The 140427-nt window shown below is 56.8% G+C and overlaps 2 protein-coding genes, 1 non-coding gene and 1 pseudogene across 3 annotated transcripts; 2 read left to right on the forward strand and 2 right to left on the reverse strand.

The window, feature by feature from the left end:
• Positions 1-4924: 4924 nt before the first annotated feature.
• Positions 4925-62705, reverse strand: RNFT2 (ring finger protein, transmembrane 2). Its single transcript, XM_056131029.1, has 11 exons — positions 62587-62705; positions 60762-60911; positions 60208-60266; positions 56094-56548; positions 54952-55028; positions 48893-48993; positions 47426-47579; positions 14183-14332; positions 11865-11930; positions 11257-11358; positions 4925-5123 (listed from the first exon to the last, which is right to left on the reverse strand). Exons 2-11 carry the CDS (start codon positions 60783-60785, stop codon positions 4989-4991), a joined length of 1323 nt encoding a protein of 440 aa, XP_055987004.1. The 5' UTR covers positions 60786-60911; positions 62587-62705; the 3' UTR covers positions 4925-4988.
• A 194-nt stretch (positions 62706-62899) lies between these two features.
• Positions 62900-72590, forward strand: SPRING1 (SREBF pathway regulator in golgi 1). The gene is made up of 5 exons (XM_056131049.1): positions 62900-63140; positions 69893-70049; positions 71459-71610; positions 71726-71839; positions 72130-72590. Exons 1-5 carry the CDS (start codon positions 63030-63032, stop codon positions 72211-72213), a joined length of 618 nt encoding a protein of 205 aa, XP_055987024.1. The 5' UTR covers positions 62900-63029; the 3' UTR covers positions 72214-72590.
• Positions 72591-92576: 19986 nt separating this feature from the next.
• TRNAS-GCU (transfer RNA serine (anticodon GCU)) lies at positions 92577-92665 on the reverse strand. The gene has a single exon. It is a non-coding gene; the product is annotated as a tRNA-Ser (tRNA).
• Positions 92666-102195: 9530 nt separating this feature from the next.
• Positions 102196-102313, forward strand: LOC130039215 (uncharacterized; annotated as a pseudogene).
• Positions 102314-140427: the final 38114 nt, after the last annotated feature.

The raw sequence follows: 140427 nt of genomic DNA on the forward strand, positions 1-140427 counted from the left end.
CCTCCCACGAAGGGCGAAGAGCCCGCTCTCAGCTCCTCCCTGGGCAGAATGCTGGGTGTTCGCTTGGTGCTTCGCCAGCAGTGGCAGGCATTGGGCATCCCCCAGCTCTGTTCCTGAGGTCACACTCCTTTGGGGCCCCTCAGCCACTTTGGAATGGGGGTGATTCTCCTTCCCCTCCCTCCAGGGAGACTGAGGCTGCGCAGAGTGAAGTGGCTGAGCTTGGCGCCCTCCATGCCCAGCTCTGCTGAGTCCTGGGTCTCCCCAGCTGGGTCCTCGGGCATCACCTCAAGGGCTTGTACCCACCCGGGTCCCTGAGGGGAGCGGGGCACCTGACTGAGGGCCACTGTCCAGGGCATGGCATCTGGGGGCACCTCAGGGCAGGCCGGATGATTTAGTTGAGGATTTAATGTATTGGACCCGTTGGGTCTCTGCTTTCTGGAAGGTCCCTGGGAGGAGCCTGGAGTTTGCCGGCGGGGCCTGTCCGACTTATTTCCTAGGACACAGGAAGCCTTTTGCCTCCCTTCTTGTCTCCCGACCCGTTTCTGACCCCACAAGTCTCGCCTTTAAGGAGAGCCCGTGTGCAAGGGAGGGAAGGTGGGGGGTTGTCTGGAGCCGAGCTGAGGTCCCTGGCCCCACGAGCTTGGGGACATTCCGTGGCAGGGCCGGGCCTGTGGGTTCCTTGTGCTGTTTTGTAAGAGGAATTTCATACCTTGGAGACGCTTTGTACATATTTGTAATGACTTTATTAAAAACCGGGCCGTGCACTTCTAGCCAAAGGCGTCTGTGTTTTCATTTCCTTGGGAAGGATTGCCCCCCCCCGGGATGCGGGGGAGGGGCCTGGCTGCACCCCACAACTCCCCAGAGCAGAAGGCCCGACATTCCCCTCCCCCATTTCTTCCTGAGAAGCCCCTAACCCTCACGCAGGAGCTGGGCCGACACAGCACCTGGGAGCTGGGCAACGGGATATGGACACACAACAGCTCAGGATCAGGGCATCCACGTGATGCCACGTTCCTCTGTGCCATCACATGGGCAAGCAGCTGAGTACGGAGCGGAATCTCCAACCGGACACACAGGCCACACGGGTGAAAAGCGTACCCATATTTATCAGGTCTATGGGTGTCAAGAGACTGTGCTCCAGTCTCTTCCACAGAATAGCGGGTGTGGACACTTTGCTTTCACTCTGGGGACGGGTCCCCACCGCTCCCAGCTCAGGTGACTTGCCTGCCTTCACCCTCCTCTGCCCTAAACCTCCTGGCACACCCCTGCCCAGCCCCAGCCCGCGTCTGTGCTCCCGAGGCTAACGTAACTGGTTTGGGGACAAACTACTGCTCTCTCACAGGCATCCCCGAAGCCTCAGGGTGGTTTCTCTCTGGAGGGACAGAGCCTTCTCGAAGCTGTTTCTCCATAGGCCCAGGAGTTACCTGCTAAACAGAGTCTAGGAGGAAGAAAAAAAAAGAAAGAAAAGAAAAAAAATGGGGCCGGAATGGTAGTACAGCAGGGAGAGCGTTTGCCTTGTACGCAGTCGACCTGGGTTCGATCCGTGGCATCCCATATGGTCCCCCAAGCACCGCCAGGAGTAATTCCTGAGTGCAGAGCCAGGAGTAACCCCTGAGCATCGCTGGGTGTGACCCAAAAAGAAAAAAAAAGGAAAAAAACAAACAAACCAGAGTCTCGGAGGAAAATAAAGGAGAAGTAAGTCCTGGTTCTGGGAGCATCCCTGGAACCTGACAGGACACAGCCCTCGCCCACCCCCCCACCACCACTCCTGCCGCACTGCCACCCTTGGACACACACGGAACAATGCTGTCCCGTCAGAGTCGGGCATGACTTGGTTTTCAGAGCATCGTTGCAGAGTTGGCTCTGTGAGCTGGAGACGACGTGTGGTGTGTAGAATATCCTGGGTTCGACTCCCGGTACTGCATGCTCTCCCCCAAGACCTTCCTGCCCCTACCCTGCACCAAAAACCTCACATACATCCAATAAAAGCAGCTACATTTTATTTTTCATAGGTACCACACTTGACAGTGCTCGGAGGAGCATGTGGTGCCAGGGACCAGACCCAGGGCCTCACACATGCAAAGTACGTGCTCCCTGTGACTCCATGTCTTAGCCGTTCACATGATAACCGACATTCACGATCTGGTCCCCGGGCGAAGCCTTCTTCAACCAGCCCCCACACTCTGGGCGGAGACAAACTCGATGGAATTAACCAGCTCTTTGGGTCCCACCCAGTCGCTTCTGCCAGTTCTGGGTTCCATCCTGCCCTTTGTGCCCGCGGTGGCACCTGGTATAGATCCGGGGGCCCCCAGTGGAGACTCCCCCACAACCAGGGGCTGATGAGAGAGAGGAAGAGCAAGTGGGACCACCCTGAGCTGCAGTCAGACCCCCCACAGCTGCATCCGGATGTCTCCCCAAACAGTGGCAAGGGGATCTGCCTTGGATGATGCTGGGATTGAACCCGGGTTCAACCCCCAGCATCCCATAGTATGGTCTCCTGAGCCTGCCAGGAGTGATCCCTTGAGCACGGAACCAGGAGTAAGCCCTGAGCATCGGGCTGGGTGTGGCCCCCAAACCAAAAACTGCCAAATCCCCCTTTGGCTTCACTTCTTCCTCATCCCTCTCCCGAGCCAGTCCTGGCCTGGCTTCTCCCACCCGTACCTGGACAGGACCCGCCGGCGGAGGCTGAGTCCATCGGGCACCCGGTGCTGAGAGCACATCTCTCTGAGCTGGTGCGACAGCTCCAGCCTGGCTGCAGAGGTCCAAGGAAACGCGGCAGGAGGCTTATTGGCAGCAGGGAAGCTCCTGGACCACGATCCTGGGATCGACCTTTCTCCTTTCAACCCTGAGTCTCAGTGGCCTCGGTGCTGGCCAAGGGTGGTGTCCCTTCAGCTGCCCTGTCCTCGACTCACATTCTGAATCTGCTGGAGACCGTTGCCAAGGGATTTGTGGAACTGGAGTCAGTGAGTCACAGGCGTGAGGATCCTTATCTTGATCCCAGGAGTACCGAGCAAAGACAGGGAGAGGAGAACGGGGATCTTCACTCCCGAGGGGTGAAGGCAGCCCACAGCCGGATGTTGGGACATCGGCGCTAACCACTGCTCCTCCCTCCCACCCTTCCCAGACAATCTCCCCGGCAGGCTCTCTTCCAGACAGCAGGGAATGAAGAAATAAAATCCAGAACAAAACCATCCCACCTGCCCTGCCCTGCAACTCCCCTAGTTCCCTGCCTTTCTCCCCTCAGCGTCAAGGTCCCTGACTTGAAGGATGTCGTGTTTCAGGAGCTAGACTGAGTGTCCAGCACAAAAGGATCCTTGTTACCCATCAGTCGGTCACAGTGTGAATTTCCTGGTTCCAGAGACTCCTGCCCTGGGTTTTGTCACCCTGGAGATGGTGACCGGGAGATGCCATGACGCCCCAAAGTCTCAGGCAGTGTTTGGGCCTGGGATCCCTGGCCTGGTTCGCTCCATCTTCCTCCGCAGATGCTGGAATTCGGTTCTTCCAGTTCCCCCCACTCGACTCTCGTTTCTTGGGCAGTGTATCCTCAGGCTGGGCGCGCCCAGTCAGAACCAGCTGCAAAAGCTCCTGCCTTGTCTCCCTCGGGTCCTTCCTCGAGGGATGACGAGAACAGAGCAGTTTCCTCCTCTTCCCCTTTGGTCTTGATTATCCAGGCAGGTGAGATTATAGCATCTCTGCAGTTGCCATAGTAACAGGGCTTGAAAGCTGCCCCGCTGCCCAGGCCGGGCTGCCTGGCTGGGTACCAGGGAGGAGGTGGGGATTAAGGCCAAGGGAAAGGCCTGGCTTGGAGGCACCCAGGAATCATGTCCTGGATCTTAGTGTGGGGTGGGGGACTCAGGATGGGCCCACCCGGCATCTGAGCAGGACTGCCAGGCAGATAACAGAGTGGAGAGAAGCCAGGGGCTTTGAGTGACCGCCTGGGTCATCTCCTGGCTTCAAGCAGGTCATCCTGGGTGGAAAAGATGCTTTGAGGCAGAGACTGGAGTTGTCCCTGGCTCCAGGGCCGTGGGAAAAAATCCATAACCCAGATGGTCCCTCTTCTGTGAGGGCACCTAGGGTGCAGGGGTGAGGGGAAGGCAGCAGCCGTGGGAGCTGCTGACAAGCATAAGACTTCGATGAGGGAGAGAAGACTCCAAGCAATAGAAGACAGGGTCTGGCCGTGGGGCCCCTGTGGCATCCACAGCTGGGCCACGAGGCAAGTTCTTGCCACCTAACTGGCCCTGGGCATGGCCGGAGAACTCGGGAAGGGGCATTACGAAGCAGAGTGTCCACGGACAACCGGCAGAGTCCAGGAACCAGGGCTGACCCTCCGCCTCAGTGCGGCCCTCCACAAACATGTTCGGCTCAGAACAGTGCTGTGAAAACCCCACTGCACCCTGAGGTCTTGAGCTGAGGGCTGGAAATTCGGCCAGCAACTGAGTCAGGAGGCCCTGGGAGCTCCAGGCCTCAGTTTCCCTCTCTGCACAGTGGAAGGAGGAGAGTGGAGAACATACAGGAAGCCGTTTATGGGGGCCGGGGGTGCTTACCTTACTGCAGCCGGGAGGAGGGGGTCCCTCCACCGGCACCTGGACGCTCCTTCTCCTGCAGACTAATGGGGGGCGTGCCCCCTGGGCCCCTCCCATTTTGAAGCCCCAGGAATTCGGCTATGGGGAGTGACAATAGAAAAATGGGGGTTGGGGGGCCTCTTCATTATCTAATAGACTCCCCCGAAAGGGAAACTGAGTCTGGGTTAGGGAAGGGGATACACTGCAGCCCGGAAACGAGGAAGGGGGCAGAAACAAGGAAGGGGGCAAGGCGGAAAGGAGAGAGGGCGGGGCTTAGAATAAGGGGTGGGGCATAGAGAAGAGGGCGTGGCGCGGAGGGGGCGGGGCGTAGAAGAGGAGGCGGGGCGTGGGGATGGGGCGGGGCGTATAGATGAAGGGGCGGGGCGGATCCAGGCCTGGTCCGAGGAGTCGGCTGGGCCCCCTCGCCTAGTACACCTGGAAGTGCGCAGATGTGGCTCCGTCCTTCCAGCAGCGCAGCGTGTCCACGGCCACCGAGCGGCACAGCGGGCAGGTGCGCTCCCGGTCCAGCCACAGACACAGGCACTCCTCGCAGAACACGTGCTGCAACGGGAGACAGCAACGGGGCCCGCCTGACCCTGCCGCCTTCCCACCCCGGGCCCCCGCCCGCGCCTGGGAGAGACCCTTCATGACCGGCTGGACTGATGAGGCCCGGCCTGGGGGCGCCAGAATCCCATCCCCCCCGCCCCCGTGCCTGACCGCATTGCACCAGCCTGGGCATTGGACAAGCCCCCAGGCTCCTGCACTTTCCAGACCCATGCTTCTGAGAGTGTGGGGGTGGGGGGTGGGGTGGAGGACAGCTGGCCAAATGAGGTCACACGAGGTGGCCTGCAGAGCTGGATAAAACTTGGCAGAGGGGGAAGAGGCCCTGAGCGCCGGTGACAGAGGGACGCATCCTTGGCAACCCCAAGGGCGGAGGTGCCCTGGCACACGAGTGGCTGAGCGCTGAGCTGGGGGGATGGGATGTGGGCAGAAGGCACAGGCCCTCGGGAGGGTTCCCCTGCGTGTTCTTCAGCCTCACTCCAAGGTGCTGGGGTGGGGGCACTGAGACGCAACTCCTGCAGGCCTGCTCTCCCCAGGCTGCGCTCAGCGACTCTGGCGTTGCTCCAGAGATGAGGCAGAGCCAGGCAGGGCTGGGAGCAGAGGCGGGACCTGCACCTGGTTTGCTGGGTACCATGATGCCCTGGGGACTGGGGTGGCCACCAAGGTCTAGACCAGGTCCTGAGCAGGCCAGCACCAGTTCCGAGCTCTGGAACATCAGGCTGGTTCCAGGGATGGCCCCTGCCATGGGTGTGGCCCCCATCAAAAGAAGAAAAAGCCTGGAGGCAAGAACCATCAAGCACATGCTGGATGACTCAGGCAAGTGTCCATTGGCCTGGATGGGCCTCAGAAGACTCCCTGTGCCCCTCTCCTCTGCACGTTAGAGTGTCTGTGAGGAAGGAATCAGCAAAGGCTGGTAACAAAGCACCTGCTAAGGAAGCCAGAGACAAGATGAACAGGATCCACTGCACCCTTGCATCTTTCTTTCATTTATCATCAGCACTCAGACGTAATGAATGACCAAGAAACAGAGTGAGGTTTGGTTCCCACTCACTGGCTGCTGACTTCTCCTGGGCAAGCTGCCTTTCAGTCAGCCCAGTATGGGGACCTGTGTTCAGTCAGCCTTTCCTTGGTCATCTGCACTGCTGCAGGAGTGACACCAAGATCCCTTTTTTAGGGCAGGGGTCCTGGCATGCAGATCAGAGCAGAATCATGGACCCCGACTCAAGCTCTGCTTCCCAGGCCCTGAATCCATGCAGGGAATAGGAGCAGGTGTGAGTTGGATGGATACTGGGTATCAGGGATGGACAGATGGATACTGGATTCATGGATTGTGGATATCAAGGATGGATGGATGGGACTGGACGGATGGATGTTGGACAGGATGCATGGAGAGACAGATATTGGATGAATGCAGGATATCATGGATGGATAAATGGATACTGAGTGGATGAATGTTGGTACCATGAATGGATGGATATATCTATTCAAGGTAATGAGTATCAAGGATGGATAGATCTATATCTAAATGTAGAATATCATGGATGGATAGATGGCTACTGGATGGATGAATGTTGAGTATGATGAATGGATTGATGGATATCATATGGATGCAAGGTATTATGGATAGATGGATACTGGATGGATGAGTGCTGGGTATCGTGAATGGATACTGGGCAGATATATAATATCATAGATGGATAGATGGCTATTGGATGGATGATGTCAAATATGATGAATGGATTGATGGATATCATACAGATGCAAGGTATTATGGATGGATGATGGAGACTGGATGAATGCTGGGTATCATGAATGGATAGATATTGGACAGATACAGAATATCATGAACTGGGGCTGGAGTGATAGCACAGCAGGTAGGGTGTTTGCCTTGCACGTGGCCAATCCAAGTTCGATTCCCAGCATCCCATATAGTTCCCTAAGCACTGCCAGGAGTAATTCCTGTGCATCTCCAGGTGTGACCCAAAAGCAAAAAAAAAATCATGAATTGATATATGATATTGCTCTTGGATGGATGGATGTTGGATATAATGAAAGAATATTGTATGGATGCAGGATATCATGGATGGATGGATGGATGGGCGTTGGATGGAAAGGATGAATGTTGGGCCTCATGAATGGGTAGATGAATGTTGAGATTTACCCACCACGGGATATGCCCTTGGCTTCTGCATCTGAGATAACTGTGTCTTGTCCAACCCTTCCCAAGAACACTAACCCAAATCTGGGAAGACAGAGTGAAATGGGAAGAATGAGAGAGAAACAGACTAAGGCTTGGCAAGATTTCCGGAAAGGAAGAAGCAAGACTTTCACCTTGACATCATGTTCAAGTAAGCACTGCTCCTGAGAAGGAAATACAGATGGCTCCGAAGCATACGAAATGATGCTCAATTGCGCTCATAATTAGGAAAATGCAAATCAGGACTGTACTGAGAGCGCGTTTGTCACCTGTCAGATTAGCACGGCTCCAAAATGCCTCATCACACTGTTGGGGCGGGGAGGGGACAGGAGGTCCCTGGGCTCTGCCCTCCCTGGAGTGGATACACCCTTCAGGGAACCCAATCTAGCAATGCCTGCCAATGTACCCTCCAACCTAGTGACTCCGCCACGAGGACTCTGTCCCCTTAATAGTGCGCACGCGTGTGACAGCCAACAAGCCTGCTCCTTGCTGAACCCAAACAATGCTGAGCAGTCCCCAAGGCCTCGCCCGAATGAGCTCATTTCAGCCATGCACCCTGCCCAGGTAGGCACTGCCCAGGTGTCCGGCCTGCTCTCTGATGACAGCCATCCTCCTCTTTGCAGGAAGAGCTACTAAATGCCCAGGAGGCAGAGAAGAGTGAAGGGCTGGGGGCCTGCCCACGAAAGGGGGAGGCTTAGCAAATTAGGACAATGTCTTCAGACAGAATTTCAAAAAGGAAAGAGGCAAATGCATCTTGGGCTGGATATGTCTCAGCTTACGTGTTGTTGAAAACCATATGTCTGTTCCTATATATACACGCATACATCCACATATATGGATGTCTAATTTCTATAAGGCGTCTCTGGAAATGCATCGAGGAGGCTGGCAACAAGGGTTCCCTGTGAGGACAGTGGGAGCCGGGGGTGCTGAAGACAGGCGGGAGCCCCTTCACCACTTCCCTCTAGGATCGTAGGGGATTTGGGCCATACTGAGCAGCACTCAGGGCTACTACTTCCAGCTCTGTGCTCAGGGGTTACTCCTGGCAATGCTTGGGCGACCATGTGGTGGTGTGGATAGAATTGGGTCAGTTATGTGTGAGGATAAATGCCTAACCCTGCACTATCTCTCTGGTCCTAAAATCTTTTTTGTTTGTTTTTGGACCAAACCCAGCAGTACTAACCCCTGGCTGTGTTCAGGCATCACACCTGGCAGGACTTGGGGGACAATATGGGGTGCCGGGGCTCAAATCTGGGTCAGCTGCAGGCCAGGCAAGTGCCCTACCCACGGTACTATTACTCTGTCCCTGCAAAACCTTTTTAAGTAAATCTTTTATTCCCAAATAACATCAAGCTTATAAAAATGCGGGAAAGAGAGTGAAGAGTGCCTCCTCCTGCTAAATTTTCCCCCAAATCACCCTGAAATTTCCTCAGAAATTTTCCTGTCTTCTTCCCAAGTTCCCGATATCCAGAGTCTCCCACCTGACCCTCTCTTGGAAGGTATTCATGGGTCGCTGGTTTTCCCCCTGAAATGATCAGCTGGCATCACAGTGGCCATCTGTCAAACTAAGAGACTGAGGAATTCATCCATTCTGAGGAATTCAAAATCCAGATCTTGTGCGGATGGCCTCAAACGCATCTTCCTACCTGGGGTGACACCTTCTCTCATCCGGGGACCAGCCCTTGTCCCACACTGCCCTTACATGCTACAATTCATATAGTTTCCTTTTGGAGTTTTGGATCAGACAGTGACATTCTCCTTTTAAAAACAGACAAAGGGCAAGAGAGAGAGTACAGTGAGTAGGCATTTTCCTTGGTCCCTCGAACCCCTCCGGGCGAGATTCTTGGGCATAGAGCCAGGGATGAGCCTGGAGCACTGCTGGATGTAGCCCGAAAACTGAAAAGTGAAAAATAAATAAAACAGGAGGCCAGGGAGCTGAGTCTCTGGGCTGGAGCACAAACTTTGCATGTGGGAACCCTGGGTTCCTGTCCCAGCCCCCCAGGGTTCGCCAGGCACCTCCAAGGAAGACCCCCTCCCTAACAAAACAACAAACTAAAAATAAGTCTTGGGCTGGATAGCACTGCAGGGAACATGCTTGTACAGCTGACCGCAGTTAGAACCCCAGCTCATCTGAACCCCCACACACCGCCAGGAGTGATCCCTGAGCACCCCTGGGCGTCACCCCTAAACCAAACCAAAAACAAGAGCAAAATGAAACAACCCCCAGTCTCCTAAAATCCCCAAACAGCACAAACCAAAAGATCTGCAGGTACCCCCAAAGGACACCATCCCCCCCACCCCATCCTACACCCCCAGAAGGTGGAGGCGGGGATCCATAAGCCCTTCATTACTTCCAGTCTACAGGTTCTGCCTCCTTCTAAAAATCCTTCTAAACTGCATCTCTTTGCCCCCTCCCGGTCCCCCGGCCCCTGGGGACAGTGCAGGAATCTATCCCACGTGGCCCGCACCACGGCCCGCCTTGTTTCATCGACATTTATGGGCGTGGAGAGAGCACAGGCTCGAGAGGAGGGCATGAGGTCTGTGTGCCCTGGGCCTTCCTGCTGTCCCGCTGTGTGTGAGGGGACCCTGGGCTTCAGACTCAGTGCTGAACTGACGTCTCAGCCCCCCGGGTCAGGGCAAGAGAGAGCAGGAGGAGGAGGGACACACCGAGGGCCTGAGACGCACCCACCAGTCCTGTGTGCTACGGGCTGGTGATGCCAACTGTGGATAAAAAACCGAAGGTGACGGACGAGGCTGCTGCTGACAGACGCCAACTGTTAGGGGGAGTGAGGCGAGCGGAGAGCTCCCAGGAAACAGCAGAGAAACTCATGATTGGGATTATTCTGGGTTCTGTACACCCGGTGGTGCTCAGGGCTTACTCCAGGTTCTGCACTCGGGGGTCACTCCTGGTAGGGCTTGGGGGACCACATGGGATACAGGGGATTGAACCGGTTGGCCGTGTGCAAGGCAAGCACCCTCCCTGCTGTACTCTTGCTCCGGCCCATGCTCAGGGCTCCACAGCAGTGCTCAGGAGTCAAGGCACTGCTCCCAGCAGTACTGCGTGGGTCTGGTGCTTTGGTGCTGCTCAGGTCTGGCAGTGCTTTCTTTCTATTTTATTTTTTATTTAATTTTTTTGGGGGGGCACACCTGGCTATACTCGGGGCTTATTGCTAGTTCTGTGCCCAGGGGATCACTTCTGATGGGGCTCAGGAGACCATTGGTGAGGGCTGGACTCGAACCTGGGTTCAGTGTACCAGACCAGCACCTCAGTCCTCATTTGTCGTTCTATCACTCTGACCCCAGCAGTGCTATTTTGGGGGTGGGGACCAAGTAATAGGGTCCTGGGGATCAAACTGGGGGCCTTGCACCTGTAAGGCCTGTGCTCAGCCCTTAGAATTCTTCCCAGCCCAATGATGCCCACTTTATAGTGAGAAAAAAAAAGAGAGGGCTGGGGGGATAGTACAGTGGGGAAGGCATTTGCTTTGCATGTGGCCAACCTGGGTTCGACCCCCAGTATCTCATATGGTCCCCCAAGCACCACCTGGCTCCTGAGTGCAGAGCCAGGAGTAATCCCTGAGCATCACTGGGTGTGACCCAGAAAGCAAAAGCCAAAAAAAAAAAAAAAAAGACTCTGAGAGATGTCGTGGCCCACCCAGGGTCCAGAGTGCAGCTGAGACTTGTCCTGGCGGTATCCTGGCACTGAACCCCACTGAATCCTTCATTTTCTCCTTTAACCAACAGCACCATTAGAATGGTGGGGTCACTTGCTGGAGGCCACCCGCAGCCGAGCTTCGACGCGGCTAACTCCAGCCAAACTGCTCCAAAGCACATCTCGGAGCCCCGGGTCCGGTCCTGGGACAGTCCCACAACCTGGGCTCAGGGTCTCACCCTGCAGTACCCCCAGATTCAAGCTCCCTAGGTCTGCCTTGCCCTGCTCACCTGGCACATCAGGATCAGAGGGTCCCTGAACTCCGCCTGGCAGATGGCACAGATGTCGCCGGCTTCTGTGCACTGCTGCCCGGTGGCTCGCACTCCGTAGTTCTGTTTTAGGGCGGGAAGACAGACATGCAGAGCTGGGGTTGGTGGGGACCATGCGGGGGCTGATGGCTCAGGGGAAAGCACCTGTCTGGTGAGCATGAGGTCCTAAGTCTGAGCGCGGTGCCAGTATGGTTGCTCCTGCCCCATCACCCCTCTGTGCCTGGCAGCTCTGAGATTCCCAGCATCACCCCGGTTTTCAGCTGTACTACAGCCCGGGGGGAGCAGGTGCCACTACGAAAGGGCATGACCCTGGCCAACACGACCAGCACTCTGAAGAGAGACTCAGAGAGCACCCTGGCAAGGCTGAAAGCCAGAGAAAGCAACAGCTGGCCTGCACCAGCACTCACTGTGTGGGCACCAGCCCAGAGTGTGTGCGTGTCTGGGACCCCAACTGAGGGAACAGAGGCGGGAAGTGTATCCATGGGCCCCCGCCGGGTGATGCCCTCGGGTTTGTGTCTGCTTCTGCTTCCTCTGACTTCACCGGTCAGGATCCTCGGAAGCTGACTCACCTGAGGGGTGCAGAGAAGTTTCAGGGCTTTCCTCACTCCGCCCACACGGCCGCATATGTCGAAGGACTAGAAGAAGAGGAGGGCGATGTGTGACAAGGATCCAAGGACTGTCCACCCCCAAACCGACTTCATTGGAACACTTTCATAGGATATTTTAAATTTCTCTTTCCCATGGGTTGTCTCTTGCTGCCTGGGATCATTAACTCCCTCTCCTGCCCCAGCTAGGACAGTCTGTATTCAGTATGCAGAGGGGGTATTCCCCCATTTCCCAGGCCAGGCCAGGCAACACCAATCAATCCCAGCACTCTTCCCCTTCTCACGCCAAGGTAGGCATTGCTAATGGATCCCAAGACTCTTCTTCTGAGCCCAGTCAGGGCTCAGGATCCAATGTGCACCCAGCACTCTGGACAGTCACTGCCAGCCCCAATCAGAAGCAAAGGCAAAGAGAGTTCAGAGAGCTGGACCCATGCCCTGCACACACAAGGCCCAAGTCCCATCCCGGGCACTATGGTCCCTCAAGCACTGCCAGGAGCAACTCTTGAACCCGGAGCTGGGAGTAGCCTCAGTGAACCACCCAGATGTGGGAGAGAAGGAGGAGGAGGAGGAGGAGGAGGAAAAGGAGGAGGGTGGGGAGAGGCACGGCATGGTTGCTAGGCTAGACCTGCTGAGTGTGAGAATGGAAGAGAAGACACACGTGTTCCCCTTGGACTCTCGAAAGCCAGAAACAGAGACGCAAACAGGGAAGTGGGGGTTTGGAGAGACAGCACAGCGGGCAGGGCACCTGCCTCACATGATCCCAATCCCCAGCCCCCCATGTGGACCCCAAGTCCTGCCAGGACTGATTCCTGAGTACAGAGCCAGGAGGAAGTCCTGACCTCTGCAAGGTGTGGCCCCAAAACAACAACAACAAAACAACAACAACAAAAGAATAAATAAGAAGAGGAAGCATTTTAATTTTTGGCTTCTTTGGGTCACATTCGATGATGCTCAGGGGTTACTCCTGGATCTGCACTCAGGAATTACTTTTGGCGCTGCTCAGAGGACCCTATGGGATGCCAGGGATCGAACCTGGGTCAGCCACATGCAAGGCAAACGCTCTCTCCACTGTGCTATCTATCGCTCTGGCCTCAAGAGAAAGCATTTATTTTTGTTAGGGGATAGGCAGGTGTGTATCAACATTCCAGAGAGGCTCTGGGCACTGCCGTGTGGTCAAGGAGGAGCATTTCCAGGTGTCCAGGGGCTAGAATGTAAATTCAGAGGCAGCAGCTGAGGGCTGTGGTCACCAGAGGCGGCATGCATTGTTATCTACCCGAGCGGTGGTGGGGAAGTTTCTTCCCTGGCGCTGCCCTCCTTGTCCAGGCCCGAGATGGGGGCCTGGTGGAGGACTGTGGGAAGGCAGCGAAGGAGGGGCCCTGACAGGGAAGGGGTGAAGGCCGCGGAAACTCGGGAGCGTGATGCTCAGGTCTCGGAAAGAGACAGAAACACTTGAGGCCACAGGAGCTCAAAGACCCCTGGCAGTGGTGGGTGCTTATGTGGGTGTAGTAAGCTGAGGAGTGAGGGACCATCACGGACGGTCTCGCCAGATGGGGACCCGTACTCACTGAAGCAAAGGGACAGGTGGTCAGTCCCCAGCTCCCCCCCTGGACTCCGGGACTATACGCGGGGGGTGGGGGTGGGGTGGGGATCAGAGGGAAAGGGGGGTGGGAAGGAGGAACAGGGAGCGAGAATTGGGAGGGATGGGCAGCACTGGAACTTGGGGGTGGCATGGTGAGCCCGAGACACTGAGAGAGGTCTTTAGATGTACCCCTATCGTTCTACATGGTTCCAAACTAATGATGAATTCATTTTCCTCAAAGGGCAGAAAATAATTTGGAAAACAAAAAAAAGACTAGTGTCTCTGCTGGGAACGAAGTTTGGGGTTTGCTCTCCAGCACAAAAGGCAGAAAAAAAAAGGAGGAAAAAAGGAGACCCAGGCTCGATCCCTGGCACCACACAGGGTCCCCCGAGCACTCGGTGGATGTGAAACATCCCCCTTAAAAAAAAGGGACAAGGAGAGGGTGGAGGAATGAGGAGTGACTGCTTAGGGGGTACAGGGCTTCTCTGTGGGGGTGATGAAAGGCCCTGGAGCCAGACAGGGCTGGGAGCCACTCATTCCTGAGGAATCACACACCTGGAAACCAACCAGCTGTGGCTCACCAGATGGGAAGAGGAAGAGGAAGAGGAAGAGGCCAAGACCTGCCCACCCGCCCAACCCCCAGGCCCTGCTGGAGCCCCGTCCTGCTCAGGCGGGTGCACCCAGGGCCCCCAGGTCACCCCACCTTGCAGAGGCTGTACAGCACAATCAGCACCCCGCCCAGGAAGTAGCTGTTGGCTGACTCGTCGCCCATGATGTATTTGTACCACAGCTGGATGGGGACCAGCGAACGGGACAGCTGGCTCAGCTCCTCGATGACCAGGTAGAACTTGCCCTGCAACCACACAGAAACATCAATTATTGTTGGCAGGAAAGACCCTCAGGGCCGAGCCCACAGGGCCACCCTCTCCCCACCCCGCTGAGCAGTAATGACGTTCCAGGCCAGGCCGGGCCATTCATCAGCCCAGGACAGTGCTCAGAGCCACTTCTAAGGGGCCTGTGGTGTGGCTGGGAGACACAGCCCCTGCCCGCAGCCCTCCTGCCCACTGGCCCAGGACACAGAGTGCCCCCCCCCCCGCCCAAAGAAACTCGATGCGGGTGGGGGTGGGGGGCACTCCCGGGGTCTGCGGTGGTTTTGAGGGCTCCGTGTCAACTGTGGGGGCAGAGAACCCCAGCAGCATGGTCCCCCCTCCTCCCCGAAGGGCTGACCCCGCCATGGGGCGACCACCTCCAGGGGCAGGGCGGCAGGTCAGGCCAGGCTGAGCAGTGGGGATCGGGGGACATGCTCTTCCCGGCTCGACCCCACCCCTTGAATCCAAAGAGGCAGGTGACAGCTGTGAGAGAAAGGGCGGGGCCGGGGGGATGTCTGTCTCGCCGCTATGTGCCTCAGTGTCCTCATCTCTGGAACAGGACCTCCTCCGCGTGGCTGGAGGGTGACTGTGAAAACCACCTGATTGAGAGGGCAGGCAGGAGCAGTGCTCCCTGACCACTGGGACGCTACCCGGCAATGCTGGTGGAGGGCATGTGGTCCTGGGGGTCCAACTTGGGCCTCACGCGTGCAAGGTGTGCATTCCATCCCTTTGCCCTTTCCTCCAACTTCCTCTGTGACCCTCTGACCATTGCTCTAGGCCAAGCTTGCATTTCTTTTCCTTCCTTCCTTCCTTCCTTCCTTCCTTCCTTCCTTCCTTCCTTCCTTCCTTCTTTCCTTCCTTCCTTCCTTTTTTCGTCACACCTGGCAATGCACAGGGGTTACTCCTGGCTCTGCACTCAGGAATTACTCCTGGCAGTGCTCAGGGAACCCTATGGGATGCCGGGAATCGAACCCGGGTTGGCCATGAGCAAGGCAAACACCCTGCCCGCTGTACTATTGCTCCGGCCCCCACATTTCTTTTCTTCGGTGTTGTTTTGTGTTGGGTCACACCTGGTGGTGCTCGGGACATACTCCTGGCTCTGTGCTCAGGGACCACTCCTGGAGGGCTTGAGGGCCCATATATGGTGCCGGGAATTGGAGCTGGGTCAGCTGCTCGCTGACTTGCCAGTGCCCTCCAGCTGTGCGATGGCTCTGGCCCATGGACACGATGACCAGGTGCTGCTGCCTGCTGCCTCCCCTTTCAGGTGTGCGCCTCTCTGGGGCTCACACACTCAGCCGCAGGCCTCCTGGCTGCTCGCCACGGCTCCCACCGCCTGGCCACGGGCTCAAATGGCCTTCGGAGGTGCCCACTGGGTTCCACTCCTCCAGCTGCTGTGTCACAAGCAAGGCCGGCGGCAGTGAGGCCAGTGAACCCACAGTGGCAGGAGCCGCGAGGACAGGCTTGGAGCAACACTGCGGTCTGACTCCCAGCACGGGAGGTCTAACTCTCAGCACTGGGGGGTCTGACTCTTAGCACTGGGGGTCTGACTCTCGGTACTGGGGGTCTAATTCAGCACTGAGGGGTCTAACTATCAGCACTGGGGTCTCAATCTTCACCAGAGGCTTCCACGGCAGGTATTCTAAGCTGTTGAGCTTTTCCTCCGGGTCCATCTCACAGTAGTTTCAAAAATCAATTTAGTTTTCAACTTATGTTTAGGCATCATGATTATAAAGCAGTTAAGCTAGAGTTTCCAGCTTACAATGTTTCAAAACCACTAAAATGTTTCCTTCGTGGTGGTGGTGGGGGGTGTGGGGGCAGTGAGATGGTGCGGATTCTAGGGCACTTGCCTGGCATGCAGCTGACCCGAATTTCATCCTGGCACCCACATGATCCCCTGAACCCTGCCAGGAGCGAGTCCTGAATGCAGAGCCAGGAGTAAGCCCTAAGCATATCCAGGTGTGTCTCCTCCCTGCTCCTCCCCGCCCCCAACAACAACAACAACAAGTCACCCTGCCTCTTGCCTGGGAACCTTATTAAGCAGGAAGAGACCTTGGGCACGGGATATACCCCAGCGCCTGCCACAGGGTCACTGCACATCTGGCCACGGACTCCACGCTCATCGCCTCCGTCCCCTCCAGTGGTGGGTGAGCTGGTGGTGGAGCAGCGGAGCTGGGAGCCGGGAGAGCGATCTCCTCTCTCCACTCACACTGATGTCACCGAGAAGAAAGGAGAGGCAGCCTGAGAGTGGTGGCATCTTCGCTAAAGGTAGCAATTAGCTGTCGGGGGTGTAGGGGTGGGGGGACGGGTAGGGGGGACTCGGAGAAGGAAATAAAAACCACCACCGGGGAAAACTGGGCATGTCCCAGGGAAACCTTCGCTCTCTAATTAATCAGCTCCATAATGCCAGGTTGCCCGAGCATGTGCTTCGCTGACGACCCCCCAAATGGGAAGCTCGGGGTGTCAGAGAACAAGGAACGACGCGGCTCGGAGCCGCCGTCTGGCCTTCCTGCCGCAGGGAAGGGGTGACTTGGGCACGGAGAGTTCCCGATTTGGATTCTTGGAGGAGGGGGGCGAGGGGGGTGCCGGAGAGACAGAAGGGGCGGGTTCTATTCTGCCTTCCCCACTGCCTGGCTGGCAGGAGGATGGGCGAGAAAGAGAGTCGGGAAGAGGAGGAGGCAAGGGGAGCACAGTGGGAGCGAAGCAGAGCGGGGTGCTGAGACGCAGAAGGGCACGTGGGGAGGCCGCACCCCACCCCCACCCGGGAAAGAGGGAGCCGAGATCCTCGGGGGTGCGGGGGGGGGGAGGCAGCAACAGAAGTGCTAAGAGTTAGACCCCAGTGCTGAGAGTCAGACCTCAGTGCCGAGAGTTAGACCCCCCAGTGTTAAGAGTTAGACCCCCCAGTGCTGAGCATCAGACCCCCCAGTGCTGAGAGTCGAACCCCAGTTCTGAGAGTTAGACCCCTTTGTTGAGAGTCAGAGCCCGAGGCTGAGAGGCAGACCCCCTCCCCATTACTCTGTCCCTGCGGTTGGGGGTCTGGGTTCTCCGCGCGCGCCTGGCTGCGTGGCTCCACCTCCGCTCCCCTCGACCTGCACATCGGGCTGCGAGCTCGCTCACCTGGCCCCCACGCACACCCAGGGCTGCGCTGCCTCCATCTCGCTGTTTGTCCTCACTCACGGGGGGTGGCACCGTTCAGGCATTGGGCTCACGCACAGCACAGTGTGGCCACCGGGAAGCTGTGCAGCAAGCCCATGCAGCTCTGGGAGCAAGGGGTGGGGGAATGCTCAGGGCAGCGGGGACGACGGGCTGGTCCTTAGGCACGTGGGCGGCACCAGAAATCGAACTTGCAGACTTATACTTGCAAGGCTGAGTGTGATTCCAGCCCCGGACACACGAATACTTAGACCAGCCTCACCTGCTTCCAAGCCTCTGTCATGCTCACCGGCTCAGCACCCACAAGGTCGCACCTGCCACCTGCTAAGCGTCAACTTTGCACAAGAATCTGCACTGGGGCTGGAGCAATACTACAGAGGGGAGGGCATCTGCCTTGCATGCGGCCAACCCAGGTTCAATCCCCAGCATCCCATAGGGTCCCCCAGCACCGCAGGGGTAATTCCTGAGCGCAGAGCCAGGAGTAAACCCCCCCCCCCCCCCAACAACAACAACCAAAAGAAGAATCTACACAAGATCTCGGTGCCTCTGTTTCCTCGCCTGTAAACGAGGAATCCCTCTGTGGAAGCGCTAAGTCCCAGCATGGTAGTATTCAAAGAGAGATAACGATGTTCTAAGAAGAGGCAAGAGTAAATTCCTTCCCCCCTACCCCTGGGTCTTGGCACAGATGGTGCCTTTTCTGGAGGGACAGCCGGACAAGGACCCCGAGTAGCATCCACAGTGCCCCCTTTGCCCTGACACTCCCACCGGCATCCTGTCCCGCTCTCATTGCTACCTTTCTCCTCACCTCCCTCCCTCCCCCGCCCCACCACCCAGTCTGGATGCCTTCACAGCTCCTAAAATGAGGGACTGTGAGTTTGGGGCGCTGCCGTCTCTGAGACAGAGCCGGAGTGGGGCTTGGCCCTGCACGGAGCTCACATTCACGTGCTGAGGGAAACAGCATGCCTCTGGGTCCTTAGAGTTTGGGGGGTGGACACAGCCCTCGAGGGCTTGACACCTGCCAGGCGCTGTTCTAAGCACTGTGGATGAATCCACTCAGCCCTCAGCCCTGGAGACAGGCACCCTCGGCTGCCACCGAGGCACGGACAGGTCCAGTCACTGCAAAGCGTCCGCAGCCAGGAGGCAGCAGAGACAGACTTCGAACCCGGGCAGGCTGAGCGCCAGAAGTCACTTGGCAAATTCACTCTAGACTGTCAAGTAACAACTGGGAGATGTTTAATAGCTTCCCGTTGTAGGCCCGAGTGGTTGCTATGGAGATAGGGCAAATTCAGGAACCCCAGGAAGGTGGTGCTGCTCCAGGATGGACACTACTCCCCACGCAAACTGGTCATCACAAAGTACATTGATGATGCCACCTCAGACATCCTAGTGCCTGGAATTGACTATCCCTGCAGAGTGACAGCCGCCATGGGCAAGAAGGAAATTGCCGGGGCTGGAGAGACAGCACAGCGGGTAGGGCGTGTGCCTTGCACACGGCTGACCCGGGTTCGATTCCCAGCATCCCGTATGGTCCCCTGAGCCAGGAGTAACTCCTGAGTGCAGAGCCAGGAGTAACCTCTGTGCATCGCCAGGTGTGACCCAAAAAGGAAAAAAAAAAGAAGAAAATTGCCAAAAGGTCCTTTTTGGGTCACACCCGGCGATACACAGGGGTTCCTCCTGGCTGTGCACTCAGGAATTACTCCTGGCAGTGCTTGGGAGACTATACGGGATGTTGGGATTCGAACCCGGGTCAGCCGCGTGTAAGGCAAATGCCCTACCCGTTATGCTATCGCTCCAGCCTCAAGGTCAAGTCTTTAGTGAGTTTAGAACTATATTCACCTCACACCCGCAAGGCACTCCATGAGCATCCCTTGAACAAATTATCCTCAACAAGGATGAGTGCAGAGATATCCTTGGACACAAGACCTGGTGAAAGGCAAAGGTCAAGTTCGCCGAGAGCACAAGACGGGCGAGAACAAATGGTTCTTCCAGAAGCTGTGGTTTTACATCTGTTCTGTTTCAATAAAAAAAAAAAAATCAATTTTTAGATTTTTTTTTTTGGCTTTTTTGGTGGGTCACACCCGTCGATGCTCAGGGGTTACTCCTGACTCTGCACTCAGGAATTACTGGTGCTCAGGAGGCCATGTGGGATGCTGGGGATCGAACACGGATCAGCCACATGCGAGGCAAACACCCTCCTCTCTGTACTATGGCTCCAACCCCACGAATCAAGATATTTTTTTTTTAAGAAGCAGCAGCTTAACATGAGGCATACTATCTCTGCCATAATATTAAACATTCGCTGCTGAGACAATTACTCACGGCGGGCTCAAGGAAACTCTTTTTGAAGTGAGGGACCAAAGCCAGCCTGACTCCCCTGGGTGCTGACTGTTCCACGGGCCAAGTCTCCCGGGAGGGGCTGCTATGTAGACGGCTCCAGTGATGTTTGTCAGAATCCTTTCTCTTCTCTTGGCTTCTCTCTGTGTTGTTGGCATGACCGGGAGGCACGATGGCTCCGGCATGTGTCCTCACCAGGGATCTCACTCGTGGCCACAGAGCTCACTAGGCTCACACCCTTTAGTGTGGTGGTGCTGGCACGTGCCTGGCTTTGGCAGAGCTGCCAGGTTGATGCTGGGTGTATGTGGTGGCACCAGGGATTGAACTCACAACCTCACACGTACACAAGTCAGGCACTTTCGTGGCTGAGCTATCTCCTGGTCCAGGGCCAGAACTTTCTAAGACTGCTTGGTGGATGTCCACTCCCCGGAAACCAGCTACACGTCATGAGGAAGCGATAACTGAGCCTCCTTCCAGAATGTTCTTTCTGGAGACTACACTTAATTATTGCTGGCTCCTGTTTATAAAACCTCCATGGGGGCTGGAGCAATAGCACAGCAGGTAGGGCGTTTGCCTTGCAGGCGGCTGACCCGGGTTTGATTTCCAGCATCCCATATGGTCCCCTGAGCACCGCCAGGAATAATTCCTGAGTTCAGAGCCAGGAGTGACCCAAAAAGCAAAAACAAACAAACGAAAAACCAAAAAACTTCCATGTCTGGGGCAGGAGCAACAGTACAATGAGTAGGGCATTTGCCTTGCACGCAGCCGACACGGGTTGGATCCTCACCATCCCATAGGGTCCCCCGAGCACTGCCGGGAGTAATTCCTGAGTGCAGAGTCAGGAAGAACCCCTGAGCATCGTGGGTATGACTCAAAAAGCCAAAAACAAGAAACAAATAAAACCCCACCCCGCCAAGAAAACCAAACCTCCACGGCTGCCAACTGTCCTCAAGTCAAAGCAAAACTGCTCACCAAATGCTCTGGACCGGTCCTGTACACACCCGTAGGCTTCCTCCTATCCCCATCACCTCCATCGGGAAGCTGGTGTTTCTCTTCCTCATCTCCCCTGCCCTTCCTCCACTGGGCTGCTCTGAGAGGCAGGGGGACTTGCCACCTGGATAGTGCCCACTGCGTAGGGTTACTGAGTGACCTCACCTTAGCCCTTGTCACAGTGTGCTCAGTAAACTGGGAACCCGGAGTGCCCTTTTGGGCCGTTTGTAAACTCAAAGCTAGTTTCATACACTGGGGTGTGGCTCAGGGCTAGAGCACCTGCAGGCGTGAGGCTACAGGTTCGCGATCTCCAACCTCGCCCCTCCCTGCCAAAGGGGCTCTCAGGCAACTGCCGGACCACCCATGAGGAACCCCAGTGTGTGACCAAGCAAGTGCATGACCATCGTGGCTGCATGGGACTCCCCCCACACCCCCACCCCCGACATGGAGACAAGACACAATAGGGAGGCAAGGGGAGGCGGAAACATGATCTTCCCGAGGGTGGGATGGTGAAGGGGGTGTCAAGAGATGCGGATCCCTAGTGAGAGAGAAACAGCCGGGCTGTGGCCCTCTGCCCAGGGAGTCACTCCTACTGTGACCGTGGACGAGCACCAAGAACCGACTGCGGACAGAGGTGAGAGCCGTCCCCGGACTGGCAGATCGCGTGTACGTATGTTCTACCTGAAGCGAGCGCAATGTAGGTCAGCTGTACTTCAGCGACAAACAAAACACATTTCCATAGTAACTGAGATCTGTACCGCCAAACAAGAGCGTGTGGAGTTTTTCCAAGGCTACGCGACAGGGGATTTGCAGCAGACACGAGAGGGCAGGCACCTTCTTTCTATTGAGCGGAGATGAAAGCCATCCTTGATGATGTTTTCAAGTGCCCCTCGCCTCAGTTATTTAGAAAATCACAGTTGTGTCTCGTTAAAAGGTCCTTTATGTAAGTAAAGGTAAGGGAGACGGTAAGTTCTCTTCCTCCTCCTCAGTGGGTAAGGCCCTTGGCACGCCTGCGGCTGACCTGGGGGTGGTCCCTGGCACCCGATGTGGTCCTCAGAGCCCTGCCAGTCATAAACTCTGAGCACCACCAGGTGTGGCCCCCAAACAAAACAAAACGTCAGTTTTGTCACCCTCTCTGGTGGATCCTTGTCTTAAATGAGTAAGTGCTGCAAAAAGTTCTCATTCTCTCTTGTTCTCGTTCCCATGATTGGGAAGGTGGCTAGTGATAGCCCACGTGCGGAATAGAATCTCTTCGGCACAGTGCTCAGTGCGGGAGTGGGGGGGCCCTCCTGGAGAGTCTCAGCCAGCTGGGCAGCAGTTCGACCCAGCTGGGGATTGGGGTGCTGCTCGGGCTTGCTGTGGGGGGGGATCCCCACAGCAAGGGATTCAGCACATCCCCAAGGTGCTTGGGGGCCTCTACCACTGCACCTGGCTATGCCCAGGAGACCATGTGGTACCGGGCATCAAATTGGGGTCAGCTGTCTGTGAGGAAAGCTCCCTCCTGTTTCCTCTCTAAGACTTCTTCACACATTAAAAGATAGTCTTAAGTCTAAATGTAATGTGTGGGAACTCCTGGAAATCCTCGGGCGTAGAGTAAGTGCTCAATAAATTGGACCATGATTCTTACCTGGTCCTCTGATGGACTATGAACTGCAAGAGGACCATAAGCCACATCTCGTCCAGTCTTTCCTCTAAGCTTGGCCAAGGCGTTTCCCCCTTCCTCCGAAGCACTAGAGTCTTCCACTTTCATCTGGATGCACAGGCATCTTGAATAAGTGGCTCCATCTCCCAGCTTTCCTTGCACCAGGTGCCTACCTGATAGATGATGATTTCAGAGGCTCTTTCGCCTTATTCTCCTCACCATGCCCCTTCCATGCTGCTGCCTGGAATTTGGATGTGACATCTGGTGCTCAAGCATCCATCTTGGACCATGAGGAAGAGCACCCCTCCCCACCCCCGTACCTTTCCACTCCAGGATTAGTTCAGAGCGAACCAGAAGGTGCCAAGAGGAACAGGCTTGGGCTGCTTGACTTTGGACTTGACAAGGAAAGAAATAAGCTCTTCTAATCAAAGTCACGACTACTTAGGGCTCTTGGCAGGATTCATTTATTCCATTCTAACCAATACCAGTAGACAGTCAAGTTTGTTGCATGAATGAATGAGTGAGTGACCTAATATCTTTGTGGTTCAACAGCCAGGATTTTCACAGGTGTGACTTACAGAGAAGTCTGATGTCAAAGGAGTTAAGAACTAAGAACCATGGGTTCAGTTTATATAAGGAAGAGGCTAGGAAAAAGGAAAAGGCAGGGAGTGAGGGGCTGTCCAGTCATTGCTGTTGAGCATGTGAGGAAGACAAAAGCGGAGAAGGAAGGGAGGGAGGGAGTTGGAAAGGAGAGAGGGAGGAGGGATGAAAGGAAGGAGGCAAGGAGAGTGGGGGGAAGGAAAGAAGGAAGAATGGAAAGTAGGAAGGAAGGTAAGAAGGAAGGAAGGTACGAGAGAAGGAAGGAAGGTTGGGAGGAAGGTAGGAAGGTAGGAAGAAAGGAAGGAAGATAGGAAGGAGGGTAGGAAGGAAGAAAGGAGGGTAGGAAGGTAGGAAGAAAAAAAGGGAAGGAAGGAAGGAAGGAAGGAAGGAAGGAAGGAAGGAAGGAAGGAAGGAAGGATACTGACCCTGGATTTAAGACCCGGTCCTCCCTCTTGCAGGCTGTTAAGGTCCTGGATTCTGACCAAGTACAGTGGTAAAGCACATGGACTTTGGAGTCAAAATGACGAAGGTTTGAATTCTGTCTCCTGCTAAGTAAGTAACCAGGAGCGGATTACCTCATCTCTCCATGCCTCTGTTTCCTCCTTGGTAATCTGGGGCTAAGGATAACCCCAACCTTCTGAGGGTGTCGGGAGGAGACATGAGCTAATGCATGCAAAGCACTGAGTTCAGTGCCTGCCACATGGTAAGTACTCAGTAAGTGTGAGCTGTAGCCTCTGCTAGCAATCTGGCAAGTACAAAATATCTTTCAGACGCAATGAATTAAGCCTGGTTAAACAGGATGGCAGTGGACCAGGAAGGCAGCATGGAGCTGATTTTGTATGTAGATATTTAGAATGTAAAACTGTGTTAAAAAGAGTCGAGTTTGAAGTGCGAGAGCTAGGTGTGCCCCCATCCTGGCTGTGTGCTCCTGAGAAAGTTGCTCTCCCTCTCTGGATCTCAGCATTCTCTTCTGGGTGATGGGCTATGACTCCTTGCTCTGGCCTCCCGGGTGTCTAAGCTCTGTTTGGGAATTATTGTACAAGACTCAACTGCAGAGTGTCTTCCAGGTTGTAGGTGACAGGAAGTGCACTTGAAGTAGGTCACCCGAAGGAGATGTAGCTGGTCACCAAGCTGGGGAGGCGGGGGCGCCCCTGGGCTCAGGAAGAGCTGGATCCAGTAGCTCAGACAGTGTAAGTGAAGGTCTGTCTGTATTTCCAAAGTTCTGTTTTTCTGTCTCTCCTCTTCCTTGCCAGGAGCAGTGATGAGGATGAGGATGAGGATGAGGAGGACTATGAGGACCACAACACCGACTTAACTCTTATCTAGGCCAGGTACCACTATAAGGGTGACCCCTTTGAGGTCAGTGCTATCAACATCTCCATTTTACGGATGAGGAAACCGAGGCACAGAGAGGTGAGGGGGCCTGTCTGTCCCAGGCAGCAAAGCTAGAAAGCACTGGGTCCAGCAGCACCTGAATGTGCAGGGACCTGAATTCGGGAAGCTCCCCTAAAGATGGGGAAACAGAAGCAGACACCTCCAGGGACCTGGGGGGGTCCCTTTGGAAGCGCGGACTCCTCGGCCTCGCGGGTGGTTTGTCCTTATTTGCTTTGCTTGCCCTGGACTGTTAGTGCCCCGTTGCCCCAGGCGACTGGTCCACACACTTCCTGCTCCGATGGGGGAGGGCCCGGCAGGTGCAAGGGGCTGGAAAGGACACACCTGGCTTTCCTGGGTTGCTGGGCGGGTCTGTGAGGGGCCCAGACTGCACAGAGGGGGTGGGTGGGTGGGGACCTCCAGGTGACAGGCCCTGCAGAACACAACAGCTGCAACACTGACCTGGGGGGGGGGGTGGCGGCCCCGTGTCCACCTTCTCCATCACTGGGCACTGGGGATAGAATAGAAGGCCACCAGCGAGGAACACGAGGCGAGGAGGAGACACGGGCGAGAAAAAGGAACACGGGCAGGAGGGAGAAGAGAAACAGCCACGTGAAGTCCTGATCGAAGGGGCACGGGGCGCCGAGAACAGACGCAGCCTGGGCGGGGAGATGAAGATGAGCGTCCAGGTCACCTGTTCCCCCTAGGACCCCCGGGGTGCTGGTGGTGGAGGCGGGGAGGGAATCTGAAAGGCCCAAATTTCGTTCCTACTGGTTCTGTCTGGATCTGGGGATAGGTACTTTACATCGGGGACGCATCCATATGCACAGAGACGGAGACGCATCGCGCTTGTTTACTTTATAATTAGAGCTCTTTTACTGCATGCAAATGATACAATATCACCAAAAAAACAGAGAGAGAGAGAGAGAGAGAGAGAGAAGAAAAGAAACGAGCCGAGCGAGCTCATTCCAGGACGCTGGAAACCCGCGGCGGGGCCGGGCGGGGCGGGGCCTGGGGCCGGCGGCCGCGCGTTGCCTGGCAACGGGCGCTGCGGGGTGACGTCACCGGCCGGCCGCGGCCATCGCCCCCTCCCGCGGCGGGGCGGGGCGGGCCTCCTCCTCCTCCTCCTCCTCCGCGTCCTCCTCCTGCTCCTCCTCCTCCTCCCGCGGGCCCCGATGAGATCACCGCGGCGGGCGGCCGGCTGTCCCCGCGGCTCGGCGAGCGCCGGCATCTCATGATCTCATGGCCCCGCGGGACGGCGCCTGCCGATGAGGTCACAGCCCCGCGCCCGGCCCCGGCCCGCGCGCGCCCCCGCCGCCGCTCCCGGCACCCCCCCCCGCCGCGCGCGCCCCCGACAGCCCCGCCGCGCGCTCCCGACGCTCCCCGCGCGTCCCCGACGCTCCCCGCGCGTCCCCGACGCTCCCGGGCCGCGGGGCCGCGCGCGCGGTCGCCGGTGGCGTGTGGCCCCGCGGTCCGGCCGCCTCGGGGCTCAGATCCCGAGGCTCCAGGCCACCCGCCCCGCGGGGACGTCGCCCAGGCGAGAAGGGGGTCTCGGCCCCGCCTCCAGACGAGGGGACCGAGGCCCGGCGGAGCGAGGGGCAGCGGGGAGCGAGGGTCCCTCCGAGCAGAGCCTGGGTCCCCGCGCCCGTCCGCTCCGAGGAGGGTCAGCGGCGACCGGCCACCCTCGTTGGGTGCCCAGCGGGGCTGGAGGACACTTTCCATTCCCCAGTCCTTCCCACGATGGACTGGTTCGCAGATACGAACAGCACGCTCGCCTGGCATCCATCCTCGGCATCCCCTGGAGCACTGAGTGCGGGGCCGCGAGGAGCTCCCGAGCACTAGCCCCTGTGGTTTGAAAAGAGGCGCTGGGGGCCAGGGGACAGTTACCCCGTGAGCTACACACGCACTCCGGATGCATTCCCAGCACGTGCAGCGCCCCGGGCACCGCCCCAGCGTGGCACTGCAGGCCCCCAGCAGCAGCCCTGCGCGCTCAAACTCTTGCACTGACCTCGCCTGGTGGGCAGAGAATCTCGGGTGGGGCCCCCGGCCTCCGGAGCACTGCTGGGGAGGTTCCCTCTCCCGTGGGGCGCTCAGGGAGGTGATGAGCCCGGCTGCCTGGTGGAGATCTGCTTCCCCAGCCCAGTGGGTGGTGTGTATTCTGCCACACCACCTGCCTCCAGAGGACAAAGCCTTGCAGACGACAATGGACAATGGGCCGGCCCTCCCGTCCCCCTCCCGCAGTCACTGGGGCCCCTCGCTCGGGCACCAAGCAAAGCGGGGTGCTCGGCAACCACCCATGTTGCGAGTGGCAAGTCTGCCATCACTCACGGCTCACTAGCACAGCTCCAGGGACACGGCCGGGAGATGACATTTGCTGGGGCGGTGCAGAGACAGACACGGAATCAGGGCCCAGTCACCAAGGGCAAAGCTGGGGTCGGGAGTTGGCTTCCCGCTTCGCTGCAAGGCGGAATTGATTCCCCGTGTTTCAGTTCATGGATCATTCCTGGGGTCCTCACAGTTGCCTGTGGGGGTGAGGCCCCAGATTGTCTCCCCAGCACCACAAGAAGCGAAACAACCCAAAGCAACTGCTGCCACAGAAAAAAAAACTTCCCACTTCCATAAAGGAATCCTCTGGGAATTCTGTTTGGTGCTCCTTATGTTTGGAGCAATGGGAAAGTTTAGGTTTAATGATGACCCTCCCTCCCCCAATACAGGGCCCTTGTCCGTTTTATCCAATACACTGTTCCCCCTTGATGCAGTGGATGTTCGATAAATATTTGATACTCAGTAAATATTTGGGCCAGGGCTGGCTTGTACTGAGATGCAAACCAAGGGGGGTGTGTGTGTGTGTGCACGCGCACACACGCGTGTGTATTAAGATTGGACTCTCTCCCTACCTTGGAGAAGTTCAAGACTCCTGGTACATGGGGGCAGGGCTGATAGTACAGCGGGGAGGGCGTTTGCCTCGTACGCAACCAACCTGGGTTCGATCCCTGGCATCCCATATGGTCCCCCAAGCACCATCAGGAGTGATTCCTGAGCACAGAGCCAGGAGTGACAACTGAGCATTGCTGGGTGTGGCCCAAAAACTGAAAAATAAAAGATGATTCTTGGTACATGTTCTTTACTCCCGACCAAATTCCTCTCTGACCAAATTCCATTCTGACTTTGCTACGGGGCTGACAGACCTACTGCAATGCACACAGCAGTGTCCTAGTGCGTATCTGAGAGGGCACGCCACGAGGACCGGGTAGTGTCTATTCTGCCACACCACCTGCCTCCAGAGAAGGACACAGGAGTGGATGGCAAAAGAGCCCACATGCTTCAGCCTGCTGCCTTTTTTTTCCTTTTCCTCCTTTTTGGGGCACACCCAGCGATGCTCAGAGGTTACTCCTGGTTCTGCACTCAGGAATTACTCCTGAGCCTGCTGCCTCTCAATAAGCAGCTTGGCGTGGAAGGGACCAAAACAATTGGACATAGAAGAAGCAGGGAAAGGGAGAGGGGAGCCTTCATGAACACAGGGGTCCGGAGGAACACAGCTGGAACCAGGCAATGCACCAAGTTGCTAAGGCATGAACTCCTCCTGCTTCTTTAGGGTGTGAGGATTTGCTTTCATGTCTCTCTTTTACCTGATACGAGTTAAAAGGTAAAAGGTAAAGGCCCTCCCGTTGATCGTCGATTTGCTCGAGCGGGCCCAGTAACGTCTCCATTGGAGACTTTGTTGTTACTGTGTCTGGCATATCGAATACTCTCGGTAGCTTGCCGGGCTCTCCGAGAGGGGCGGAGGAATCGAACTCGGGTCGGCCATGTTGGCCGCTTGTAAGGCGAACGCCCTACCCGCTGTGCTATCGCTCCATACGAGTTATTTTTAAAAAAAGACGCCACAAGCAGAGACTTGGCTTTGCCCTCATTTAAATCGACTCTAACTCTTCCACGAGGTAGGAGATGCACATGGCTAGCGGCAAGGCACAAATCTGTCTCCCCGCCATTTGTAGATGAGAGAATAGGAAAAGCGTTTCCCTTCTCCCAAAACCGCAGAGCCGAGACCACGTGGCCCAGGTGGGCTGTGCGTCTCGGCTTGTCCCATCTCCTGGGCTGCTTTCTTTTGCCCCCCACTTTCTGACAAGCTGTGCTCCCAGATTCTCCGGTTGCGGGCCCAGTTCAGTTGGAGGCCAGTGGGCAGGCCCAGAGCTGACAGTGCTCTCTGGGGCAGGAGTCCCAGGGGCCGCTGCGCCTGGCCTGGGCCGAGGCCCCACGAGGCACGACCTGCCCTGCCAGCAGCAGCCGGCGCCCGAGTTCATTGGCTGCGCATCAGCCCCGGGGCCCCATGAACAGGAAGGATGCGGGTCACGTGTCCCGGCAACATGCACGTCGGGCACAGCCTTGCAATCAGGGCCCTACCCGGGCACCCAGGAGATGCCTAATTATAAGGTGTTGATGATTAAGCCCTTGGTGGCCGGGGACGCTGGCAGCTGCAGAAAGGCAGCCTCTTCCCTTCGGCCCAGTCCCGGGGGGACGGATGTGCTTCTCGGTCTCCGTGTCAGCACAGATGTGCAAGGTCACAACTGGCCACGGCTGCCCGCCCGCTAGAGCCCAGGGCTGAGGTGCTGGGGTCAAGGAGGAGGCAGAGGAGGCAGACAGCACCTTCCTTCCTCATGGTCTCGAGTCCACCACTGGGATTTGGGCAGGAAACGGAAGAGGCCTCTTGTTTGGGCACTTGGCAGTGGCATTTCAAGACGGCACCAGGAGTCGAGTATGCGGCCGCATTTGCGACTGCTCCTACCCTACACCACTGATATACCAGGAGTAGCACACATTGGATAGGATGTCAGGTGGAAGGCAGCCAATCTCAATTAAAAAAAATATCAGCACACAAGGCTTAACCTACAACATGTTAGTAAGCTTTTACACAAGTGCATGCTGGTTCCTGGGAGAGATAAAACAACCCTCACACACTTTCTTCTAAGGAAACCTGTCTAGATCACTTTAAAAGAATGATTCATAGCAAGGCATACAAAATAAGTGATTTAGGGCCTGCTATTGGGGCAGGCTTGGGTGGGTGGTTGGGGAAATGGTGGAGGAAAGGTGTCATGGTGTGGGATTGGGGTTGGGATATTGGATGTAATAAATTACTGTGAACAACCTTGTAAAAATAAAATTAAATTTAAAAGAAGATGGCACCAGTAGAGGGTGACTCAGGGCATGTATGTGCGTGCCTATGCAGACACACACACACACACACACACACACACACACACACACACACACACCCTTCTTCAGCATAGGCACAGGCCCATGAAGCTGGTCCTCAGCTCCACGCTGACTCGATGCCCCTTGACCTTGCCAAGCATGGGCTTGGCACATTCGCTTTCTCTTGCCTGGAATACTCTCCCCAGATATTCCTCCCTGGCCTCTTAAAAGTCCACATGAATGGCACCTTCTCCACAAGGACTTCCCTGGCGGCCCGCTGTTAAAAGTGCAGCTTTCACCATAGTGCTCACTCCCCGATTGATTTCCCTGTTTACAAAAGTTTTTTGAGTGGGCTGGAGCGATAGCACAGTGGGGAGGCCGTTTGCCTTGCATGCGGCCGACCCGGGTTTGATTCCCAGCATCCCGTATGATCCCCTGAGCACCACCAGGGGTAATTCCTGAGTGCAGAGCCAGGAGTAACCCCTGTGCATCGCCAGGTGTGACTCAAAAAGCCAAAAAAAAAAAGTTTTTTGGAAGCAGATACTGTCTTACTCATGGCTGTGTCCCGAGGACCCAGGGCGGGATGTGGCAGAGGAGGTGGAAAAATAGGAGTCGAATGGTAGATGCATGGACTGAATGGATGGGTGGGATATCGGACGGATGACTGGATGGATGGATGAGTGGATGTGTTAAATGGTGAATGAATGGATGGATGGATGGGTTGGCGGGTGGATGGATGGATGAGTGGCTGGAAAGATGAATGGGTGTTAAATGGTGAGTGGATGGATAGGTGAGTGGGTGGATGGATGGAGGATGGTTAATAAAATAATGCACGGGGCGTGCTCATCTTCAAGCCCGTGTTCTTCCTTTGAACACATGTCTCACTAGCCTGCCTCTGTCTTTCTTTGCTTTTTCCACTTTCTTCTTCCTTGAACGTGTATTTTCTCTCTTTCTCTCCCCTCATGTTGTTCTAAGTTAAGTTTTATTCAACAAAAACTGGAAAAGAAATAAAGGATGATTGGCTGGCTGGTTGGTTGGCTGGTTGCACGCAGATCAAGAGAACCCGTGGCATGCATGTATGCACAGGGACTGGCTTGTGCACTGTTGCCATGACAATATCAGCATCATTTAAACCCAGGGAGTGGCGGGGGTGGGGTGGGGTGGGAGCATTATACCTTTCTGGCCCCCTTTCCTCTACTTTCCTGCTTTTTTTCTTACTATAGCATAAATCTTGACTGCCATGTAAGAAGCTGAAGGACTTGCAGGGTTCATTCCCATGATGCTGTAGTTTGCTACTCCCTGGGGGAGATTACCACCACTCCCCCCCCCCGCCCCCCGCCATTCTTCTATAAACCAGGAAGCCAGGCTCCGAGAAGTCTCCTATGTCACCCAGGGTCCCCAGGCTCATTGGAGGGGCCGCAGGATGGGTCCTGCCATCAGCTGCAAGTCCAGTACCTGCTCTGGTGACCGTGCATGCATCCTCATGGACACTGCCTCTGTGGCGCCTCCTACCCCCAGCCCTGCCAGGGACTTTCTCCATCCCACCCATGGGTCTTGAACCTGCAAGCAACACGTGGGCTGTGAGGATGGAAGGAGACACGAGAGACGTGTCTCTTTCCTTACCACACTTGGAGGTGCTGGGCAGTGATGGGAGATGAGCCAATGGCCACAACATTGCCTGGCACACAGTTCACCCACGAGCTGGGGGCTGGGAAGCTGGCCCAGAGTGGCAGGGCACATGCCTGGCACCTGTGAGGCCCAGTACTCTGTCCCGGGCACTGCACAGCCCCTCTGAACCCCACCTGGGGGAACAGAATCTCCCCAATCCTGTGGGGTCCTGCAGCTGACAGCCTATGGCACAGGGCAGAGTGTCACTGAGGGGGCTTCCCGCCCTCCCCCGCATTCCAGGTGTGGCCCCATATAAACTGACACAGAAGCTAGGCGGGTAGGTGGCACCTGGCTTCTCAGATAGAAACGGCGGGTCAGAGAAGGCTGATGGCCAATGGTGCTGTCCAAGGCCTGGAGGGGACAGAGCAGGCGGGGGGGGGGTTAGGGGCAGAGAAGCTTCAAACCAGGCAGGAGCTGACGGTGTGGCTCAGGGGTGGGTGTGAGCTGGAAAGGGCGAGGCCCCAGGTTGGACCCTTGGCGCTGGGCTGTGCTCCCTGGCCTCTGCACGCTGAGGCTGGGGCCTGTGTGTGGATGCCTGGGGCTGGTGACTGTCCCTCCTGCTTCCCAACAGAGACATCCCCGGGAACCCCTGCTCAGGCCTCTCCTGAGCCACCAGGGGACACGGGCACGTGTCCTCCCCACTGTGTGTTTGCCATGGCTGCTCCATGCCCTCCTGGACAGGGATGCTACAGACTCCACATGCCAGTGCTCCAGACTCTCTGTGTGTGCGTGTGTGTATATGTGTGCACGTGCACATGTGTGTGCGTGCATGCATGTACATGTGCATGTGTGTGTGTGCACATGAGAGCGTGTGGTTCATGTGTTTGTGTGTGTATGTGTGTGTGTGTGTGTGTGTATGCACGCAGGCATATGAGCCCATGTGCGTGTGTATGTCTGGCCTCTCCCTGTTTAGCCCAACTGAGGGTGAGAATGGTCTTAGCGCAGATCCTGGCGCTGTCTCGAGGGCGGCTCTTTGCTTCCTGACTTCATTCGCTCCTCACTGGCTCCTCCTGGAGGCGGGGGCCGGGATCGACCAGCTCCCGCGCAGCAAAGCCTCACGGAGCGGGCTGCAAAGCGAGACTAACCCAGGCGGCCCCTCGGGTAGCTCACCAGGGGCACTTGGGCCATTCACGGCCTGACCCAGGCACCCAGGAGCCTGAAGAAGGGTTTGCAGAGCCCTGGCAGGGCGGGCGCTGGGAAAACACTCCCGGAGCAGCTGCAGGAAGCTCTCCCGGTTCCCTCAAATCCAGACTCTGATGGAGCCTGAGCGACAGTACAGCGGGGAGGGCCCTGGTCTTGCTGACCCCGGTTGGATCCCAGGCATCCCATAGGGTCCCCTGAGCACTGCCAGGAGCGATTCCTGAGTGCAGAGCCAGACACGACCCCTGAGCATCGTCAGGTGTGGCCCTAAAAGTAAAAAAAAAAAAAAACAATCTAGAATCCTGAGAGGTAGAGCAACATCAGCCCCTTTCTCTTACAGATGGGGAAACTGAGGCACTGACCGAGCGGGAGGGTGATACTGACAGGAATGGCCGAGACTGGGCTCCCGCAGCCCACTGGCTCATGTCAGTGGACCCTGCAGCCCGTTTGGACGAGCTGCGTGCTGGGAAATGCCATGGGTGGGGACCCTTGCGTCCCACCTCAGTGGCAACTTGTCCCTGGCCGCGGGCAAAGGAGGCACAGCTGAGGGACCTGAACACAGGGCCAGTCCCTCTCCACAGGAAGCACCCCCAGCCCCCGCCCCCACGATGAGGGAGGAAGGACCCGACGCCTCCGAGTCTGCCTCGGGGAGCCAGGCCTCCTCCCAGATCATTTAGCTGGAGAAGAGCAAACTAATCACCACTTAGCCAGCTAATTAATCCCCGCTGCACCCCAGTAGGGGCAGCCGCTGCCTACCAGAACCTGACCTGGAGGGGAGCCCAGGGAGGGTGGCCTGGTGGGGGGCACGGGCAAGGTGGCTTGGTGAGGGAGGGCGGGGAGGGTGGGCTGGTGGGGGGCGCGGGGAGGGTGGCCCTTCGCTCCTCCAAGGACACTGTCCTGTGCTGGCTGTCTCCTCCGGGCAGGAGATGGGCCGGGATCGCCCTGCCCAGAGACTCCAGAGTGGCAAAACACACACCCAAAACCCTCCCCTGTCCCGTCCCCAGGCGTGCCACGGCCTGGCTAACTCCTGCACTTTGCAGGGTGCTGCTTGGGGCGCCTTCTCTGTCCCCTAGACGCCCCGAGCGACTGCCCGGTCCCACCAGAAGCTTTGGAAGTCCTGGGCCCTGCACTGAGCCGGTGGGTAACTGCAAGGAAGGGGCGTCTGGCAGGAGACTCTGCCCCCGACGGGCCCCCTGGGCTGAGGCTGGCTGCTGTGTGTGTGTGTGCGTGTGTGTGTGTTGTGTGGAGGGCCTGCCCAGGGTCTACACTCTACAAGGCATGGTTGGGTCTGGCCTGAGTCACAGGCAGGTCAAATCCTGCGCCACTGCCAAGGCTGCTGGCAGGGACTTGCAAGAACGGCAGGTGGCACCTGTACCCACAAGGGGCAGCACCTGCACCAGCAATCGGTGGTACCTTCCCTGCAGGGGGTGGGTCCTCACTCACGGGGGGGGGGGGGGGGGGGGGGGGGGGGGGGGGGAGGGCGGTCCCTAACTTGCAAGGGGCAATCCCCTACTTAGGGGGGGCGGTCCCTCACCCACAAGGGGTGGTCCCGGCCCTGGAGGGATAGTCCAGCGGGTAGGGCGTTTGCCTTGCACGAAGCCAACCCGGGTTCGATCGCCAGCATCCGGCATCCTAGAAGGTCTCCTGAGCACCGCCAGGAGTGATTCCTGAATGCAGAGCCAGGAGTCACCCCAGCATCTCCGGGTGTGACCAAAAAAAGCCAAAACAAAAACCAAACCAAACCAAAAACCAGGGGCGGTCCCTAACCTGCAGGAGGCAGTCCCTTACTTTACGGGGAGCAGTCCCTTACTCACAGGGGGCGGTCCCTTAACTGCAAGGAGTGGCCCCTGCATCTACAGGGGCTGTAGGATACCACCCAGGGGCCGCTCTGGAGGTGCCGGGTTGTCCCCCACCCCCCGGGGGGTCACATGTCAGTGGCTGCCCAGCCCAGAAAAGGATTCTGGCTGCAATTCAGTCCCCATCATCTGCTCCCGCCCCCCCAGTCCGCCCCCCAACCTCCGAAGGGCTCTGCTCTGGCCGGGGGCCCCTGCACGGCGGGGTGGGGGCTGCACCCCGGGGTGCGCGTGCGGGGAGAGCCCCGGCCAGTCCCCGGGGGGCGGGTGCGCGCCTGCAGACCCGCGCTTGGCAGGGCGGGGCGGGAGGGGCGCGCAGCCGGGCCTGATTCCCCAGGAGGGGCCGCCGCCCCGCCCCCGCGCTGAGCGTTGCCCGTTAAAAACAAACAGTATCATTGGGTTCAATAGAAAATGAATTAAAGGAAATTAAAGTGCGGGGGCCATGTGGCAGGCCCCGGCCCTCATTGTCTGCCGCGGGCTTCATTTCCCTCCCGCGGGAGCAACAGCTGGGGGGGTGTGGAGCCCAGCAGGGCTGAGAAATAAATAAATAAATAAGGCGCCAGGCGCCCCCGCCCCCCAGCCCCCAAAGGGCGGAGGCTGGGGTTGGGGAAGTCCCAGGTGTCCCGGGGCCCTGTCCCTCCCGTGTCCCCTGGTGGCAGAATGGAACCTTTAGAGTCTCCCAGGGAACAGAGGGAAGGAGACCTACAAAACAAAACAAGAGCAGAATGATGGGGAGCCCCTGAGACAGAGGGGGAAGGGGGTGTGCTCCAGGGGGAGGGGCGCAGGGGAGGCCCCAGGCAGGCCGAAGGGGCTGTGTCACAATTAGGGGTGGGAGCCTGGGCCACAACGCCCCAGTTCAAATCCCCGCCCCGCCGCTTAAGAGGTGCCCCCCTTTGTGCCTCAGTTTCTTCCCCTGCATTGGGGGGATAATAAAACGCTCCTCATAGGGTCGGGTGGGGAGCACCTCTGATGCATGCAGGCCAGTGAATATCCCAAACAAAACAAGAATGCCAGGAGCTGCTGTGAAGGTATTTCACAAACGCTATCAGCATCTCCAAATAACACCCGTGTTATTCCTGTTCTCCGTTATCCGAGGATGTTTATTCTGTTATTATCATCATCCCGCACAGGCAGAGCCTGGCAAGCTACCTGTGATGTACTCGATATGCCAGAAACAGTAACAAAAAGTATCCTCATTCCCCTGACCCTGAAAGAGCCCCCAATACTCCATCGGGCACACAACACGGACGAGTGGAGATGTTACTGGCGCCCGCCCGAGCAAATCGATGAACAACGGGATGACAGTGATACAGTGATCATCATCAAGGTCCCTTGGGGGCACCCCTCAAAGTCTGGGAGACCTGTCTCCAGCCCACGCTCTGCTGCCGACTTGCTGTGTGGCCCTGGGTCAGTGAGCACACCTTGCTGAGCCTCGGGTCCCTCATCTACGAAGCAGGGATCGTCATCCCGGGACAGAGACAGCGGGTGCAGCCCAGGTCTCGCCTCAGCATAAGTGTCTTGAGTTCTGGGGCTGGAGTGATAGTACAGCGGGGAGGGCATTTGCCTTGCACTTGGTCAACCCAAGGTTCGATCCCCGGCATCCCACACGGCCCCCGAGCACAGCCAGGGTGATTCCTGAGTGCAGAGCCAGGAGGAACCCCTGGGCACCGCTGGGTGTGGCCCAAAAAGCATCCTGAGTTTTGCGTCAAGCCACTGGCTCCAGTCTACGGAGCCACCTCCCAGCTCCACACGTGGGCACCAACTCTGGGGCAAAGGGCTGTGACGAGAACCTCTTCTGGGAAGTGACCACAGAGGGAGGGGCACCAATGCCCAGTACAGGACGCCTCACGGGCAGAGCCCAGACACATGTCCGGAGAGTCATATGCCATGAATGCAAGGCTTCATGGGGAGCCGAATAACGCAGCTTCTATGAAGAGACCCAAAAAAACGCCAAATGGCTTTTGATGACTCAAGAACCATTTGCTTATGGTGAAAACGTCACTTCCCCAATGGGGACATTATTAGTCTCCCAATGTTGCCATCGTGTGTGACAGGGGATTGTGGTAGGTACTTTGTTTGTTTTTGTATTTTTGTGTGTGGGGACACACCTGCTGGTGCTCTGGGCTAACTCTTGGTTCTGTGCTCAGTGCTCACTCACTTGGGGGTCCCTATGCAGCGCTGAGTACTGAGTCCGGATCTCCCAGAGGCGAAGGAAGTACTTCACCCGCTGTATTATTCTCCGGGTCCGTGACTGTCACTTTTATGTAGCCCAAACAAACACTCCAGGAACTGGAGAGCCTAGTACAGAGGTGAAGGTACTTGCCCTGGCATGCGGCAACGTCCTCAGAGGGGCTGGCTCCACTCCAGGCACTGCACAGGGTCCCCCAGTTCTGCCAGGGGAGGCCCCGAGGTCCGCTGGGCATGACCCCGAAACAAGAACAATGATGGAATCCCAGGACTTGCTGTGAAGGTATTTTGCAAACACAGTGGACATCTACAGTCATTTCACTTTTTTTTTTTTTTTGCTTTTTGGGTCACACCCAGTGATGCACAGGGGTTACTCCTGGCTTTGCACTCAGGAGTTACTCCTGGAGGTGCTCGGGGGACCATGTGGGATGCTGGGAATCGAACCCAGGTCGGCCGCGTGCAAGGCAAACACCCTACCTGCTGTGCTATCTCTCCAGCCCGACAGTCCTTTCACTTGAGATGCAGCTCAATCATTTGAGTGAACCCATCCAACCAGCTGAGTGACAGCCGTGGGTGAGGCACCCGTGGCTGGGGACCTGCGAACTTCCAGGACCACCTGGACCCTTCGTTCCCTCGTCCCGAGAACGGGGAGAAGCACAGAACCTCCAGCTAAGTACAGCGGATCGCAGCAGACAACACGAGGTTGGAGGAACGGAACCCCGTCGAGTTTGTTAAAATGAAGATGGGCGGGCTCGGAGTGACGGCACAGCGGGGAGGGCGCTCGCCTTGCACCCAGGTCTGATCCCCGGCATCCCATATGGTCCCCCGAGCCCCATCAGGAGTGATCCCTGAGTGCAGAGCTGGGAGTAAAACACTGAGCACTGCGGGGTGTGGCCCCCAAACCAAAATAAATCCAAAGGAGATGAACCCACTGGCAGGAAACGACACCCAGGCTAGGGGCTCGTCCTGTGAACCGGCTGGCATCCTTGTTCTGCGAGACCTTCTTTTGCCTCTGATGGAACGGAGAACAGAACCTTCCAGAGACCTTTGTTCTGGACAGACATGGCCACTGGGGGCAGTGCATGAACCCCCTCCTGGATGACACTCCCGGTCACCTCATTATCCTGCAGAGCACCCCTGCCCTCTGCTGACCACTCTCTCCCTCCTCTGCACCCGTGATGTGTGACTGTGTGTGGTCACTCCGTCCACATGCGCCCACTGTGCTCCGTCAGAAACGGGGTTCCCCTGGGAACTCCTCTGTGGGTACCAACTGCCAGTTACGCCACACTACACCGACTCCACTTCGCACCGGCCCTCCCCTGCCCATTCTGCTGCAGCCTCTCCCACCAACGCCCGCCAGCCTCACTTCCCAGCCTCCCAATTGTCTCCTTCCCCGTAAAGCCGTTCTTTCCGCTCCAGCCCCTCCTGGCTTTACACCGCACGGTCGACAGACAGGAAGAAACCCTGACAACTGAGCTGCTCTCGTTATTATTTTTCCTTCTATGGGGTGGGGGGGGGGTGCGTTTGGGTTGCACTTGGAGGGATTCAGGGCTCTGTGCTCAGGGATCACTCCCAGCGGGGCCATTTGGGATGCCAGGGATAGAACCCGGGTCAGTCGTTTGTAAGGCAAGTATCCTCCCTGCTGTACTATCGCTCGCTCCTTCCTTCCTTCCTTCCTTCCTTCCTTCCTTCCTTCCTTCCTTCCTTCCTTCTTTTGATTTTGGGCCACACCTGGTGCTGCTCAGGGCTTCCTCCTGGCTCTGCACTCAGGGGTCACTCCTGGCAGATTCAGGGAACCATACGGGGTGCCAAGGATCAAACCCACGTCTGCCACTTGCAAGGCAAGCACCTTCCCTGCTGCATTTATTCTCTTCCGGCCCCTCCTCATGATTATTCCGTCGGTCAAAGAACTGGATATGACTTCTAGCTTTGCAGTTACAAGCCCAGTGAGCCTTGATAAACCGTTTGACCTTTGCTGAGGTTCCTTTTCTCTCTGTAAATGAGAAAGACAAGTCCCCACCTCCTTGGAGGGAGCCCAGAAAGATTTCTCCTTAGGATGCACTCAGGCCGAACTAGTGAAGGTGACACAGGGGTCAGCCGCCTGGACTTTATGGTCCAGTAGAGAACAGTGACCCAGGTGGTTCCAGAGAGGGGCTCCGGGGCTGTTCGAATGGACACAACAGGATACTGGCACCTCCTTTAAAGGGACAGGTGGGAGCTGGGGTGATAGCACAGTGGGGAGGGCACTTGCCTTGCACAAAACCAAAACCCGGCCAATCCAGGTTCGATCCCCAGCAGTGCCAAGAGTGATTCCTGAGCAGAGAACCAGGAGTAAACCCTGAGCATCACAGGGAGTGCCCCCCCATCCAAAAAAAAAATGACTAAATACATTTAAAAATAAATAAATAAACAATAAATAGTTGGGCAGGTAGAATCTGAAAACTACAGGATGGGAATCAAGAAGGAGAAATTCACAGGTGACCCCTTGTCCATCGAAGATTTCTTTTAAAAAAGTCTTTTTTGGGGGGAAAACATATCCGGCGGAGTTCAGGACTCATTTCTGGTGGGCTTGGGGGACCTTCATAGGTACTGGGGATCAAACCCAGTTTGGCTGCGTGCAAGACAAGTGCTCTACCCACTGTGCTATCTCCTGGCCATTAAAAGTCTTTAATGGAAAAATAAAAGAAAAAAAAAGTCTTTAATGGGGCCAGAGAGATGATTCAATGGCCTGCAGAAGGCCTCAGCACCACATGGTCCCTGAGCACAGAGCTGGGAGTAGCCCCCAGCACCATCGCAAGTGCCCCCACCCACCAAAAATCAAAGCCTCAATAATCCACTTTCCACAATATAAAACTTCAGCCGTTGGGGCAAGGGAGAGAGAGAATGCTGCAGGCAAGGTATCTGCCTGGCACGTGGCCAAGTCAGGTTCGATCCCCGGCACCACACACGGTCTCCTGAGCACTGCAGGGGTAGGAGTTTACAGATCTACGCCCAGCTGGGTGTTCCCCCCTCCCCCCCCCAAAAAATCAGCTGCTAAAAACAGCCAGTTGCTTCATTCACCTCTGCTTTCCAACACACTTTTCTATTTCCAATCAGGAAACCCAGTGAGTTCATGGGCACAGAGATAATCTTATGAGATGCACAATCAAAGCCCCACAACCCCCTTTGTGACCGTGCACTGCGCACCTCCCCAGCCCCCTGACTCCCCAAGACGGCATCGGGCAGGAGACACCACTCCTAAGTGGGGTCACATGGGAGGAAGGGATTGTGCAGGGGTGAGGAGGGGTCCAGGTCAGCACACGGAAGCGTCAGGAGTGTCCTGGGGGCCCCGAAGACCATGGCGCTGGCCCCTGAGGAGCAGAGGGCTGGCGGGTGAGGCCCTGACTTCCTTACCTGCGGGGAAGGCCCTGTGACACACAGAACACCTCTGGTCACTCCGCCTCCTCCAGCCCTGCCCATAGCCACAGCCGGCAGGAAAACTGCCTCAGCCCGAGAATCACCCAGAAGGGATTCTGCCCACTGGGCCTGGCCCTGGGTCCCTCCCTGGGGTCTCCCTGCAGGAGCCCGGCCTGGCTCATGCATTACTGTGGGCACAGGGGCCACATCTGGAGGCCACTCCTGCACTGCCCCGTGGCACCGGAGAAGCCCAGGCAAGTGCTGTGGAGGGAGGGGCAGCACTCAGGCTCAACCTTGGAGACTTGTCCAGGGTAGTCCGCAACTTGGAGGCATGGCCAGTCGATGTCGGACCCCTGGGGGGCTGCCCCAGGGGTCCAGGGGTCCAGGGCTGCCCGGCAGAGCCCTGGGGTGGGGCAGTGTGAAGCGGGGCTGTGTCACGCGCACCCCCATCCCCTTTGGGCCGAGCGCTGGGATCCTGGAAAGCTCAGTGGACGGCGGCGGTGGAGGGGTGGGGTGTGGAGGGGAGACACCGGCGTCCGCACCATGCGCCATGGGGGTCCCTGACAGATGTGCTCGGCCCCCCACCCCCAGCCCAGCTGCAGACGAAGACCCCAGCTTTTCTTCTGCCCCGACAAGGATTGATGAGGATTCGGGAGAGCACCCAGACAGGCGAGCGGGGGCGGCCGCCCTTCTCCCCGCTGGCAATTTATCTTGGGCGCCGCAGCGGCGGGTTTGCCACAGCCAGGAACGCGCTCTGACCCCGGCACATTAATCTCGCTGAATAAAATCATCAGCATCAGGCACAGGAGCTGGGCAGCTGCCAGCGCCGTATTAATAACTGTCGCCCTCACCTCGGAGGTGTCGGGTCCCCCCGGCCCCTGGCAGCAGCCGTGCCTGCCTGGAGGAGGAGGAGGAGGACGAGGAGGAGGAGGAGGAGGAGGAAGAGGAGGAGGAAGAGGAGGAAGAGGAGGAGGAGGAGGAGGAAGGGAGGGGGTAAAGGCTGGAGCGTGGGGGGAAGTTCATGAACATGGCGGAGGGGGGCTCTGCTCTGCCATCAGCCCACAGGAATTTCCCCCAAAGGACAGGGTTTGACCCAGTCACCCAGGAGTGCTGGCATCGCTCGCCAGAGTTCAAAGGCCTGCGTGGCCGGTTCCATACTATGTGGCCGTGGGCTACTTCCTAGACCTCTCTGTGCTGGTTCCTGCCTCTGGAAAACAGAGGTAACAGCGGTAGCTGCTGCGGAGATGGCTTGAAGGGCTAGCGCACGCGCTTGGCAGGTGAGAGCCCTGGGTTTGATCTGTGGTACTGAGCACTGAGTACTGTGCCCTGAGCACTGACAGGAGCAACCCCAGAGCACAGAGCTGGGAGTAGCTTCCTAAATAGCGGAAACAACAAATCAGAACCTTGGAGTCTAAGATAAAAACTGCTGGAAAGGAAAAGGGGCAGAGAGGGCCAGAGAGATAGGGCAGTGGGTAAGGAGCTTGTCTTGTATGCAGCTGACCCAGGTTCGATTCCCGGCATCCCATAGGGTCCCCCCACGCCCCGCCAAACACTGTCAGGAGTGATCCCTGAGCGCGAAGCCAGAAGTAAGCCCTGAGCATTGCTGGGATTTGCCCCCCAAATCCCCTTCCCCACAGAAAAGAAAATGTGGCAAAGCATCTGTGGAAAATTGTTGCATGAGAAGTTAGTGACCTGACTAGTCACAAAGTATTTACTCAGAAAAACTGCAGAGCAACACATGTGGATAATGCTGCTTAGAACGTGAAAGTTCCAACAAGTGGGGATCCAAGTATCCATCCATGGGTGACTGGATAAGCCAGGGGCACTCAAGTCCCCTGGTGGAATATTACTCAGCCAGCAAAAGGAGTAAAGTGGCAGCTTCAGACAGGTGGACCCAAACCACTAACCTAGTAAAAGAAGACAGGAACAGAGGTGATGCCATAAGATTTCTAATTCTATGTCCAGAGTGGATCGATCCAGACACAGAGAACATATCTGGGTTCCTGGAGGAGGGGTTAGAGAGTTGTCTGCTGATGCATCCTGGGGGTTTCTTCTCGGAACAATCAACTGCTGGGGAACCACCCTGGGAGCACATTCAAAGCCACTAAACTGTAGACTTGAAAACAACCAATCAGGGCCCGAGAGAGGGCACCGGAGGTAGGGCTTCTGCCTTGCGTGTGACTGACCTGCTTCAATTCTGGCATCGCAGAGAGATCCCTGAGAATTGCCAGGAGAGCTTCCTGAGCACAGAGCCAGTAATATCCCGAGGACCGCTGGGACATGGTGGTCAAACCCCCCACTCCAATAAGGCAAATGAAATGATCAATTTTCTGTTAGGAATTTTATCTGTGAATTTGCACACACGCACACACATACATACAAACACACACATACATGTACACATGCATACACCGCACACACACATGCACTCACATACATGCACACATGACCACACACATGCACACACGCACATGCATGTATACACATACATGCACAAACATGCAAGCACGCACACACACACATGTGCACATGCACACTATCCCTCGCTCAGTGGGACAGATGTCAGAGGGGAGGAGGAAGCAGGGCGGTGTCTGTCCACACGAAGGGCCGACCCCAAGTCAGCTTCTGTGGCACACTCAGTGTATGCCCCCAGCCTTCAATCTTGGGGTGTTACCGCACTCGGCCTCCGCTCTGCAGACTTCTCATGAGCGTCCACCGCCTGGACCCCGAATGCTGAGTGGGACACTGTCAACCCCTGACCACAGCCCCACGAGCACGAGAATCTGGGTCTACTTTGCTCACTCCATATCCCCAGATCCCCAGGGCCTAGACTGGCTTTTGGCACATGGCTGGCATTCGGCACATTTAGCACGAACAAATGGCGTCGCTAAACACACTGCCTGGCTCCTGGCAACTGCGTGGCAATATTTAGCCATGTTTATTATTAGTTTGGTTGCCAGACTTCTTTGAGGCTTCCTAAATAGCTTTTCTAGCACAGAGGAGTCAGTGCTACTTTGCCTTTCGGATTTCTGTCTTTGTGACAGTGGTGTTTGGACATCTACTCAATACAAGATGTTTGAACTGAGTAGAGTGGAAGACAAGTTCACACCACTGTGGAGCAGTAGTAGTGAGAGTGAGTACAATCAGCCTGACTGTTCATCCAGTCATCTATAACCTCCATCCATCCATCCATCCATCCATCCATCCATCCATCCATCCACCCATCCATCTATCCACACATTGATCCATCCATTCACTAACCCATCCATCCATCTATCCATCCATCCATCCATCCATCCATCCATCCATCCACCCATCCATCTATCCACACATTGATCCAGCCATTCACCAACCCATCCATCCATCTATCCATCCATTCATCCATCCATCCATCCATCCATCCATCCATCCACCCACCCACCCATCCACCCATCTACTCAGCCACCCATCCACTCATCCACCTATCTTTCCATTCAATTAATCTATTCACCCATCCATCCATTCATCCTTCCATCCAAAAATCTATACCCACCCATCCACTTGCCTACCCATCTAATAATACACATACCCGCCATATTGCCCCAGCCATTCAATTTATCAATCTAGCTATATACGTCCAAACATGCCACACATGCACACCAAACACACACATACATACAATGAGTTTGGGAGTGTGCTCCAGAGACCAATGATTCATTGACAAGCAAGCTAGATGCTCCCTCTCCTGCTGTTCCAGAGGTTACTTCAAGCAGAGAAGGCAAACAATCAAACACGAACTGCAGCCGGGTGCTGCGTGCCGGCACTGGGGAGCGGAGGATGGGGTGGGGGTCCTCAGCAGGGCACCACACCTAACCCAAAGGGGCGGGCGGGTTCCTAAGAGGCTGTGAGCTGCAGAGGGAGCAGGAGTCATGGGCAGAAAAAGACTCAGCTGGTGCAGTGGGCAGGAGCCAGGCCAGCCACAGCCTGCTCTGAGAGACTGTGCAGTTTAGTCACTCAGTGCCTTGGTGTTCTCATCTGCAAAATGGGGCGAGAAGCACATCAGAGCAGGATGGGATGAGTTAACAGGTTGAAAGAAGGACAACGAAGAGACTGGCTGGAGCAAAGAGGACAGAGTGGGGGGGCGGCAGTGGTGGGGGTGGGGGATTAAGGGTGCTGGGCAGCCCTGTGGGACCCTGTGCAGGGCCTTGGGACCGTGGTACCACGGAGATGTGTTTTCTCATACCCATTAAGTCTTTCTTCAAGAGTGGACTCTCAAACAGTGCTCGGGGGAGGCCTAAGGGCCCTTCCTGGTTATACTCAGTCTACCGGGCTGGACTGGAGTCTGAGGGTGAGGAATTGCTTGCGCACCCGGGTTTGGGGACCACCAGTGCCACCCCGGCAGTGAGGCTCGAGCCTGAGTCCCAGACATGCAAATCCTCATTGCTGAGCTGTGTCCCCGGCCCTCCATCTTTTTCTGTTTTCTTTCAAATCTTCGCAGAACCTAGCAGGGCTTTATGAGCACCTGTTTCCTGCTAGAAAAGTCTGCCAGAGGTCTGCAGCCATGAACCCCTCGTCACAGTCAGGACCGAAGGCTCTATTCCCTCCGCCGAGTCTTCCTGTCCCCCTAACTCCTCCCTGTGCCCCCTCCCTGACCCACTTTCTGGTGTCATAACCTCATTTGTATTTTCTGCAGCTTTAGTTGTTCGTTGCTGTTGTTTTTGGTTTTGGGGTCACACCTGGTACTGCTCAGGGGCTATTCCTAGCTGTGCTCAGGAGTGACCCCTGGTGGTGCTTGGGGGGACCGTAGGCAGCGCAGGAGCCCAAATGGGGGTTCCATCCTTCCTGCCTGGACTCTCGTACCAGCTCTCTGCAGCTTTCTTTACTTTTTAAAAATATTTAAAGTTTCTGCTTTTTGGATCACACCCAGTGATGCTCAGGGGTAACTCCTGGCTCTGCACTCAGGAATTACTCCTGGCGGAGCTTGGGGGACCCTATGGGATGCTGGGAATCGAACCCGGGTCAGCTGCGTGCAAGGCAAACGCCCTAAGCATTTGTGTCTGGTGCTTTTGCTGCAGCCCCTCTTCCTGCATTTTCCTGCCTTCGGGAGGCCCTGGGCGAAGGCCCGTGTCCCTCTGCCTCTGGGTCTTCCGGAAGCGGGTTCAAGGCAAGCAATGGGGAGGAGTGGGGGAGCACTCCGGGTGGGGAGCCAAAGATGAGGAGTGTCCAGCTTACACACACACACACACACACACACACGAGTCACGTCCAGGATCCGCACCCATGAAAAGGACCCACTCATGGCCGTGCGCCTCCTTCTTGGAGCTGCTGAGCTGGTGGGTGGGGATGCCCATGAAGACTGAGACGGGGCTGGGGGTAGGACCCTCGGTCCCGCAGAATCGGAGCCCCTGACAGTGTCCAGTGTCACCCCCAAAGCAGTAAACCAGGTGCTTGGCACAGCGAGAGGAAGTCTGCGAATAGTAGGCTGGAGGTCTGGAGTAAGTTCTCCAGGGGACTCAAGTCACCAGACGTCGGCGGCGGCAGAGAGGGGCAGGAATGGGGGGCGGGTGAGAGAGAAGCGGGGGCTTCTCCCGGTGGCCGATGACAGCCTTGCTGCTCCCCCGACACCTGCTGTGGAACCGTGACCTGTTTCCAGGCACTTGGCCCCAGTTCTCAAAGGAGGGAAATATATCAGGACAGATCAGTGCCTCCAGCCACCCTCAGGCTTTCCCGGGGCTGACCCCCACCCCCCCCGGCCCCCCACAATGGGTTTCTGAGGCTCTACAGGGTCAGCCTCCGGGACGGGTGCTTCATTAGAGGAGCAAGAGGAAGCCCATTATCACCCTGTTTTCCAGGTGAGGGAACCAGGGCACAGAGAGGCTAAGCCACTTATCCAAGGCCACACAGCTTCAGGACAGGCGGTGTCAAGGGACAGAAGTTGCTGTTGGCCCCAGAGGAGGGAACGACGTCACAAGCCACACACACACACACACACACACACACACACACACACACACACGCAGAGCCAGCAGGGGGCGCCCCAGAGACCGGAACGCAGACATGTGCCCAGTCCACTGCAAAACCATGAGGCAAGGCTGTTCCCCAGGGCCAGCTGCTGCCCACCTGGCCCGTGCAGCTGAGGGGCCCCCCGACTGTGTTTCGGGAGCAGTGGGCAGCCAGGACCTGCTGAGCCCCCCTCCCTGCGCTGTCTCCGCCCTAACCGTCATGCCCTTCTGTCTTTTCTTTGCTTTTCGGGCCCCACCCAGCGGTGCCCAGGGCTGACTCCTGGCTCTGCTCAGGGGGTCACTCCTGGTGGGGCTCGGGGCGCTGGGGATTGAGCCCAGGCCAGCCCTGTGCAAGGCAAGCGCCCTCCCCGCTGTACTCTCTCGCCGCCCCCCGTTTTATCATTTCTCTGTATCTTATTTATCTCATTTTGGGTGGGGGGGATGAACCCAGGACCCCTGACGGGTGAGGTCTGGGCTCTTACGAAGCCCCCACTTTAGCCTCTTTCTGCCATTTTATTTTTATTTTATTTTTGCTTTGTTTGGTCACACCCAGCGATGCTCAGGGCTTATTCCTGGCTCTGCACACAGGAATTATACCTGGCGGTGCTTGGGGGGCCTTATGGGATGCTGGGGATCGAACCCGGATCGGCCACGTGCAAGGCAAATGCTTCAGCCCTTCTGCCATTTTAGACTTCCTGGCATTGTTGGGGCACAGAGCTGGCTGCTGCTCTGTGTGTGTGTGTGTGTGTGTGTGTGTGTGTGTGTGTGTGTGTGTGTGTGTAGGCATCTAGGCCTCCCCCCTTGAGAGGTCTGTGGTGGGTGGGCAGCTTGTGGGGACAGACACAGAATAAGCCCCGTGCAGATCCCTGACCCCAACACTGATCTCAGTAGCCCGGGGACAAAGCAGGAGGCCGCGGGAAGGGTTTTCCTGCACACCCGGCCCAGAGCTTTGCCAGCTGCGCCTCTCGGTCACCAGGCCATTGGTGAACTCTTCTAGGATGTCTGGCCTGCCAGCCAGCCTCCACACAAGGCCCCCACCTCGCCTGCTTGCAGAAGGACTGGCAAGAATTAGATCACCAAGACGAGGCCTTTTCCCAGCCCGACTCTGTCCCGAGTCACAGCCCTGATGTGGGTCTCCCCCTAAAGGGCCCCGCTGAAGTGGGCACTGCCAACGCTCCCCCGCCTGTGTTGGGCCCAGAGTCTGCTCCTTCTCTGCCTGGGTGCCCCCGACAGGACATGCCACGGAGAATCCGACCCTGGGCCCACGACCCTCCCGTCTCCCTCCTAAGGGAGCGGGAAGCAGGTCCCAGGGCCTGACCAAGTCCCCTGAGACGAGATTGGGATGGAATTGGCGTCAAGGGCGGCTTTGAACAATGAAACTTCCAAAATGCATCGGACCAGGACTGGTCCCCAGTGCAGAGGTGGCAGGATGACAGGGCTTCCTGGGATGACAGGCAGTGGGGGTCGGGTGTCCTAGCTCCGTGCGTTTATTTCAGCTTTGCCCACACCCCTTGCCCAGATGGCAGCCAGAGCGCCCGGTGACTGGGTGGCCTGGTGGTCACTGCCAGCGCCTACCTTGGACTTGACGGCCAGGATGATCTTGGGCAGGGCCACGACGAGGCACTTGAGGCCGATGGTGATGTACTTCAGCACGAAGTCAGCGATGCCCACGATCCACAGCAGGTCAAAGAAGTCCAGCGTGTCCAGGTTGGGCTTCAGGAATATGAGGCTGAGGGGGAAGGGTCCCGAGTCAGGAGACCCGGCTCTGCCCGAGTCTGCCACTAACTTGCTGTGTGACCTCAGGTGTGTGTCTGAACCTCTCAGAGCCTGAACTGCCATTGACTGAACCATGAGACTGGCTTGGGATAGTATTTAAGATATCCTCTTGGGCTGGAGTTATAGTACAGCGAGGAAGGTATTTGCCTTGCAACGCGGCCGACCCGGGTTCGATTCCCAGCATCCCATAGGGTCCCCCAAGCACCGCCAGGAGTAATTCCTGAGTGCAGAGCCAGGAGGAATCCCTGAGCATCGCCGGGTGTGATCCAAAAAGCAAAAACAAAACAAAACAAAAAAAAACCCTCATTTTGGAGGGGCCAATCACAGGCTTCACAAGAGGAAGAAATGGGGGAGAGGAGCAGAACAGGGAGGAGGGACTTTGGTATGACGGACTCAAGACGTCTGTCCACCTGTCTGTGCAGAGGTGTGTCCCCACGTCCTGCCTCTCTCCTCTCTCCCCATGGCCCCAGGACTGTGCAGCCCACCACCCCCTCGCTGCAGAGCCCCCGTCGGCCATGTGCTGTTCAGGGCCCGGCTCCGGACATTTGCAGCATCTTCGCAGCTGCTCCTGCTTTTGCCTTTGGAGGAGTCGCTGCTGTGGACACAGAGGTGGCCGCAGCACAGCCTCGGGGTTCCGCACGGGGTGGTGGGGGGAGGAAAGAGCCACCAGCCCCGTGGGCCAGCAGGCGCCCAGGCCCCGCCTAAATTAGCCTTCCGAACAGGGGGCCAGATCTCAGCTCACCAGGGGAGAAGAGAGGAGACCCCCGAAGTTGGGAACTGGCAGGACAGTGACCTCGGTTATGGGCACTCAGGGAGGATGCGGGCAAGGTCCGGCTTCCTCTCTCGCGGCTTCGAGGCATCAGAAGCCCCGTGAGCCCCGGCTTGGGCCCCTGGGAACGCAGACGGCACAGCCAGCAAGGTGTGTCGGGGGCACGGGCAGATAGCAGCTGCCGGGGTTGAGGGGCACTCGCAACGCCGCCCTGCCGCGCAGACGAAGCTTGGCCCCAGCCTTCCTCCAGTTTACTGCGAGGGTGTCTGACTCAGCCCGGGATCACTGGGGGCACAGAGGTCCAGGCGGAACAAGACAGTGCCCAGAGAGTGGCAGATGCCAGGAACCCAGCCCTGGTTCTGGGAAGCGTCTCCCCCCCGCCCCCACCCCAGACGTGCTGGGCCAGCCGACTAAGGCTGTGTGCTGGGCACCAGGCTGGGGTGTGCCCTCACAGAAGGGGCCGTGTCCAGGACCACCGGCCCGTGGCATCTGCTCACCTGTAGTACAGCTGCTGGGAGCTGAATGTGTAGAGCACATACAGGGTGTTGCCCGCCAGGAAGACCAGGATCCACAGGGTCACCAGCACCGACCTCTTCTCCTGCCAAAGAAGCGAGACATTGGTGAGGAGGGCTGCCCTGCCCCAGGGGTGCGTGGCGGAACATTCCAGAAGGCTTCTCTTCAGTTTGGAGGCAGCAGGGTGAACAGTGAGAGAAGGGGGCTGGCCCTCCCACTGGAACCCGAGGCACAGCCGGAGGGAAGGGGACAAAGACCTGGCTCAGGAGGGCAGAGCAGGGCAGATTCTGCAGCCTGAGGGCTGGCTGGGGGGCAGATGGGGGGTGGGAGATGCCGAGTCTGCTCCCCTGTCTGAGCTGGGCGGACTGATTCCAGCAATGCTGCCCCCTGCAACATGGGCCCGGGCTGTGCCCCTCACAGAGTGGGGAGGTGCTCTGAAGGGCGGGGACAGGGCTGAGCACTGTCGGAAGGATGGAGGGTGCAGAGGGTGGAAGGGCTTGTGCTCAAAGGCGTGTGTGTGTGTGTGTGTGTGTGTGTGTGTGTGTGTGTGTGTGGTGCCAGGTATCAAACCCAGCGTCTCATACCTGCAGAGCACGTGCTCTACTGCTGGGTCAACATTCCACCCGCAAAGCACAGATTTCATTTAGATTTTGGTCCTGCGGGCACACCTGGCAGTGCTCAGGGCTGACTCCTGGCTCTGTGCTCAGGCATCACTTCTGGTGGGGCTCAGGGGACCAGATGGGGTGCTGGGCTGGCTGGAACCTGGGCTGGTCACATGCAAGGCAAGTGTCCTATCTGCTGTACAATCTCTCTCCAACCCCTAAAGGGCACATTTTACTAACTTACGTTTTGTTCCTTTTCTTTGATTCTTTTCCCCCTTTTTATGGATCCACCGTGAGATACAGTTACAAAGTTTTCATGTTTGAGCTTCGATCATACAATCATCAAACACCCAGCCCATCACCAGTGCACATTTTCCACCGCCAATCAAAATTATAGTAGGTAATATAATGTTATAGATAATATATAGTAAATATAAAATAATGACTACAATTGGAATTATAGCATATAATGTGATTGATGATATAAAATTGTGTGAAATAATGACTACAATTGAAATTATATAACATTATAGACAATATAATAATATAAAATAATATAGCTACAATTGAAATGATAGTATACGACATAACATTATAGATGATGCAGTATAAAATAACATGGCTACAATGGATAGAAAATGCAGTCTATAGCACAATAATCTAGATAAAATATAAAATGCCATGGCAGTAATTCCAATGCACGTGGACTGACTGGTCTTCACCTGGTCTCTCCCAGGGGTCTCAGCCATGCTGTGCCCCAGTCCAGCGCTACCTGCTGCTCCAGCCTCTCAGGTCAGGTGCGACCAGGACAGTCATTTCTGGGGGGCGGTATCCGCCCAGTATCCGCCTGCCCCCCCACCCCCATTTCACACCTTTCCCTGCCTGTGTGGCAGACAATCTGCACAATACTCTCTCTCCACTTTGGTTACATTTGTTACCTGATATCAGTCCCACCACCACTCATACCTGCTGAAAAGGCAATGCTTGACAATTTGTTTTGTATTGCTTGTTATGGATAAAACATAATGTCATGTGGCTGCTCTTATAGTCGTGCACTCTAGGAATTCTAAAATTTTAATAATTAGGGTCTCGAGAGATCTCTGCAGCAAGTTGCGTGGGTCCAAGATTCGTTTGTGTGTCTCTGGATCATGGCCATGTGGGAGCTTAAGTAGAGGGTGGCCGCATGTGGGCGTCATCTCAGAGTCCCATCAGGGCGGGAGGAAGGAGAAGGGCCGAATCCTCCCCTGTCCTGGGAGACCTGACATTTGCTGTCACCGCCACCACGAAAGCTCAATCCAGAGCTTTCTCTGTATTCTAGAAGATGGTGGCCACCAGGATTCCTCAGGGGCAGGTGGAGGGACAGCACCTGCTCCTGTCTGGAGTGGCCGGCGAAAGTGGCCCACTACAAAGTCCAGAGCCATCTCTGCAGCAAGTTGCTCTGGTCTGAGATTCTGTGTGTCTTGTTCCTTTTCCTTGTGGGGTCATACTCACGGGTCACTCCTGGCTCTGCATTCAGGGATCACTCCTGGGGTGGGGGGGGGGGGCTCGAGGGATCATATGAGGTGGCAGGAACTGACCCTGGGTTGGCCGCATCCAGGGAAAGCGCCCTCACTGCTATACTGTCTGTCTTGCCCCTAAAGAGCACGTGAAACCTCAGTGCCGTGTGTGTGTGTGTGTGTGTGTGTGTGTGTGTGTGTGTGTGCATGCACACGCCCGCGTGCACAGGATGTGAGGTGGGGTTGGACGAGGGCAGGGCAGTGCTGGGGGGATATACACAGTACCGAGATTGAACTGGGTTCAGGTGGTATAAGGCGAACGCCTCACTTCTGTCTCACCAGGCCTCCATGTCAGCATCGGACACTTGGAGTTGAGTTTTTATTATTATTTTTTTATGGTGCCAGGGATTGAGCCCTGGGGCCTCACCCATGTAAGGAAGAGATTTTATATGCCTGATCGGGCCCTGATTTCAAGTGTGTGTGTGTGTGTGTGTGTGTGTGTGTGTGTGTGTGTGACAGGGGGAGGGGGCTGGTTTTCTTGCTTCCTCCTTTTCTGTCTTCCTTTTTTTCTTTTAGGTTTTACATCCAGCAGTGCTCAGGAGTTACTCCTGGCTCTGCACTCAGAAACAACTCCTGGTGGTGCTCAGGGGACCAAAGGGGATGCCATTGGTCGAACCCCGGTCAGTTGCATGCAAGGCAAGCACCCTACCTACTGTAATATCCCTTTGGCCCCTAAAGTGAGGGTTTTGTTAAGAATTAAGCAGAGTGTCCAAGGTGAACACGCAAGTCTGGTGACTAGATTGGCTCTGACTTCAGCTCAATCATGACCTTCGGGCTCGATGGCCTAGCAGAGGGTCCCAGTCTGCATCCAGGGCTATTCCAGCATTCCTGAGCATGGCAACCCCCTCAGCCTCTGCCCTGGGCTGACTATGCCACACCAGCCATGTGTGTGGATGGAGTTCCAACGCCTCCACCTGGGTGTCAAGCTCTGGTGCTGTTTCTCTTTCTCCTGCCCTGATTTTCTTTGGTCGCCCAGAAATCAGGCTGGAAAAGTCCTTGACTTGAGTCTCCCAGGGGCTTCCAGAAGGAACAGCCCAGGAATCGTCTGGAGGTGGTGCAGCGCCGGGAGTGCTCGGGCCTGACAGCCTGGGAGCCCTTGGGCTGGTTCCCTAAAGCTCTTGGTCTCTTCCTGGCGCAGGGGCGGCTGCTTTGCTGGAACAGGATGAGGTCATAGCTCGCCCAGGGTAACCTTCCCTCCGGTTTCGGGAAATGCGCTACTGTCTCCCGCTGCAGTTGCAATGCGTGTGGAGCAGACAAAACAAATGCATCTCCGTCCACCCATTACTCCAGGAGCGGTCAAGGTTAACGGCCCTCGGAGCCACCTCGAACCAACCAGTGCTCCAATCAATGTGATTAATCCGCTTGGCAGCCCTTTTTACCCCGTAAATAATAGATTCTGGTTCAACTCTCTCTAAATCCAAACCGAAGATGGAAGGGAAAGAGGGAATTAGCAACGCTTTATGAAGCCTGACTTGTTTTTTTGGGTGGGGAGGGCAGTTTGGGTCACACCTGCTGGTGCACAAGGGGCATTCCTGGCTCTGTGCTCAGGAGTCACTCCTGGTGGCCATCAGCAGTGCTGGGATATAATCTGTGAACAAGGCAAATGCCGTAATCCCCGGATTATCTCTCTGGCCCTTAAGAAACCAGACTTTGAAGGACAAAGTGGTTCTCGAGTACTAAGTTAGGATCCCAAATTCTCCAAGGCCAGAGCAGACTGGATCCCTGGAAGAAGAGCCAGCAGAGAGCAAACCACCACCGTAGTCTGCACAGGTATCTCGGACTCCTGGAGTCTTCTCCAGAACCTGGACTTCTCGACATCACCAGGGTGGAGGGGAGGGAGGCACTGCATCTGGGAGCAAGCCAGCCCCCAGGGCTCCCGCTGCTGTTCTAACAACGGTGCAAAGAAGTAAAATGGAGGGTCCAGAAGGATCCCTGGCTCCGGGTCCGACTCTCACCCTGCCACGACGTGGAGAGACTGGGAAGCCCTCATGGCCTCATGGAGGCCCAGGGCTTTGGAGCAAGTGTCAGAGAAAGGATGGGTGGGAGAGAGGACTTAGGTGATAATTCACAGAACTGGAACACAAGTCCCTCGTGCATGAGCCCCGGGTCCAACCCCCAGGCCCTCTGCATCTTTGCCCCCCGGTTCCCAGCAGGTCTGAGCCCTAAACTGTCCAGCGTCAATGGCTGACGCCTGCTGGGAGGTACCCCCGCCCCCCAGACTCTCAGGCACGGCTTGCAGGGCCTCCCCTCCAGAAAAAAAGGAAAAGCAGAGATTTATTAACAGCTCAGGGGCCCGGAGTAATACGGTGAGGAAGGCACTTCCCTTGCATGTGGCCAATTCCAGTTTGATCCCAAGCATCCCACAGGGTCCCCCGAGTGCTGCCAGGAGTCGGCCCTGAGCACGGGTGTGACCCCCAAAGCAAAATAAACTCAGGGGCCAGAAGACAGCACAGGAATTAGGGCAGTGCCTGACATTCACCTCCCAGTTCTGATTCCCAAGAACCATGTGGTCCTCTGAGCACTGCCATGGGGACCCAGGGATTCCTGGCACCACAGAACCCAAGGAGCAGCACATCCTCGGGCCCTTGCAGAGAACCGAAGGTCCATTCGCTGAGAATTGCCAGAAGGGCCCCTCAGCCATTGAGCACTGTTTGGGAGCCCCCCAGATAAGTAAGAATAAACAAGAAAAGCTCAGACAAGGCAGGTTTCTGACAGGCCAGGAAGGTGCCCTATGCCTGCCCCACACAGTGGCACAACCAACAGTCACCATCTCCGAGAAGGGACAAAGCAGGAAGGAGTTTTTTATTTTGCTGTTGTTGGTTTGGTTTGGGGGGCCACACCCAGCAATGCTCAGGAATTACCCCTGGCGGTGCCTGGGAGACCATATGGGATGCCAGGAAGCGAGCCCGGGCTGGTCATGTACAAGGCAAGTGCCCTAGCCATTGTGCTCTCTCTGGTCCCAGGGAAGGAGGGGGACTTCTGCAGGTACGTGCGGAGGACCTGGAGGACAGGGACCTGGGTCGCCTGGGGGCCACAGGCTCAAGGCCAGGGCTCATGTCCTAGTGGCACTATTGGCAGCTGGGGTTGTACGACCTCCGACAGGACTTGGCATCTCTGAGCCATGGTGTCATCCTCTGTGGGAAAACGAGGGCTGGGGGATGCGGGTGGTTCTTCCGGCTGGGTGAATCCGGATGTGTGCTCTACAGCGGACTCAGCTCTGACAGGACATTCAGGGCGAGGCTGGTGAGGGTGAAATGAAACGCCAGGCGAGAGGGGACCGGATTGGGAGCAGTGGAGAGAGGTAGGAGGGGTCTGGGAGGAGGGGGGAGCTTCTGAGATCTGCCCTGGGAGGCAGCAAAGGACCTGAAAGACATCCCTTGGAACTCTGCAGCTCTGGAGGGCTGGGGGCACTCATCAGTGGGCTGCACCAGGCAGAGGAACTTGGATTAGCTCTCTGAGCCCCCCGTTATCATCAGGGTCCCCAGTGGGAGGGGTCAGAGGAGAAGAGTCCAAAGGTCCCGGGGAGGACAGAACAGGGATGAATGTCGTGGAATTGGAGAAGGGGGAGGGGAGCAGAAGCACGCGGATGAGCCCCAGAACCCGGCAAGGGCGCACAGGAGAGGCTCCTGGACCCCCGTAGGAAAGTGGGGCCCCCAGATGGTGCCCCCAGATGCCTTGCACGGGACAGCCCGGGTGAGTGCCCAGCACCACACACTCCCCTGACCCCACCAGCTGTGACCCCGACACTGGGTCAAGCAACCACCAAGGAGCAGGCGCTCCGCCAGGCCCCGCTTGGTGTGCCCGCAGGACTGAGCCACTGGGATCAGGTGGGCAATGCTGCAGGCCCCTCTGTTTGGGGGTCCCTCGTGCAGAAGTGAGACTCACCTTCAAGGACACCTGCTCTCGGAGCGTGGAGTTGGCGTAGGCAAAGGTGCTGGCCATCCCGATGCACACGGCGATGCCTGCGGGAAGAGGGGACGCCCACTGCTAGGCCCTCACGGCAGAGACAGGGAACCCCCTTCTGGGGAATCTGAGCTGCATGCACATAGCCAGATCCTGAGCTGATCTGCGCATGAGTTTCTCACTCAGGGTTGGGACAGAGGACACTGCCAGCTCCCTTACAAAAGCAGGAAAGGTTAGGGGGGTTGTTTTCTGGGGAAAGGCTCCCACGCAATGCTCAGGGATCCCAGAGTGCACTTCCGGCAACTCTCGGCCAGTGGTTCAAGTGAGGTGGTGCTTGGCTCAGTGGTGTTGGGGCCTTCAGGAACATCCTAGCAATGTTCAAGGCCTCCAGGCTACGTCTGGTGATGCCCGGGGGTTTCCAGGATACACCTGGAGGTGCCTGGGGGCCTCTAGAATATACCTGGCGATGCTCAGAGCCTCCAGAATATACCTGGTGATGCTTGAGGACTTCTAGGACATGTCTGGTGATGCCGGGGGCCACAGGCTGCACCTGGGGGTGCTCAGGGTCCTCCAGGATACACCTGGAGATTCTCAGGGGCCGCTGGGATATACCTGGAGGTGCGCAGGGCCTCCAGGATATTCCAGTGATACTTGGCCTCCAGGATACACTTGGCAATGTGCGTGGGGTCTCCAGAATATACCTGGCGATGTTCGGGGGCCACCAGGATACAACTGGCTATGCCAGGGGACCCCCAGGAAGCACCTAGCAATACTTGTGGGGGCTCCAGGATACACCTGGTGATGCTTGCAGATCTCTGGGATACGTTTTCTAAGAATGGGGGCCACCAGACTGCACCTGGGGGTGTTCTGGGGCCTCCAAGATACACCTGGAGGTGCTCAGGCGGCACTGGATGCCTCACCTAGGTTTGATCTCCCACCCTGGCATCCAGTGGTCTCCCTATAGTACCCAATGCCCTCACTCTGGACGACCTCCCGGCCCCAGGCCTGGGTTCTGCTTCCCTCTGTGGGACATCGGGGTGGTCACTGACCTCTCTGGACCTCAGGTCCCTCCCGGGGTCACCCCTTGCTCCCCCTCTGCCCACCCCCACTGCCCGCCCGCTCACCAAGCTTGTGCTGGAAGCAGAGTTTGGCCAGCAGGATGAGGATGAAGGGCAGCCCCTTCTGCAGCCAGCAGATGACCGCCTTCAGCTCGGACAGCGCCGGTGCCGGCGTCCCCGGCTGCTCATCGCCGCCCTCCTCGGGGTGCCCGCGGTGGTCCCCGCCCACGTGCTGCAGCAGGGAACTCCCGCGGTGGCCCCCGTGGTGGAAGTGGTGGTGGGGCTGGCGGGCGTGGTAGGCGCCCCCCTCGCCGCGGCCGCCGCCCTCCTCCCTGGATGCGGGCATCTGGAGGAACACGTCCCCGCCGCCGGCCGAGGAGCCCAGCACCAGGCTGGACGGGAAGGGCGTGGCGGGCAGCCCCGAGAAGAGTGTCGTGGGGGTGGTCGCTTCGGCCTTCAGACTCTCAAAGACGCCCGCGGCATCCACACTGGCCTCGGAGCTGAGCGCCTGGCTGCGGCTTCTGGGCAGGTGAGAGGACAAGGCCCCTGTCAGAGGGGCGGGGGGGGGGGGGGGTCCTGACCTGTGACAATCATCTTTACAATCATCTTTGTGGGGGTGACCAGGCAGCCAGAGGCTGGGCCCCAGCGCAATCTGGTCCATCTAGGAGATCTGGAGACATGGACACCACATACACACACACACACACACACACACACACACACACACATACACTCGCAGTCTGGGTCTAGGAGATCTGGAGACATGGACACAGCGTACACTCACACTCGCAGTCTGGGTCCATCTAGGAGATCTGGAAACATGGACACTGCGTACACACACACACACACACACACACACACTCGCAGTCTGGGTCCATCTAGGAGATCTGGAAACATGGACACAGCACACACACACACACACACACACTCTCACAGTCTGGGTCCATCTAGGAGATCTGGAGACATGGACACCGCGCGCACACACACACACACACACACACACACACACACACTCACAGTCTGGGTCCATCTAGGAGATCTGGAGACATGGACACCGCATATACACATACACACACACACACACACACACACACACACACACACACACACACAGCAGAGGACCTGAGGTCAGGGGGGCCAGGGGAAACCTGTCCTGCCAAGCAGGCGCTGGAGGGAGGCCGGCGGGCCCAGGGACCCGGCTTTCACCCCTGACCCTGGATGTACTAATACCTGCTCAGGAGCCCGGGGTGCTTTGCTAAAGCATGCTCTATGATTTATTCCACTCCCACTCTCGACCCTACCCCTCAGTCTCAGACAATCCCTGTGTTGGACGTTACTATTCCCTCTGCAGACTCAGAGGACACGCCTGCAGGCGGGACTGCCCTGGCCAGTGTCTCCATGTATCCCTTCCTCCTTCCCCGGGGCCCCTGCCTGCACCCCCAGCTCCTCCTCTGCACCTCTGTACACATCAGCCAAGATCCAACTGCCTGGAGGCGCCCTCAGCTCCCTGAACCGGATGGACAATCTTTGCCCTTTTCCAGCCACTCCTTCCTCAGACTGGGGCTCCCTGCCTCACATTTACCATTTCTTCCTGGCACTTTGGGAGTCAGTGCCTGGAAACCACAGCTGACCAACTGAACCCAGACCTCTGGGGGGTGCCCTGGGCTCTCTGGTTCCTCGGAGCCTCCCCCTCCCTAGCCCATCTGAGCACAGACCCCGAGAGCGCTCAGGGATACTATGCAGCTGTCAGGAGAGATGAAGTCATGAACTTTGCTTATAAATGGACAGACATGGAGAGTATCATGCTAAGTGAAATGAGTCCGAAAGAGAGGGACAGACATAGAAGGACTGCACTCATTTGTGGGGTATAAAACAACATAACATGAGGCTGACACCTAAGGGTAGTCGATACACGGGACAGATAGATTGCTCCATAGCTGGAAGCCTGCCTCATGAGCAAAGGGGAGAAGGCAGCTGGAATAGAGAAGGGATCGCTAAGAAAAAGATGGCTGGAGGAACCGGTCGGGATGGGAGATGTGTGCAGAAAGTAGATAAAGGACCAAACATAACTTCTCAGGGTCTGTATTGAAAACCATAATGCCCAAAAGTAGAGAGAGAGTATGGGGAATATTGTCTGCCATGGAGGCAGGGGGAGGGTGGGAAACGGGGGATGGGCATACCAGGGACATTGGTGGTGGGGAATTTGCACTGGTGAAGGGATGGGAGTTTGATCACTGTGTGACTGTAATCCAAATGTGAAAGCTTATAATTATCTCTCATCTCACGGTGATTCAATAAAATTAAAAAAAAAAAGAGCGCTCAGGGAGCTTGTGTACAGGCTTTGCATATAGGGAGGGTAGCCCTGGTTGGATTCCCCCGCCTGCCCACCACCACACACACACCACTGGAAGTGACTCACAAGCACAGACTTTAGGAATAGTCCCAAAGCACTGCCAGGTGACGCCCTACATCAAGAGCAAAGTGCTACCCCTTGTTTTCATCACTGCCACTACTATATTATTATTAATTCATTCTGCCCAGGGGACTCCAGCCATCCTCTACCCCCTGTGCCAGCTGGGGCAATGCTTGGGCCTGATCTGGTATGTTTCGGTGCTCTGGGACCACCCCAGCAATGTTTAGGGGTGCTGGGGATTGACCTCAGAGTCTTGCAAGCACTCCAGACCTGCATGGGCATTTAAACAGTGTCTTCTTACTCGTTTGTATAAAATCCACTAACTATAGGGCCCAAACAGTTTTGCCTCTTACCTGGGACCCACCCCACCTCCTTAACCCCTCCTTGAGCTCACTACCACCCTGCCACTCCCCCCTCCCCCAGTCACCCAGAGCTCGGTCCATCCCATGAGAGCTCACTCAGGAGCCTGGCACCGCCTTTATTTTTTAATTTATTCACGATCACCATCATCCTGTTGTTCGTTGATTGCCTCGAGCAGGCACCAGTAACATCTCCTTCGCCCTAGCCCTGAGATTTTAAAAAGGGCCATATTCAAGGCTCTTTCAGGGTTAGGAGAATGAGACCCATCACTGTTACTGGTATTTGGCACATTGGGTGCACCACGGGGAGTTTGCCAGACTCTGCCGTGTGGGCAGGTTACATTTGGTAGCCTGCCAGGTTGTCCAAAGTAAGAATGAGATAATAAGATGTCGCTTCCGGGAACTGGGTTTTATAGTCTCTGGGTCTTGGCCGTTGATGGGATTACACGGCGCCGGGGGAGGGGGGGGCAGTTGGTGGGTGTGACCCCGGCCTACTGGAAGATGGAGGATCTGGGTGGAGGATGCTCAGCCCCAATCCGAGCAGGCTTGGAAATCTCAGCCCCGGGACCCGCATGCCTTTGTTCCTCTGCCGGTACCTTCATGCGTGTGGAGAGTGGTCTCAGCATGGTGGTGGCTGGTTCTGGAGTTCTTCAGCTGCTGGGCTCTGCTGGGGGGGGGGGTTGGGAAACTCAACCCGCCCCCCTCCAAGGGTCCCCAGCAAGGACAGCCAGGTGCGGCTAATTTTTTATTATTATTATTATTATTATTATTATTATTATTTCTTTTTGGGTCACACCCGGTGATGCACAGGGCTTACTCTAGCTCTGCACTCAGAAATTACTCCTGGCGGTACTTGGGGGGCCATATGGGATGTTGGGAATTGAACCCTGGCTGGCCACATGCAAGGCAAATGCCCTACCTGCTGTATTATCGCTCCAGTCCCTTGGCACCACCTTTATCCGAATCAGCCCCATGGTCACCACATTGTTGTGACTTGCTTTGTGCAGAAAACCCAATAATATCAGTAATCTATAGATTGCCACACTCCTTTCTGCTCCTGATTCCCCTGCATCTCCCTCCCAGCCCTGCAGGATTTGGTGAGCCCCCTCTTCTGGGACATATGGGGAAAATAAGTCTTTTGATGGCCTTGGCCCTCACATGGTGGCCCTGTCCACCTCCATACTGTGGAATCTGGTGGGTGCAGTCTCTGGCAGATGGGACCCAGGGGCTCCTGGTCCACATGGGCTTGGAGAATTACCGGAGAGAACAGCATGGCATCACATGGAGACTGTGGCTGTGCAAAGCTGCCTGCTACCTGATCACCTTTCTCCCTCAGAGAGAGCCAGTTGGGGGGGGGGCTCCGAGCACCCCCAGAGTCCTCAGTGGGCAGGAATGAGGGGTCACCTACCTTTCAGGTGGCACGTTATCTGTGTTGCTACTGTGGCGTCTCTGCATTTTCCTGAGGACCTGAAAGTCAACACAGGGTGTGAGTGGGAGTCCCCGACATCCCCTTAGTGCTGACCAGACATGGTGCCGTGGAAACTGCAAAAGATACCACCCATCTCTGGCATCCCCAGGGAACTGTGGACATTCCTCCAAGCCAGGATCTGGGTCTTTTAAGCCGTTTAACTCCCCAATGCCACAACCCATGCCAGGAAGAAAGAGCGTTTGCCCCATTCCACAGAGGAGAATGCTGAGCGTGTGAGGGGTGGAAGTACCCAGGGACAGAGGAATAAGTAGTGAGCTTAGAGTGGGGGCGAGGGCTTGTGGTGAGGAGGCATGCGGTGTGGACTGACGCCATCCCCTACTTGCTGTGTGACTTCTGAACAAATCAACAACCTCTCTGTGGCCTAGACAGAGCACCTGTTCCATGGCGAGCGGGGCAGAAAGCCAAGCTTCTTTCCAGTCTGCACCAACAGTAAAGCGACCCTACAGGTAGGGATTCCCATGGGGACACATCACCTGGTTCACTGAGACGAGCCACATGGACTTCAGAACGCCATGCTGGTGACACCCGAGGGGGGCATTCGGGGTTCACCAGGGGGTGTGGCCACAGGATCACCGGGAAAGCAGGACTCGCCCTCCTCTTCCTCTTCCCAGACTTCAGGAGACCTGGATGGGGGGAGATGGTCAGAATGCTATGTCCACTGACGCTGCAGCCAATATGAAGTCTCGGGGCACCCAGCAGCAAATGATTCTGGTGTTCCATATTTCTGCTAGCCTCTCACGGGCCCATCCCCAGACCCCCGATAACAGTGACAGTCTGAGCATTTTGGTCCTGTTCTTTAATTTCGAGTTCTGATAGGGGGACACAGTGGCATGTGTCTTCCCACTGTGGCCAGAACAAAAGTCAAACTGTCTGTGGTCTGTGGGTTGGGCTAGAGCAAGCCGCCAGCTTCCCTCTGGCCACACAGGCCTTTCTGTTCTTCACACATGCCACTTTGTCCCCAACCCAGAGCTCTTGGTCTTTCTGGTCCCCCTCCCTAGAACGCTGTTCCTTGAGGCCAGCCAGTGTCACCACTTCCCAGAGCTCGTCTCCCTTCACTCCCTGACCCCTTGTGGTATCCGCCTAGAAGCACTTCTCATTTATTTGATGTTTGCTTATTTATGATCTGTCTCCCATGAAAAATGCAAATTCCGCCCTCTTGCTCAGCATCCAGAGTCTTGCCTGGTACAAAGACACCCTCATCCTGTATTAATTCAATGAATGAGCCTATGGGTCTCTGAGATACCTTTGTCCAGATACCCTGTTATCTCCTTCCCTTTGCCCTAGAGAAGAAATAAAGGCAAAGACTTTCCATAAACCTGCTTAGCCTCCCCAAACTTTGTGTGTGTGTGTGTGTGTGTGTGTGTGTGTGTGTGTGTGTAAGTACCAAACGAAGCACTCTTAGTTCAGGGTGCTATAACTGGTCCTTAAATGACTTCCAGATTCTAACCAGACTTCTTCAGGGAGCAGCATTTGTCACCAAGGCCACCAAGATTAGAGAAACAAAAGCATGCTTCTTTCGATAACCAGCTAAGAAATAGCTTTTTAGCATCTTCGCACGTTAGAAAGGCTCATTACATGAATATTTTTCAAGAACTTGTCATAATAGCCCCCTCCAAATGATAACCCCTCCATCACTGACAGATCCTCAGGGAATATTAGATACAGCATCCCAAAGTTACCACCCTCAAATTCGACACAGCCTGGGGCTGGAGAGATAGCACAGCGAGAAGGGCGTTTGCCTTGCACGCGGCCGACCCAGGTTCGATTCCCAGCATCCCATATGGTCCCCTGAGCACCGCCAGGAGTAACTCCTGAGTGCAGAGCCAGGAGTAACCCCTGTGCATCGCCAGGTGTGACCCAAAAAGCAAAAAAAAAAAAATTCGACACAGCCTGTTGGAAGCAGGCCCTACGCACTTATTCCGATGCAGAATTCTGAAATGCATTTTTGCACGTGAGATGAATCAGAATGACTGTAGGCAATGCCTTCAACCTTCTGTTCCGTTCATTGCACAACTGTATCAAAGCTCAGCCCGCGACTTTTCGACGCAGGCGGTGTTTTAAGTTGCACCCCGAGCCCGTTACATGACTGCACGGTAAACGCCAGCAGAGGCGCATCTTCAGCCTTATCTGCCCTGAAAGCCGGCAGGTGCACTCGTGCATCGCTGAGGGCACTTTTCACTCCGCTGCGCTGAACCCGGCAAGGAGGGCTCAGCGCAAAGCACCTGAAAGGTTGCGAGGGCAGGAGACGACACCGGCTACCGAGGTGATAAAACAGAAACCGCTTTGTCTTTTTATTACCTGCCCAGACAATTCAGCAATCACAGCGGCATCACTCGCGTCCTTCCCAGCCAATCACAGGCGCGGCCCGGGGAGCACGTGACTTCCGAGTGCTTCCGGCCTCGGCTCAGGCGCTCTTTAGACGCGGGTGCCAGGCGGCGCTAGGACCCGGGGCGAGGCAACGCGAGCGGGTCCCACGCGATCGCCCGCCCCCTTCCCGAGCCTCTGCCAATAGGAAAGCGGCCGCGCTGCAGCGACCAATAGCGCGGAGGCTGGGCGAGGCCGCCTGGGGACGCGGGCGCGGGGGCGGGGCGGCGCGGGGTCACGTGGGGGCGGCGCGCGCAGCCTGCCGGGAGCGGGCTGAGCCGGGGGGCCGCGGCCGGCGTCCGGCGCGCAGCATGCGGCTGCGGCCAGCGTAGTGGCCATGCCGCCCGGGCCCCGGGCCTGTCCCGCTCCGCGCCGGCATGGTGAACCTGGCGGCCGTGGTGTGGCGCCGGCTCCTGCGGAAGCGGTGGGTGCTCGCTCTGGTCTTCGGCCTCTCGCTCATCTACTTCCTCACCAGCACCTTCAAGCAGGTGAGTGGCCGCCGGTCACCTCGCTCCCCTGGACACTCGCGGGGTGGGGGGGAGTTCCCTGCAGGCTGGGTTGGGGCGGGGGAGTTCCCTGCAGGCTGCAGCCGCGCTGCCTGGGTGTCCGCCCGGGCCCGTGCACCTGCCCTGGGTCCGCCCCCCGCCCCCCCCCCACCCCGGGGCTGCAGAGTCCCGGGCCCTGGCTATTCCCCCATGGTGTCCACCTGTCGGGTCCTGTGCTCAGAAGAGGACATGCATGTATGTATGCATGTCTGGTGCCGTGCCGGGCGCAGCCTCCCCGCGTCCCCATGTCCCAGCAGGAGGGGTTCTCTCCCGTGCACAGCTAAGCTGGGCTGGGGTCTGCGTCTCGCCCTCCCCTTCTGTCTTTCTGGGCCGCCGTGGGAATCGCTGGGTGCTCTGGTGGGTACCGGCTCCTCCCCCGGCGCTGCCCAGTCGGTTTCCAAGCCCAGCCCGAGCGTCTGCAGGACACGCCTCCCTCTGGTTGCCTCTGCGGTCTCTGTTCCCTTCTCCCTCGCCAGGGCCAAGGTGGTCAAGAGTGTGGGTCCAGGGACGGGGAAACGGAAGGTGTCTTCTTCCTGCATGTGTAGCCCATAAGGAGGGGCGGATGAAAGGGGGCCCCGAGGAAACATTCCCCACTTCCCACCTTCAGCACTCCCGCTAGGACATCTCCCAAGGTCACGTTATTACCCCTTGTCTGGTGGGCCTGGGACTATCTCCTGCAGAGACCTGGGTCCCCCAGTTGCAGGCTGGTGATCGCTGGCACCAATGAGTAATTCCTGCCGTGTGCACTCTTGCACAGCAGTGTGTGACCCCACTGCTGACCTGTTTGCAAGTCTCGTGTCTGCGAGCCTGCCTTTTGCAAGTGTCAGAGCCTTCCAGGACCTGGCGGGCATGGGGCTGTTGATGCGTCCCCGCCAACACCCACAATCCCCAGTCACCCTGGCTAAGTGGCATCCTCTTCCTCCAGGAGCTGTGTCCCGCCCTCCTTCCCGCCTCCCCCTGCTCTGTACCTAGCAGGACCACCCAGCGCCGCTTCCTGCTGCCTTAGGCTGCTCCTGTGTCCGCCACAGCCTCCTTTTCCCTTCCGGGTTTGTGGGCTCTGGACTTGCCCTGGACACAGGGGCCCGCGGTGCCGGCCCTTTGTGTCCCGTTTGTCTCAGTGGGAACCTACCTTGGAGCAGAGCTGCAATATAGTTCATTTTGTTCCTCTGTTCATTCGGCTGGTGATGGGCATTTGGGCTGTGTCCACCTTGAGGGTCTTCAGGACGAAGCGTGCTGGACCTCTCAGGCCAGCAGCCCCCTCCCGCTGGCCCTGGGGTCTCAGTTGACGTTGACTATGTTTAACTTGTCCAGCTATTAGGTGCTTCCAGAGTTGCCACCCTGTTTACAGGGAACTTTTAAGGAACCACCCTTGCCGAGTATTGATGGAGTATCAGAGAAGACTTCCTCTAGTTACCTGGGACCCCCCCTCACTCCCCGCAAAACTCACCGCCGTCCGGCTCTGTCTGGGTGAGGTCGGTTTCCACGAGCCCACCCGCATTACCGACCCGGCTTAGAGTTCGAGCTGAAATGCTGGGTTGCGGGGAGAATGTCAGGGTGGACCTTCCTTGAAGTCAGGGGTACCAGGATCTGTGTAGCTCTGTAGCACTGTCCTCCCGTTGTTCATCGATTGGCTCCGGCGGGCACCAGTAATGTCTCCATTGTGAGACTTGTTACTGTTTTTGGCATATCAAATATGCCACGGGGAACTTGCTAGGCTCTGCCTTGTCGGCGGGATACTCTTGGTAGCTTGCCAGGCTCTTGGAGAAGGACGGAGGAATCGAACCCGGGTCAGCTGTGTGCAAGGCAAATGCCCTACCCGCTGTGCTATCGCTCCAGCCCCCAGGATCTGTGTAAGGGCGAAAACATTGCTGCACCTCACTGGGTTTAAGGAGCCAAACAAAATGTTTTTCCCTAAAACTGCTCACGGGTGTCATTTAGATTCTTGTTACTTTAGAATCAGTCATGTCAGCCTGTCAAGTGTCAGCTGTAATTTTTGATACTGCACAGACCAGTCACCAGGCCCTCACCAACCCACATCTCAGAACATGGGGAGTCTTTAAGGGCTGAAGGGGTCCTGGCCCAGGACTGGGGTGCGGTCTCTTTCCTGCCTGCTGTCCCCCCTCCACCCTGGGCTTCCTCCCCTGGGCTGGCCGGCCCGCCCAGTGAGCGTCTCACGCTCTTCCTCTGCCAGGTGGTGATGACTTGGCCAAGAAGGGGCAAGGGTGGGTGATGGTCGGGGTTCATGGAGATGCGACTGTGGAAACCCCCCTCTGAACTCCTGGGCCCCAAACTCTGCATGGAGCTGACAGCTGCCTTTACTCGGGGGAGAGCCGGTCACCTCGGCTGCCCTGAGTCCTCTGTCCTGGTGGTCGTGATGCTTTGGGGGATGGTAGAAATGGAAGCGACGGAGCCCTGGAGGGCGGGGTGCTGGGGCTGGGGTGCCCATGGAGGGGACGGGCAGGCATGGTAAGCTATGCCAGGTGGCATGGACCCGGACCAGCAGGGGTGCACGAGCACTGGCCATGCCTGGCCAGTCCGCTGCCATCTCCCTGCCCTCAGCCTCTCATACCTGCCCCCCGGCCAGGCGTTGGAACCAGGGTGGCAGACCGGTGGTTTTCCTTTCTTTTCTTTTTTTTTTTGCTTTTTGGGTCACACCCGGCTGATGCTCAGGGGTTACTCCTGGCTCTGTGCTCAGGAATTACTCCTGGCGGTGCTCGGGGTTTGTTGCGTGTAAGGCAAACACCTTACCCGCTGTGCTGTTGCTCCAGCCCCAGACCGGTGGTTTTCAACCTTCCTGCCCTTTGGCCCGGAGGTGGTAGGCCGCTGTGCCTGATGGAGCTGGGGCCAGGTGAAGGGGTGATGGGTGGAGGGTTCAGAGCCAAGAGAGCTGGCGGCGTTTCTGAGGCCTGCTGGCCTGGGCTGCCCGGGGCTCCTGCTTTAACTGTGGATGCCTGCACGGCCCACTGGCAACTCCGATCCGGAAGTGTTTGAGTTAACACAGACTCACGTTAAAGTCTTCAGGCAAATGGCCCACGGCGGTGGGGAGTCTCAGGCCGTTCATCCCGAGTTGCCGGTGCTTTACTTTGGTTTTCTGATGGCCCCGGTTCTTGTTCCTTTTGGGGAAAGCTGTCCAGTCCTACCTTTGTATCCTGACACAGTGTGGGAATGGATGTATGAGCCCTGAAGGAAATAAATACATGCCCAGGCTGGAGTCATAGTCCAGCGGGGAGGGCGTTTGTCTTGTATGCGGCCGATCAGGTTCCATTCCCGGCACCCTGTAGGTTCCCCTGAGCCTGCCCGGAGTGATCCCTGAGCACAGAGCCAGGAGTAACCCCTGAGCATCGCTGGATGTGGCCCCAAACCCAAACCAAAAAAGGAAAACCAAAAAAAAAAAAAAGTGTGTCCGCATAAGTAAGAGCTGACCGTGGAGACCAGCCGGGTGTCGCAGCAGAGTCTGGGCGCGGGTTGGAGGCCCTCTGGCTCCTGGGAAGGAGCCGCCTCACGCCCCTTGGCTGGTCCTGCTGCTCCATTGTCACGCTTGCTGCCGCGTCGCACCCGCGGCCGCCTTATGAGCCTCTGCGCTTGTGTATCTCGTCAGCATCCTTTTGGCAAGGTCACGGCTGCTCATGTCTAGACGCAGGTGCAGGTGTGGCCTTCCTGCTCAGGAGGGAGTTCTGTGGAGGAGGCACTTGTCCGAGAACTTGCTTCCCATCAGGAAGAACGGCCAAATCGTTGGCGGCGGTTGGCTCTGTCACGAGCTTGGGTTGGCTGAGTGTCAGTCGGCAGGGGAGCCCCCGCCTCCCAGGCCTCCCTGTGGTGACGAGACCAGCCGTCCTGCAGCCTTGGGTCACACCCGGTGATGCACAGTCGTTGCTCCTGGCTCTGCACTCAGGAATTACTCCTGGTGGTGCTTGGGGGACCCTGTGGGATGCTGGGATTGAACCCAGGTTGGCTGTGTGCAAGGGAAATGTCCTCCCTGCTGCCCTATCATTCCTGCCCCCAAATCCTGCAGCCTTGACTGGTCCTACAGAGCCCAGGAGCAGGGTTGCCCGTGTGTCTAGACTCCAGCTTCTTCCTGAGAAATTCAATGTCTTTTCCCCCTGTTGCTGGAACATCTCTCTCTCTCTCTCTCTCTCTCTCTCTCTCTCTCTCTCTCTCTCTCTTCCTTTCTTTGGAAGAAATTGGGCTGAGCAGAAATGCATCCCCCGACCCCATCCCCCCAAGGACAGCTGTGCCCTCACTGACTTCAAGGATGTTGTGCAGGGTCAAGGCGAGGATGCTGCCTTCAGGTGGGTGAGACCACTGGAGATGTCTGGACATTTGGGCCAAGAGCAGCCCGGCTATGCTGCCAATTGCAGCCACTGCCACGGACTGTTCAGGGCAGCGGAGAACCCCGTCAGCCAGATCTCACTGGTGGTTCTGGAGAGGAGGAGGCACGTCTCCCACCGGCAGGGAGGGGGGCGCGTCCCAGAATCCTGAGATCACAGACGTCTAGATAACATAGGCCATGACTGTGTTCCAGCCAGGAAGCGCCAGATGCAGGCAGAGCATCTTAGTCTGTTCTTACCTGTGTCAGGCCCAACGCAACACGGCAGAAGTCAGGATCAAGATGGGATCATGGGCTGTTTTTTGGTCCTTTCTGTGTGTTTGGGTTTTTTGTGTTGGTTTGGGGCCACCTCCATTGATGCTCAGGGGTGACTCCTGGCTCTGCACCCAGGAATCACTCTTGGTGGGGCCAGGCAGGGACCTGTAAGGGATGCCGGGGATCTGACCCGGGTCGGTTGCGTGCCAGGCAGGCGCCTTCCTCACTGTACTGTGACTCTGGTGTTTTAATTTTTTTATTTTGATTTTTTGTTTTCTTTCAAGCTTCTAAGTTTTGGAGTGATTGCAGGTGTGCCGGAAAGCTGCAAGGATGGTAGACTCCACCTTATTCCTGTCCACACGCTGTCCTAGTGTCCTCTTAGTGATCCTTGTGTTCGTGTTCATTTTAAATCTTAAATCGCCTGAAACCTCAAAAAAAAAAAAGGATTCATCACGGTGTTAATGGGGTGTTAATGGCGTTAAAACCGCTTGGGTCCCTCCCAGGTTTCAGACTGTAGGATGTCTCTTCCTACCATTGTCTTAGCTCTTTCAAACCTGTATCATAATTATTATCATCAGATAATGAGTCATAATATATGCACACTTTTCTGGGACTTGCTTTTCTTCACTTAATGATACGCCCGTATGGAAGTCTGCAGCCCTGCCTGTGTGTGAAAACCATCCAGGGCGTGTGAGAGGCGGGGGCTCAGGGGTGCTTCTCCACCTCAATCTGGGCTGGGTGCAGGACTCGGGTGGGGTGGGCTCAGGTTCCACATGGACCAGTGGCCTCACCTGGGCCTCTGCAGCTTGGTCACTGCCATGGGCCGTGACTCTGCCGTTTCCTATCTCTGCTCCAGAAATGTGCCGGGCCCCCTTCTAGGCTGGTGCCTCCTTTCGGAGTCGTGTTTGCTGGGTCAGCACAGATGTGTGTGTGCCTGTTTCAGGTGCCACTGGCTGTTCAGAGGTGGCTCCTGAAGAGGTGGGTCCCTCTGTCCGTTTATTTATTTCATTTTCGGTTTGATTAAAATTATTAAAATGGGTTCAATTCCTTCATCCTTCTTGGAGAGCCCGGCAAGCTACCAGAGTAAGCCAGAGCCTGGCAAGCTTCCCGTGGCGTATTCGATATGCCAAACACAGTAACAACAAGTCTCACAATGGAGATGTTACTGGCGCCCGCCCGAGCAGATCGATGAGCAACAGGAGGACAGTGCTACAGACAGGTTTGGGGACCACACCTGGAGATACCCAGGGCTTCCTCCTGGCTCTGCACTCAGGAATCACTCCTGGCGGTGCTCGGGGGACCCAAGGGGATGCCGGGGGTTGAACCCAGCTCGGCCTTGTGTCAGGCAGACCCCCTCCTCGCTGTGTGGTCGCTCAGGCCTGAGAGTTCATCTAGTTTCTAAAGCGTCTCACCTCGGCCAGCAACAGGGACCTAGCACGGACGCCAGGCACGGAGGAAGCAGAAAGGGAGAAAGTCTGCGGGCACCTGTGAGAAGCCTGCTTGGGGGGTTGTGTGCCCCCAGACGTGGGGGTGGGGGAGCTCGAGGATGACCCCTCGGCCCCTGCTGTCCCCTGGCCCTTAGGGCCACTCTTGGCGCCCCGGGCCTGGGTAAAGGGCCAGGTGGCAAGTCACACTTCGAAGCTGTTGTGTTTCTCCTTGCCCCTCACCCCAACCCCTCCACCCCCAAACCCGGCTATGGGCCACAGTTCCCAGTGGCCCCTGCTGACAGTTGCTGCTGGGGTCAGAGGGAGCCTCCTGCCTCCCACCCCTCACTGTCCGCCTCATGGGTCATCCTGTCCCCTTGAGTGGCTCTCAGCCCTGCTCGTTGCAGGAATTTGGTGTCAGTTCTGCCATGTATTTGTTTCCACATAGATTTTTTTTGAAGGATCGACCCTAGGGGAGTTCAGGGCCCCCCCATTCCCCCCCTTCATTTCTCCCATGAACCCTTGGGTACGTGTCCCGCTGACCCTCCGGGGGCCCCATGTGGCTCCGGCTCTTGCCAGCGACATCGAGGTCCCCGTGGGGGGGGGGCTGTCCCCCGGTGCTGCCGATTGCTGCGGTTCCCGTGGGGAGCACCTGGAAGGGTCCTGACACCCCGCGCCTCTCTCCGCAGGAGGAAAGGGCCGTGCGAGACCGGAACCTGCTGCAGGTCCACGAGCAGGAGCAGCCCATCGCATGGAAGGTGCAGTTCAACCTGGGCAACAGCAGCCGCACCAGCGACCAGTGCCGCAACTCCGTCCAGGGCAAGCTCCTCATCACCGACGAGCTGGGTGAGCCGGGCCCGCCCTCCGCCCGCGCTGGCCCCGCCCACCCTCTGCCCGCGCCGGCCCCGCCCACCGCTTTCCATGCTGGCCCCGCCCACCCTCTGCCCGCGCCGGCCCCGCCCACCCTTTCCATGCTGGCCCCGCCCACTGTCTGCCTGCACTGGCCCCGCCCACCCCCTGTCCCTACCGGGCCCCGCCCATGCTCTCCCTCAGGCCTGCCCACCCTCTCCCTGTACCTGCCCCTGCAAAGGGGAGGTATGGGGGGCGGTGAGCCGGCCACAGGGCTAGAACTGCAGGGATGCCCTGCAGGGCCTGCCCTCACGCCGTGGTCACCAGCCCCCCGACCTTGCTCTGTCCTCCTTTGCACCTCGTCCCTGGTTCGGCCTCGTGGGCGCAGTGGGGGGCCGTAACCCGGCTCCTGAGCGCCCAAGGGTGTTTGACCCATGCGGGTCCAGGGGTAGAGTCGTGAGCAGATACGCGGGACCATCTGCCTTTGCCTGCTGCGTGTTGGTCTGTACGGCCCCGTGACGGGGCTGGGTGAGAGTCTGGTAGAGCCCCAGAAACACCCTGAGAATCAGTCCCCCTTGGGGTTTTTTTGTGAATGGGGGGATTTGGGTCACACCCGGCTGGCACTGCTCAGGGGCCCCACCTAGCGAGGCTTGGGGGGCCTGGTTGGGGGCCGTGGATCAAGCCCCACGTGCCAGGCAGAGGCACTGCTCACTGCACTCTCTGTCCGGCCCCCAGTGGCGCGAGAGCAGCCGGAAGCCCTGTGTCCCCCAGAACGGGAGGCTTCAGCTGTCCCTGCTGTTGCGTGAGTGCCGGTGGTTTCTGCTTCTGCTCAGACTGGGAAAAAACCGCCATTGGGTGCCTTCCCTGAGGACGGGGGAGCGGGAGCATTCGGGATGGAATGTTCTGGAGCAGCTGCCGCACACCTGCGGCCACCTGTGCACCGGGTGCTTCCCCTGGGCCTCGTGAAGGCCTCCTCACGCTTCTCTGGCCTCCCTGGAGGCAGGGAGGGTCTGTGCGCCTGAGGAGAATTGTTTTGCCCTTGGCCAGGGCCCACGCGGGCCTGATCCGAGATCTTGGAACCAGGGCCGATGGTTGGAGGGGACGGGTAGAGACGGTGGGAAAGGAGGGGGCTTTGCAGGAACCCAGCTTCCTGGAGCTGGTCCCTGGGCCCCGTCAGCGCCCCCAATTCTCCCAGGAATGTTTTCTGAGATTCCTTGGGAAAGGAACGGAACTCCCCGTTTTCTTCCAGGGGAGAGGGACATGGTGGGGCCCTGGGGGCTGTGTCCACATGGGATGGTGGCCTGGGCTGCTCTGTAGGGGCCCCCGCCCCCAGCCTGCCCTTCCTGAGGGTGTCCACACAGGGGGAGGGCGGCCGCAGGGGTCCCAGCCAGCCCTCCGCCCTGCAGGGTACGTCTGCGAGAGGAGGAACGTGCTGGCCAACGGCTGCTGTGACGTCCGTGCGCCGACCACCAGGCAGCACAGCTGCGACGGCTGCTCGCCCAGCGGCTGCTGCGGTGCCTACGAGCTCTGCGTGTCCTGCTGCCTGCAGCCCAGCAAGGTGGGGCTCACGGCTGGTGGGCCGTGGCTGCAGGGCGGACCCTGGGTGAGGGCCAGGTGCCCCAGCCGCCCCCCGCCCGGCCTGCACGGTGACCAGCCTGGGCCTGTTCCCCCAGCAACTCCTCCTGCAGCGCTTCCTCAGCCGGGCGGCCGTGGCCTTCCAGAACCTCTTCATGGCCGTCGAGGACCACTTTGAGCTGTGCTTGGCGAAGTGCCGGACCTCATCCCAGGTCAGGGGGCCAGGTCGTGGGCCGGGGCAGGACGGCTGAGCACCACGGAGAAGGGCCTGGGGTTCGCGTGGGCCATGGCAGCTTGGTCTGCAGGGCTGGGGGCGGCAGGGATGTTCTCGTCTGAGAAAAATCACTTGTCCTGAGTTTCCCTGCGAGTTTTTTTTTTTTGTCCTGAGTTTCCCAGCGAGTTTTTCGTCCTGAGTTTCCCAGCGAGGCCCCGAGGGGCCCTCAGCCCTGCACCGGGACAGACACGGCAGTGGCCACTCACGCCCTTCTCCCCCGGCCCACAGAGCGTGCAGCACGAGAACACCTACCGGGACCCCGTGGCCAAGTACTGCTACGGGGAGAGCCCGCCAGAACTGTTTCCCGCGTGAGGGGCCCCGGCCCACCCGCCCGCCCACTCGGAAAGAACAGCACGAGCCTGGTGGGCACCAGGGGCTGCTGGCAGGTTGGGATCCCCCCCAACCTCCCAGACGTGGGTGACTCACGCTTCGCCCGGGGACCTTCTCTATCACTTTATTTATTGGATTCCTCTGACTGGTGGGGGAAGAGCGCGTTTTGAATGGAAAGACGCCTTGGTCGTCGGACATATTCCGGAAGATTGACTTGGCCGAGTTACGATCCTTCCTTCTCCTCGGATTAAATGTTGGGTCCCAGGAGGTCTGCTCAAACGGTTTCTGCCCCCAAGATATTTTTACCTGATCCTGGTATACAAATCAAATATGTACTGACAATAAATCACTTACATCCATCTAAGGAATTTGGGTTTTGTTGGGTTGTCGGGGTTGGGGGGGCAAGGGAGTGGTGGGTTGGGCCACACCCAGTGCTCAGGGGTCACCCCCGGGGAGGCTTGGGTGACCCTCCCTGCCAGCCGTGCTGGTGACCAGACGGGGCCGGTTGCAGGGACAGTGGCCACCTCCTGCTCCCTGGCTCCCCCTTCCATGTCCCTGTCCCAGCCTGGGTCCCTTTGGATGTGGCTTGTGGCAGGCTGGCGGCAGGTATGACCTCTCCCGAGGACACAGCCCTGCACGGCCACGGCCTCCCCGTCTCCCATGGGTGTGAGTGGTGCGAGCCCCGCTGGGCTCTGGCCGCTCTCCTGGACCGAATCTGCAGCGCGGGCGGTGGCCGTGCAGAGTCACCCCTGAGACCTCACCACAGAATCCAAACAAACACTTCCTCTCTGGGCCTGGGCTCCGTCCTTCCTGCGGCCTCGCACCAGAACGGCCCCCAGCTGACTCCCCCGGGTCACCTCCCTGGAGGGGACTGCGTTTCAGCTGTCCCGGCCAGAGCAGCGAGAGGCCACACAGACCACAGCCAGCCTGGCCGCCCCAGGCCACCTTCACTTGGCCACGGGTGTGTTTTCTGTCCTTGCGCCCACCACGGCTGTGTCACAGTTCTGGAAATCCACACCGCACCCTCAGCGTGACCCCCAGCGCCTTCTCTCGGGACCCCTCAGCCTTCCCTCTCAGGGTCCCTTCCCTCACGGGGTCTCTGTCTCTGTAGGTTGGTGTGTGTGTGTGGTGGGGGTTCTCTAGAATTAGGGACCCCCATATCCTGAGCCTAATGTGTGATACCATTGGGGACATTCTAGGAGATGATTGGAGAAGGAGTGAAAGAAACACCTTTAGGGGGAAAAATAGACATTAAACGTGTTTTGGGCTGGAGCAATAGCACGGCGGGGAGGGTGTTTGCCGTGCACATGGCCGACCCAGGATCGATCCCTGGCATCCCATAAGGTCCCCCCCCCACCCCCAAGCACTAACAGGAGTGATTCCTGAGTGTAGAACCAAGAGGAACCCCTGAGCACACTTGTTGGGTGTGACCAAAAAAGCAAAACAAACAAACATTGCGTTTTGAGTCCAGTAATTCGCAGCGTCTTCCCCAAACTCAGAGGGAAGTTGCTGTGCTCTGGCTGAGCAGGGGTGAAGAGAGACGATGAGAGGGAGAGATGCCTGCTGGGACCCCCAGCTCCCGGGAAAGCCGGTTTGCGTCTGGGAGTGAGAAGGACGCAGGGTGTGAGAAGGACGCTCCCACCAAACAAAAGACTCCTCGCACTGCACATGGACCGCCAGCTCCGGGGAAAGCAGATTTGCCGGCTCACCCCAGCTGAGTCTTGGGGGCGGGCGGGGGAGGGGGGAGCTCAGGTCATATTCCACCCCTCCCCTCCCTGCTCACACGGTTCCCCGGGGGACACCGCTGCACCACGCCTGCCCTCCGCGAGGCTCAAACAGCTGGGCGGCACCTGGGTTGCAGGTAAGCCAGAGACTTAGGAGGGGTGGGATGGTGACAGGTCCAGCCCTCACACTTCGTCCAGTGGCCCTCGGTCACCTCGAGGCCTGCGGGGCGCCCCAGCCCGAGGGCACCATCAGCTGCTTTGCTGCTGTTTCCTTTGTGCCCAGCTCTGCCTGTTTCCGGGCTGGAGCCTGTCCTTCAGGGGCTCCCGGAGTGGGGTGGGAGCACCTCGGCCTTGGGGCCCCACACCCGCCTTCCAGCTCTGCCAGAAGGTTTCCTCTTCGAGGCCACAGAGCGCCGCCTGGGTTTGGCAGTTCACTGCCCCGGTGGGATGGCACAGCGGGCTCTCGCCTTGGCCACGTCTTTCCTCCCTTCGTAATATTTTGGTGGTTCGGGGGTCACACCCGGCGGTGCTCAGGGCTTAACTTCCTGGCCCCGTTGCTCCTGGAGGAGCTTCGGGGGGGCTTTGGGGGACCCACGTGTGGTGCCAGGAATCAAACCCAGGCTGGCCGTGTGTGTGCAAGGCAAGTGCCCTCCCCACTGTCCGATGGCTCCAGCCCCTTCTTAAATGAAGGAAAGCCAAACCAGCCCTTGCCACCCCGTATTCCTCAGAAGCCTGAACTCAGCCCAGCACCCCGACTTCTCACCTTCATCTAAGGCAGCAGGTGGGGCAAGGTGGGAGTTTCTTGGCCACAACTGGGGGAGGGGGCATGTTCCTACAAGGTGCCCCTCGGGGTCCAGCCCCACGTCCTGTGGTATAGACACCTCCCACGGCCCAGAATGACCCCCAGCTCCCTGGCCCAGACGGCAGCAGGGCTGGGCGGGCAGGGGGTAGCTCGGGTCATATCCACCCTCCCCTTCCCGCTCGCAGGAGATGCTGATTTGATTACATTCCCGCCCTTGCTGCCTGCCTTGCTCCAGCCCCGCTGATTAAATTACCCCCAAAGCCCTGGGGAGCGAGAGCTGTTTCCTCGCAGCTTCTTACCAGCTGGCCGGTCCCTCCCAGATGCTGCTCAGCCCTGCACCCTACCCTACCCTACCCTACCCTACCCAGGGTCCCGTGGCCGCTCGCATGGAGGGCCCGGGGAGCAGGGGGCCTCTGGGGCCCCTGGGGACGTCGTGCTACTTGGAGAGGGGAAGGAAGAGCCGCAGGTCCTGAGGATCCCGGACCCCTTCACAGGGCACCAGCTCAGTTTGGGGCCCCAGGGACCCTTTTCGCTGTGGCCTGCTGAGGGTGGGATAAAGTGGTCCCCACGCTGCGTCTGCCTTGAACCTGCGGCCTCCAGCCGGAATGGGAAGCGGAGGTCCCGTGGCCCCTGTGCATTCCAGACTTCCTGTGGCGGTGCGTTCCATGAGCCCGGGGCTGGGCGTCCCTGCTGGAGATGTGTGGGCCCCTCACGGGCTCTTCCTGTGCTTGGGGGCCTCCCGGGCCCTGGGTCTTGGCCTCCTTAATCAGTTCATGTCTGGTGTGAAGTTTCGGGCCACAGAGGACCAGGCTTGTCGAGACTCAAAGTGGCCCTCGGTGAACTTCGAGAGCGAGGGGTGCTGAGAGCCAGGGTCCAGGAATGTGGACTCGTAAATAACCCTCACACACCCCTTTCCCGAGGACACTGCTGTGACAGCCGTGTAGATGGTGTGTGTTGTGTGTGTGACAGCCGTGGACACGGTGCAGGCCTGACCACCACCTACGTGGCATGTGCGTGTGGGAGCCGTGTACGCTTGCTGGACTGGGAGGGGCGTCCAGGACCGTCCCTGAGTAAATGACGCCACCTGGCTTTGTGTCCTCATCCTCATCTGCCGGGTGAGGGTGGCTGTGAAGGGGACAGCTGCTCCCCGCCTCTGAGCTCCGGGGAGAACCCGAGCGTCCAGGTCTTGCTGTGAAGTTCGCCTGGAGTTTGTTCACGAACCTGGATTTCACAGAATTGCAGACATCGAGGTAGGATTCTGCGACATGGATCACTAAGAAGCGAATAGCACCTCCCGGGAGACTGAACCCTGATGCTCGGCTGGCTCAAGGCCCTGATTCTGAAACGGAATCGGGCTGGGAGCTGTGGTTCTACACACAAGCCTGGTTCGGGGTCCATAGAGTGGACCCTGGGAAAGAAGCTCCCTCATCCCAAAGGTGCCGGCATCCTCCCGGGCCAGAGTGGACTCCGGGTGGGTGTCCCTTGATTGAGAATGAGAGAAAGGCGGGCGCCTAGGAGCTCACGAGGTGCGTTAAGCTCGGGAATAACTAGAGGCGGGAAGGACAGTCTCGGGCACTGGCCTTGCACACATCTGAGTCTGGTCTTATCCCCCATGCCCCCCGGCACCACATATGGTCCCTTGAGCTCTGCCAGGAATGGTCCCCAAACCCAAGCCCAAAGCAGGATGGTCTCGAGCCGGAGACAGCACAGCAGGGAGGGCGCTGACCTTGCACATGACGCCCGGGTTGGATTCCCGGATGTCCCGGATGGTTCCCCCGAGCCCCGAGCACAGGGCTGGAGGCTCTCCTCGCTCTGTCCCCGTGCCCTCTGAGGATGCCCACTGCCCGCTGATGCCACCACCGAGCCCCGAGCATCAGAGGGGCTCTGACTCTCGCTGCCGCCTTGCAGAGCCCCAGAGAGGGGGGTGGAGGGCAGCAGTTACGTTCTGGGCCACTTGGTGGCAGCACGTCCCTAGTTTTTTCCTTACTGGCGCCTCTCCTGGTATGTGATCAGTCTGTGTGATCAATCAGTTGATGGATCAATGGCGAGGCCCCCTCTGAGGCTGAGGGGTCGCCCCGTCACGCTGCTTATACCCTCGGGGAGGGGGCCTGGGGCGAGGCACGTGGGACCTGACGCATCTGAGTCACTTCCTACAGCCGCCTGTGAAGCCAAGCTGCCTTTCAGCCTTACCTTGCATTTTTGGTTTATTTGTTCGGTCCATTGTGGGGTCACACCTGGTGACGCTGGGGAGGTCAAGGGGGAGCGGCTGGAAGGGGCCCCGGGGCCTCGCACATGCAGACTCGAGCCCTGAGGAACCCACCAAAGAGATGGAAAGCTTTGCTAGAGGGGGCCCCCACCCGGCGGTACTCAGGTCTGACTCCTGACTCTGTGCTCAGGGAGCATTCTGGGGGCTTGGGGGACCCTGTGGGACGCCCTGGATCAGGCCCAGGAGAGCCACGTGACGTGGAGGGGCCCGTGACGGCAGCTGAGCTTGGCTCTGCCTTGGGGTGTGGGCCCCAAACATACCTAAATAAAAATAAACTAACGAAATAGAAATAGAGTGGGAACCAAAGCAGAACACGCGCGTGAGCTGAGTCCCTGTGGGTGAGCAGAGCGCGTGGCCCTTTCCAGGAGACCCACAGAAACTACTAGGCTCTGATGGAAAGGGGTAACAGGAAATACAAAATAACAGTATTAATAATACGGCTACAATTGAAGTTATACTACATAATAATGTTATAGATGACATAGAGTAACATGAAATAGTATGGCTATGATAGTATATAACAATGTTACAGATAATATATGATAACATAAAATAATATGACTACAATCAAAATTGGGGCTGGAGCGATAGCACAGCGGGTAGGGCATTTGCCTTGCATGCGGCCAATCCGGGTTCGATTCCTCCGCCCCTCTCGGAGAGCCCGGCAAGCTACTGAGAGTATCTTGGCACACGGCAAAGCCTGGCAAGCTCCCCATGATGTATTCAATATGCCAAACACAGTAACAGCAAGTCTCACAATGGAGACGTTACTGGGCCCGCTCGAGCAAATCGATGAACAACGGGAGGACAGTGATACAGTGCAGTGCTACAATCAAAATTATAGTAGGTAATATAATGTTATAGATAATATATAGTAAATATAAAATAATGACTACAATTGGAATTATAGCATATAATGTGATTGATGATATAAAATTGTGTGAAATAATGACTACAATTGAAATTATATAACATTATAGACAATATAATAATATAAAATAATATAGCTACAATTGAAATGATAGTATACGACATAACATTATAGATGATGCAGTATAAAATAACATGGCTACAATGGATAGAAGATGCAGTCTATAGCACAATAATCTAGATGAAATATAAAATGCCATGGCAGTAATTCCAATGCACGTGGACTGACTGGTCTTCACCTGGTCTCTCCCAGGGGTCTCAGCCATGCTGTGCCCCAGTCCAGCGCTACCTGCTGCTCCAGCCTCTCAGGTCAGGCGCGACCAGGACAGTCATTTCTGGGGGGCGGAGAGGACATGGACCCAAGGGGGCATCTCGGCCTCCATACTGCAAGGATCTGGAACGAGGAAGCCAGAGACGGAGTTTCTCTCTCTCTCTCTCTCTCTCTCTCTCTCTCTCTCTCTCTCTCTCTCTCTCTCTTCTCTCTCTTCTTTATTTTTAAATGTAGGAGTACTGCTATTTATTCAGCCATTGATTCAACTGATTGAATTGGGCATGAACTCCACATTACTTTTTATTTTTTTTCAATTGAATCACCGTTAGCTACAGTTGCAAAGCTTTCATGTTCGAGATTCAACCATACAATGATTGAACACCTATAGCTTCACCTGTGCACACTTTTCCACCACTAATGTCTCCAGTATATCACCCTCCCCATCCCAGTCCTCACCCTGCCTCCATGGCAGAGAATTTCCCCAATACTCTCTCTCTCTCTTTTTCTCTCTCTTCTCTCTTCTGTCTCTGTCTTTTCTGTTTTCTCTCCTCTCTCTCTCTCTCTCTCTCTCTCTCTCTCTCTCTCTCTCTCTCTCTGCTTTTTGGGCCACAGCCAGCGGTGCTCAGGGCCGACTCCTGGCTCTGTGCTCAGGGATCACTCCTGGAGGAGGTCAGGCGACCCAGCAGGGTGTTGGGGATTGAACCCAGGTTGGCTGTGTGCAAGGCAACTGCCCTCCCCGCTGTCCCATTTCTCCAGCCCCCATTTCTCATACCTCTTGATTTTTCCATGAACAATTATAGTCCTTCGAATGGATGTGACACAAGGGGATGATGGTGTGATTTCAACTCAGTTGTTTAAAGCACAAATAGTTGCATAAAACATCAGGTGAGAAGATTCACAGTGCAAGTTCTAATCCCCTCCCGCCCCTCACCCTTTGTGCCCTTGAGGCCGAGGAAATCGGAATGAGACCTCAAGTGACTGGCCAGCTCTGTCGTCTCTGCACTGTACCCGAACTCTGTTATTTCACCCCCGGGTGTGTTTAGGGGTGCTCAGACCTCTGAGAAGCAATCTCCCCAATTCCCAGTAGCTGGCAAGGTGGCTCCCATCCGCCTGGAACAGCCTTGCCCTCCTGCAACCCGGCAGGACCAGGTCGCCATCTGCTGGCGGCACTGGGTAAGTGCAGTCCCCCCGCGTCCCACACGTGCCCGGGGAGATGCTGGTGGTTCTTGCAGCCAACCGTGGACTAGCAACGCACAAAGGGTCAGTGGCGCGAACCAACTCCAGCGCCACCGTGGAAGCACTTCTGCCAACCTTGCTTCAGAGCCCGTAAATAAATCTCAAAAGGGATCAAAAGCCTCAGTTAATCTCAGGCCCACGCAAGGCTGAACAGACTGGGGTAAGGGTGGGGAGTAGGTCAGCTGGTGCCCGCCCAAGCAGAGACCCCGGAAGCCACTTGCTTCCACAAACCAGAATGGCTGCCGTGCCCCCGGCCGGACTCCCCTGACTCGGGATGGACCTCACTGAGACATAATCTGCTGAAAATTCTGGTATGCGGGTTTTGTGAGCTTTCTTGGGGTCGGGATGTGCCATCTCTCCCCATCTCCCTGTACTTCTGGAAGCCTCAGCAGTCACGTCTACATGCCAAAGCTGCCACCCATTTAGAAAAGCTACTCCAGCCTTACCCTCGTGACAAAAATACTGGGCAGCCTGAGCCAACACAATGATCTCTTAGTACCTGCACTGCAAATCATAATGCACAAAATGAGAGAAAGAGAGACAGAGAGAGAGAGAGAGAGAGAGAGAGAGAGAGAGAGAGAGAGAGAGAGAGAGAGAGAGAGAAGTGCCAGCCATAGAGGCAGGCTTGTGGGGGGTGCTGGGGGATAATGGGAGAGAAACCGGGGACATTGGTGGTGGGAAATGGCAGGCTGGGACCTTTTTCTTGTTTTCCAGGAATGGGAGACCCGCCAGCTCGTGGGCTCCTTAGCCCCGCGGAAGTCTGCCTGGCTTTCTGGCAGCTGTCAGATGTGTGGGCCACACCTGGTGCAGGGGTCTTGAGGGGGTCACTCCCAGAAGTCCTCGGGTTCGGGCAAGCAGTACCAGGCTCAAACCCGTGCCTCCCACCTCCAGGCCAGCCCCCAACCCACTGAGCTGTCTCTCCTGCCCTGTTGTGTCATTTCCCAGGGGAAGGTCTGGGGTCGCCCTGCTGAGAACCTCATTTCTGCTTCCCGCCAGCCTGTGCTTGCTGTGTCTGAGGCCCCTTTAGGAAGGAGCGTGCTGGGGACTGGAATGGCAGTACGGCGGGTAGGGCACTTGTCTTGCACAAGGCCGACCCAGGTTCAATCCCCGGCATTTCATAGGGTCCCCCAAACACCACCAGGAGTCATTCCTGAGTGCAGAGCCAGGAGGAACCCCTGTGCAACCCCAAAAAGCAAAAAAAAAAAAAAGAGAGAAGATGTGTGCTGCTCGCCTTGCATGTAGCGAACCTGGGTTCAATCCTTGGCATCCCATATGGTCCTCTGAGCCCTGCCAGGGGTGACCCCTGAGTGCAGAGCCGGGAGTGAGCCCTGAGCACAGCTGGGTGTGGCCCCAAACAAAGAAACAGCAACAAAAGGTCACTTGCACTTCCTGTGGACCAAGGCAGCCTCATATCAGCGTGAACGTGGCTGTTTTTCGGACAGAAGCCCAGAAGTACACGCATCTTCATGGCGGCCTGCGCCGGCCCTTCCAGTGTTGTTGGGGGTGAGAGAGATGTGTCTCCCAACGTCCCTGCCGCATCCCTCCAGCCGTTTCCGTGCCGATGCGGAGCCGCAGGGAGGTACCTGCGTCCGCAGCTCCGTCCCCTTGTCTGTTCTGGAGGGAAAGAGGCAGCTTGGAAAGAGGCGGAGAAGCACCCGTGGGAGCCTCACAGCACCGTTCATGGCAGCCCTGTGGGAAACAGCCCAAACGTCCAGCCATGGGTCAGCAAGACGGGCCTCTCCACAGAGCACAGCGGCAGTGCCCGCTGGGTATCTCTGCTGTGCTCTGTGTCTCTGTGTCTCTGTGTCTCCATGTCTCTGTGCCTCTCTCTGTGTCTCCGTATCTCTGTCTCTGTGTCTCTATCTCTGTGCCTCTGTGCCTCTGTGTCTCTGTGCTCTGTGTCTCTGTGTCTCCATGTCTCTGCATCTCTGCGTCTCCGCATCTCAGTGTCTCCATGTCTCTGTGGCCCTGTGTCTCTGTCTCTATCTCTGTGTCTCCATGTCTTTGTGTCTCTGTGTCTCTGTGTCTCTCTTTTGTCTCCATGTCTCCGTGTCTCTGTGTCTCTCTCTGTGCTCTGTGGCCCTGTGTTGCTGACCAGATGGAAATGACTCACTCCCCAGTGCTCCTATTTTGTGCAGTGCAGCAGTGACAGTAGCAGGACTCAGCGACCTCCTCAGAAGCGAGTGAGATGCATGTCATCTGGCCCTTCAGTGCCTGGGGCAGCTTGGGGCTATCCTGAGTCCCCCCTGGGTGGCAGGGGCCTAGGGGCCTCTGGCCTGGGCGTGGAGGAGCAGTCGGGATCCCTTGTGGGGAGTCGCCCTCCCGGGGCATGCTGGGGGGACAATGGCTCGCTCGGGGGTCACCGGGAAGCGTCTCCAGCACCACCTCATCTGCTCCGTGTCCCCACTGCGACTTCCCGGACTTTCCCTGGGCTGGGACAGGACCACCCCAGGTGCCCCGCCTCACCGGACATCTGTCCAGATGACCCTCGCGGTCTCCTGGTGGGTCCCTGGCGCCCCGGGATCTGTAGAGGCACCCCATGGTCTGGCTGGCAGCCCCAGATCTATTGCACTGAACCCCACCTCCCTGTTTCCCAGGGGTGTACCCTAGGCGGCCACAGGAGGCGTCCTGTCTCTGCTCACGCCCTCTTCAAGCCCCCTACACCCCGCCTGGAGAGACACATCTCTGGATCTTGGCTGGGCAGTTGGGAGTGGGGGCAGCGTCTCGGCCCCTCCACCAGGCGGCAGCAGCACCCCCTCCCTGGGAGTCCTCTGCTGTCTCTGGAAGTCCATCTGTCCATCTGCCTGTCCATTCATCCCCTGGCACCCTGCTTGCCCTTGCCAGAGGCTCCGGCTTGGGGGTGAGGTGGGAAGGTGCCTGAAGGTTCTCTAAGAGAGCGCGAGGGGGTTACAGTGTAACAGGCTGCCCGCATGCCTCGCACGTGGGGGGCCTGGGTCTGGTCCCCGGTACCATGTGGCTTCCCCAAGCACCCGGCCGGGAGGGAGAGTTGCCTGGCCTGGCCTCTGGAAGCAGGGCCCGGAGCTCATGAAAGCCTGCCCCGGAAGTACATAAGGGACAGGGCTGGGCCTGCAGCGGGGTGCCCCAGTCGCCCCAGGATAGGTCAGGTGCTGGGGGTCAGCCCTGTGGAGAACCCCTAGCCGCTGAGATTGGGGGAGACGCAGGGGACACGCCGGCCTTGGTGTGCTGAGGCTTTGCTTGTTGGCCGAGGCAGTGATGGAGGTGGCTCCATGCTCCTTCCTTCAGTTCCCACCAGACTGGAACCGAGAGGGACATGTGTGCACCAGGAACATGGGCCCCGTGGGTGTGTGGGCGTCGCCAGTTCAGCCCTGCGGTGCCCAGTCACTTTCCTGCCCTCTCACCCTCTTTCGGGACCAGAGATGGGCGAAGGGTCATGGTGGGGTTTTTCCCAGTGGCCGCAAGTCTCCGGGCTGGCTGCCGCTTCCCTGATGCTCGTCTGCGGGTCTCTACACCGGGGATGGGAGCAATCGTGGAGCTGGAGGGGAGGGAGGAAGGCAATGTGTGTGTGTGTGTGTGTGTGTGTGTGTGTGTGTGTGTGTTGGGGGGATTCCCCTGCTCACCGGGGAATGCACTCCTATGCTTCACTCCTTATCCGGCTCTCACCAAAGGCCTCCGCTGCCTGCCCCCTTTCCCCTCTCCCTTCACTCCCAGCCCCCAGATACCCCCTCCCAGCACGCGCGTCTCATCACTGTGATTACACCGTATTAGCCGCAGTGATTGTTCTAGGCACTGGCACCTCATTACTGAAATAAAGTTCGCGCTAATGGGAGTCCTGCAGCTAATGCCTCCGCTTACCTCTCCTGAAAATGTGCTCCCGTGATTAGCAGGAGAGGCACATGCATATATTCATGGGGAGGGGGGGAGCTCCTCCCCATCCTCACCTAGGAGAGGGAGGCTGGGCGGGCTCAGGGAGGGGTGGGTGGGGGACAATTTTCTGATGCCACCAAGGCGAGTCCCGGCCCACCATTCTGATTTGGGGTTCAACAGGGCTTTGGGAGCTGACAACACCCTCCTCCCTCTCCCCCCCCCCATCCCCAAAGGAACCTAGACACGTATCCATTTCCTCTGGGCAGGGTGCAACTGAACCACCACCCACCAAACAAAAGACTCCGCAGGAACCCAGAGGGTGTGTCCTGACCTTGGTCCCCTGCAGGACCAGCCGGCTGCAGCCCTGCCCAGGCAGTTTCCTCTGCCCACTCCTCGAATCCTTCCGAGAGGAACACCGTGAGCCCCGCGCCTGCGCTGGGCGCCCAGACGTCAAAGGTGACCCCCACTTGTCCTCATTGCACCCTCAGCGGGACAGAGATTCCTAAGAACTTGGGTAAACTGCCCCCTTGCCCTCCCGCCACACACACACACACACACACACACACACACACACACACACACACACAGAGTCTCAGTCCCGCACCGTCTGCAAGGCTGCCGCCCGGGAGAAGCATCTTGGGTACCACTTGGGTACCACTCACATCTCCCGGGATGCTCCTGGCTGGGGCAGTCGCGCCCCGAGAGTCGCCCTTCTCGGCGCTCGCCAGCAGAGGGCGCCGCGGAGCCGAGGGCGGCTCCCCGGGACGGGCCGGACCCGGGGCCACTGCCCGGCCGGGCCTCTGGCCCTCGGCGGCGGCGGCGGCGGCGGCTCGCGGGCGGCGGGCAGGGGCGGTTGTGCCGCCCAGCCCTTGCCAGACGCAAGGTGGAGGCCCCTGGAGTACTTTCGGCGGCTTCTGTTCACTGCGCGGCCGTCTGCATATTCTAATCACGCGGCTCCAATTCCCCGTTAAGCAGCTGTTCCCACAAAGAGGGACAATGGCCCGGCCCCACCCCTTCCCGCGCTGATTCCAGCCTTGTCTTCGCCCGCTGCCAAATCTTTGATCAGTTTTCACTCCGGATCTGGAGGGCATGTTACAAAGTGCTTTGGGCGGGCTGCCAGCAGGCACCTCGCTGGAGCGTGACAAGGCCCAGAAGTGCCACTGTCAGGAGATGGAGCTCGCAGGATGCCTTTTAAAAAATAATTATATTTGAATTTTAAAAGCCATCTTCATAGATGGGAGTGGATTCATTTATATGGAAAGCTATGCGGGTCCCTCCACTCTTTGACGCGCTGGTGTGGCCTCTACTTCCTTTGCAGCCGGGAGGAGGAAGAGGGGAGCTCTGGTGACGCCCAGGGGCCCCCAACCAAAGGGTCCCAGACTGGGGGTCCCTTCGCTCTCTCTCTCTTTCCTTCTTTTCGGGTCACACCCGGCGATGCACAGGGGTTATTCCTGGCTCATGCACTCAGGAATTACTCTTGGTGGTGCTCGGGGGATCATATGCGATGCTGGGAATCGAACCCGGGTCGGCTGCATGCAAGGCAAACATCCTAACCGCTGGACTGTTGCTCCAGTCCCATCAGCCCCTTCTCTGCACCTCTGCCCCAGACTATGTGACTGCCCTGATGTGTGTGTGTGTGTGTGTGTGTGTGTGTGTGTGTGTGGTGTGTATGGGGAGGACAGGGGGGTTGTCCTCACAGTGGGGAGTAGGGGGATCCAAAACGAAATTTGCTGGTCCCAGAGCTAGTAACAGTGTCTGTCCCCGACTTCCAGGGCGGTAAAATAAACCGAGCATCCCTCCGGGGTGGCTGGACGGCTCTCAAGGCCATCACACATTAACCCCCCAACACCCCCTGTTGCCGCTATCTCCGCGGATTCCACGCCTCTGGGTCCCGTGGGTCCGGGGTCCGGGCAAGGTGTGTCCACGTGGTAGCTGGTGCTGAGGCTATTCCCCGGGTGGCTGGACAGCCCTGGTTGATGGTCTGGATGGGCGGGGCTGGGGAGATCTGCTGCTCTCGGAATCTTCCAGATTGCCAGCCGGCTGGGCTTGGGGTTTGCTTACAGCAGACTTCTCCTGGGCTCCCCCGGCGCCCGGTTAGTGGCTTTGATGGTCATGGCAGGAGCCTGTTGTGCATCGTGGGCTGGGGTTGGGATTAGGGCGCCTGGCTCTCTCACAAGTCCCCCTTGATTGCTGGGGGTTATCCGGATCGATTCAGATTCAAAATGTCTGAGGGGGACCTCAGGATTTTTGTTTTGTTTTGGGGGGACACTTCTGGCTGTGCTCTGGATTTACTCCTGACTCTGTGCTCAGGGATCATTCCTGAAGGGCTCAGGGGTCCATATGGGATTGAACCTGGGTCTGCTGTGTGCAAGGCTAGAGCCCAACCTGCTGTTCATACTTTCTCTCCAGCCCCGAAACCACTTTTCTTTCCTTCCTTCCTTCCTTCTCTCCCTTCCTTCTTTCCTTCCCTCCCTCCCTCCCTCCCTTCCTCCCTCCCTCCTTCCCTCCCTCCATCCATCCTTCTTTCCTTCCCCCTCCCTCCCTCCCTCCCTCCTTCCTTCCTTCCTTCCTTCCTCCCTCCCTCCTCCCTCCTCCCTCCCTCCCCTCCCTTCCCTCCTCCTCCTCCTCCTCCTCCTCCTCCTCCTCCTCCTCCTCCTCCTCCTCCTCCTCCTCCTCCTTCTTCTTCTTCTTCTATTAAACTGCCGTGAGCTACACAGTTACAAAGTTGTTCATGATCGATTTCAGTCATACAGTGTTCCAACACCCTTCCCTTCACCACATGCATTTCCCACCACCAGTGTCCCCAGGTTCCCTCCTGCCACCCTCCACCCCCAGTCTGCGTCTTTGGCAGACACCTTTCTTCTCTCTTTCTCTCTCTTTCTCTTGCGGGGCATTATGGTTTGTAGTACCCCCAAGCCCACTTTTCTGCAGGGGTGGAGGGAGGCATCCTGTGCTCTGAGCAGGACCCCCGGCTGCGGGTTAAACAGCTCCGGGCCATCCGCGCGCTCCCGCTCCTTCCTCTGTCTGAAGTCCGCGGACCCCAGAGCAGCAGCCCCATGGGGCGTCTGCTCCTGTGACCAGGACACTCTTCGGTCAGCTTGGCCAAGCCCTCGGCCTCCAACCAGTGGCCGGCCCGGCCCCTCTCCCTTCGGCACGCGAGAAAAACCACTGTCTGGTTGAGTGAGTTCTGCTATAAATCAAAGTGTCACCACTTAGCCAGCAGAAGTGATTTAATTAATCCGCGGCCTTGTCCCTTGAGCACGCCGCCACCTGACTGCTAATCAAGTCCCATCAGCAGGCGGAGTGCCGGGTCCCCTCTTCCAGCCGAGTGTCAGGAGATGAAGGCGGGGGAGGAGGGAGAAGGGAGCTGTCGTGGGGTGGGGTGGGGGGTGGGGGGCTTCAGACTGTCACCGGGAGAGAGTTCCTTGCCTGGCAGCTGCCTCTTTATACCCCGTCGGCCTCGTCTCGGCTGAGCTGCCGGCAGGACCCGTCTCAGTGATATTAATATAGACATTATCTATTGTCCGTATCTATTTATCAACCAGGATCTCTTGTCTGGGAACCCGTGACAGCTTGCATATTGCAAAAAAAAAAAAAAAAAAGGAAACTTAATCTTTCTTTTTTCTTTTTTTTTTTTTTTATCATCATCTAGTATTTAAGACGTTAACACACAAACACACACACACACAGACACACACACATAGACTACTCATAATCTTGGATAATCAGATAAAACCCGGAGTCTATGGAGCTGTGTCTGGGGTCCAGGGGGCACTTTTGGGGGGTGACCGTCTCTCCTCATCTAGGTGAAATGAACACAAGTCACTTCTCTGTCATGGAAGCAGACAGGTGGAGTTTGTGCTAACAGTCTGGGAAGGGGAGACGGAGGCTTAGTCACAGGGTGAGGCGTGGCGGGGTGGGGGTGAGGGTGCTGGGGGGAGGAGGAGGGGGGTCCATTTCCTGAATCTTCTCCCGGGTGATGGCTGGCTGGCTCACTGGCCCGGATGGGAGAAACGGGGGCAAACAGAGGTCAGGGAACTTTCCAGCGAGTTACTGAGTCTTTGGATCCTGGAATCCAGCCCTCGTTGGGGGTGGCGGTGGGGGTGGGGGGGAGGAGTCCCCAGATGCTGTCTGCGAACACGGGCTTCTCAGGAACTGGATCCCTTTCCGATTCCTGAGCGCTGAGGCACTTCCAGAAACTTCCAGAAAAGCCTCCTGTAGCGGGACGACAGGCAGCAAGACGCTCCCAGATGCCCCCAGCACATCTTGCATCAATTAGATCCCAGACGCCGGCCCCTCCCCCGGGAGCACTCGCCCCCCGCCTGCCCCGCTGCCGGGTGAGTCATCCCGTCCCGAAGGCGGGACCCTCGCGCCTGCAGCCCCCGCCCGGTCGGCAGGGCTGTGCACGGGGCCCCTCCCCGGACGGACGGGCCGGGCCCCGCCCCGCGAGGCTCTGGGTGGGCTCGGGTCAAGGCCAGCGGGTCTCCCCGGCTGCGGGCTGCGCGCCCGGAGGTGCGAGGGGAAGCGCGGTCCTCTGCGCGGCCGCGGGGGCCCGGGGGCTGCGCTCCCGCCGCCGGACACGAGGGGGCGGTGTCGCCGCCTCTGCCGTCCGCTGAACTCCGGCAACTCCTGCAACTCCTGCAACTCCTGCAACTCCTGCAACGCTGAACACGGGTCAGGGGCACAGAGGCAGCGGGCGAGGTCCCGACCCTATCTGGGGCTGGGCACCCCGCAGAGCTGGGTACACGTCTGTCGGGACTGCGGACTGTGCATCTGGGTGTCTTCCCTGGAAACAGTGTCCCCATCTGCAGAATGGGACTCCTCAGCTCCTACAGGGATGAGATGAGGGTGGCCAGAAGGTCCCCCCAGCTGCAGGGGAGGAGCTGGGAGATGCAGCGAGCCCTTTGCCCGCCCTTGCCTTCTTGCAGCACCCCGGAATTTGAACCCTGTTGCACAGCTGGGACCCAGAGGGTGACCCCCCTCATGGCAGCTCAGGGTGCTGGGACCCCCCCCCCCCCCCCCCTACACACACACACACACCGCCACGAATGCGGCTGGGACTTGGCAGCCAGGGAGCTGCTGTTTGTCGGATTGCTTCTTTTTAGACCCAGTTTGGAAACAGCTGTTGCGACATGAATTTGGAAACAGCTGTTGTGACATTTGCCAGGGTCACCACCGGGACTAGAACGAGGACAGCAGGCGAGTCTTCAGGTGGGGGCGGCGTGAACTGGTTCTCCTGTCTCTCCTTCATGGGAGAGAGCTGGCCAACTGCGCCCGGGCTCGGGTGGCAGCCAGGGAAGGCAGGGAGCAGGAGTGACCCGCTGGGACACTCCTTCAGAGGAAAGACCAGCACCGCAGCTCAACGCTGCCGCAGCCTTGGAAGCTCTTTTTGGGTTTTGGTTTGGGGGCCACACCCAGAGGTGCTCAGAGCTCACTCCTGACTCTGTGCTTGGGGCTCACTCCCGGTTCTGTGCTCGTGGCTTACTCCTAGCTCTGTGCTCGGAGCTTACTCCCAGCTCTGTGCTCAGGGCTCACTCCCAGCTCTGTGCTCAGGGCTCACTCCTGGCAGGGCTTGGGGGAACCCTTTGGGATTCTGGTGACCAAACCCAGGTTGGCCATGTTCAAGGCAAGCCCCCTACCCGCTGTAGAACTGGAATCAAATGTCCAGCAATTTTTGATTCTCTTTTTTAAAAAAAAATGGCTTTTGGGGCCACACCTGGCGATGCTCAGGGGTTACTCCTGGCCCTGCACTCAGGAATTGCTCCTGGCGGTGCTTGAGGGACTATATGGGATGCCAAGGATTGAACTGGGCTCAGCTGCACGCAAGGCAAACACCCTCCCTACTGTGTTTCGCTAAATTTTAAAGTCTCCCCCCAGCCCCCCAGACTGGCAAGTCCACTTCGAGGAACTTATTGTGTAGAAACGCCTGTTTGTGAGTTCTAAGACGTGCCCACCAGCTATTTTCACAGGGCGGGGGGCCTTTGGCTCCTCCCCACCACTCGGATATCCAGCAGCAGAACAAGCATCTATGTCAGTGACCGTCTCAAAAGAACTGAGACGTCTCCAAACACTGGGGACTCCAGGAAACTCGAGGGTCCGGGATGCGTCTCAATGCTCTGGCCCCAATTCCAGCAACTCTGGAAGATTAATAGATGCACATGGACTGGCACACACCAGGGCTCTGCAGTTGAGAATCTCTCCTGTGGGCAGTTCCTGTGCCCTGGGCCCTCCCAGTCCACATCCCAGGTTCATGTGGATATATTGGTTTCCTCATTTCTTAGGCTCAAAGCTCCATTGCAAGTCATCTAACCCTTTTACTCTTGATTTGTGGCATCAATTTTTATGTTATTGTTTGTTTGGGGGCCACACTGGCTTTGCACTCCGGGATTACTCCTGGTGGGGGGGGGGTCCATACTGGTTGCTGGGAACGGACCCCAGGTCAGCTGTGTGCAAGGCAAGTGCCTTATCCCTTATAATATCTCTCCAGCCTGATACCAATTGGCTTTTGTTTTTGGTTCACCCACCTGGTGTTGCTCAGGGGTTCCTCCTGACTCTGCACTCAGGAATCACCCTTGGCAGTGCTCAAGGGACCGCATAGGGTGCTGGGGATTGAACCCGGGTCAGCCGCGTGCAAGGCAAGTGCCCTACCCACTGTGCTATCACTTTGGCCCCATGTGATACTAACTTCTTAAATGTCTATTTTGGGATGTGGGAGGTAGCCTGGGGGCTAGAACTCATGCCCTGTATGCTCGAGGCCCCGACTGTGACCCCTGGCACCAGTCCTGCAGAGCTCTATTGGGGGGCCTTGTGACCTTTGTCCCTGTTGGACTGAGCACTGAGATGTCTGGCCTGGTTGGTTGAGTATCACCAGGTGTGACCCTGGGGTGCCCTGCGCACAGCCCGGGAGGGTTCAAGCTGCCTCTGCCATGACTCTTAGTGCTTCCTGCACGCTGGTCACCCTCTGGCCTGGGCATGGCCAGGTCCCTGGTACCCTGGAAGGAAACGGATGCGAGAGATTGGCTCACCCGGGCTGTCAGTGAGCAAGTCAGGCCTGCCTCAGGTGATGGGTCGTGTGCTCTCTGTCGCTCGTCACCTTACAACTCTCTCCTCGTTGTCTGGAGAGATGGCACAGTGGGCAGGGTGCTTGCTTTGCCCTGGGTCACCCTGAGTTCGATTCCTGGCATCCCACCTGGACTTCTAAACTCTGGTGGGGGAATAAGCCCTGAACATGGCCCAGTGTGGCGCATCTAAATTCAAACAAACACAAAGAATTCTTTCTTTCTTTCTTTCTTTCTTTCTTTCTTTCTTTCTTTTTTCTTTCTCTTTTGGGGTCACACCAGGCAATGCTCAGGGCTTACTCCTGGCTCTGCACTCAAGAATTCCTAGCAGTGCTCAGGGAAACACACGAGGTGCCGGGGATCGAACCCAGGTCAGCCACTGTGTGCAAGGCAAACGCCCTCCCCGCTGTACTATTTCCTCTGGCCCCATCAAAGATCTCTTTCTTCTGGTTTCTGCGGCTTGCATGTGCTGGGCAGCGAACCCTGGGCCTTCCACAGGCAAAGCCTGTGTGGTACCGCTGAGGGAGCGCCCAGCCACCTTGAAGTTTTGCCTTCCTGTCCTTTGGTTGCTGTGGCAGCCGGTGCTGGGCTGCTGCGGTTCCCACATGTGGTTGTGTGGGCTCCCCCCTCCCCTCACCCCCCAGAGCCTGGCACTGCAGCAACAGGGGCAGCTGTGATGGTCAGGGGAGCGAGAGGGGCTGGGGTGGCACCCACCACCTCACCCCCAGGACAGGCTCTATCGTGGAGATGCATCCCGGACCCTCGAGTTTCCTGGAGTCCCCAGCGTTTGGAGACGTCTCAGTTCTTTTGAGACGGTCACTGACGTAGATGCTTGTTCTGCTGCTGGATATCCGAGTGGTGGGGAGGAGCCGAAGCTGCCCCCCCCGCCCCCCGCCATGAATATAGCTGGTGGGCACGTCTTACAACTCACAAACAGGCGTTTCTACACAATAAGTTCCTCAAAGTGGACTTGCCAGTCTGGGGGGCTGGGGGGAGACTTTAAAATTCAGGGGTTCATGCCAGGCTATTTCGCTTGGGGCACCCCAGAGAGGGGCGGAGGAGACCCCGCCCTACCCCAAGGGACCCAGCCCCAGACACCCAAAAACCTCCAGAACTCAACCGACGCCACACTCACGGCCACTCTCCACACACACCCGGGCCGAGCCTCGCCCATGAGTGAACTTATTCCTGGACACTTCATATCACACACCCTGCCCATACTCCAAGAGCACTGCACCACATTTGATGGAGTTCAAAGTAGGAGGCGACCAACCTTAGAGGGAAATATTGTTTTATTTCGGTTCTGCCTTGGGACGGGGGTTGGGGTTCGTGATGGAAACACCCGAAATATGGTGGTGGGAAGGCGTCATGGTGGTGGGATTGGTGTTTGAATATTGAATGTAATCAAATATTGTGAGCTAACTTATAGCACTGTAGCACTGTCCTCCCATTGTTCATCGATTTGCTCGAGCGGGCACCAGTAACGTCTCCATTGTGAGACTCGCTGTTACTGTGTTAGGCATATTGAATACATCACGGGGAGCTTGCCAGGCTCTGCCATGCGGGCGAGATACTCTCGGGAGCTTGCCGGGCTCTCCGAGAGGGGCGGAGGAAACGAACCTGGGTAGGCCGTGTGCAAGGCAAACGCCCTACCCGAAATAGAATAAAATTCAGGGGTTGTCGAAGAATTGCATTCCTCACAGTCCCCCACCTCCCCCCTCCTCAGTGACTGAAGGACAGACCCTGACTGCACCCACCTGGGTCTTATCAACTGTTGCCCATCCCCCAGCTGACGAAAGGATTCATTTCGAGTCACGTGAATTATGAGTGCTGCTTTTCATCTGTTTATCCGCCATTTATATTTCTCTTACGAGCTGTATTTCACGTCCTTAATCCATGCTGTGCTTTGGCCGTGTCTGCTTCATGGGGATATACAAGAGCTCTCGGAGCACTAAAGGGACGGGGAACGTGTCTTTTTTCTCGTTTATTGTTTGCGTTTGTGATTCCCACTCCATCCACCACATATAAGATTTTAATTTTCATGTAGCCGGAGATAGTCGTCTTTTCTTCCTGTCTTTGGGGTTTTGTGTGTGCCTTGTCTTCTCCATAATTATATATATGATTATAATGGCCTTTTTTTTCCTCCTTAGCTTTTGTAGGTTCTTATTTTATCACAGCGCTAAAATCTTGCCACCCCACCAAGTGGGGGGTAACCCAGACGACGAGGATGGGATTCGAACCCACGCGTGCAGAGCACAATGGATTAGCAGTCCATTGCCTTAACCACTCGGCCACCTTGGGCTGGAGCAATAGCACAGCAGTAGGGCATTTGCCTTGCACGCAGCCAACATGGCCGACCCGAGTTCGATTCCTCTGCCCCTCTTGGAGAGCCCGGCAAGCTACCGAGAGTTTCTTGCCCGCACGGCAGAGCCTGGCAAGCTCCCCGTGATGTATTCGATATGCCAAACACAGTAACAATAAAGTCCGATGGAGACGTTACTGGGCCCGCTCGAGCAAATCAATGAACAATGGGAGGACAGTGACAGTGACAGCTTTTGTAGGGTTTGAATTTTTAAACTGAGCACTAAGCCTTTTGGAATTTATAGTGGGGGCAGGGAGAACGACACACGATGTAATTTAATTTTTGTTTGTTTTTGTTTGGGGGGGCACCCTCAGCGATGCTCAGGGGTTACTCTTGACTCTGCACTTGGGGATCACTCCTGGGGTTCTTGGGGGGGACCATATGGGATGCTGGGGATGGAGCCCAGGTCAGCTGCATACAAGGTAAGTATCTCGCCTGCTCCAGCCTCTCAATTTAATTTCTGGACTTTGTGGTGGGCTAAGAGGGCTGAGGTGGGGCGCGACCTGTCCAGAGTTTCCAGGATGAGGTCATGGGGAGACAGGCAGATGCAGTTTCCAAAGAGGGGGTGCTAGTTCAGGGCAGGGGTCTGCAGAACCCAGAGCTTCCAGCCTCTGGGGCACCTGGACGCAGGGCTGGGGGGGCTTTCCAGGGTCTTCCCGGTGTTTGGGGATCCCCAGCAGTTCTGAGGCCTTGGGGAGCCAGCTGTGTGGCGCTGGGGGGCCCAGGTGGGCCGGGGGCCGTGACCTTCCGGTTCATGGAGCCACATTCCCTGGCCTTAAGGTGTGTCTGTGAGCCCCACACGGAGGCCTCCTGGGGGGCTGGCGATGCGATATTTGTGTGTTTTCTTTCCCCCTGCATGTGCCGCCTCCAGTCATGCTCAGGGCTGATTCCTGGCTCTGTGCTCAGGGATCACTCCTGGTGGGCTGGAGAGTTAGCCTGGGGTGCTGGGGATCAAATTGAACCTGTTTTTTCTTTTCTTTTTTTTTTTAATTGAATCACTGCGAGATAGAGCATTATGAAGCTGTGCCTGATTGGGTTTTAGTTATACAATGTTCCAACACCCGTCCCTCCGCCAGTGTAATTTTGTCCTCAGTTTCCCTCCCATCCCTCCCAAATCTCCCCCACCCCAGCCTACCTCTATGGCAGGCACCTCTCTTGTGTCTGTCTGTCTGTCTGTCTCTCTCTCTCTCTTACACACACACACACACACACACACACACACACACACACACACACACACTTCAGGCATTATGGTTTGCAATCGAGATGCTGAAAGGGATGGACCCCGGGTCTGCCGCACGCCCTCCCCCCATGCTATGGCTCTGCCTCCAATGTTTGTGTATTTTCTGTACCTCTGCTGGCCCAGCTCGAGTCGGGGGACCATCAGGTTACAGGGCCTGAGCGAGCCAGACTCCACGACGTATCTGGGGCCTGGAGCACCTCGGCCCCCGTCTCTGAGTCCCTCCGCCCCCCTGTCCCCGCCCCTCCCTCCGGGGCTGTTTGAGGCTGTTCCCCCCTCCCCACCCCCAGCCCAGCCCCTCAACTCGCCCGTCTGTGCTCACTGCATCGCAATCGTGGGCAGCTGGCACAATCTTCCTGGCTTTCATGCAAGTCCGAAGTGTTAGGAAGTTTCTTCTCTCCAGTGGAGTAATTAACTTCGGTGGTAGGAATTATAATTTATCTCCTGGCGGACCGTGTGGCAGGCGCAGCTTCTCAGACTCGGCGAGGAAAAGCAGCCGGTAAACAGCTCTTCTCCGAGCGGGTCCTTGTAGGCAATAAATAAGTGAAAATGAAAATGTTGCCAACTGCAGCCCCCGGGCGGGGAATAAAAGATGGATGGGAAATTGGAGTTGAAGGAGAGGGGTTCTCACGCTGGGCGTCTCCCTTGGGGCCCTCGGGCCCTCGGGTGTGGCTGGATTCTAGGGGAGGTTTGGTTTGCAGTATTGCTTCGTCTTGACTCACACCCGGCAGTGCTCAGGGCTGACTCCTGACTCTGTGCTCACGGGCATCACTCCTGGCGGGGCTCGGGGGACCCTCTGTGGCGGCAGGGATGGAGCCGGGTCAGATGTGTGTCAGGCCCGCACCCTCCTGCTGTGCTGTCCCTCCGGCCCCTGTCCATTGGTCCTTGGCAAGGATACCAAACCAACTCAGCTGGGGGTGAGCGGGGTAAGAGTCCTTTCTTTTTTTTTCCTTTTTTCTTATTTTTACTATTTTATCGAATCACTGTAAGATAGGCCCTTACAAAGCTGTTCATGATTGGGTTTCAGTCATACAGGGTCCCAGCACCCATCCCTCCACCAGTGCACATTTCCCAGCACCAGGATCCTCAGGTTGTTGCTGTTGTTGTTGTTGCTGTTGTCGTTGTTGTTCTTCTTCTTCTTCTTCTCTTCTTCTTTTCTTCTTCTTCTTCTTCTTCTTCTTCTTCTTCTTCTTCTTCTCTTCTTCTTCTTCTTTTCTTCTTCTTCTTCTTCTTCTTCTTCTTCTTCTTCTTCTTCTTCTTCTTCTTCTTTTCTTCTTCTTCTTCTTGCTCCTCCTCCTCTTCCTCCTCTTCCTCTTCCTCCTCTTCCTCTTCCTCTTCCTCCTCCTCCTCTTCTTCTTCTTCTTCTTCCTCCTCCTCTTCCTCTTCTTCCTCTTCCCCCACAAGGGTATTGGAAAAACTGAGCAGCTCCCTGTGAAATAAATTCATGCTCCTGCCTTGCACTCAATATAAACAAACTCAAAGACCTCAAAGTAAGATCAAAACATAAAATCATTATTTTTTTTTGGTTTGTTTTTGTTTTGGGACCACACCTGGCAATGCTCAGGGGTCACTCCTGGCTCTGCACTCAGGAATCACTCCTGGCGGTGCTTGGCAATGCCATATGGGATGCTGGGATCGAACCCAGATACGCTGCATGCAGGGCAAGCCCCTTCCCCACTGTACTATGGCTCCAGCCCCTAAAATCATCTAGAAAAAAATTCCCCAAGCAAATCTTTGTGAGTGGTTTCTTAGACAAGATATTGACAGGATAAGGGAAGGCATTGGCCTTGCACGCAGCCAACCTGGGCTCAATCCCTGGCATTCCACGTGGCCCCCAGGGCATCGCCAGGAGTAATTCTTGAGGGCAGAGTCAGGAATTACCCATGAGTGTTGCTGAGTTTGACTCCAAATCTAAAAGGAAAAAAGTAAGACAGTGACAGAATAAAGGGCGGGGGGGGGAGGGGAAATCAGACACAACTAAAATTTGAAAAAACTCTTGTGTTGCAGAGTCCATTAGGAGAAAAGACAACCCAGAGAACAAGAGAAAACACTTCTGAATAAAAAAAGTGATGAGGGAATCCGTGGCCTTACTGGGAGGGGGCGCTTAGGGGCCACATCTGGCTCTGGCTCAGGAGTGCTCCCTGCTGGTGCTGTGGGACTGTGTGCATGCCGGGGGTCTGACTGGGGTCAGGGGGTGCATGGCCAGGGCCTGTCCTGTCTCTCCTGCGTATGTTTCAAAGTGTACAGAGCTGAGTAACCCAAAGGCCACCCAATTTATTATTTATTTATTTATTTATTTTAACTTTTGGCTTTTTGGGTCACACTCGGCGATGCTCAGGGCTTCCTCCTGGCTCTGCACTCAGGAATTACTCCTGGCAGTGCTCAGGGGACCCTATGGGATGCTGGGAATCGAACCCGGGTTGGCCACACGCAAGGCAAACACGCTACCCGCTGTGCTATAATCTCCAGCCCAAGTCAGGTTTTCTCTTTGTCTCTCCTGGTGTCCTCTTCCCCCGTCAGCCTCCTGCTCCTGGGCAGCCGGGAAAGTCTCCTCATCTCAGCTAAGGGACAGGAGCCCAGCACCCCCTCCCCAGCCCACGTCCCCCTCTGGCAGCTGTTCCTCTGGGCGCCCAGGCGGGCTGGCCATGGACGCTGCACCCGCGGGTGTGGAATATCCCAGATGTCTCGTCTCTCATCCCTCTCCACCCCTCGGGGCATCAGAGTGGCTCCCGTCCCGGTCTGCCATCTTGTCTCTCGTGGTCTCAGGTCCCCGAGGTCGGGCCCCTTCTGACTGCTCCGGCTTGCCCGCTGTCTCCGAATGTACTTTGAGGACGAACACTTCCCGGTGGGCCCTGGACCGAGCGGCCGGGGCGCAGAGAGCATCTGACTCCAGCATCTGAGAGCTTGACCCGCATGCCATCAGCAGGTGACCTACTTGTGGGGGAAATGTTTGTTGACAGGCCCACCGGCATCTCTGCACAGCACAACCCTTGCCCTCCCGGCCCGTTGTGAGTCCTTCCTCTGCTTACCGGCCTGCAGGTGAGGCCCGAGCGCGGAACCTGAGTGAGGGTCAGCGCGAAGAGCTACACTGCCCACCCGTGGAGCTGGGGACTGAGAAGCAGGCGGAAGTGGTGACCTTGGACGTGCTTGGGGGACCCTGACCGGGGGAGGGCGAAAGGAGGGAAGGGAAAGGGCAGGGGAGGGGAGGGGAGGGGTTAGCATCAACACCACGACCGGTGCCAACCTGCTGGTACTCATGCCACCACTAGTACCACCCGCTCATCTCCCTGCCCCTCCCCCCCACTGCGGGAGCCACGGCACCCCTCCACGGAACGCTCCATCCCACACCACGACTTCCGCCAGCACTGCCGACCTCTGTCACCGCACGCCAGCGACTATTCCAGGCCAGTCGAAGTCCACACCACGGGGCTTCAAGCCCCTCCTCTCCCCAGACCCCAACACCCGCACCTCTCGCTGCAGAACACAGACCAAGGTGTGCGTGGCACTCTTGGGGGCATGGAGAAGACTCGGGAGCCGGCCTGAGGTCTGACGTGGGGGACGTCTGTCACTCTGGCTGGTGGGGACTGCTGTGACCGGCCATGCGGGCTGTGACTCAGGACAGACACGGAAGGGCGTCTGGAGGGCACAGGGACGTCTCCTGGGACCTGGCCGCCTTTGAGCACTCTCAGAGTGACGGCGTCACATGTGACTTTCCACAGCGGCTGGGGGAGGCACGAGCCCCCACCCCCTCCCGCCCAGACGCTCCCCACAAGGCCTGTGCTCCTGGTTCCCAGAAGAGCCCACATGGGAGCACAGGGACATCCCACAGCCCCTTGGGAAGGAGGGTGCAGTGGGCCAAGAGCCAGCACTGCGGTGGCAGCCCCTTCCAGGGGAGATGCAGTGGAAACAAGGTCACGTGTTCATTTGTTTGCGTGTTTGGGTCACACGCAGCCGTGCTCAGGACTCACTCGTGCCTCTGCCCTCAGGAAACACTCCTGGTGGGCTTGGGGAACACTACGGGGGTGCCGGGGATTGAACCCAGGTTGAACACGTGCAAGGCAAATGCCCTCCCAGCTGTGCTCCAGTCACAAAAAAAGGGGTCACTCTCCTTGTTGTGTTCACCACCACCACCTGGCGGAGTGGCCTGGGGGGCCGGAGGGGGTCCAGCTGCTTTTGGCCGAGCAGATGGGAGCCGGGTGGCACCACCAAAGTCTGTTCGGCCTTTGGGAAGGGTGCTGGCACCAGAGAAGCCATCGGGTATGACCTGGGAGCACTGGCAGACGGAGCTGGGGCACGAGGCTGTCGAGGGCAGGTGGGACTTGGAAGAGCACAAGGCCCACATGGGATGGAGAAAGCTTTCTTTGTCTGGAAGAACATTCCAGGACCTGGGGCAGGCACCCCCCTAAGAGAGAGGAAGAGAGGGAGGGAGGGAGGGAAGGAGAGAGAGAGAGAGAGAGAGACAGAGCGGGGGGTGGGATTAGGAGCTTTAGTTCCAGAAGGCGGAGAGGCAGGGTTCTGGGTTGGGGTTTGGTTCGTCTTCTTTCTCTCTCTCTCTCCCCCCTTTTCTTTTCTCTTCAGCTTCCAAGATTCCGCTTTGCAATTATTGACAGGGAAAATCCTGAATTTAGTTTGTCCCGATTGCTCATCTGCTGTGCAGGCTCCCGTGCTGGGTGTAGGAGATGTGGACAGAGGTGTGTGACTGGGGGCCCGGGGGCTGGGGTTCTCAGGGGACACTGCACCTGAACGGAAGTGGGCTTCCTTGCAGGAAATCCGGGGCATCCTCCAAATCCCTCCTACGGAACTTTTTTTTAATAATGTAGGAGTCCTGCTATTTATTCAGCCATTGATTAAGCTGATTGAATTGGGCATGAACTCCACATTACTTTTTTTAAAAATTATATCACGGTGAGATAAAGTTACAAACTTTCATGTTTGAGATTCAGCCAAACAATGGTGGAACAACCATCCCTCCCCGAGTGCGCATTTTCCATCACCCACATCTCAGTCCTCACCGTGCCTCTATTGCAGACAATTTCTCCAACACACTCTCTCTCTCTCTCTCTCTCTCTCTCTCTCTCTCTCTCTAATTTTAGGCATCATGTTTTGCTCAAAATTTCCCACCACCATTCAAGCTAACCTGTCAGGGGCAGACGCTAGATAATTTATTTTCCACTGTTCATTTTGAGTATTAGGAGAGCTCACATGGCCACGGTTGTAAATGTAAATTCTAGACTGTAAACGGTTGGGTTCCAGAGACATCTCTGTATGGCACTAATCCGTTTTGGGATTCAGTTGGGAGCCTCTGGGCCAGGGCTGTTGGTGCACTAGGATGGCACCGGGAGGCAAACTGGGCATGGCAGCCAGTCGGCTGAGTGGGCGGGGACCTGGGGAGGGACAGCCGGGTCGTCTGCCACCATCCGGCCTGGAGATTCATCCTGGAACCCGCAGAACTGGGCCCTGCCTGTGGAAGCTCTTGGTCACTGGGATTCCATCTGGAGTAGGCGGGGAGAGCACACCTGCTCCATCTGGGGTGCCCCGGTGAAATTGGCTTGGTATGGGGCCCAGAGAGATCTCTGGCACTGTGATGTCTTCCGAGACTTGCTGCTGTATCTCTGGGTCAGGGCTGTTGGTGTGCCAAGAGCCACATTACAAAATTTTCAGCAGATCATATCTTGGTGAGGTCCATCCTGAGACGGGGGAGTCAGGTTGGGGGTGTGATGGTGATTTTGGATTGTGGAAGCAAGTGGCTGTGGGGGGCTCTGCGTGGGCGGGCACAGGCCAACCGCTCCCCTCCAGTTTACCCTGGTCTGTTCAGCCATGCATGGGTCCAAGCTTTTCTTCCGCTTTTGATCTCTTTCGAGATTTATTTAGGGGTCTCTGAAGCAAGGCTGGCAGTAGAGTTGGTTTGTAGGGTGCTTTTGTGCTTTCGTGTGTATTGGGAAGTGGGGGAGGTAGCCCACCCCAACTCTGAGAAAGCCTGGAGATTTCAGTCACAAGCCCCGCATACCCGAATTTTCAGCAGATTATATGTTGGTGAGGTCCTGCCCGATCTCTCCCTAACTCATCAGGTCTGCAATAGCGCCCACACGGGTCACCAGAGCTTCCGTAAGTCATGGGATTCGGCACCTAGGAATGCTGTGGCTCTTCCTTGGTCTCAAACGTTCTTTCTCATTTTGCCCTTTGAAAGAATCGTTTGAAATACTTCCAAGCTAACCCGAGGATCTGGAAAACAAATCAGCTCTTTGCCCCGCTCTGCCGTACTTTGCATTTCTCTTAGACTCACTGTGTTCAACCAGGAGCCAACGCCCGCCTCTGTCTGGGGAGACTGCAGAGCCCTGGAGCTCCATCCTGGCCGCCCCCCCACCCCCCGACGGGGCATTCCCATGTGGGCAGTTCGAGCCGAGCATCAAACAGCCTCACCCCGGGAGAATTGTAGCTGAGTGAAAAAGACCAAGAAGCTTCGGGGAGTCTGTTATTTCACTTTCTATTTTAGGAAAGTGGCCTAGATAAACACTCGGGGCCCCATCTGACGAGCCTCCCATGCAAACTCCTTTGAGGAGGAACTACGAGATATTGAAAATACAAAATGAAAACGGTCGTGGATGGAGACACACTGTTCCTCCCCGCTTTGCTGTTGACATTTCAGGGCAGATTCTTCTTGTGGCCAGGGCACTGGGCACACCCGCACCCGCCCTGTGCCTACCTGATGCTGGTAGCACCCCCTGTCCGGCTGTCACACCCCAAAACATCACACCCCTTCCATCCCTCAGTGGAGGGCTGCTCACGGTAGAACATTCCAAGAGGGCTGAGTGGTGTTAGGGTAGGGTTGCAAGAAAACCGTCCATATTTCTGCTTCCTTTGAGGCATCATTCAACTTCCCTATGCCTGCGACCCGGCCCCCGGGGGGCTACCAGCTACGGATGGGCAGTTAGAACCCCAGGGAGAGGCTGGTGGTTTTCAACCCTTCTCCACCAGTGTGGTTTTAGGAGCTCCAACGTCAGGCTGGGGGTCACGGGAGGAAGTTGAAACCAGGAGCTGAGGGGGAGACGCGGGCAGGAGGGGGGCTGTTCCCTGACCCCTCTTTTCCAGCCCCAGAGGCACTTCCTATTGTGGCTTTCCCGCCACTGGAGGGCAGGGGGCAGCTGTTGGTTCCTGGGCTGATCTGAGAGTGACCCCTTGAAGTGTAGGCTGGTGTCTGTGGCTGGGGACGGGGGATGGGGGCGGGATTTCTAGTTTACAAGTGTTCTGGATATTTCTGCCTATTTTCCACCATAGATCTCTGGTTGTATTAAAAAAATTTTTTTTTCAGTAAAGTAAACAAACACTGTCCTCCCGTTGTTCATTGATTTGCTCAAGCAGGCCCAGTAACGTCTCCATTTTGAGACTTGTTGTTATTGTGTTTGGCATACTGAATACGTCATGGGGAGTTTGCCAGGCTCTGCCACGCGGGCGAGATACTTTTGGTAGCTTGCCGGGCTCTCCGAGAGGGGCAGAGGAATCGAATCCGGCTTGGCCAGGCTGGCTGCACGCAAGGCAAACACCCTACCGCTCCAGCCCTCAGTAAAGTAAAAATAGCTTTATTCCAAGAAATTTTACTTGGAGAACTGTGAGCGGGGAGAAAGAGAGAGATATGTGGTCAAGAGAGCATTCAGGCTTCTTCAGAAAGGAGTAAAGCAGGGCCAGGATTTGGGAAAAGGTTCTAGACCATTGCTCTGGAATGTTCTATACCGTTGCTTCGAACTCTCTAGACTGGAGCTCTCAGCAACGCATCAATGTCACAGGGAAGACACCTCGGATTCTTGCTGAGCCTTTTGTATGCTGTACTTGTTTTTTATTTTGGGTCACACCCAGCGATGTGCAGGGCTTACTCCTGGCTCTGTGCTCAGGGATCACTCCTGGTGGTGCTCAGGGGACCATATGGGGTGCCGGGGATCGAACCCAGGTCAGCTGTGTGCAAGGCAAGTGCCCTCCCTGCTGTACTATTTCTCCAGCTCTCCTGTTCTTATCACAACCCTTAGATTCTCCTGTAGGCGTCTTTTTTTTCATCTGGGGGCCGCACCTAGAAGTGTCAGAAGCTATTCCTGGCTCGGGGATCACCTCCTGGCAGTGCGTGGGGAACTGTGTGTGTTGCTGGAGATCAGCTGAGGTCAGCTGCATGCAAGGCAAATGTCCTGTTTCTCTTGCAGCCGCTCAAGGAGACTCTGCCTGCAAGTCCCTAAGACTGATTGTAGCTTTGTGCAGTGGCAATATCATAGCCAATGGGGTTTATCTGGGGTGCGATTATTGCTAATTGAAAACTTTTCCCAAAGACGAATTGTGAGGCAAATACTGGGCCATGGTAACCCATCCTGCAGGATTTGAGGTGATTACAGTGGGCTCGCTTATTTCTCAAACTCTTTAGCGCTTTCTTTTCCTTTCGCTTTTTGGGTCACCCCGGGCTATGCACAGGGGTGACTCCTGGCTTTGCACTCAGGAATTGCTCCTGGCGGTGCTCAGGGACCATATGGGGTGCTGGGGATTGAACCCTGGGTTGGCCATGTTCAAGAACGCCCTAACCGCTGTGCTATTGCTCCAGCCCCTCTTTAGTGCTTTTTTAATCTTTAAAATTAGGATCTATCCTTCCTGGGATGCTTCAAGTGACATTGGACAATATTTATGAAAATTCTTTTTAAAATACTATGGTGACAAGGGATTATTTTTATTTAGACTCGATTCCTAATGTAAGGGGAAAAAAGAGATGATTGAACAAATGGAATGCCACAATATTGTTTAAAAAAAAAGTGTCATCCTGGGGCCGCAGCGATAGTACAGTGGGGAGGGCGTTTGCCTTGCAAGTAGCCAACACGGTTCAATCCCCGGCATCCCATATAGTTCCCGGAGCACTGCCAGGAGTAACTCCTGAATGCAGAGCCAGGAGGAAACCCTGAACATCACCGGGTGTGATCCCCCCCCCCCAAATGTGTTATCCTGGTTTGAGTGTTAACTCTTCACTTGAAATAGTGAATAAAGTTCTGATCTATAGACACCAGGCTGGGGACTATAGCTGGGGGTGCTTAGGGGACCGTAGAGTGCTGGGGATTGAGTTCCAGTGCTCCCATTGAGCTGAATCCTGGTGGAGATTTATTTTAAAATATGTTTCTTTTGAGGGAAGGATGCTGGAGCCATAGGACAATGGGGAGGGCGCTTGCCTTGCATGCAACAGACCTGGGTCCAATCCTTGGCACCCCATTTGGTGAACACCACCAGGAGTGAACCCCGAGTGCAGAGCCAGGAGCAAGGCCTGGGCGTATCCAGGTGTGGCTCCAAACCAACCAACCAAACACAACAAAACAACGACAACTAAAAAGCGGCCTCATTGGAGTCATTTTCCCCAGAAACTACTTCCCAAAGAAAGACAGAAAGGGGCTGGAGAGATAGTATGGGGGGCAGGGTGTTTGCCTTGCTCACAGCCGACTGGGGTTTGATGCCCGCCATCCCAGATGGTTCCCCAAGGAATAATTTCTGAGTGCAGAGCCAGGAGCAGCCCCTGAGCATTGCTGGGTGTGACCCAAAAAGCAAAATAAATAAATAAGACGCTTGAAAAGAAAAAAAAAGAAGGAAAGAAAGGAACGCTTATCACTGCCCCTGGAGCCCAGGAGTGAAGTTTTTTCTACGCCTTTGCTTCCCATCTGGAGTCTGCCTTCCCAAGAGGCTGCATTTTGGGATTTGCCTGCATCACACCACATGCTGGTTCTGAGGACACTCAGCGACCCGGTCAGCTTGGTAGTACAGAAGGGCAGCGGGAGGAAGAGAGGGTCGGAGACGAGCAGTGGAAGGACCCCAGAGAGATAGCCAGGTGTGGGCAAGGATGAGCAGGAAGAACTCAGAGATCTTGTCTTCTATTTTCAGTTTGGGTCAGACGCAGGGGCTGACTCCTGGCTCTGTGCTCAGAGATCATTCCCAAGAGGATCTGGAGGACCCTTTGGGGTGCCAGGGACCACGCCTGGTGTCAGCCTCATGCAAGGCCAGAGCCTGGCCTGTTGTACTGTCTCTTGGGTCCCCAACCCAAAGATTTTACTCGATGTCATGGTTGATGGATGAATCGGAGGTTCTTGTCTGCCAGGCAAGGTTCTCGCAGCTTCACACAGGGCTCAGTTACACGTGCAGCCCTCGCCTGCGTCTCTTTGGAAAGGACACGTTGGTGGTCGCATCCAGCAAAGCCCTCTAATGCCCCCCAAGTATGGACACCGGCGTTAGCGAAGCATTTCCAGGACAGGAGCAGAGTCGACCCCCGCACAAACAAACACAGTCTTTGCATTCGTTCCTCCCGATGGTCATTCATTCATTTAATTTTATTTATTATTTATTTATTTTATGAAAATACACTTTAATGACTATTTTTTAGAGACCAAATTGTTTCACTGATCTTCCGGATAATTAAAGAGAAACTGGTGAGGTGAAACAGATCAGTTGCAAAAGTCAAAGAATGACAGGCCAACTTTAGAACCCCAAGGCTCAGAATGAAATTCCACTTCTCCTTTGGGAGTATTTCGTCTGTCTTCTTGATTTATGCAAAAATAATTTTAATCTGCTTCTACGTGAAATTTTCAAACAAAATTTGCAGAAGGATTTTTATTCCTATTTTTAAAGCTTCTCTTTCTCTCTCTTTTTATTTTAATGAATCACTGTGAGCTATAATTACAGACTTACAAACTTTCATGATTACGTTTCAATCAAACAATGTTCGAGTACCCATCCCTCCACCAGTGCCCATTCCCCACCCCCAATATTCCCAGTATCCCTCCCCCTCCCCATCCCTTCCCACCCCCGGCCTCTGTGGCAGGCACATTCCCTCTTATCTCTCTTTCTGGGTGTGATGGTTTGCAATACAGCTATGAAGCGGCCATCATGTTTGGTCCATGGTCTGTCTTCAACACACATCTGTGGTCACTCGTTTAGGAAACTATCTTGTGCCATTGTCACAACCCGTCCCAGGTCAGAGCCTTACCCAGTGCTCCCAAACAGGAGTGAATGTGCCGCTGCTCCGGGTGGGCCTAGTGACACCGGAGCCCTGAGCTGCCTTTGTACCCGTCAGCCCTCGGGAGCCTCCTTCTGCCACGTGGCTGACCCGGGCAGAAGTAAGCACAAGAGGCCACGTCTGCCTTTGTATCCTCTGAGATGGGGTAGGTTCGGAGGGTTTTGAAACCTGCATTTCTCGCGCCGGTCCTTGGGCTATGGATCCCGTCACCTGCATAGCGGACTTAAGTGGAAGAGCATCAGTGGTGAGATAGTTGCTGTCGAGTGTTTTATCTCCCCCAGGCTGTGTCGCGATGTTCAGAATCCGGGTGGAATCTTCGTTTGGTTTCCCACTTCAGAGATCAGAATCTGAGGGCCCTTAAGTGGGAAGGGACCAGGTTGAATGAATTTCCTTGACTCGAGAAAGGAGGCGAATGCCCAGGGGGCCCCCATTCAGAGAGAAACGGGCAGGTGGCTCATTGGGGATACACGAGTGGTTGTGGTGGGATGGGTCACGAGCATGTGCATTTGGTCAGAGAGTCAGCTATTTTTTATTTTCCTTTGTCAAATAAACTTCCCGGGGAGTGGACAGTTATTTCCTGATCCCTCTATGGTCAAGTTAATATCATTATCAATCCAGTCCTGGAATCAGCCCCAGACACGTCATTAATGATGTTCCAGCCAATCGGAGAAGGAGATGCTGCAGATGTGTCCCCCACAACGGTGGTGAGTGCGTTGTACACAAGATCCCGTATCAACTCCCCAGTAACCTTGGGGGCGGAAAGCTGGCTGCAGGGGGCGTATGGGGGATGAGGAGCCTCCATGGAGGCATGGCCAGGGGTCACTCTTGAGCACAGAACCAGGAGTGACCCCTGAGTCCTGTTGAGTGTGGCCCAAGTCCTCGCCCCACCCAAATATAAAAGCAATTTTTTTAAAAAGCCAAGAAAATAAAAACACAACCTTAGCAGGAAGCTGCTCAAGGCGTGGACTTCAGTCCATAGGTCCAGAAAGGCGACGCGGCGGGCAGAGGGCCACACGGCTTTAGAGCGGGCAGTGGGCCCTGCGCGATCCAGAGAACTTTCTCATCTCTGGGAAAGGCTGAATGCGGATCAAACTGAGTGGCGCTCCCCTCGCCCCTCCCCACCACCCGCGTCCCCCCTGCTCTGCGGCACCACTCAGTGACCCGGTGGCCTTTCCGACCCTTGAGTTCCCAGCCTGCCTCTCCTGCCTCCTGCTAGGAGGGATCCGGAAAGAGACTTGTGGGAACAGATTTTGCACCAGGAAAACCTCCTGTTCCACATCACAAGGGAGGTGGAGTTGCCTGGTCTCTCAGAGACACACACACCCGGTCATGCTCCCTGGGCACCGGGCACCAGGGACACGCAGTCTGGAAAAGGGAAACGTGAACGCACTCTCTCTGTGTGTGGGTGTGTGTGTTTGTGTGTGTCTGTTGTGTGTGTATCTGTGTGTGAGTGTGTGAATGTGTGTCTATATGTGTGTTTGTGAGTGTTTGTGAGTGTGTTTGTGTGTGTATGTGTGTGAGTGTGTGTATATCTGTGTGTGTTTGTGTGTGAGTGTCTCTGTGTGTGAGTGTGTGTATTTTGTGTGTGTCTGTTGTGTGTGTATCTGTGTGCGAGTGTGTGAATGTGTATCTATGTGTGTGTATGTGTGTAAGTGTGTATATATCTGTGTGTGTTTGTGTGTGAGTGTGAATAAGCTGCTCTGGGACTGACCTTCCCAGTGACCCAGGGGGCAGAGAGCTGGCGCCTTGGGGGCACGGCCAGGGCTCCCTCCCGAGCAGAGAACTAGGAAATGGCCACGCATTTCAAGTCCTCACCTTCACATGCTCAGTAAGTGCCCAGACTTCTTTCCTGGCTGAGCAGACTCTGACAAGGGCCGTCAAGTGCCCCGACGCTCCCCCAGCGCCCCCTCCCAACAAAAACCAACCCCAAGAAGTGCGGGAGCTGGCTGAGGTCTGCAGCGCGGGCGTGCTGATGAGCGCCCGTGGTTTGCTGTTTGGGTGTGGGGAGGGTCAGAGCCCTTCTCTGATCAGCTTTGCCCCTGGTTCCTCGACAGCCAATGCGGAGTGCGCTTGGAAATGCGGGTAAACACGGGCAGGCATTAATATTAACCAAAGGACAAATATTTGTGGAGCTCCCTGGCCTTCGTGTTTACCTTCCCTCTGAGAAGCATGGTTAGCCAGAGTCACAGCAAACAGAGGGGCTCCGTCATCGGAGAGGCTGTGCCCCGCTCACCGGCTGTCAGCCCTGCACGCTGCACCCCCAGTAGGGAAGATTCTCCAGGCTCTGAGACAAGGTGCCAGTGCCTGGGTGCCCGCTCCTTCTCCCGGTCTCCCCTGGGTCTCCCCCGAGCTCAGCTCTCAGTGCCCTGCCCGCAGAAAGACCATTTCCCGAATGAATGAGTATTTACAGAACCTGCTAAACCCCGTGTCCCCAGGGCGCTCCTCTCCCGATGAGATGAGCAGGTTTTCTCTCGTGTCTGGAATGAGTTGGGCTTCTGGAAACTGTTTTTCTGGGGAGCGCGGTGGGAGACTGTGTTGAAAATGAAACTCAGTCTCTATGTTCACCTGGGCTCACAGTGCCGCCTTCCCGCTGGGGCAGACTCACTGGGATTTTTTTTTCCTTTCTTTTTTGGGCCACACCCAGGGGGTGCTCAGGGCTTGCTCCTGGCTCTGCACTCAGGGAGCACTCTTGGTGGGCTCCGGGCACCAAATGGGATGCCGGGGAATTGAACCTGAGTCAACCGCGTGCAAAGCAAATGCCCTGTCCACTGTCCTATCGCTCCGGCCCCTGCCTGGAGTGTGTTTTGAGAAGGAGAGTGGTTTGGGCTACGCCTCTGAGAACCTCAGAAGCTGCTTCCCATTCTGTGTTCAGACTTGCTCCGCAGTGCTCAGAGGACCATCGTGGTGAAGTAGGGCTGGCTACAGGAAGTAAAAGCTTTTTTCTTTTTCTCTCTTTTTTTTGGATTGGTATTTATTTATGGCATTTTTGGGTCACACCCAAAATTTTGGGGTTACTTCTGGCTCTGCACTCAGGGATTACACCTGGTGGTGCTTGAGGGACCATATGGGATGCCAGGGATCAAGCTCAGGTCTGCTGCGTGCAAGGCAAACGCCCTCCTCGCTGGGCTGTCGTTCTGGCCCCTCTTTAAGTGCATTCTTGGGGGGGGTGGGCTGACGGCCACCATCCCTAGTACTTGCTTTATCTCCAACACTTGCAGCTTTGTCCGCATGAAACCTGCACCCCCACCCCGCCTCCCTGGGAACCCCACTTCCTTTCCATCTGACTATTCCATGATGCCCAGTACCTCTGCTGATGCCCAGCATACCTCTGTCCGTTGGCGATGGGCATCACTTTACCTTCTGCCTGGCTGGCTCCCCCGTACAACTGAGTCACAGTCACCTTCACCTTCCAGGACTGACTTCCGCTGTGTGGACAGCTGTTGCCCACCCCCCGTCCACGCCTGTTTGGCTGATGTACCCCTTTGGGCGGTCACGAGCAATGCTTCTAGGCTCATGAACAGACTCTAATTCCTTTACTAAAACTCAAATCCTGAGGGCTGAAGCTACAGCACATTCAGGGAGGGCGTTTGCCTTGCACGTGGCCGACCTGGGTTCGATTCCCAACATCCCATAGGGTCCCCAGAGCACCGCCAGGAGTAGTAATTCCTGAGTGCAGAACCAGAAGGAACCCCTGTGCATCACCAGGTGTGACCCAAACAAACAAACAAACAAAAAAAAACTCAAAAAACCAGAACCTCGCATCCTGGTCTGCTGCCCTCCCTTTGGGAGTTACTCTTCAAAAGGGTCATCCAAGGACCCCCAGCTCCTGAATGTGAGCTTGGGAAGGGCCAGGGCAGGCATGTCCCCAAGGCCATGTCCCGCCCTCCACCCACCCATCCCACTTTGGAGAAGAGCAGCCCCTGGCCAGCGCGGCCCCCTGTAATGTCGAAGGTCGCGGCTTCGCTCTTAGGACTCCTGGTTTGGGCCAGACATGACAGAGATGGTGACCGTGGGGAGAGTTGCTCTGGGGCAGCCTCCCAGAGAAGATAAAGCCAGGAGACAGCTGGCCCCGCCCATGGGGTGCAGAAACCTCTGGAACCGGGCGGTCTGCAGGCAGAAGATTGATTTGGGCCTGTGTGTCCCCAGGACGCCAAACGCCCAGTTTCCGGTCTCCAGTGGCTCCTACCAGGGCACACTGCCCGCCCCAGCATCCATGGCACCGTGACTGTGGCCTTGGCTCTTGCCGTCTGGACTGGGGCTCTGTAGTCAGCACCATCCACGGGCACAGGAAACAGTGCCGTCCACCGTCCACGGGCACAGGCTCTGCAGTTGGCACCATCCATGGGCACAGGGGATGGTGCCGACTGCACAGTGCTGGGCCGGGGATGCAAGGGCAGGGGTGGGAAGGGACCGCCTGGCACAGAGGAAGGGCAGGGAGGGCATGTGGGGTGCATGTGTGCCCAGCGAGGCGGAGCCCCTGAGCCTGGCTCTGCCCTCCTGTCTAGGGTCCCCTTGCTGCCCCCACCCCTGTCTATCCCTTGCCTTGTGCCCCTGTGTGTCCCTCTGCCACCAGGCTGACTCCCGTCTCCCGTGTCTGGCCTTGTAAGGCGCCTGCACAGAGGCTGCTGGCTCTCTGTGGCCCTGTCGCCTATCACCCCCACCCTCTGTGTCCCCCTGTCGCCCACCACCCTCCCCCTCCCTGGCCCCGTCGCCCACCACCCCTGCAGGCAGTTCTTCTGTTTCAGACCCAGAGGGGTGGGAGGAAGGTGAGTGGGAGAGAGTGTGGCTGTGTTTGCAGAGCGGGTCCCGGGGGCCTTTTCTCCTGACCCCTGTGTCACTCCTGGGAGGTGCCCATGTTCGAGGAGCGTTGGGTTTTTTGGGTCCCCCCAACACCCCCTCCCCACCCCGCCCTCTGCACACACAGGCTTGTTTCCTGCCAATTCTGGTCGCTGCTGTGGCAGGTGCCCTGGGCAGTGGCCGGGCGTGGGGACAGCCAATCGCGACCTTGGGGTCCCCGGCCTCGTCATCCGCCCGGCCCAGTGCCCCTGACGTCACCGTCTCGGTTGCCAGGCTCGCCGGTCTGGTCTGAACTCAATGTGCAAACGGTCTCCCCGGCGTCTCATAAATATTCATCAGCAATGAAGTCAGAGAAGGCTTGGAAACGGGCGAAGGAGCCTCCAGCCCGAAGCCCACCCTGGACCCCCACCCTGGACCCCTGCCCGGGACCCCGCACCCCTGCTGGGCCGGCCGGGGAGGCCCAGGAGGGCCCAGGGTCTCCCAGGGCACAGGTGCCTGAGGAATGGGACATGGGTGCAGATGGGGAGATGCCGGGTTGCTCATTAGGGGAGAATGCGTCCGGGGGGTGACAGTGACCCGGGGCAGTGCCTTCGGGCCTGGCTGTGCTCCTGGCATCTCCTTCTGCCCGGTCGCCACCACCACCACCGACCGCTGGGAGAGCCTCGGGCGGCTGAACTCGCCTGCATGCCCCTTTTATTTTCCAAACTCCGCAGGCCCCCCGGAGAAGCCAAGAAGCCGGGGCGAGCGGAGGGGGGGGGGGCGGTGACTGGCGGCTGGTGGAGCTGTCACCTTCCAAGCAGGAGCCGGCTGGGTCTCCCCACCCCCCAGCCTGAGCCCCCCGCCCGGAACTGAGCTCTGGTGAGCTCTGGAGCCAGGGAGGAAGCGGGCCGGCCTCCGCTCCAGACAAAACGCATGAGGAGCCTGGTGCCAATTAACCTCCCTTTAATTGATAATTAATTTTAAAACCGATTTGCTCTCTGTGGAGCAGCTGAGACTCGAAGGAGTCGCGAGGCGGGATCGTGTCATCTCCCAGGAGATGCTGGGTCGAGGGAAAGTGAGTGCGGCCAGGTGGGCCGTGTGGACCCGCAGTGTGGACCCGCAGTGGCTGGGTGTCGGCCGCAGTCAAGGCCAAGGTCTCGGGTCTGGAGGGTTCCCGGGACAGGGGAGCTGGTTGTGCCCTCGGTCTCTCCTGTGTTCTTCCGGCCGCCCCGGGCCTTCTCCCGCACCCCCACACCTGTCCCCCACCCCGGAAGTCTGTCTTCCCTCTCCAACCCTGTCTCCAGATCTGCCCTGAGGCCCTGGAGCACATCCCAAGACCCTTGTTGGCTCCAGGGGGGGCAGAATCGATTCTCAAACGCCTCCTCTGGGGACTGGCTCAGAAGGCGTCCACCCGGCACCAGCGCACTCTCTACGCTCCCTAGGGACGTGGATCGATGGCCTGTGCAGTATCAATTGGTAATAAACCGCGCGCGCGGGTTGGAAGACAGACCCAGGAGGGCCATGTGGGGGTGGGGCAGACGCCGGGGCCGTGGGAGTCATGCAGGAGCTAGGAGGAGGGTCTGGGGCCCAGGGTGCTACTCAGGGGCGCAGTCTGCACCCAGACCAAGACTTTCCATCCACAAGAGTGGGGGGAAGCTGGGGGAGGGCACGTAGGGCTGAGAGGACCGAGGGTGAGGGGTGGGGGGTACAGTGACTTGGTCCGTCAGTACCAGGAATACTCATTGTGACCTGGTCCCTAAACTAGAATATGATGAATCACACACACACACACACACACACACACACACACACACACACATATGTCAGTCACTGTCCTCCCGTTGTTCATCGATTCACTCGAGCAGGCCCAGTAACGTCTCCATTGTGACACTTGTTACTGTGTTTGGCGTATTGAATACGTCACGGGTAGCTTGCCAGGCTTTGCTGTGAGGGCGACATACTCTTGGTAGCTTGCCAGGCTCTCCGAGAGGGGCGGAGGAATCGAACCTGGGTCAGCCGGGTCGGCTGTGCGCAAGGCAAATGCCCTACCCGCTGTGCTACTGCTCCAGTCCCATATATTGCCTTTTGGTCACACCTGGTGATGCACAGGGGTTCCTCCTGGCTCTGCACCCAGGAACTACTTCTGGCGGTGCTCAGGGGACCCTATGGGATGCCAGGGATCGAACCTGGGTCAGTCATATGCAAGGCAAATGCTTTCCCCCCACCCCCCCGCCCCACTGTACTGTCGCTCTGGCCCCCAGAGAGCCGTGGTCCGGAGAGGAGACGCAGGTGCAGGGATGCGGCTGGGTGAGAGTGTCCCTTGTGCTCCACAGGCCTGGCACACACAGGCCTGGGGTTTGGTGAGAAGAGAGGATGCAGGGGCAGGAAGAAGCAAGTGTTTCTGACTTTGGGGAGCTGGGCTGGGGTGATGGCTCAAAGGGCGGGAGCACCTGCCTGGCGTACTGCGCCCTCGGCTGATTCCTGGCACTGCAGTAACTGCTGATGTTCCCTCCCGGCACGGCCAGAATCACTAGCCATGGCCCCAGGGGCCTGGGCACTGCTGGGAGACACCCCCACTTCGCCCACCCAATAAAGGAGTCGAGGTGGGTGTCTGGAGCGGGGAGGGTGTTTGCCTTGCATGCGGCTGCCCGGGCTCGATCTCCAGCATGCCGTGTGGTCCCGGAGTCCTGCCAGGGGTGACCCCTGAGCATCGCCGGTTGTGTCCCCCTTCCCGACAAAAACAATCCTAGTCATGGAGAGAGCTGGCTGGAACGGAGCTTCCAGGCCTGAGACATCGACGACCTTTGTCACTGCTGCCCGTGCGGGGGTGGGGATGGGCATGGGAATATGGGACTATGGGAATGTCGGCAGGGTCCCGCCTAGACCCCGCCTGCTCTGTGGCCTCGGAGACTCACAGCATCGCTGGGTGCATGGACCAGACTGGGGCACAGCTCCACGGGCCCCCCCGAAGCTGATGCTTTGATGCTCCACCCTGGGGGGTCTCAGGAATTCTTGATTCAGTTCCAAGAGCAGCTGCCAATGACCCAGGGGGGAGGGATGCAGGAGCAAAGGTCCGGGGGTCACAAAGAAGGGACCCCGGGGCGCTGTGCTGGGTGTCGGGGGTGGTGGCAGGGAGCAGGGAGCTTGGAAGAGTTGATTCGGGGTGGGGGGGCTGGGTGATGGCACAGCGGGGAGGGTGTTTGCTTTGCACGTGGCTGACCTGGGTTCGATCCCCAGCATCCCATAGGGGCCCCCGAGCACTGCCAGGACTAATTCCTGAGTGCGAAGCCAGGAGTAACCCCTGAGCATCGCCGGGTGTGACCCAAAAAGAAAATAAAAAAGAGTCATCAGGATGGCTGCCCGCGTCACTTCTGGTCCGTAGGTGTCTTTCCCAAGTCGGGGCAGAGGTGGCCCCTGGCCGCAGCGTGGAACCCGGCGGGGGCCTTGGACGAGCTCGCGCGTCCTCCTTAGTGCCCTAGGGGTAGATCCAGAGTGTTCTGTGGCTTCTCCTCTCCTCCTCTCACTCAGTTACCCCAGACTGTCCGTTGGGAGGAGCTGATAACCCCGAGCCTTATCTCCGCTTGGTTCTTTCCTCTCGACTTCCCGAGTGGTCACACAGGCCATTTGTGTGGGTCCCTGACAGGCTGCAACAGGCTGCGAAAGGCAGCGAAGGAAGAGGCAGGAAGGGCCCGGCCGCCCCCGTGCCTGCAGGAAGTGGGGCTCCCAGCTGCCCAGGACCGTCTTAGTCCCCCTGTGACTAAGACGTTAATGACCCTGCGGGTGGCTTCTGGGACAGAGGGATGAACCCATGCGCCAGGCCCTGGGAAGCCTGTGGCTCAGAGGAGGGAAGTCCGGGGCGGAGGGGAGGGGGGTGATGATGATAACAGAATCCTCCAGAGTGTGAGGGACGTGTATTGTGCTGTACTGGAGGGCAGACTGAGAGAGAGAGAGGAGAGAGAGAGGAGAGAGAGGGAGAGAGTGAGAGAGAGAGGGAGAGAGAGAGGAGACAGTGAGAGGGTGAGAGAGTGAGAAAGGCAAGAGAGAAAAGAAAGAGAGAGAAAGGGAAAGAGAGAGGCAGAGAATGAGAGAGGGAGAGAGAGAATGAGAGTGAGCCTAAAAGTGCTCTAAAAAAATAAATTCTGGGGCTGGAGCGATAGCACAGCAGGTAGGGCGTTTGCCTTGCACGCGGCTGACCCAGGTTCGATTCCCGGCATCCCATATGGTCCCCTGAGCACCGCCAGGAGTGATCAATGAGTGCAGAGCCAGGAGGAACCCCTGAGCATCACCGGGTGTGATCCAAAAAGCAAAATAAATAAATAAATAAATTCTGGGCCCGGAGCGAGGGTGAAGAGAGTAGGGCACTTGCCTTGCGTGCAGCTTTCCCGAGTCTGAGCCCTGGCACCCCATGTGGTCCCCCAAGTTCCCCAGAGTAATCCCTAGGCCCTGCCGAGTGTGGCCCCCAAACAAGACAAACAATTCCATGAAAAATGAAACCAAGACTTGCAGGGCAGCCTCCGGAGCTGCCCCTTTCAGGGACAGGGCCACGGAGGGTGGACAGGGCCTGCCGCTGGCCTCCGAGCCCTGACCAGCCTCCAGATCCCAAGAACCGGTGATTGCTGTGGTCACTGACCGGGCAAGAGGGGGCCTCCACGTATCTGCGCCTCTGGTGGGTTCCAGACGGTCTTGGACCTGGTCACTCAGAAGAGGCGGCCACAAGAACCCTGGCATGCTGTGAGGCCGCGTGGGGGTCACTGTCAGCACGAAGCTTGAAGCTGGGGTCCTGCCTCCCCTCCCCGGTGGCCCAAGATGCCCCACTCCCAGCTGTCATTGTAGAATTCCTTCCGGGTCATGAACATGCCTAACTTTTCTCTCCACTGAAAGGCTTGATGGCGTGGGGTAGGGGCTCCCAGTCCCTGCAGAGCTGCACCCAGCGATGCTCAGAGGTACCAGGAATCAAATCCGGGCCGTGCCCTAACCTTTGCACTAACCATCTCCCATCCCAGTCTCTGGATTGGTGATGTATCAGTGACTAGAGCCATATTTAAAATGGGGGCACCAGGGTTGGAGAGACAGTATGGCAGGAAAGACACTGGTCTGTACTTGGCTTTGATCCCCATCACTCCATGTGGTCCCGGAGTGATCCCTGAGCACAGATTCGGGAGTCCACCCTGAGCATCACTGGATGTGGCCTAACCTCCCCCCCCCAAAAAAAAAACAAAAAGTGGGGGTGCCCAATGGCCTCTATGGGGTGGTCGCTGTGCTCCTAGAAGGCCCGAACAGGTGGACCCTGGCCCCGCGTAAGTGGGCATCTGCACCCAGTGCCCAGCTGTAAGTGCTACTGGAGCTCAGGCCGGCTGTGGCCCCTGTAGGCAGATTGGGGGCTACCCACTTCCCTTCATGGGGAAGAGCAGCCTGCTCTGTCTTGGGGGCCAGTTCCCAGAGCACATTCCCTGGGATGAACCTGCCCCTCGGGTCTGGCTGGAAGCCGCCTCTGGGAGGGACGGTACCAACACGCTGTGTGACCTTGGGCCAGCCGCTGTCCCTCTCTGGGCCAGGCATCTGCAGAAAGAGCCTGGTGCTGGGGCTGGCAAGGCCGGTCAGCGTCCATGCGGACACCAGGCCCGTTCTTCCTTCCCACCACAGACACCGTGACCGAGACGGGTGAAGTTACTCACCCACGAGAGCAGACTCGGAGCAGCTGCAGCTGGAATGTGGGCTGGGTCGGTTGGGGTCCGGGGCCCCGAGCTATTAACCTCCGGCAACAGAAGATCACCCCGTTCCCCGGGGACCCTCCGAGCAGCTGGAGGAGGTCGGCGCTACCATTACCCACATTTTACGGGCGAGCAAAGGTCTCGTAACATCTTTTCCAATTATAGAAAAATCTATTATTTTTGAGATCTGGAGGGCAGTGGCGGGGCCAGGGGGAGGGGCGTCAGGGCTCAGCTTCCTGCAGCCGAGCAGGGGTGAGGCCGGCGGCACGGCGGGCGAGGAGGAGGGGCATTTAAAAAAAACGTTTATTTTAATCAAATCGCCGTGAGATACACAGCTATGAAGTTGTTGTTGGTGGGCCTCGGTCCTGCGACGTTCCAACATCGTCCCCCCCGCCCCCTGCACATGTCCCGCCTCCGATGGCCCCAGCCTCCCTCCCTGCCTCCGCCCCCTGCACTTGTCTCCTCTCGGAGAAGGCGTTTCTGGAGCACCCAGCTCTCCCGCCAGCCCTCCAGGCCTCCGTGTCACGCCCTCCACCACCCCACAAAGCTGGACAGCTGCCTCGGTGACACCTACAGGCTCCCTGGGCCACCGGTCACCCCTCCTTGGAAAGGGCCCAAGGGCCAATGCAGAGAGGATGGCTCCGGGAAAGGGCCACTAGGGGGCGTCACGGAGCTGGAGTCCCCCGGGTTCCCAGCACCTGACCCTGTGCCCTTGGCCTCTTCCTCCCTCCTGAGCCCCCGCCCTCTGCCCTGGCCATGGGACCCTCCCAGCTCGCCAAGTGCCCCCGAGTCTGTCTGACACCAGGCCTGGCGCCTGTGACCTGCACGGCTGCAGGGTTCAGAATGTTCCCCACCCCTGTGTGCTGTGTGGCTCCTCCCTCTGTAAAGTTTCAGCCGACAGCAGAGTCAGGGGTCTTACATACACCCCCCCACACACACACACAGACACACAGATAAACACACAAGACACAGACACACACAGATACACACAGATATACGGATACACACAGATATGCACACAATACACAGATACCCCCGGGCTCGGTGAGGCACCGCCCTCACACAGTTGACTGTTCGGTGGCTGCACCACCAGCGTGAAACCAGCGCACACCAGCAGCGATCCCTGACACCCCCAGGAGAGATCCCCAAGCACCCCCGGGAATGACCCCTGAGCACCCCCAGGAGAGATCCCTCCTGAGCACCCCCAGGAGAGATCCTCCCTGAGCACCCCCAGGAGAGATCCTCCCTGAGCACCCCCAGGAGAGATCCCCGAGCAGAGCCAGATGTGGCCTCAAATGAACAAAAATCGACGAAACGAGGACGGGCCGGCATGGTGGGGCCAGAGGTTCTTCGGGTTCTTTTTGCTGTTGTCTGGGTCACGCCCGCTGTCCCCTCTCCCCGACCGGCTGTCTTGGCCCGGCTGAGGCTCAGACAGTGCTGACCCAGGACAGTCACAGATTTCGGACCTACCCTCCACGGTGCTGACTCCCCATCAGTGCTCAGGGAGTCCTCCCAGCAGTGCTCAGCAGACCAGGTGTCTCCGGGACCCAACTCCAGGGCCTCCTACGTGCAAAGCGCTCAGCCAGTCGGGGCCTCTCCGTGGCCCCTGGAATGTTTCCCTGGGGCTGGGCCAGGCTTTTCTGCCCTGGCTGCAGGACCCCAGCCGCTCCCTGCCAGGGTCCCACTGGGCTGAATGGGCCTTTTCTGTCTGGATAAGGACTTATTGTCCCGATTATTTGTGCATCTCTATGGAAACACGCCTTACAAATACTATACATCAGCTTGGATTTCCCACCAGTGATGTTTTTGGAACATCTGTCGGCGAGCCCAACCGGGCTTGCGTTGAGGGAGGAGGCGCTGCCCTTCCGTCCACTCCTCGGGGAGATAAAGCATGGGCATGTGACCAGGACCTCGAGAAGCCGAGCCTGCCCTCACCCGTCCCCAGGGCCCAGACTCTCCCTCCCCTGCTGACGCCTTCACCTCTTTGCTTGCATGTGTGCGTGTGTATGTGTGTGTGTGTGTGTGTGTGTGTGTGTTGGGGATGGAGGGATGGTCCTGGGTTAATGCACTTGCTTCGCATGTAGCTGACCCACATTCAATCCCAGGAACCGCAAATGATCCTCTGAGCTGCACCAGGAGTGAGCCCTGAGCACTGAGTCAAGAGTAAGCTCTGAGCACAGCTGGGAGGGGCCCCCAAATGAAGCAAGAAACCACCATGCATGCATGTTGGGGGTGGGAGAGAGAGTGAGTGTGTGTGTTGTGTGTCTGTGTGTGTGTTTGTGTGTGTGTCTGTGTGTCTCTGTGTGTGTTTATGTGTGTGTGTCTGTGTTTATGTGTGTGTTTTTGTGTGTTTATGTGTGTCCGTGTGTCTGTGTGTGTTTGTGTGTACACCTAGTTGTGTGTTTGTGTATCTGTGTGTCTGTGTGTGTTCATGTGTGTGTTTGTGTGTGTCTGTGTATCTGTGTGTGGTTGTTCATTTATGTATCTGTGTTTGTGTGTCTGTATGTGTTTGTGTATGTTTGTGTATCTGTGTGTGTTTATGTGTGTCTGTGTGTGTGTTTGTGTGTCTGTGTATCTGTGTGTTTACGTGTGTGTTTGTGTGTGTCTATGTGTGTCTGTGTGTCTGTGTGTGTTTTTGTGTATGTCTAGTTGTATGTTTGTGTATTTGTGTGTCTGTGTGTGTTTATGTGTGTGTGTCTGTGTATCTGTGTGTGTTTGTGTGTCTGTATGTGTTTGTGTGTGTGTTTGCATATCTGTGTGTGTGTTTATGTGTGTCTGTGTGTGTCTCTGTGTGTTCATGTGTGTCTGCTGTGTGTGTTTGTATGTCTGGTTGTGTGTTTGTGTGTCTGTGTGTGTTCATGTATGTGTGTGTACTGTTATCAGGTTACTTCTCTGCCCCAAATGTGACTGTCACACTGTCCTTCCCTCCCGCCTGCTTCTTCCACTTTCTGCACATTTCTTGGTAACTGAAGTCTCTGTTCCACCGAGCACTTGGCTGCAGGATCTGATCTAATCGCCCCTGCCCCCAGGGAAAGGCACTTCATAGCCCCATTTAATTTAATTTATTTATTTATCTGTTTATTTATTTTTATAAAGTTGTAAAAGTGATTTATTGCGTTCAATATTCCAACTCCAATCCCACCACCAGAGCACCTTCCCATCACCCATTATTTCCAATTTTCCCAGCCCACCCCTCTCAAGCCTGCTCCTCTAGCAGGCCCTGAAGAATTTGTTTTATATTGCTTGTTATAATTCGCTAAAAAATGTTCAGAAACTATTTCCTTAGAAGAAGGTGTGTGAATATTGTTCTGTCTCACCATGGGGCCATTGAGCCCCTGCAGAAGAGATCACTAGCATGGTGTTGTTACTGGTTAAGCCTTGTGTGTTCATGTTTCCTTAATCGAGATCGGTTGCCTTCTACTTCACGTCCCATCCCATCAATGTGGTGTGCTACCCCTAGTGTGGAGAGTTCGAGATGTTGTGGCCACACGCTCCAGGAATTCAAAAACTTTTGAATGGCATAGCGCCCTTCTATATAGGAGGAAACTTAGGCCCAGAGGAGTGAAGAAGCATCCTCCGGGACACGCGGCTAGTAAGTGGCAGGGTTTTTGGGTTTGATTTTGTTTGGGGGCCGCGCCGGTGGTACTCAGGGCTGGCTCCTGGCTCTGCACTCAGGATCGCTCCTGGCGGGTCTCAGGACCCTCTGTGGCGTTGGGTCTCTAACCCAGGTCAACTGCCTGCAGGGTAAATATCTACCCTCTAGACTTTGTCTCTGCCCCTCGCCCCTCGCCAGATTTAAATGAGTTGTTCTCAGAGTGTCCGAGCGTCACTCTCCGCCAGACCACGGGAAGGGCCTAGTCCAGCCCCGAAGAGTGCTTGAATGCTTGACTCTATGTAGAAGGGATTCAAGAGGCCAAACAGCAGCCGCGCTTCCCTGCTGGGGGCTGAGCCTGCTTCCGCCACAGCAGAGGGTACCTGGGAGAACTTCCGGGTCAGTTCCTGGGGCTGCGTGCTCTGCTTTGGGTGGGGGGTGGAGGGATGGGGGAGGGGGTCCCTGCATCCCTGCGTGTAAGAATGACAAGGTCTGTAGCCCGGGGTGGGATTGTCCTGTAGAAGTGGCCCTTGTGGGTCTCAGCAGTGTTGAGAACCACTTCCTGCCCGTGCCAGCCAGTTCACCGCCAGAGCCCAGCAGGATGTCCATCACCCCCGTCACGGGACCCCCAAGGCCAGCCTGCTCAGGGGGTGCCCGGGACCTCCAGCCTTGCAAGAGGGACCCTGGGGGGCAGAGGTCATGGATCCTAATAGGCACTGAGACAGCCCTGAGGAGCTTCTCCAGCAGCAGAGTGGCATGAGGCGAGGGCATGACGCTGGGCTTGTGAGGGGGACAGAGGGGACAGTCCACATGGAGGGACTGTGGCTGCAAGATGAGTCTGGCCACTAGAGGCGCTGCTCTGCACCCTGTAGGACGGAGGCATTTAAAAGCAGGAGGGTCTTCTTGCCCCCATTCTCCCTGCAGAGCTGGAGGCGAAGAGGCCAGGATGTGGGGCAGGATGGTGGGGGAGTCCCTGGGGCCTTGCATCAGACCATGTGAGCCAGAGTCTGAACTCGCTCTGAGCAATGGGGATTTCAGGGTGCATTTGTTACAGCAGCAGACCAGGGCCGTCCGGACTGATGCCCGCCAGAAATGGGGTTGAAAGGGTTTGTTCCCCTGATCAAATGTGCAGCTTTTATTTTATTTAATTATTTGGCCCTGACACCCCGCCCGGCGGTGCTCAGGGCTGCCTCCTGGCTGACTCTGAGCCCAGGGGTGCTCAGGGGTCGTCTGGGATGCCGGGGTGGAACCTGAGCTGGCCACATGCAAGGCAAGGGCCCTGCCCACAGTCCAGCTCTCTGGTTCCACTTTGCCTTGGAGTAGGGGCCATGCCTGGCTGTGCCCGGGAAATGGGCGGTGCTGGGGATTCAGCCCAGGGCCCTGGGGATCTGCTGCGTGTGCCAAGTTCTGGGCACTGCTGAATTTCTTTCTGCTTCCGTGTGTGTGTGTGTGTGTGTGTGTGTGTGTATGCATGTATGAGTGTGTGTTGGTGAGTGTGTGTGTGTGAGTATGTGAGTGTGTGAGTGTGTGTGAGTGTGTGCATATGTGTGTGAGTGTAGTGAGTGTGTGAGTGTGTGTGAGTGTGTGAGTGTGTGAGTGTGTTTGAGTGTGTGTATATGTGTGTGTTGGTGAATGTGTGAGAGTGTGAGTGTGTGTGTGAGTCTGTGAGTGTGTATACATATGTGTGTGAGTGTGGTAAGTGTGTGAGAGTGTGTGAGTGTGTGTTTGTGTGTTGGTGTGTATGAGTATATGAGAATGTGTGTGGGTGTGTGTCTGAGTGTGTGTGAGTGTGTGAGTGTGTGTGTGTATGCTCCTGCTCTAGGTTACTTCCCGCACTGCTCGGGCCGGGCTCCTGCAGGCCAGCCCGTCCAGCCCCTGGAGCACCCTCCCAGCCCCCAGTGTGCGGTGTTGCTTTTTCCTTTTGGTTTCCTTTGGGGGGGAATGAATCCAAGTGCCCAACCCTGATCGCTAAATAAACGGTCCACGATGATTTGTTCCCCATGGTTGCAACTGTCCAAACAAAGGCGAGTGGCCAGTTCCCGGATCCGAGCGCCTCTGACCACTTGGCTTCCCGGCAGCTTTTGTGTGTCCAGAAAGCGCTCTTGGGGGTTGCTGCCTAAGAACCCTCAAAGGCGCTTTCCGCTCCAGCCCCGGCCACAGCTTCAGGCTGGAGGCAGCCGCGCTTCAGGGGCTGAGGGGCGGGGAGGCAGAGGCGCCTGTCTCCGAGCCCAGGGGCTGGGGACACACTGCTTATGCAACTGGATTTTTATTTTTTGGCCATACCCATCAGTGCCCAGGGTTGACTCCTGGCTCTGTGCTCAGGGATTACTCCCAGGAGGTTCGGGTGACCAGATGGGATGCCGGGGTTCTAACCCGGGTCTGCTATAAGCAAGGCAAACTCCCAACCCACTGTACTATCTGGCTCCGGTTTTTCAAAGATCATTACCCGCAGACACACCCTCTGATTTTAGCAATGCAGTGAATCTTTTTTGGGGGGAGGGGTTACAGCTGTGCTGCAAGAAATGGGAGAGTTCCTTCCGGTTGATGCTCAGGGGGGTGTTTGGTCTGAGGGGTCTGGAATCTAGCCTGAGGCTTCAGCATGCAAAAACCTGTCTCCAGCACTTGGAGCCATTTCCAGGGTACCCGAATGAAATTCTGTTTCATTAGTTGTTTTTTTTGTTTGTTTGTTTGTTTGTTTTGCTTCTTTTGGGTCACACCCAGCGATGTTCAGGGCTTACTCCTGGCTCTGCACTCAGGAATCACCCCTGGCAGTGCTCAGGGGACCATATGGGATGCTGGGAATCGAACCCGGGTTGGCCACGTGCAAGGCAAACGCCCTACCTGCTGTAGGCTTTGGGGCCACACTCTGCGGTGCTCGAGAGCTGTTCCCAATTCTGGGCGGGGTGGGATGTAGGGGAGGACGAGGAGGGGGCTTATGAGGGATCAAACTCTGCATGCAGATCTCTTGCATGCAGAGCCCTTGCGCTGCCCATTGAGCTCTCTCTCTGGCCCCTGGAAGCAGTTCTCGCGAGAGTCCCTCTTCTGCGGTCCCTCCTCTCCCACAACCTCCCCTGCATCTCCCAGCCTCGTTTGTCTCTGCCCTCTGCACCGAGAAACGAGCTCCCAGGAACGAGAACCCTCCATCCGACTGGGCCAGCAGCTTCCTCATCCAGCTCCCGATTCTCTCCCTGAGCCTTGACTCCTTCCCAGCGGCTCTGATCCTGGTTCCGAAGCTCTACCATGCATGAGTTTTGCTTCCTGGTGGCAGCAGCGTGTTCCTGTCCCCATGCCAAGTCTCTACCCACCTTTGCATGAATTCTAGAGCCCATTGGGGTGGGCGGGAAGGGAGCAGCCCCTGGAGAGGGTCCTGGCCTGAGGCACCTCCTGCTAGAACCTTCCACTCTGGCTGTCTCCAATGTTGGGATCCTCTTTGAACCAGGAGCCTCGAGATCGTTCTACATGGATTCTGGCACATTGCTCAGTGAGGGTCGTGGTGGTGGTGTTGGATTTGATCGCTCCCACCTTGCCCCCTTAAAAAAAAAAGTTAAATAGAAAATGAAAGGCAGCCTCCCTCTGCCCTGCTCTGCCCAGCACCCCAGCCCCCTCTCCCCCTATGACTTTTGGAGGTCCCCATGCCTCTGCATGCATGGAACCTGGTGTCACCCCGGCAGAAGGTAATGTCTAGAATTGTTATGGCTGGTCGGCCCGCCGGGAAGACCCTGAAATTTCAGTCCTTCAGTCCGCCCCGGACGAGTGACCTCACCTCTCTGCTCTCCGTCAGTTATTGGGGTGCAGGACCCCGGGGGGAAGGGGCTGGTGCCTTTTCGGGGTTGTCACTGTGCCGTGTCCCCTGCCCCTGTGCTCCTCAAAGGGGTGAGCAGCTGTGTTCAGAGGTAGAATCTGCTCGTCCCGCCCATGTCCAATGTCCATTCTCCAGCCTGTCGCCAGAATCTCTTTTCTCTGCACTGGCCACTGCAATGTCCACTGGCCCTCTCCTCCCCTCTCTGCTGCCCTGTACCTGCAGCAGACTGTTGTGAAGTCTCTCTCCCGCCCCCTCCCTTCCCCTCCCCCCGTGTGTCTCTCTCTTTCTCTCTGTCTCTTTCCCTGTCTGTCTCTCCCTCTCTCTGTCTCTCCCTGTCTCTCTGTCTCTCTCTCCCTCTCTCTGTGTCTCTTCCTCTTTCTCTGTCTCTGTCTCTCTCTGTCTGTCTCTCCCTCTCTCTCTCTCTTTCTTTCTCTGTCTGTCTCTGTCTCTATCTCTTTCCCACTCTCTGTCTCTCTGTCTCTGTCTCGTCTGACTCTCCCTCTTAATTCAGTAGCTGAGACGATTACGTCAAGCTGGTCCAACAGGAATTTACGCAAATGCCCTGTGGGTCCTGCCAGCCGAGCGAGCGAGCGAGCGTGCCTCTCTGAGACAGGGTGGGGAACGCGCGCCCACGTCAGTGCCTACCTGTGCCAATCCCTGGACACGCATCTTTGCACGTAATTGTCTGGGCCCCTGCGGGGCGGATCCGCTCCTCTCCCTTCCTCTGTCCCTGGGGACGGGCTTGGCTCGGACGGCCCCACCGGGCGCTGGCACTCAGCCCGAGTTCTCTGCCTTGCGACTAGCCGAGAGGAAGTTTCCCTGGGGAAATGAGCGCTATCCCCTGGGGCCTGGACTCGGGCCTGTCCTGAACAGAAGCCGCTTGGGCTGAGGGTGCCACGGTTATATAAGATGCTACCGTCAGACAAAGCTGGGTGACGCGCAGACAGGAAAATCACTGTGGCTTTGCACTTTCCCAAATAAAACATACGTGTGTGTGTGTGTGTGTGTGTGTGTGTACGTGCGTGTCTGTGTGTGTGCTTTTGTTATTTTTTTGCTTTTTGGCGATGCTCAGGGGTTACTCCTGGCTCATGCACTCAGGAATTACCCCTGGCGGTGCTCAGGAAACCCTAGGGGATTCTGGGAATTGAATCCGGGTCTGCTGCATGCAAGGCAAACGCCCTACCCACTGTGCCGTCCCTCCAGCCCCGTGTGTGTGTGTGTGTGTGTGTGTGTGTGTGTGTGTGTGTGTTTAAAATCTGCTTCTCCCTCTCTATACTCTTGATACTCTTCACTGAACTTGGACTTCCCGAACCATCCCCCGAGCCCCAGGTCCACTCCCTGGCACTCGGGGGCGTGACTTTGCAGGGGGACTGTCACGGCTTCTGCTTCAGGCAGGGAAGATGGCGCTGGCCGGGCCAGCAGGGACTGTGGAAGGAGAGGAGAAGGCGGCAGGTGGGTTACCTCATGGCTCCGGGAGAATTGCTCCCCCCTCCCCTCCCCTCCCCGCCCCTCCCGCTCCTCCCGCCCGCCCCTCTTGCTCCGTGTTGGCGGGTAACCTTGATGATGCAGCCAAGTGAGTTATTTGAGATGGAAACGTTAATTTATTTGAGCAGATGGGTGTCATCGCCGCTCCGTGGAAAGGTGGCGAAGGCCCAGCGTGCCGCAGATGAAGTTCTGGCCGCGGCGTCGAATCACGGGGTGTGAACGGAATCATATGCTCGCGGCACTCGGGGAAACGCCTGGTGGCGGGGCGCTCTTCCCGCAAACAAACCCTCACCCCCCCAGCTTTGTTTTAAATCTGGATCTCCACCTCTCGGGGGCTGTGCTAAGGGGTGGGAAAACTGGAAACGCGGATTTCTCCAAGTGAAACTCAGGGATGGGTCACAGCCGGCTTGGCAGCTCCCGGATTTATGGGGGGAAAACCCCCAAAAATAAGACTTCTAAACTCCTCCCACCCCCAATCTCCCACTCTCTGGGGTTCATGCTTCGGGGTGGTGCCATTTATTCACGAGCTCCCTCCTTGGGGACCCCCAGAAGCCAGGCCTCCCCCTCCCCCTCACCCCATCTCCATCCTGTTTATCACTGCCCCGTTGCTGATCTGGCCCCATCAAACTGTCCAGGAAAATCTTCAAATAGCAAGAAATGTGGGACTCGAGGTGGATTGGGGTGTGCGTGTGGCCTAAGGGGGGTTCTATATTGTTTATTTCTACTTTCATTCAAGCCTTCAGATTAAGCGCAAAAACAGCAACAAAAAATCACTTGTGTCGTTGGAAATAAAAACGAGAAAGCTCGCACAAGGGCTGTGCAGGAGAGCCCTCGAGGGGCTGGAGATTCCAGGGACCCCCAAGGGGTCCCCGTCCTGAGCCCCTAGTCTTTGATCTGCGTCTGACATTGTCCCTTGCGGGGGCCCCCAAGTGTTCCACCCAATTTTCTCCTGCTAGCATGGAGTGAGGAGAGTCTGGCCGACTGACCTCCCGGGGACCTCACTTCGAAGGAAGAAGCCCAAGAAATTGGGGGAGATTTATGGGCCGGCTGTAAAAACTTGTGCAGAAAACGTGAGACGCTTTGATCGTGTGCAGGAAATAAAAAAAAGGGACAGTTCCGCCCAGGTCCGTGAGATTTCCTGCAGGCTTTTTAGAATTAATTAATTTCCCCCCTTTGTTTGGAAAGTTTGGCACGGCCACCAGCCCTGGGAGAAGCCAAAACAGTGCCCGGAGACTCTGTCCAAATGGTGTTAGAGTTCCAATCCCAGATCTCTGGGGGCTCAGCCGGATCTGGGGGGCTTCCCTCGTCAGTGCCGGGGGGCCTGATTAGGACTCTGCTCCTACTCTGCCTCTGTGGCACTCGCTCACCCCTCCTTCTGGGACTGTCCCCGATCCCCGCCTCCCAGAACCCTGTCAGGTTGGAAAAGAATCACCCAGAGGTCCCCCGGCAGGGCTGCCCCACCATGCATCTCCTCGCCTGACCAGAGAGCGCCTTCCCGTCGGGCATCTGGCTTTTCTCAGACCCCCAGTCTCTCTCCTTCCCCCGGGCTGCAGCCCCAGGCTGTGATGGGCATTTCCTGGCTGGGGGAGGAGGTGGGGAGGAGGCCTCAGATCCTGCATGGTTTGGGCACTGTGGCTCCTTTGAAGCCCTCCCTGGGCCTCAGTCTCTTCGCCTGTAAGAGATGAGTCTAGAAACTATTTGCCAGGAGCTGGAGAGGTAGAACAGCGAGCTTGCACACAAGCCACCAAAACTCAGTCCCCAGCAACTCCCGGGGTCCCCTGAGCACCACCATGAGTGATCCACAGGGCAGAGCCAGGAATGTGCCTGGAGCACCACCAATGTGGTCCACAAACAAACAAACAAATTTTAAAAGAAAAGAAAGAAAGAAGAAAAAAAAAACTGCTTTGAGGTATGAAGGGGAGTGTGCTCAGTAGAACTTGTCTTTTCTGTGGGGGGGGGAGTGGGGTCTTTGCTGCAGGACTGGAGCAAAGCACAGCGGGTAGGGCGTTTGTCTTGCACGCGGCCGACATGGCCGACCCGAGTTCGATTCCTCCACCCCTCTTGGAGAGCCCGGCAAGTTACCGAGAGTATCTCGCCCGCACGGCAGAGCCTGGCAAGCTCCCCGTGACGTATTCGATATGCCAAACACAGTAACAAGTCTCGCAAGGTTATTGGGCCCGTTCGAGCAAATCAATGAACAACGGGAGGACAGTGCAGTGACAGTGGCTTTGCTGCAGACACCCTCATAGCCTTGCAGGTACATTTGCAGTGCCGAAGACAGCTTTGAAGGTTGACTTTTTTGTTTTGTTTTGTTTTTGGGTCACACCCGGTGATGCTCAGGGGTTACTCCTGGCTCTGCACTCAGGAATTACTCCTAATGGTGCTCGAGGGAACCACATGGGATGCTGGGAATTGAACCCGGTTGCCTGCGTGCAAGGCAAATGCCCTCCTCACTGTGCTATCGCTCCAGTCCCTGCAGACAGCTTTGGTCGTCAGTCCTGTGTTGGGGTCAGGGCGGGGAGGCGGGCTTGTTCCTGGCACCCCGCCCTAATCAAGACCTTGGGGGCCGAATGGCAGGGGTGGCAGGGCTGAGGAACCCTGCACTAAATAACTGATGGTCGTTGTTTTAAAGATGATTTTCTGGAATGAAAGAGCCGTGGTTTACACAGTCACGGACAGCTGAGGTTTGGCTTATATTTATTCCAACACCAATGCCAGCACCAGTGTCAACTCCCCCTCTCCCCGCCCCTCCCAGAGTTCCCATAGTCTGTCCCCACCCTCCACCTGCCCCTTCACGGGCACATTGCAGAGTCCGTGGCTACAGCTTAGATCTCATGTTTTTTTGGTGCCGTTGAGTTCGTGTTTTGGGTTACGGCCATAGCACACTCTCACCCCACCAGGGCAACTGAGGCCCGGCCCTGTTCTCCCAGTTCTCCCCTTTCCCTCCTTCTTCCTTGATCTCTTTCCTTCTCTACAAGCAGTTGGAGAGTCCAGGGGAAGTAGGAAAAAGAGCCATGGGCAAAGATGCACTGGAAGGGAACTCAGTGAGCTTGGCTGTGAGCAGCAGAGCCCAACTCCCGGCTGCTGCTTTCTCGGAGGAATTCTGGGGCTGCAGACAAGCTCTGCTAGACAGTGTCATGATTGATTAGTGATGCCTGCCGCGGGCAGGGCAGCGGGGTGGTGGGGGCCGAGTGCGGTGTTTCCTCTGACCCTGGACTCTATGATGTCGAGCATCTGTTTCTCCTCTGACACCCTGCGAAGCTGGGAGTCTATGAAGTTCTGGAGTCAGCATTATTCACGGAATCTGCAAGCAGCCCGGCTCCTGCCGGCTGCCTTGGCAGGGAGGCTGGTGCGGGAGGGGAGGTGGGACACGAGCAGGCCAAGTGCAAGGGGGACACATCACTGCTGCCCAGGTGGGGTGGGGGCGAGGCGACACCTCCCTACGGACGCCCCCGTTTCTCGGGACTAGCAGTTCCCGAGGCCATTGATTGAAAATGTTGTTTCCAAGGTGTCTTTGTCTAACGGCACCAAGATTGCCAAGAATAGGAGAGAGAGAGAGACAGAGCGAGAGGGAGAGACAGCGAGACAGAGATGGAGACAGGGAGACAGATATAGAAAGAAACAGAGACAGAGAGAGACAGAGAGGCAGAAACAGAGAGACAGAGACAGAGAAAGACAGAGACAGAGATGGAGAGGCAGAGAAAGACAAAGACAAAGAGACAGAGAGACAGAGACAGAAATAGATAGAGATACAGAGACAGACAGACAGACGGACAGACACACACACACACACACACACACACACACACACACACACACACAGAAACCAAGCATGGGTGAGGCTGGAGGCAGGACCTGTGCTGACTCTACCTGAATGAGTGACCAACTCATCCTGGGCGGTTCCTCAGCTTTGAAGGGGAGACGCCCCCTTCCTCGTCCCAGGACCCCCTTTGCTCTGTGAACCCGCTTGAAGCCACAGGCTGGAAAACACTGTCTTGTCCCCGCTAGAACGAATCCCACACGCAGCTGGAGAATTCTCTCCCCGCACACAACCTCCCCTGCATCGGGGTCCCCTCCGCCCCAGGACCCCGGAACTGGGCTGGAACGCATCCCCACGCTCTTCTGGCTGGCTCTCGTCTTGCTTCCTGACCAGATTCAGCCGCGAGGCCTGTCCCCACACCCACCTGCTCCCCACCGCCCTGCCCCAGAGGGGGTTCTCCTAGGGGAGCCCCCTCTCAGGCTGCTCTTTCGGGGTTCGTCATAAAGATGCAAATTCGCTCACCCTTTCTACTCTCAAACTCCTCCGACCCCTCACCAGCAGGGGCTCCGGGCACAATTAGCACTAGGTGTCACGATGCCCCTTTGTCCCGGAGAGCCCCAGAAACGTCTGGAAGAAGAGTGCCAAGCTGCCAGACACACAGAACCACCCTAAAATAGGGAAGACTTTCTTGCTTCCTCCATAGCGAGGCCTGGATAGAGGCACTGGGATCTGCGTAGCGGGGTGGGCGGACCAGGGTCACGGGAGGCCCCAGGCAGAAGGAGCAGGGCCAGCTGTGCCACGGACAGACAAGGGCCGGACCAACGCTCTGGCTGCATGGAGGGGGGTGGCCGTCCTTACAATACGGCTGTCTCCCCAATCTACCCACGAGTCCCACAACCCGGATGCGCCGTGTTCACCCTCAGAGAGAGCTTAGCGCGCACCAGGCCCCCTGCCTCTGCCAAGGGCCCTTGCACCCTGTCTCAACGCAACGTTCTGGCAGCCTTATGTGTGGCCTGAGGACCATCCCTGTCTCCGGATCTCGGGAGAAACTGAAGCTGGAGGGAGAAGCTGTTTGCTCAGGGAACTCAGCTCAGGTGCTTTGCTGAGGCTTTTTTTTAAAAATTTATTTTAATGAATCACTGTGAGATACAGTTATAGACTTACAAATGTGCATGGTTACCTTTGGATCATACAATGTTGGAGTACCCATCCACCACTCAGACCCATTCTTTATCACTCCATCACCAATGTTTCCAGTATCCCTCCCACAATCCCCATCCCTTCCCCACCCCACGCCCCATCCCCGCCTCTGTGGCAGGCACATTCCCCCTTACTCTCTCCTTTTGGGTGTTATGGTTTACAAGACAGGTACTAAGCAGCCATCATGTTTGGTCCATAGTCTACTTTGCTGAGGCCTTAAAATATATACAGATATTTTTTGAGTAGGGGGCCACTCCTGGCTCTGCACTAAAGATCACTCCTGATGGTGCTTGGGCGACCATGTGCAGTGCTGGGGAAAACCCAGGTGGGCCGCAGGTCAGGCAAGCACCCTCCCTCTGTACTATCTCTGGCTCCTGGCAGAGGCTGGGCAGGTGTGTGCTGTGTGCCCTGCAGGAGCGCTGGCCTTAGAGAGAAACTCACCATCCTCCAGCCTTCGCCTCTAAGACCTTCCAACCTGCTTCTTCCCGTGAGCAGTGCTGGATAAGTGGGCCTGGGAAGGGAACAGGCTCATGCCAGCACTTGCCCCAGCCCAGCTCCTTGCACACCCTTTTTGCATTCTGCTAGACCAGGTTGCATCTGAAGGACACGAGCCGCCAGGGGCAGAGGTGGTCTGATGGTAAAATGCCAGCCTGGCACGCTTGAAAAAGCCTGGGTTCAATTTCTAGCACTGCAAGAAGAAATTTTTTTCCTTTTGGGTCACACCTGGCGTTGCTCAGGAGTTATTCATGCACTCAGGAATTACTCCTGGCGGTGCTCGGGGGACCCTATGAGATGCTGGGAATCAAACCCGGGTCGTCTGTGTGCAAGGCAAATGCCCTACCTGCTGTGCTATTGCTCCAGTCCCAGAATTTTTTTTTAAGAACAGGAAAATGTTGAGGGTTCTCACTCTGGTGGACATGGCTGGCCAACGCTGCCAGGGTACTTGCAGAGAGTGGAGTGACATGAGCTCTTGCTCAGAGGGGCCACCTACCAGGAATCTACTGCTTCCGCTCTCTAGAAGACGAGGAATGGGGAGAGAGTGTGCGTGAGGTCTCAGTCACATCCTAACCTCAGGAACAGTCCTCTCCCGGCTTGATACGTCATCTTCGGCATAGACTCTGATGCCAGGAGCCAGAAACCCATTCTGTCACCCACTGCCTGGTGAGGTGGCACCCAGCACCCCTGGCTGGGGTGCGCTGCCCGCGGTGGGCAGCAGGTGGCGCTGTGGCCCCGGTTTAACAAGGACAGCGGGAAGGTGGAAGGGGGGGAGGGAAGGGGGAGGGCTGGGGGGGGGGGGGGGACGGTGGTTAGTAGATCCAGAAAGAAAAACTAGTGGAAAACAAGGATTTAAAAGAAGAACAATTTGTTCCAAAACATTTGCCTTGTAACGGGGTCATCTATAAATTCTGGGATTTCCTGTTTGCCGCTGGGCAGGCTGGCTGGCGGGCAGACAGCTCTGCAGCCTGAGAGGATCTTTGGGGCCCAGCTCACCAGCTCGGCCTCCCCTGGCCCAGATTGCCTCGGAACTCTCCCGGCGTTTCGTGCCCGTAAGCAGGATGCTCTGACAGCCAGCCCCCCCCCCCCCCGGCCCCCCAGCTCTGCTCCAGTTCCCACCGTGGTGGGGGCAAGAGTGAGATCATGGTCATTCTTTAAAGGAGAGGCTGACTCCGTGATCTGTCTGGATGCAGGACGGGCTCCGGGGCTGGTTCGGAGGACCTAAGGCAAAGAACCAGCATAAAAAAGGAAACTGAGAGGGGCTGGCTGGGTCCTCGCCCTTTTAAATCTTATTTCACAGTTTGGATTTTTCTTTTTTCCTTCGCAGATGCGGAGAGACGGCAGATTTCCGGCAAATGATACAATACGATTAATTACAGTCTGTTAGATGCCCCCAGAACTTAAACAAAAAAGCCCGTGCCCGGGGCCAGTCCAGCGTTTGCCTTGCACGCAGCTGACCCGGGTTCGATCCCCGGCATCCCATAGGGTCCCCCAAGCACCACCAGGAGTAATTCCTGAGTGAAGAGCCAGGAGCAGCCCTGAGCATTGCGGGGTCGCAAAAGCCTGTGCCCTCTGTCCGGTGCTCGCCCCCGGCTCCAACCCCTTCCACCCCCACCCCGGTTCCTGGCAAGCACATTTCTACTTTCCACTTCCGGCAGATGGACAGAATCCCACACGTAAATGGTCCCACATGGCGCTTGCCTTTCTGGGGCTGGTGGCTCTCACTTAGGTCAATACCCCCCACGTTGCTCCCCGTTGGCCCAAATGGCAGGATTTCCTTTCTTAAAATTTTCTGGTGGCTGGATAATATTCCATTGTGAGCAAACTCCACGTTTTCTTTAGTTCTGCAGACAAGCCGGGTTGTTTTCCCTCCTCGGTCCCGGAGACAATGTGGGTGTGAGTGCTGGCAGGACTCCCGACAGCAGGCGGTTCTGGGGGGGGGGGGGGGACAGACGCCCAGAAGCAGGAGCCGTGGGTCAGATGGAAGCACTCTAGTTTCTTCTGGCTGTTGTGCTGCTTCTGTTTGCTTCAGGGGGGCCACACCGGGGGTGCTCGTGGTGACTCCCCGCTCTGTGCTCGGGGGTTCAACTCCCGGCTCAGCGACTGGGTACATTTGGGCGCAGCTTCTTCCTGTCCTTAAAAAAATATTGACAATATGGTTGGGCCATACTGTTTCTGCTTCTTACCAGCACACGGACTTTCCCCATCTGCCCATCTGGAGATCAGATCTGGCCGCTGTTTTGGAAGGAGCGGGTGGTTGGGGCCACACCCGGCTCTGCTTGTGGTTGGGAGGCCTTAACCCTTGTGCTATCTCCAGGGCCCTCCGTGTGTGTGTGTGTGTGTGTGTGTGTGTGTGTGTGTGTGTGTGTGTGTGTTGAGGGAGGATGTGGCCTTTATAAAAAGAAGTTATTCTAGTCAACAGGGGGATGGAAATTTTTAGCGGAAAAGGGAGAGAAACCTCTTGTGACCAGCCCGGCAAAACTGGGCTGGCGTCCCAGCGCTGAGCCACGCTTCTGTCTGGTGCTGGTCATCGGGTGAGGCGACAGGGCGAGCCCAGTGACCGCATGGGGCTGTCAGTGGGACGGACAGCGGACTCACAGCTCTGTCCCTGACCCATGCGCCACTGAATGCTGGATGTCTCTGAGCTCCCGTCTCTTGCCCTGAGTGGCCAATGGACAGGAGGCCGGGCTGGTGAGTGACCCCTGCCTAGCCCGCGGGCCTGCCGACAAGGCAAGTTTCCTTTCCTCTCTTTCCTCCCATCCACGTGGGAACCAACGGGTCAGGTCCTGAGCAAGTCCGCTGTAAGAAAGACCCGGATTGTATAGCTCTGTAGCACTGTCGTCCCGTTGTTCATCGATTGGCTCGAGTAGGCACCAGTAACGTCTCCATTTGTCCCTGTAGCGTGCTAGTGTAGCCCAATGGTGTCTGCTCACCCCAGGAACATGAAGTGAGACTTGTTGTTACTGTCTTTGGCATATCAAATACACCATGGGGAGCTTGCCAGGCTCTGCCGTGTGGGCGGGATACTCTCAGTACCTTGCCGGGCTTTCCGAGAGGGACGGAGGAATCGAACCCGGGTCAGCTGTGTGCAATATTACTTGTCAGAGAACCTTCTAGAATCATGCCCTCTCTTCACCTGAGTTTCAGGGTGCCACTAGAAAGAAGTAGCAGCTTTCTGCTGGAGGATGGCCGCTGGGTCCTGGCTCCATCCCTGCTTAGCGGGCGACATCAATTGCATGAGTTGGACATCAGCCGGGCCTCAGTTTCCCCCTTCGCCCCTGGGTGGTGGTGTCAGGAATGACCAGTTTAAATGCCTACAGGGTGCAGGTGTCAGAGAAGAGAGGAAAGAGGGGCCCTGGGCCCTGGGAATTCTCAGCGACACAGGGTCCAGGAGGAATGGGGTCAGCGGTACCAGCATTTGTGAAAATCAGGTGTCTGGGGTTTTTAGAAGTGCCAGAGCTGTGAGGCAATGCAGTCAAGCAGGAGAGGTTTGCGGGGTTTCTGCGTCTGGTTCTCCTGGCATACCCGAGAGTGTGAGTTCAGGAATGACCGGAGCCCTGGACTCTCTCGAGAAAATTCCCCTCCTAGCTCCTGTCCTGTCTACTCTCCTCACCTCTCTACCTCCCAGTCTCTCCTCAGTGCCACTGCTCCAGCCCTTTCATCAAAAGTCCTTTCACTGTGGATTGCACCAAACTGCACATGGATGGATGGTACTGCAGGGAGGATGCTTCCCTTGCACCTGGCAAACCAGGGTTCAAACTCAGACTCCACCTATGGTCCCACAAGTCTCTCCAGGAGTGATCCCTGAGCACAACCAGGTGTGGCCCAAAAACAAATGAACAAGCAAAGATAAGCTGCGTGTGAAGTGAGAATTTAGGTCACTCATGACCTCTGTCGGCATGGGACTGAGCACACAGCTCAAAACATAGTAGGTTTTTGATAAATGTTTGCTGAAGAAGCAGTGGATAAACACTGATGCTCAATGAATTTTCTTTTTTCTTCGTGAAAATAACTTGATCCACACCTATATTGTAACTTATAAACATCCGAACAACTTTCAAAGAATCCAGAATAAAACAAACAAACAAACAAAAGAAAACCAAGCTTGATAGTTTTGTTGTCCTATATCTCGGTTTGAAAAATTTCATAGAGAACAATAAAAGAAGAAAATAAAAATGACTAAAAGTCTCATGGCCACTTTTTAGCATTTTGAAATATTTCCCTTGGTACTCATATTTTCAAAATATTAGAATCATGCTGTGTATATAATTTCATATTGCATTTCTTAGCACTGCATTTTGTGCATTTTCTAAGCTATTTGGTGTTTTGTGGAAATTTCATTTTGATTTTTATTATTCTTTTTTGATTGTGAAACAGGGTCGTTTTGATTAAAACTTATTTCGAACGGTGTGAGGGAAAAGAGAGAAGTATGTGTTTGAGAGGGAACATGGGCTTCTCCAGAGCAGAAATTAAGTCAGTGAAGAGCCGTGGATACCAGCAACACATTCAAGAGAGGACACAAACTTGAAGAGCTGGTAAATTCATTTTTAATGAATAATAATACATGATGTAGATGTAGTTAATCACTGTAGCACTGTAGCACTGTCCTGTTGTTCATCGATTTGCTCGAGCAGGCCCAGTAATGTCTCCATCGTGAGACTTGTTGTTACTGTGTTTGGCATATCGAATATGTCACGGTTAGCTTGCCAGGTGGTTCTGTGGTAGTTAATCATCTACATTTAATGATTTTTATATATTTTATTTATTTGACGGCTTTATTCTTTGACTTAATAATTTAATTATTTATCGAATTGGTGTTATCTGGCTACTGAATTGGAATCCCAGACAGAAACACGCATAAGTTAGAAGCTCAGTGATCACTTGCTGGATGAATGGATGAGAGGGTGGACGGATGGATGCTGTCTTAATCATAACTGTGTTAAATATAGAAGTCATTTCCCTTTCTTTGCAAATATAAATAACACTGTGGTAAATCTCCCAGTACCAAAATATCCTTGATGATTTCTTTAGGAAGTAGTAAGGGGTGTGGCTTTATGGAGGCCCTGGGTACCGACTGCCGAAATGTTCTCTGGAGTATCGATCTGTACATCCACAAGATAGATATTTGGGTGTCCCTTTCTGAGCACGGGGTTGAAATGTAAGGATATTTAATGTCTGATTATCTAAACAGACGTCTTTCAGAATCACACACCAGCAGGATCTTTTGTATTCGCTTTAGTATTCTCAAAGGACTGATTTTTCTGATGATGGAAAATTTTATATCTGTGACAGTGGACAAAGAATAGGGTCTGTCTGAAACGTCTCAGCAGCCGTCTTACTGATAACCTTAGCCTTGATAACAGTCATCAATACCTCTGAACTAGGAATCATGGTTAATGCATGAATTATCTTTCTCCTGATAATCCCAGGAAGTACCTTACATATTACTTTAATGTAGAGGCTCAGATTTCTATGACTTCAGAATATGCATCCCTAAACCTAACTCTGACGCTCATCTTAAAATGCAAAAGGCATTATTAGTAACATTCATCATCTATCCATCCATTCATCTACCCATCCATCCATCCAGCACAGACACCCAACCAACCATCTATCCACCATCCACCCATGCATCATACATCCACCTATCCACCCATCCATCCATCCTCCATCCATCCATTCATCCATCCATCCATCCATCCATCCACCCATCCATCCATCCACCCATCCACCCACCCACCCATCCACCCACCCACCCACCCATCCATCCACCCATCCATCCACCCATCAACCCACCCATCCATCCATCTATCCATCCACCCACCTATCCTCCATCTATCCATCTATCCATCCATCCATCCACAGGCCTATCCATCCATTCTTTCAGATTACCCACTCATTCACATTACCTGTTTTTCCCCTCACTTATTCATCTTCCCAGCTCCCATCCAACTCTTCACTATTTTCTCAGCAATTACAAAGTACTTATGCCAGATGCCTGCACTTACTTTACTCTGAGGCTAACCCCAGATTTATCAGAATTCTGGTCTCCTAGAACCAGCGGCACAAGTGGGATGGAGGAGGGGGCGAGAGACCGACACGCAAGTAGCTCATAAGATGGGATCCAGAAGGTGAACTTGGGGTTCTTGGACACCAGCCGCTGGGACCTTTCACGAGGATTGCAACATAGCTGGCCCTCGTTAGGGGTACAGTGTGTGGTTGAAAAACAGAGTTTTCCTTTGAATAAGTCAAACGAGCCTGTCTGGGATCAAATCCATGAGGGCTGGACAATCTGGTCCCAGCAAATTAAAACAACATGGGCACCGGCCAGCTCCATTTCGGAAAACAGTATTTTTGTTGTTTTAATCAAGGCCACCACCCTCCACCCCTGGCCCTGACAACAAGCTCTGAATTGAAATGGTGCAGAATTTATAAGAAAAAATAAAACAATTCTCGGGTCCTCTGCCCCCAGCCTATTTCCCTTCTCATTCGGCTTTACAGTTTAAGTGCCTCTGTCTGCCTCACTTTACCCTTCCACCCCTGGGCTGATGAGGATGAGGGGGCCCGTGCCAAGAGAGTGACCTCCGGGACACCAACTCCTCCCTTGCTGTCCCTCTAATCCAGGAACGTGGTCTCTGGCGGGGGGTGGGGGGCGGGAGCAGCCACGGGGGGGGGGGGGGCAGCTGCTTCAGCGGCAGGTTAAGTCTGGGTATAATCGGGTCTTTGTTGTCTGTGTGTCTGTGTGGACTCGCCCCGGGCTAGGCAACACCTAGGGATGGGGAATAGCCTCTTGGGGGGCCCTTCAAGCCAAGTCAGCGACACTTAGAGCCAGCGGCCTGGCCACTGCTTTCACCCAACTCCCCCGCTGAGACCTAGCCCTAGTCACCGAAACACACCCACGCTTCGTGTGGGTCCTTCTCGCCTCCCTCTCTCCAACCTGGGCGCAGGGCCTTCCCTTCTGATGGTCATTTCTGCGTCTGTGTGTCTGACCTACCGAGCCTGGCCCCGCCCAGATCCTTTATTAAAACAGCTTCTTTTTCTCCTATCCGTGTGCTTGGGAATGGAGCACTATGAAATCCCACTAGGGAGCCCTCCTGGGAATTCTCAGTCAACCAGGCGCCCCTGGGTCAGTGATGGGGTCGGGGGATATGAAGCTGCTTTGCCCTGGGAGCCAGGGATGGCCACCCTCCCCCACCTCCCATGGAAATGCTCAGGATAAAACATGAGAACTTGGGGGGGGGGTGGAGCGATAGTCAGTGGGGAGGGCGTTTGCCTTGCACATGTCTGACGTGGGTTCCCTCCCCAGCATCCCATATGGTCCCCCCGAGCGAGCACTGCCAGGAGTAATTCCTGAGTGCAGAGTCAGGAGGAATCCCTGAGCATCACTGGGTGTGACCCAAAAAAGAAAAAAAAAAACAACGTAAAATCCAAAACAAAAAACCAACCATGAGGCCCTGACTCAAACCCCTCTACTCTGGTACGCAGGGGTCCTGGTTCTTCCCAAGACCCCCCTTATCTGACTCGATTGTTCTCTGTTCTTGGTTCTGTTTGTCTTGGAAATGCCTCTCTCTCTCTCTCTCTCTCTCTCTCTCTCTCTCCCCCCTCCTTTGGTGTTTACTGCAGAGCCCCAGTGCACGAAGTAGGTGCTCATTTAATAGTGAACAAGTCCTGTGACCCACACGTGAACTTGCTTCACTTCTGCTGGGTTCCTGAGAAGGTGTCCTCTTGCAGGCACTGGTGTCGACTGGGGCCATGTTACCGACTGGAAGCGGGCCCAGGAGATCTGTGTGCCTCTCACGGGCCTGACATGGGGCTCGGGGCTCCGTGCGCTTCATAAATATTCACGATGTCAATGGTGTGCGTTGTCTGAGGCAGGTGGGTCGAGTCACTGAGTGGCATGCCTCCTAGGGAAGTCAGACCTGTTCTGGGAGGGCGTGGGGGGGGGGGGGGCGGTGAAGCCCAGGCAGAGAGCTCAGGGGCCATCAGGCCATTTTCACAGTGACGTCCAGCAGGCGGCCCAGGACAGCGGGGTTTCCTGGAAGACAGCCCCACTCCCTCGTCCCCGAGGCCCTCCCGGCCCGCGTCCTGGAGAGGGGTATTGTTCTGCTCTCTTGGCAAGACTCCCTGAAGCCAGTGGAGAGGACTGCGGGCCGCCAGAAAGCTCTCGGTGGATTTAGTGCGCCGGCAATCAGCAGAGGCGCCGGGGCTGAGTCAGGGACCGGCAGCCATTCACTCAGCAGCACCCTTTGAGCACCCAGCCTGGGCCACGCACGAGAGCACGGGCCTGTGCTTCACTAAGTCACAGAGGGGAGGACACCGGCCTGGAACGTGGAAGACCTGGGTTCGACCCCCAGGTCCCCCCAGACCTCATCAGGAGTGATCCCTGAGTACAGTCAGGACTAAGCACTAAGCACCCCAGGATGTGACTCAGAAACGAAGAAAACAGGAAGGAGCGAAGAAAGGTGGATTCAGTCGAACCCTTTCTCCTCACAGTGTGGCCGAGGCCCAGAGGCGGCCAGCCGCCCTCCCAAGGCACAGCCGAAACCAGGCCTCCGGGTCCAGTGCGGGAGGCTTGTGCCCACCTGCCCTTGGCCTCTGCAGACCTTCGTGGTGGAGTCTTGCGACTCCTGTCCCTTCACCCTCACGCCGCCTCTCCCCAAGGGGCAACGTTCGCTGGGAATCAGTCCCTGCGCCCCCAGACGCAGCCTCTGTTCTCGCCTTTGCCTTTCCTCCCCTCCCCCCTTCCCTCCACCGTTCTTGAGTGCTGTAGAGACCCTGGAACTCACACTCACACACATACACTCACACACACTCTCATACACACACATACACTCACACACACTCACACACTCATACACACATACACTGATACATTCTCACACACACTCGTCTCACATACACACACACTCACATACACTCATGCATCCACACAGACACACACTCACACACATACATTCACACACTCACACATTCTCTCACACACTCACACACTCATCATACACACTCATACACACGCTCACACACTCTCACACATCCACACACACGCATCCACACACACAAACACACACACATACACACACACTCATCACATACTCATATACACTCTCACACATACACACGCTCTCACACACACCCATCACATAAACTCACATAAATACACTCACAGTCACATGCACACTCACACACTCATGCACTCACACATACACTCACATACACACTCACACACACACACTCTCACACCAGGACATGGTGCTTGCCGAGGCCACCCTCTTGCCATGGAGGCCCACCCTAACGTTTGTGGTTCTCACACACAAGCTCACTAGGGTGCCCCGCGTGGCACTCACACACCTCTTGTGGGGCTCAGGCGGGGTCGCACACATCTGGCTGGGAAGGCTTTACAGTGTTGCCTGGGGTCACAGACAGAATTGCCAGGACTGATGTTCAGCACATACGGGATGCCCGGTCTCAGCTCATGCCCATACGCTGGCGAGGCAGGCATAAGGCCACGGGCGCCGGGCCTGACTTCTGAATGTTTCTCTGGTCTCCTCACCCGGCCGGGTGGTTTCTCTCCTCCCCTCCTGCTTTCCCTGTGAACTCTTAACCAAGTCTGGTTAAGCTCGGGCGACCTTGACTTCTGGTCCTCTGCAAACTCACCATCTAGCCCAGCGGGTGTCCGGTAGGTGGCATGGCCTGGGGGCAGTCACTGCACTGACTCGGGGAGGGCAGAGGCACCCCAAAGGCCTGCGGGTGTGGGAGGGCCGAGGGGGAAGGGGAGCGAGCCTGTGGACGTCTGGATGCATCCGTGGATGCGTGGATGGATGGAGCAGCCCTGGACGGATTGATGAATGGGCGAGTGGGTGGTTCCGTGGGCGGCTGCCTGCGTGGATGGATGAGGGGGTGGTGCTGGGGAGAGGGCTGATGGATGGATGCACGGCACAGGTGCGAGCGGAGCAGATGCGCTGGGCCCCTGCGGCTCCTTTCAAGGGCGAGCGCAGGTCACGGAGGCTCCGTCTGGCCTGGTTTCCGGAGCGCGCCCGTGCGCGGTCCCTCTCGCCCGTCGATGCTCCTCTACCTGGCGGATTCTGTCCCGATTTTACAGTCGAAGAGGAGGACTGTGACGGGTCCTGCTGCCGAGGCGGCGCGGGGTCCCTGGGTCTGGGGGCGGGGGCGGGAGTGAGAACCGGGAAAACAGAGCCGGGGGCTGGGGAGGCGGCCCGGGGGGGAACGAGCACACCTGGAGCGCGTGAGACTCGGCGGGAACCAGGACTCGGCACGGCCAGGATGTAGGAACAAGGCACGCAGGCCCGGGAGGTCCTCTGGGCCGCAGGGAGACCGGACCACCGGGCAGCGAGGGCAGCAGGCGCCTCCCGGAAGCTGCAGGCAACGTCCCTGGATCTGCGGCCCCAGGTACTGCATCACCACAGGGATGCTCTGGGGTCTCTGCCACCCTGGCGCTGGACGGAGGAGCCCCTCACCCCATCATGGTGCCCGAGTCAGTTCCTCAGATCCCTTTCAAGGCCGGACACCACCTGGCCCCCAAGCCCCCCGCAGAGCAGAGAGTCTCCCATCCTGGCCCCCTGCCCTGCCCCCCTGTCCCCCCCCCCCCCACCCAGCGTACCCGTG

Source organism: Sorex fumeus, unplaced genomic scaffold, assembly GCF_029834395.1.
Source record: "Sorex fumeus unplaced genomic scaffold, SorFum_2.1 ptg000083l, whole genome shotgun sequence".
NCBI lineage: Eukaryota > Metazoa > Chordata > Mammalia > Eulipotyphla > Soricidae > Sorex > Sorex fumeus.

Bases quoted from the DNA above. Each gene is read 5' to 3' on its own strand.
- RNFT2 (XM_056131029.1), bottom strand. From the start codon at position 60,785: ATGTGGCTCGTCTCAGTGAACCAG. The intron at 56,549-60,207 runs GTAGGTGACCCC...TCACCTGCCCAG, and splicing joins GATAACGTGCCACCTGAAAG to AAGCCGCAGCCAGGCGCTCA. The intron at 11,359-11,864 runs GTGAGTCAGCTT...GCCCTAAAACAG, and splicing joins AACTTCTCTGCACCCCTCAG to AACTACGGAGTGCGAGCCAC.
- SPRING1 (XM_056131049.1), top strand. From the start codon at position 63,030: ATGGTGAACCTGGCGGCCGTGGTGTGGCGCCGGCTCCTGCGGAAGCGG. The intron at 63,141-69,892 runs GTGAGTGGCCGC...CTCTCTCCGCAG, and splicing joins TCACCAGCACCTTCAAGCAG to GAGGAAAGGGCCGTGCGAGA. The intron at 71,840-72,129 runs GTCAGGGGGCCA...CCCGGCCCACAG, and splicing joins AGTGCCGGACCTCATCCCAG to AGCGTGCAGCACGAGAACAC.